The sequence below is a fragment of the Leucoraja erinacea genome, chromosome 22, assembly GCF_028641065.1.
Source record: "Leucoraja erinacea ecotype New England chromosome 22, Leri_hhj_1, whole genome shotgun sequence".
NCBI classification, from domain to species: Eukaryota; Metazoa; Chordata; class Chondrichthyes; order Rajiformes; family Rajidae; genus Leucoraja; species Leucoraja erinaceus.
In genome coordinates this window covers 7956912-8101090 of record NC_073398.1, presented here as the reverse complement: position 1 = coordinate 8101090, position 144179 = coordinate 7956912, and the positions used below count along the sequence as shown (strand labels likewise).

Here is a 144179-nt window from a genome sequence, read left to right as displayed (position 1 = left end):
CGATAAATGCGGTTATTTGATAATGCCATCTGCTGTAACTATTTATACTTAATGTTGTAATGAATGCAGTTACTGCCAAACTGTTTTTGGCAAAAAGGAAAACTGTTTCACTTTTATTTTCCAGTTACCCTATGTTCTCTCTTTAGTGAACCTTTCATACAAGCTTTATGGACGATTTGCTCCATCTCCAATGCGCCGATGTAGCTCAAATGCAAAGCAATATGTAGAGGGCTTACCATTCAGTACCCCATTGTATGTAAAAATTGTAATTATGTTCATTGTGTACATAGCGTACAATGAGCAGAGTCTATAATTATAAAATGCTAATTACAAGTGTTAATATGCCTTGTCCATATCACATCCTGTTTTATATCATGTTATAATAAATGGTAATGCTATTTTGGTGGTGGTATTTTAAGATGTGTTTAATACTGTCACATACCAAGAAAGGAAAGTGTCCAAAGGGAATATTTGTTAAGAGATATCAAACTTAATTTTTCACAAACGATGAATATTGATTTTCTCATTAAAATGACAGAAACATTAAGAGTGTGCCCTTGAAGATGGTTTGAATGGATCACTGTATTGACACTGGGGTGACTATTAAATATCTCTTTTTGCTCCTTAAGTATGACTGGATTGTAGCACAGATTAAGGCAGACATCCAGACAAGCAAAGGCATACGAATCTGAAAACTGTGTTGCAATCAACCATTTAATTTGCACTTCCAACTGAACATTTAAAGAACCAATGGAGAGTGTTTTTGTTCAAACAGTGATAGGAATACTTGGCAAGCAACTGATCGCAACAGTCCTGTGTGAAGTGCAAAATTTAGTCACAGGGCCACGCAGCAAGAGTCTGTAACAATCTTTTAGCCTTGACCCAAAATCTGGCTTTAACCAGACAAGCTGTTTTTTAAGCTTCTTTCCAAAATATTTGAACAACTTCAAGCCAGTATCTCATGGCTGGAACAAGGATTTGTTGCTTAAAAAGCCTTTGTTGCCACAAAGTGACAGCTTCTCAGAGAGAATATTGGAAACCGACACGAGAACTCAACAAATTTACATCATTGAATATTTTTTGTTCCTTTACCTTGTGATTCTGTCCAAAGTGAAATAACGTTCTTTCCTTTGAGCAGTCTGTACCTGTGCAAGCACATAGATCTGGCAAGATAGAATTTTCTAAATTTTAAATGTAGGTTCTGGAACAGTAAAGCACAAACAGAAGGTGTTGGCATAATAATGGTGCTAAATCCACACAGCAGATACATTTAAAACCAAAAGGGTATTTCTAATTAAAGGCCATGTACAAAGCTACCCAATGATAAATCTATTTAATCTCTTTACAGTATCTCCATGATTCCCAAAAATATTGAAGTAAAATTGCTTAATATCAGATTCTCCTGATACTCTATTGTTTAAGTTTGGTTGGTTGCTTTTCCCTGACGATCTTGCCTGCAGCAACACATGGAATTAAGGGAATTTGTGATCATTGGTTTCACTATTTAGCTCATTTACACAATCTTGTTATTTTCCACCACAGTCTAACTAATGCTTTTACATTTCACCCCGATCTCTATTTCTGTAAACCAGTGTGTGCAATTCCTCGTATCTCCATTTTGCCTTTCTTTTCTACTACCACACTTCAAATGTCACGGATGTTTGTCATTTATAGTGATAATGCGACAATGCATTTCTTACCTGCTGCAACTTTGCAGGCTCATTAATGCAATAATGCATAAGTAAATATACAAATTAGTAATTAATAATCAGTAATATTAGGCAACCAAACATAATAGTACAAAACCAAGTCTGCCGTGCAACCAAAACAAAGCCCACAGGAGATCAGTTGCTGAGGTAGTGTTGTGGTTGGTGTTATGCAATGCTCAAGAGCCTGATGAACAACTCATTTAAGTTACGTAAAGTCATTATGTGATCAGAATACCACAGCAATAATCCAGAGCGAATGTCTCGAGAAAGGGCTGCTGACAGACAGGTCTGGGGGAGCTATATAAGGAATTGGGAATGGCTGTTGTTCAAAAAAAAGAATAATCTTTGTTAGACTGAATATTGAGCTTGGAAGATTGAAAGATGGCTAATCAAAAGGTTGCATGTTGTCAGGTTTTTGTTCAGGCTGGAACAGTGTGAATTTCTGTGATTAGAGTGGGAAAGAATTGAAAATTAACTGGGCAAGCCATGGAAACATTGCACTGACTGTTCAGAAGTATACAGCTCATATCCAATTCCAATAAAAAGATGATACATATAACACATGTTTCCATAACGGGGATATGGTATGAGTGATGAATTTGGGAACTATTTGCATTAAGCAGGCAGAATAGTGTGTAACAAGATTTTAATTGTGAACTAGAGAATTGCTTAAAAGTTACTTTGAAAATAGACAAACACAAAGAAATGGCGTCTGGCAAAAAATAACAGGCTCCGGAAAAACAGATGATACCCCCACAGTTATAATATCCCCATTGTCTCTCCAGAACACAGCTTTGCCTGCTGACTGTTCCCAGTATTTCTTGATTTAATTTTAGATTTCCAACACTGGATTTTAAAAATTGGTTTAATCTCCCAATGCAGTGTTAAATTCTTCGTGAGTAAATTCTTTTCACAATCTAATTGGTTTCAAACTCTAATCCACTCCATTTGTATTCTACACTTCTCTGACGCAAAGAGCCAAGGGATGAAATTAGAACGTAAGAATTAGAAGCAGGACTGGGGAATTTAGCCTCTTGCATCTGCTGTGCCATTTGTTAAGATGACAGCTAATCCTTTTACCCGCCTTGCTTACATACATTAACTCCATGTCCCACAATTATCTCAATACCCAAAGATACATCAACCTCTATTTTGAATATGCTCCATGTCTTGAAGGTATGGAAAAATGGAGGGGAGGGGTGGTGGTGAGGTGACTGGTTGGATTAGATGGGTGAAGTCTACAGCAGAGGTAGCTGGATAGATGCCCCTAATATTCAAAGTAAGAGAAGAATAGCAGATGAGTGGGACCTGGGGCACAGAGAGGCCACATGAGAAGGTGTGGGTATGGATGCAGAATAGGACTGAATGAACACAATCCCAAGATCAAAACTGAAGAGTTAAAGTACATGTGCAGGAAGGAACTGCAGATGCTGGTTTACACCGTAGATAGACACAAAATGCTGGTGTAATTCGGCGGGTCAGGCAGCATCTCTGGAGAAAATAAATAGGTGATGTTTTGGGATGAGACCTTTCTTCAGACTGAGAGTCAGGAGAGATGGAAACTGGAGACATGAAAAAGTACCAAGAACAAATGAATGAAAGGTATGAAAAGAACAAATTAAAGCCAGCAAAGTAGATTGAGATTCCATTGCAAAATAATTGTAGGATGACCATTCCAGTCAGGAGCTTAGCTTCAGTTGAAGATGTTGGCAATTCATGCACATTTCAAATGAGATTTTAAAATGTATTCCTTTCTCAGGACATGAGTAACGGATCGGCCAGCTTTTATGATCAAACATTGATTTCAATGGAGAAAGCAGTGGTGATCTGCCACATTAAGCCACTCCAGTCCTACTGGTGAGGTCACTCCCACAATGCCTGGGTTTTGACAGCTACGATTAAGGAACTGCCGATTCATGTGCCAATCAACTGACCACAGACTTGACCTCATTCTTCAGGGAACGGGGGTTCCCCTCTGCTACTATAGATGAGGCTCTCACCAGGGTCTCTTCTATACCCCGTAACTCTGCTCTCACTCCCCATCCCCCCACTTGTAATAAGGGCAGATTCCCTCTTGTCCTCACCTTCCACCCTACCAGCCGTCACATACAACAAATAATCCTCCGGCATTTTCGCCACCGCCAACGGGATCCCACCACTGGCCACATTTTCTCATCTCCTGTCTGGTTTTTGCAGAGACCACTCCCTCCGTAACTCCCTGGTCAATTTGTCCTAAACCACCCCCTCTCCTGGCACTTTCCGTTGCAACCACAGGGAATGCTACACTTGTCGCTTTACCTCCCCCCTTGACTCCATTCAAGGACCCAAGCAGTCTTTCCAGGTGCGGCAGAGGTTCACCTGCACCTCCTCCAACCTCATCTATTGCATCCGCTGCTCTAGATGTCAGCTGCTCTACATCGGTGAGACCAAGCGTAGGCTTGGCGATCGCTTCGCCCAACAGCGGGCACACCGCGACGCCCTGTGTCTCCCTTTCAAGGGAGATGCTAAAAATGCATTTCATTGTCTCTGTACTGTACACTGACAATGACAATAAATTGAATCATTTCATTTCATCATTTCATTTCATTTCAGCTCTGCTCAGTTCGCAATAACCAACCTGATTCCCCCGGTGGCTCAGCACTTCAACTCCCCCTCCCATTCCGAATCCGACCTTTCTGTCCTGGGCCTCCTCCATGGCCAGAATGAGGCCCACCGTAAATTGGAGGAGCAGCACCTCATATTTCACTTGGGCAGTTTACACCCCAGCGGTATGAACATTGACTTCTCTAATTTCAGGTAGTCCCTGCTTTCTCCTCCCCTTCCCAGCTCTCCCTCAGCCCACTGTCTCCGCCTATTCCTTTCTTCTTCACGCCCACCCCTCCAACCTCACATCAGTCTGACGAAGGGTCTCGACTCGAAACGTTGCCTATTTCCTTCGCTCCATAGATGCTGCCTCACCTGCTGAGTTTCTCCAGCATTTTTGTCTATCTACAGACTTGGCCAACATCTTCAACCTCTCAATTCAACTGAATACTGTCCCCATCTGCTTCAGGGATCTCCATCATTCCAGGACCCAAGATCAACAACCTGTCTCAATAACCACCACCCAGGAGCTTGAAGAACAACCACGCTGTGTTATTCATGAGCTTTATGTGAATAAGACATTACACCCTGGTGTATATGACAAACTAATCTGAAACTGTACATTTCCAAGTCTGAGTGATGTGTGATTTGGAGGGGAATGTGCAGAAGGTGATGGCCTCAGATCCCAGCTGTCTTTCTCCTTTTCTCCTTGTTGTAGTTGCTGAAGATTTGGATGGTGCTGTTGGAATAGTCCAGATGAGTAACCACAATACATTTTATACGTTGTCCTTGCCAGAGCCAAGATGTGCCAGAATGAATGGCAGCTGAGGTGAGAGAAACAGAGCTGCGACAGGTTTCCATGTTGCTTTTGGAAAAGAAGAGCGATTAGTGGTTTTAAGTTGATGTGGCCTTTCCAAATCACCCTATAATCATCTGTGCGCTCGACAAAACTGAAATAATGTAAGGGTGTGTGTCATGCGTAGTAAATACAAATCTTTACCTTTATTTATAAGTTAAAAGGTCTAATGATTCTTCCAAAGATATTTTATATTGGCATTGCTAAAGGGCTGAGACTTTCAGTCTCTTAATATAGAAAGTCAGCAGATGGAACAGATTTCCATTTCATTGCTCTGGGCTGGGTTTTTTCTGGGTCACCGTGATGAAAGGATATTAGCTCAGTTGTTAATGCTTTTGATAATTTAACTTGATAGTCCATATAATTCTTCAATATTGCACAGCTCTATCACCTAATATCTGTGGTATTAATGGAATCAATTATTATGCTACTTTTGAATTGCGGTCGAGTTTTAAAATTTTAAATTATCACCATTACTAAAATCAACTTTGCTCATGTTCCTATCTAAAATCAATGAATATTTGCTCTCTACATAATCCTTTTAATGTGATGTTTTTATAATTATATGTTAAAACAATATTAACTTCTCTGGGGAAGTGGAGTAAAGAAAATCAGATACATTCAGGCAACGCTTGTTTTTAATGTGAAAAACCATATTTCAACTGAATACTGTCCCCATCTTTTCTCTGAGCTCATTCCCTCCCCGCCCACACACCTCTCTCCCCCCACAACCTCCCCATTTAATCCTAAACCCAATGTATATGTATGTGCTTGTGATTACACACTGCTGACAATTCATGCAATTCGATTCACTTGTTCAACAAACTGCCTGAAACTATTAGTTTACATTTAGATGTCCTTGAACTGACAGAAGAATTAAAAATCTGATTCAAATGCTTTTGATATTAGAATGATGTGAGATTAGACAGCATTCCTCCTTGTAGGATGTGCTTACTGCACTGTGGCTTCCGGTTGCTCATAGCAACAAGGCAATGCTCTTCGTGGCTTCAAACTAGACCTAAAGTTCCGTTTTTTAATCAAACTAGTGCAAGCCTCATGAACTCATAGAACCTGCTCTGAATGCTCCAGTCATCTGGTCTTAATTTGAGATGCAGTTAAAGTAACAGGAAATACTGCCCAGTTTATAGATAAAACAGCATGGCCTGGTACGTATTTAAGGGTTCGTTTCTCTTTTGCTTCTCCCCTCGGGGGGCCTTGCCCGCGAGGAAATGTGGAAATTCATGTGGTACATCCCACAATTTCCCTCTAATTGATAAAATCTTACCTCCCAACTCACTCTTGAATAAAACGTCCATTGAAATTGTGATGTTGCTATGATATGAATAACTTGAAGTTAACAGCAGTATTACATCAAAAAGATGTTTACAATGCTGCCCATATGGTAAGCCTGGGAACTAGGACGTTATTAAGTCATTCAAGGACACAGGGAACTGCAGATACTGGAATCTTAAACTGCTCCACTGCAAAATCTCCTCAAAGTATGACTTTTATGAAGATGTTCTCCTCTATATCAGTGCTTCTTAAACTATTTCAGTGTCATTCACCCTTGAGTCTTTATCACAAAATTTAATTCGCCCTCGACTAAATTTTCTAATTTAATTTGGTAATTTTTGTCTTATTCTCCCTTGTGTATAATTTTATATATAACTAGACTAAGTGGGACCTGTGGGAGCGGGGGAGTTGTGGGGGCGGGTGGGGGGGGGGGTTGGTGGTTGGTGTGGGCGGGGGGGATGTGTGGGCGGGGGGGATGTGGGCCCGGGGGGCTTGTGGGGGGGAGGGGTGTGTGGGCAGGGGGTGTGGGAGGGAGGGGTATGGTGGGGTGTTGGGGAGGGGTGTGTGGCAGGGGAGGGGTATGGAGCAGGGGGGAGAGAGCTCAGAGAAAAGACGGGGGAAGAGCCATGGGGGGATGGAGTCAGTGAAGGGGACCAGAGGGGAAGGAGCTGGAGCTGGCGGTGCGATGGGGACTCACAGCGGGCGCTGGTCGCTGGTCGTTCTCCTCCGCCGGGATCATAGTCTCTGCTTTCCATTTGGCGACATCGGCGACATCTCAGGGCTGGGTCTCCGACGCTGGGCTGGGCCTCCCACGCTGTGCTGTGCTAGGTCGGGTCTCCGACACTGGGCTGCTGCTTGGGGCGGGGCTGCCTCGGGTCCCTCTGAAATTCCGGATGGAAACCTCCGCCGGCCACCCTCAGTTCCAGTAAAGACACGATGGCGCAGGAAGGGGCGGACCGTCCCAGGGAGTGACAGGGGAAGGGACTAATCCGCGCTGCGTCGACCGACAGGAGAAGAGACCAATCTGCGTATGCGCAGTTTTTAAGATTTTTAAACCTTGCTAACTTTTACGACATTCAACCGATCAGAACGAAACTAGGTGCACTCGCAGCACAGAAGAACGGTGAGTGAACTGACGAAAAATCGTAGCACAATCTGAACCGTTTTTGCTCAAATAGAAAGACCGCCAAACCGGGAGATAACAAGATCAGAGTTTTAGTTACGGATAGATTGACTGGCGGATCTATCTATTTATTTATTTATTTATTGTGTCATGCGAGAGAGAGAGAGAGAGAGAGAGAGAGAGAGAGAGAGAGAGAGAGAGAGAGAGAGAGAGAGAGAAAAGCACTAATTTCTTAAGTGTTTATTTTAATCAACTTTTTTTGATCATCCTAAAAGTATATAATGTAACTAGGAGTGAAAAACATTTTTTTTATTACCACTGGAGTTGGAAAATCATTTTATTGGAATGATTAAAAAAAAATTCCAACGTCTAAACACTGGGCTTCAGCCCCATCCTACCATTTTGGGCTTTGATTACTGCAGTTTTTTTCTTGGAAAACTAGCTCAAAAAACCATGGAGTATGTGATTTAATATATTAGTATCTAACTAATATAGCTTTCTATAACCTCCCGACGATAGCTCACAATACCACCAAATATCAACTTTGGTAGCTAAATTGCTACACAAAGTAAAGTTACAGTTCAACAGTTGCCTACGGCGATCCTCCAGTGTTTCCGTTTATAAATTTATGATCCCACTAGTTCTTCTGATCGTCTCCTAAAAGGTTATATTACAGTAAATTTGGGAAATATCCTGCTACTTTGAATTAGAGAGAGAAAAACATATCAAATTTTCAGCTCCACTGCCATTAATACCAATAAGAGCTTACTAACCACCTTAATGGCAATGCCTTTTTTAAGTACAGAAAAAAAAATATAAATATCTGAATAAATTAAGTCATTCACCCTTCAGTCACCCCTCTAGTTTCATTCACCCCAAAATAATTTCATTCGCCCTTGGGTGAACCATTCACCAGTTTAAGATACACTGCTCAATATGATGGGAGTTCTGTGTTCTATCCCTCTCACTGCTCCCCCTCTTTGATTGCTGCTACTCTCTTGCTCTTCAGCCATGTCCGGCTGAAGCAGGTTCCCGACCCGAAAGGTCACCTGTCTATTTCCTCCACAGATGCTGTCTGACCCTCCGAGTTCCTCTAGCACTTTGTGGTTTGTTCAAGGACAAATAAGAAATTGATAACGAGAAAGAAGTATTTATCTATTGGGGATCTGGACACCATAGGCAAAGCCAGCACATAATGTTGCTCAGATCAAGCACCATATGGCACTGGAATAATGATAGGCAAAGAAATTCAGTGGAAGCCTTGTTCAGCTCGGGCTGAGATGAGTTTAATGGTCATGTTCAGGGAGAACTTTAGTTATTGTTGGTGTTGTTTGCCATGTGCTCTTGGTTCAAAGTCGATCTTTCAAAGTGGGAGGAATGTTTGCACACGTTAAATGTTTGCTCCTTGCATTTGCTCCAAAGTTTCTGGATTATAATATTTTAATGACAGCTGTATTGACCTCCATTAATTCTGCCCACCTGCTTGATCATTGACTGATTGCCACGATTTTGCTGATGTTGGCATTCATTTTGCTGCACTGACATTAATTAACTTTTTATTCACTGCTTGGGACATGGCCATAACTGTGAGGACTAACATCTCCTCCGTTGAAAAGAGTGGTTTTCTAGCTCTGTCCAAGTCAACAATTTTACAATGTATCTGGAGTTGTGCTTTTTTTAATTCATTCTCGAGATGGGGTTATCAATGGCCAGATCCGCATTTTTGAACCATTCCCAATTGCCCTTTCAAAGATGTTAGTTATTGTGAATTCTAGAATTTAGATCCAATGTTGGTGATGGACATATGATTCATTTCCAAGTCAGGATAGTGAGTGACCAGGAAGAAAGCTGCATGTGGTAGTGTTCACATCTCTGCTCCTTTTTTCCTTGGTGGTTGAGATCCCATATTTGGGAGGTGCTGGTGGAGTGGCCTTGGGGAGTAACTGTGCTATATATTGTAGGTGGTGTGCACTGCAGCCACTGTGCTACAGATAATTAATTTTCAGGGTTAGGTGATGGAGAGCTAATAACATGGGCTTTGATGGTGTCAAGCTTCCAAGTTGTTGAACTGCAGTCATCTAGGCAAGTGGAGAATATTCCATCTTGCTACTGACCTATATCTTACAGATAATGGAAAGGCCTTGGGGTTTCAAGAGATGAATCATTCGCCATGGGATGCCCTGATCTGGTCTTTGGTCTTGTAGCCATGATATTTGTGTAGCTGAGATTCTGATAAATAATGACCCCCGCCCTCCTCTCCTGAATTAGTGATAGCATGTGGTTGGGTGGGGGGGAGGAGAATCGGTGATGGCGGTGTCACTGAGTGTTAAGGAAAAGTGGGTAGACTTTCTCTTGTTGGGAGATAGTGATGACCTGACAATTTTCTTTGGTTCGATATTACAGTGCCCTCCATAATGTCTAGAACAAAGACCCATCATTTGTTTATTTGCCTCGGCACTCCACAATTTTAGATGTGGTCAAAGTGCACAGATTTTATTAAAGGCCATTTTTACCCATTTTGGTTTTACCATGTATAAATTGCAGCTGTGTTTATACATAGCCCAACCATTTCAGGATACCATAATGTTTGGGACACATGGCTTCACAGGTGTTTGTATTTGCTCAGGTGTGTTTAATTGCCTCCTTAATGCAGGTATAAGAGAGCTCTCAGCACCTAACACTTTTCTGGATAACTTCCATAGCTTTGCTGATGAATGAAAGTAGACTGAGGCCAATAATTAGCCAGATTGGATTTGACCTGTTTTAATGAACAGGACATACTTGGGTGCTTTCTCACATTATCTAGAAGATGCAACATAGCTTGGGGCTACTGATGCAACTATTTCTGAGCAGATCTTCAGTACTAAAGCTGGATGTAACTATCTCTCGCAATGCGGTTCTTGTCCCAAGCCTTTTTCGTCTCCCATGCACTCAGCTGCTTTTTGACCTTGAGGGAAATGCATTGAACTGGATGGAGATTAGCTCTGGTGATGGTGTGTATCGCAGGAGGAGTCCGAGATTGATGATCTATGTGGCACTTCTGGCTAAACTTGGATGTGAGCTTGGCTTCAGCCATTTCATTAGCTGAGCTCACCATCACTGAGGATAGCAATATTCTTGGAGCCGTGTCTTCTTCCAGCTGGCTGTTTAATTGACCATCACTAGTTGCAAAAAGATTTGATAGGACTGCATTTGGTTGTGAGATTGCTTTACTTTCCTTTGCATGCTGTTAATGATGCTTACAGTGCAAGTAATCCTGTATCGCAGCTTTACTAGACAGGTTCCTTACCATTTTTGTATGTCTACCTGGTGCACACTTGGGGGGTACTCAGCTGATTAATTAATCCCTCTGCTATTCAACGATGACCCTGCCTGAAGGCAAATGAATTACTGTTCTTATTGATGCAGTTTCCTCTATCTCCTGACCTGCTGCGCAGCCCTCCTATTGAGAATGGGCACCAATGATTGTTTTCTTGTTGGGCGATGGTTTGCAATCGATTGGTTTGGAGGTACTGCATCAAATAGGGGATCTTTGGTGAAAGTTTGAGGATGCTCAGTGAGATATGTCAGCAAATGCCACAATGAATTTGGAATCCCGGGTCATTTTGGTAGAATTATAATTATGAGATGTTAGTTTGAGATACTGGCCCAGTTTGAATTGGTTTATCAGTTGTACAGATGTGGTTATATACCATTTTGGGACCACTTTGAAAATGGTGCCAAAACCTGGCGCCTGGGATGAGAGAGGTCCTTGACTATGTTGGCTGTTTTCCTGAAGCAGTGTAAAGTGTAGCTGGAGTTGACGGTGGGGAATTCAACCTTTCAGAGGCTTAATATATTTGCACAATTTATATTAAACAAGCTTCGCAAGTCACTTGATATCACTATGTATCTCCAGCAGCTGTGTATATCATGTGAATAGAGATGCCAGTAGCAGCATTCTGTTCTAACCTAAAAGTGGCCCTCTGCACAAATGTTTGGTTCCTTTAGTATATTACAATAAATACATGTTTAAAAGTGCATTTACACGAGTAAATGATGGCAAACATATTCATTTTTAAATAAACTGATTCCCAGGGAAAATTTTACACCTTGATGAATCTAACAATTTGAAAATTGATAGCAAATTTTATTTGATATCTCTGTTGCTGACAAGTGCTTAATGATGTTTTTATTCCTGATTTTCAATGGGCAAGGCAAAATTAAAAGGATTGTGAGTAAGAATTATTTTCTTCTCACATCATGAGATTCATTACCGTTTTGTAACGGGTACTGTTTGGACTGGATAACATATGGACTTTGTAAAGTTTTGGAGTTTCTTTTCTGTTTTTATGTCACATATTATGTAAATTAAAGGGAATGGAATGTTGGCATGTTGCACCAATGCTGAAACTGATGTTTTGTTAAAGGTTTCACAGGCTAACAGTGTTTGAAGTCTTAGATTTTGAGGTCTTAGATTTCCTTGGATTGCAGCCTCAGTTCACGTTGCCTGGCAATGCCAATAGACAGTGCACTGAGCAATGGGCTTTTTATGAATGGGGATAGGGTTGTAAACTAGTGGTATTTGATCTACTGCAATTGCAATCTAACCAGCAAGCTTGTGAGAAATAAATAACAATAATTCTTCAGATGTCTAGTCCAACATTACTGGTACCAAAATGAAAAACAAAGTTGGCAAGGAACATATTTCCGAAATAAAGGAGATTTTACCTTTAAGTTGAGCTTAGCAGAGTGATTATCGGTATAGTATAATCAGTTATACAATAATGACTTGGGAAGCAAAGTTATAATTGAATGAAGTTTATTTTAAATAGAAGCTACAATTATGCAGAGTTTGGAGTAGTGAGAAGAAAGCATATCATTATGGATAAGAACCTACAACAAAAACACAGATTGGAAATACTCTTCTAAACAATTGCACGTGTGTCTGCACATAAACATGTTTATAATTGAAATAAATAACATTTATGTAGCACCATTGATGATGGCTGCACTTCTCTAAGCAAGTTGAAACTAGCATATATGCTAAATGTAGTGAAGGCAATCTAGTAAGTACAGTGGCTAATTTGCACAGTGGAAAGTCCCTACAAACAATACAGTGTCCACCATAATGTTTGGGACAAAGACCCATCATTTATTTATTTGCCTCAGTACTCCACAATTTGAGATTTGTAATAGAAAAAAATCACATGTGGTGAAAGTGCACATTGTCAGCTTTTATTAGAGGGTGTTTCTTATGCATTTTGGTTTCACCATGTAGAAATTACAGCTCTGTTTATACATAGTCCCCCCCCATTTCAGGGCACCATAATATTTGGGACGCATGACTTCGTAAGTGTTTGTAATTGATCAGGTGTGTCCAAATGCCTCCTTAATGCAGGTATAAGAGAACTCTCATCACCTAGTCTTTCCTCCAGTCTTTCCATCATCTTTGGAAACTTTTATTTCTGTTTATCAACATGGGGACCAACGTTGTGCCAATGAAAGTTAAAGAAGCTATTACGAGACTGAGAAACAAGAATAAAACTTAGAACCATCAGCCAAACCTTAGGCTTACCAAAATCAACTGTTTAGAACATCATTAGGAAGAAAGAGAGCACTGGTGAGCTTACTAATCGCAAAGGGACTGGCAGGCCGCCAGGGAAGACTTCCACTCTCTATAATAAAGAAAAATCCCCAAACACCTGTCTGACAGATCAGAAACACTCTTCAGGAGTCGGGTATGGATTTGTCAATGACCACTGTCCGCAGAAGACTTCATAAACGGAAATACAGAGGCTACACTGCAAGATGCAAACCACTGGTTAGCCGCAAAAATAGGATGTCCAGGTTACAGTTTGCCAAGAAGTATTTAAAAGAGCAACCACAGTTCTGGAAATCGGCCCTGTGGACAGATGAGACGAAGATTAACTTATATCAGATGATGGCAAGACCAAAGTATGGAGGAGAGAAGGAGCTGCCCAAGATCCAAAGCATACCACCTCATCTGTGAAACACGGTGGTGGGGTTGTAATGGCCTGGGCATGTATGGCTGCTGAAGGTACTGGCTCATTTATCATCATTGATGGTAGTAGCATAATGAATTCTGAAGTGTATAGACACATCCTATTTGCTCAAGTTCAAACAAATGGCTCAAAACTCATTGGATGGCGGTTCATTCTACAGCAAGACAATGATCCCAAACACACTGCTAAAGCAACAAAGGAGTTTTTCAAAGCTAAAACAAAGTCAATCACCCGATCTGAACCATATTGAGCATGCCTTTTGTTTTAAAGAAAATAGTTCATACAAGGTCTGCCATATAATTTATGCAGGCTCCCAAGTTCAAGTTACAGCTCCCAAACCAAGCATCAGCTAAAGATGGCTGCAATACGGGCCTGGCAGAGCATCACCAGAGAAGATACCCAGCAACTGGTGATATCCATGAATCGCAGCGTTGAAGCAGCCATTGCATACAAAGTATATGCAACAAAATACTAAACATGACTGCTTTCATTTACATGACATTGCTGTGTCCCAAACATTATGGTGCCCTGAAATGGTGGAATTATGTATTGACACTGCTGCAATCTCTACATGGTGAAACCAAAATGTATAAAATTGGCCTTTATTAAAATCTGACAATGTGCACTTTAACCACATGTGATTTTTTTTCTATTACAAATCTCAAATTGTGGAGTATAGAGACAAATAAATAAATGATGGGTCTTTGTCCCATACATTATGAAGGGCACTGTAGTACTGGAAGCAACCAGATCACCTAATTGATTGTTAAAATCACTTCTCAAGCCTCAAAATCTAGTCGGAGAGCAGTAGATCTAAAGCACCAGGTCCCCATATAGGTGACATTGATATTGAGCACAATATAAAGTGGCAACATGGATGGATAAGGTGGTGAAGGAGTTATTTCAGATACTTGTGGAGGCCAAGTCAATGTATACTTTTAAGGCAGAGATTGACAGATTCGTGATTAGTATGGGTGTTGGGGGTTATGGGGAGAAGGCAGGAGAATGGGGTTGAAAGGGAAATATAGATCGGCCATAATTAGATGGGGTGAATGGCCTAATTCTGCTCCTATAGCATGAACCTGCCTTCATTAGTAAGGGATAGAATATTTGAGGAGGGAGATTATAGTATACCTTTATAAAAGATAGTTTAAGTCAGACTGGAATACTGTGTACAGTTCAGGTTGTCATTCTTGGAAGGACATATTTTAATTGGAGAATACAGAGGAGGTTCACTAAGAGGTTGCCTAGGGTGGTACATGTCAATTATGAGGAGAGATTGGATAGGCGGCAGAGGGAGCTGAGGCAGCGGTGGAACGTGAGGGGGAGGAGGGGGGGGGGGGGGGGAAGACAATGGGGACCAGGTGGGGGGGACCACCGTGAGGGACGGTGAGAGAACAAAGGGGGACCCGGTGTGGGGGGCACTCTAGTTTCGAATTCTTTGCCCAGGGGATAAGACTGCGTACGTTTGTTTGTTGTTCATTCCAGTTTAGGCGCTGCGCATACGGCAGGCAGCCAGCAATCGCTTGTCCTCTTTTTTTGCACTTTTAATTTCAAATTTTTGTGTAGCTTATATGTAATGACTGTTGGCAGACCAATTTCCCTCCAGGGATGAATAAAGTTTTATTGTATCGTATTAAAGGGATAATCAATTACTTGCAATGTTTGAGGATATACCTGGGGTAGCAGTCATATTGGGCTTCAGGGCTAAAATGACCACGGGTTGCTTTGATTTGTGCTTAGTGTGAAGATGAAGGCAGTACATTTTTTGGATGAATAAGTGCTCAGATATTGGTCCCACTGAGCAACCAATACAACAAGAATGAGCAGAGAAGAGATATGATGGAAGGGTTTGTCAAAAAATCAATGTATCACAAGGTCAATGTTTACAAAACCAATTAAAGTTAAGATTCACTCATTGATCAGATAACCTTGTTTACAGCTTATTCCTCTGATCACTCTGGTTTTACGCAATCAGAGACACCTCCCTCCTCACTCTGCCTGCAGCTTAACAAGCTTTTCTTTCCTTTCCAGTTCTGGCAAACCGTTTTCACCCTGAAATATTAATTCTGTATCTCTGCCCACAAATGTGGCATGACCTGCTGAGTATCTCTAGCATTTTCTGTTTTTATTTTAAATTTGTGCCATCTGTAGTTTATTTGATATTTATTTCCAAGTTAAAGCTAGGGTTTCGCACCTGCCTGCAGGTGTCGTTCCAGCGCTTGACCTGCACTTGTACTTCTCTGTATGCTGATGCTTGAGCTGAAGTTCTGAGCTTGGAAATTTGAACTGAAATTTGAAGCAACAGATCTGATATATACCGTCTTCTCAATTTACAGCTCCCCATTGTATTTTCAGTGAGATTGGAGGTCTCTCATTTGCAAGAAGCAAATTCTGCTTCTGAGAACACACTCATGGAAAGTTTTGCCCAGATAAATGATTCCCAAAGGTTCAGCGAGTGGCAGGTACACTCTATGTATAAATCACAACATCTCTTCATCAGCTCTTTGTAAATACAAGTGGTCACAAAGTTATGCAGCATAGAAATGGTCCTTTTGGCCCACCACAAACATATATTGAAATTTTTGCCAATCTATCATAGAACACTACAACACAGGAACTAACCATTCACCCCAAAATGTCTCTGCCAATCATGATGACAAGTTAAATTAAATTGCTCTGCCTGCATATGATCCATCTCGCTCCATTCCCTGCAAAGTCATGTGCCTATCTAAAAGCCTCAAACACCTATTCCTATTTATGCTTATTAGGACTATCCTTCTAAGCTATGCCCATTTAAATATCTGTCTAAATGCCTCTTAAATGGAGTAAAGGGCCTGTCCCACTTGGGCATCATTTGCGCGTCACGCAGATGGTACATAAAGATTTTGTACATCCCAAAATCCTGGGGCGCCGCGTGCGACTGCGCGTCACTGCCTACGTCACCATGCGCGTGTAATGCGCACCATGCGCCCATCACGACGCGCGCGTCATGCGCCGTGACGCGTAAATAATGCCGCGTAAATAACGCGCAAATGAAGCCCAAGTGGGACAGGCCCTTAACTGTATATGATTCAAGCACTTCGTCTAGCACCAGGTTCCACATATCAGCACAGGGCACACTGTGGTCACCAATAAACTTTGCTCATAGTCAGCGCTACACATGCAGGAACCTTGAATGATTTATTCAATCTCACGCATTGCAGTTCACCCATCTTATACCAGGCATCACCATTGGAGTACAAGTCCTGTTCCCTGTGTCCGTGACTCATCGTGGCAACACGGAGTCCTGAAAACCCTGTGGAGCACAGTTGCAACCAGGGTCAGTGGTCCACAAGAAAAAGAATAGTGAAAATAAACTTTAGGGTCCTCAAACAGAGATTTTGTTGCCTGGGTTAATCAGCACTAACAAAGCGGGATCACGCTCACTTTGTTGTCACCCATTGTATCCTTCAGAATCTGGCAGCACCGCCCATCACACTGAAGGAGAAGGATGATGAAAATCAAGATTGAAAGGCCCTTTCTAGTTAGATTGCGCACGAACATAACTGCCCTGTGGTTCAACTCAGAAGCTCACCCCACAGAATCGGGGCTCAGACGAAGAAGCAGTTTGTGCTGGTGTGTGGCTAGCCTTGCCCACATTTGGACTTTGAATGGCAGCATCCAACAAGAGGAAATTCAACCAATAGCTAATGATATTCACGGCATTAGAGTGCACTGCATGTTGCATATAACCAAAGATCCTAGAGAGGATCTCTAGGATCTTTGCATATTACAACAACTTGTAAGATTCTACGAGAATGTTTTCCTTACTAGAAAGTCTCGAACTACAGTAACGAAGATTCAGAATAAGGATGACTTGTTGAGATACAGATGAGGAAAATTTCTTCTTACAGAATTCTCTATTTCTTACAGGCAAAACTGGATGACTGAAGGTTCAGATAACAGGCAAAATTGGAGATGAGACCGTGAACAAGAGCAGATTTGAGGGCCATGTGGTCGACTATTGCTCCTTTGGAAAGTAATTAGGGTTAGTCACCACATTTATCGAACTAAATGATTGAGAGATGGAGCAAAAACACGTTAATTTACTGAGATTGCTTTAGGAAAGGCATAATTAAGTTGGAAATAATGCAAAGAAGATTGACAAGAATGTTGACAGCACTCAAGGCCCAATTATAGGGAGAAGTTGGGCAGGCTAAGGCTTTATTTCTTGGAGTGTAGGAGACTGAGGAGTGATCTTAAAAAGCTATATAAAGTAATGAGGGGAAAGGATAGGGTGTATACACACTTTTTTTCCAGGAATGGGAAATTAAAAACTTGAGGGCAGAGGTTTAAGATGAGAGGGAGAAAGATTTAAATGTGAGCTGAGGAGCAACTTTTCTCAAAGTATGGTGCATACATGGAACAAGCTGCTCAAGGAAGTCATTGAGGCACGTGCAATAATAACATTTGAAAAACACGGACAGGTGCATGGATAGGAAAGATTTAGAGCGATATGGACAATAGGACGAGCTTAAATGGGGCATCTTGGTCAGTATGGACAAGTTTGGCCAAAGGACCTGTTTCCATGCTATGTGACTGTAGAATTTGCAATATTTAAAAGGAAAATCTATAATGGTTTGAATTTTAACCACAAATTCAAATAGGTGCTTGAATTATTAAAGGTGTGATATCACGCAACTGAAGCACATTCAAATAATGTGTGAATAAAACTAACGCTGTTTAGACTCGCGTGAACAACCGTCAAAGGGTGCTTTATACCAACAAGGAGCAGAGGTATGTCACTATGTGCATGATTGATCATGCTCAGATCTCATCTTTTCTCTCCACGCCAGTACCCTGCACACTCTTTTATCACCGTCGCCATCCTCTCCCCTCACTCTTGCTGCCCTTTCACTCTCTCCTTCAATAACCTGCTTCCTCACTCTCCATCAATACCATCCCTTCTCTCCTCTCTGGCCCCTCTCACCTCTCAGATACTGTTATTTCTATCCCTCCCACATACAATGCCACATACACACTGCCCTCCAAAACATCTCTCCTTATCCTCTTTATAATCTGTTTCTTCTCCAACTCCATCAGCACTCCCTTCATGTATCACCCTCTTTTCCCTTCGAAAATCCATCCACTTCGCTTCACCCCAAAATCATCATCTCTCCCCTCTGACACCGTTTGCGCTCTCCCTTCTGATGCCACATCCTCTCCTTCTTACTCTCTCCCCTCAAATGCCCAGTCCCCCCCTCTCTCCTCCACCCTGTCCTCTTTGTCTCTCCCCCTCGATGCCACATCCTCCCTCTCTCTCTCTCCCTCTCTCTCTACCCTCCAATGCCCAGTCCCCCCATTCTCTTTCGCTCTTCACCATGTCCCCTCTTTCTCTCTCCCCTCTGATGACTCTCCTCCCTCTTTCTCTCCACTCCAATGCATCAGAGAATTGAGGAATATGGATCATATCTATATCGGAGTGGAGAAATAGAGATAATACCCATCTTAGGGAATGGTGGAGTAAGAATCATATTCATATTACAGAACGGAGGGGTATGGATCATATCAATAACTGTCATGAGAGTCAAGAGTGTCAACTTGTCATATGTACCGACAACGGAACAGTGACATTCTTACGTTGCATCTTAACAGGCCCATAAATGCGATAATACACAAATAAAAAAATATAATAATCAACAATACAATAAATTAATAACCATAATACTAGGTAGCCGGATTAGTGCACAAATTGAAGTCCGAGGTGCATCCAAAGACTCAGCTCATAGAAGTTAATAATTTCTGAGGTTAGTATAGCATTGTGTTCAAGAGCTTGCTGGTTGCTGGGAAGAAGATATTTTTGAACCAGGTGGTTACGGTTTTCAGACTGTATCTTCTTTCCGATTATAGTAGCAAAATGTGAGTGTGGCCAGAGTGGTGTGGGCCTTGGTAGTATTGCTGTCTTTTTAAAGTAGCGCTTCCTGTAGGTCCCACCAAAGGTGGGGAGGTCAACTACTCACCTTGAATCTTGCTTTTTCGACAGCTGTTGAATTCTCACGCCAGATTGAAACGCAGTGTGAAAGTATTGATTGGTTAAGAAAATCTGCATTATTTTATAAATGTATGTGCAATGGAATAATTAAAGCCAGGTTCAGGTAAAATCACCATTAATCATCAGGCAGAGATTAGTTTGTTGCTTCCTAAGGTATTGCTCACACCTTTTCTTCAGTACATAACCTTAGCTTTGAAATGTGATACGTCTTAAAGATCCCAACCATGAGTTGTCTAGACTTGTACACGATGGTTACAAAATAAATAGATGACCCCAGGCTATAAAGCAAAATTTTATGGATGTTGAAAATTTGAAACGAAGAGAATAACTGCAGACACGTGGTTTGAGGAAATGTTGGGCAATTTGGATCTGTTCCAGAGTATACTTTGAATATAGCAGGATTAAATGCAGTTCTATCATATTTCTCGCATTCACAGCAACCTTTGCAGCTGCATGAAACACTGGGCATTGATCAAAAGGACAGATGGTGGGGAGGTGCGAAGATTAGAAGCAGGAAACAGAAAAGTTGTGATACACTTGCATTGTCAAATGAGGCAATCTGAGACTAGGGCATAAAGGTTGAATTGGATTATCAGCATTAGCACGGGACCGAAAAGTACTTTTGATACCTGGTGATGTGTCTTAATGTTTACGCAGTATTTTTGAAACATATTAGTCAGTATTCAATGAATAGTCACATGGTCACAGGAAAAAGTTGGTGGGGATCTATTGAGTTGTGTAGGGATTGTGAAGGTAAGGTTAGGAATGGATCAATGGGAGTTAATAGGATCAGATAGGAGGCATGAAATGAAATGAAATGATTCAATTTATTGTCATTGTCAGTGTACAGTACATGAGGGTAACAAGGAAGGGGGTTGGGGCATGAGGGGGAAAGGGATCAATGCAGTGGAGCATGCTGGTTGGACGGAAAACCATAAGAGGAGAAATTGGGGAATGAGAGAGGGAAGAGGGGATGGCAACGAAGGGGAAGAGGGAGGACAGAACCTCAAAAAGGGGGGGGGGGGGGGAAGAGACGAGAGGGTGAGAGAGAGCCTGACATGATCCACATCCCTCCATTCCCTGATCTGTCTTTCTCCGTTCCCTGTTATGATCCATACACTTCCATTCCATGATAGTCTTTTAGATTTTAGAAATGCAGTGCGGAAACAGGCCCTTCACGTCCGTGCCGACCAGCGATCACCCTGACTACCAGCACTATCCTGCGCACTAGGGACAATATACAAAGACAAATTAACCTACAGACCTGTACATCTTGGAGTGCGGGAGGAAACCCGAGCACCTGGAGAAAACCCACGTGATCAGAGGGAGAATGTACAACTCCCTACAGACAGCACCCATAATCAGGATCGAACCCGGGTCTCTGGCGCTGAGAGGCAGTAACTCTACAGCTGCATCACTGTGCCATCCATAAAGTCATATAGCATGGACATTGGCTCTTCGACCCAACTTGCCCACACCGATCAACATGTCCCATCTACACATCCTACATGCCTACATTGGCACATATCCCTCTGATCCTGTCCTATCCATTTACCCATCTAAACGTTTCTTAAACGTTATGATAATACCTGCCTTAACTACCTCTTACGGCAGCTTGTTCCATAAACCCACCACCTTTTCTTTGAAAAGGCTACTCCTCAGGTTCCTATTAAATCTTCTTTCCCCCCCCCTCACGTTAATCCTGTGTACTCTGGTTCTCAATTCCTCTACTCTGGGCAGGAGACATGGTGCTTCTACCTGATCTATTCCTCCCATGATTTTGTATCTCCCTACAAGGTCACCCCTCATCCTCCTGTGCTCCAAGGAGTAGAGCAACTAATGTGCTCGGTCTCCATTCTCACCTGCTGCTGTTTCTTGCAGTCAGCAGTGGCTTTGTCTGCTCCCCGTTCGACCGCCTCTGCCTGCTTCTCCTGTCGCTATCTCTAGTCAACCTCTTCCACCCTCTTACAGCTGCCACCTCCTCCTCCCTCTCCGTTGTCAGTGCTGCGGACAGGAGATTCTGTGGCGAAAAGGCGATACTTGAGGATGGTGTGTTGCTTCCCTAGTGCCAGGGTCCAAGACATCTCAGACCGACCACAGAACATCCTCGAGAGAGAGAAGGTGAGCAGCCGGAAGTAATTGTGCATGTAGGCACAAATTAAATGGGTAAGAGAAAGAAGATTCTGCAATGTGGGTATAGAGAACTAGGTAGGAAGCTGAAAAGAGGGACCTCTAGGGTGGTTATCTCTGGGTTGCTTCCAGTATCTCCTGCTAGTGAGGGTAGGAACAGGGAGATAAGGGATCTGAATGTTTGGCTGAGTTGGTGGAGGGGGCATGGAATTTAGATTTCTAGATCACAGGAATCTCTTCTGGGGCAGGAGTAACCTGTACAAAAGGGACGGGTTGCACCTTAATTCGAGGGGGACCGACATTCTGGCAGGCAGGTTTGCTAGTCCTACATGGGTGGGTTTAAAGTAAACAGTGGGGTGGGGGAGGGGGGTGGAGTCAACAGTATGGAAGCGTATGCGTGCAGTTAACATGAAAGAAAATGTAGGCAAGGTCACGTTTAAACTAACAGGGCAGAGGGATGGGAACCAATGCAAGGAGACAGGGGGTCATAAAAGGAGGACAGAAGCAAAAGTTAGAAGGGATGTGAGAAAAACAAACCTGAAAGTTTATACCTTAATGTGAGTAGCATTCGTAATAAGGTGGATGATTTGAATATGCAGTTAGTAGTTAAGGAATATAACAGTGGAATTACAGAGACATGGCTCCAGGGTGACCAAGGCTGGGAGCTAAACATGCAGGGGTATTCGATATTCAGAAAGGATAGACAGAAACGAAGAAGCGGTGGGGTGGCATTGCTGGCTAAAGAGGAAATTAATGCAGTAGCAAGGAGAGACATTAGCTTGGATGCTGTAGAATCGGTATGGGTAGAACTGCAAAATAGCCAAGGGCAGAAAACAGCAGGAGGGAGGTTGGGGAAAGCATCAAGCAGGAAATTAGGGATGCATATAGCTAAGGTACACCACATGGGTGACTTTAATCTACTTATAGATTGGGCCAACCAAATTGGTAGCAGCGCTGAGGAGGAGGATTTCCTGGAATGTATATGGGATGATTTTTTAAACCAATCTGTAGAGGAACTGACTAGAGGGCGGGCCATCCTAGACTGGGTATTGTGTAATGAGGAAGGATTAGTTAGTGATCTTGTTGTGCAGAGCCCCTTGAGCAATGGTGGAATTCTGCATTTAGGATGGAGTGACATGGTTAATTCAGAGACTAGGGACCTGAAATTGAAGTAAGGAGACTTTGAAGGTATCACTGGGATAGACTGGCAAATTATACTTAAAGGGTTGACGGTGGAGATGCAATGGCAAAGATTTAAAGACCTCATGGATGAACTCCAAAAATTGTTCATCCTTGTCTGGCGAAAAAATAAAACGGGGAAGGCGGCTCAACCGTGGCTGACAAGGAAATCAAGGATGGTGTTAAATACGAGGAAGAGGCGTATAAATTGGCCAAAGCAGCAAACTGTAGGACTGGGAGAACTTTAAGACTCAACAGAGCACAACGAGGTTAATTAAGAGAGGGAAAAAAGAGCACGAAAGAAAGCTTGCGGGGAATATAAAAACGGACTCAAAAAGCTTCTTTAGATATGTCATAGTCATAGATTAATACAATGTGGAAACATGCCCTTCGGCCCAACTATCCCACACCGGCCAACAATGTCCCAGCTACTCTAGTCCCACTTGCCTGCGCTTGGTCCATATTAAAAAGGAAAAGATTAGTGAAGCCAAATGTAGGCCCCTTGCAATCAGACTGGTGAATTTATAATGGGAAACAAGGAAATGGCAGAACAGTTAAATGAGTACTTTATTGTGTCTTCCTTAGTGAAGAGAGAATCAATCTCCCAGAAATACGAGGGGATTGAGGATCTAGTAGGAGGGATGAACTGAAGGGAATCCACATTAGTCAGGAAATGGTGTTAGTTGAACTGTTGGGACTGAAGGCAGATAAATCCCCAGGGCGTGATGGTCTGCATCTCAGAGTACTCAAGGAGGTGGCACTGAAAATCGTGGATGCATTGGTGATAATTTTCCAATGTTCTCTCAACTCTGGATCAGTTCCTATGGACTGGAGGGTAGCCAATGTAACTCCACTTTTTAAGAAAGGAGGGAGAGAAAAAATGGGGAATTATAGACCAGTTAGCCTACATCGGTAGTGGGGAAGATGCTTGAGTTGATTATTAAAAATGTTATAGCAGCACATTTGGAAAGCAGTGACAGGATCGGTCAAAGTCAGCATGGATTTATGAAGGGGAAATCATGCTTGACTAATCTTCTGGAATTTTTTGAGGATGTAACAAGTAGAATGGATACGGGAGAGCCAGTGGTTATGGTGTATCTGGACTTTCAAAAAGCCTTTGACAAGGTCCCACCCAAGAGATTAGTGTGCAAAATTAGAGCACATGGTATTGGGGGTAAGGTATTGACATGGAGAGAACTGGTTGACAGATAAGAAGCAAAGAGTAGGAATTAACGGGTCCTTTTCAGAATGGCAGGCAGTGGCTAATGAGGTGCCGCAAGGCTCGGTGTTGGAACTCCAGTTATTTACATTATATATTAACGATTTAGACGAGGGAATTAAATGTGATATCTCCAAGTTTACAGATGACACAAAGCTGGGTGGCAGTGTGAGCTGCGATGAGGATGCTGTGAGGCTGCAGCGTTAATTGGATAGGTTGGGTGAGTGGGCAGTTGCAGTATAATGTAGACAAATGTGAGGTTATCCACTTTGGTGGCAAGAACAGGAAGGCAGATTATTATCTGAATGGTGTCAGATTATGCGGTGGCGCTGTTATTGGCTGCCTCCGCCTTCAGTCTGGTATCTTTTTTATTTTTTGTTATGTTTAAAGTATGTTTTTGTTTTTTTTTGTTGTTGTTTTATGTGGGGGGAAGAGGGTATGGGAAGGGAGAAACCGTCCTTCAGTTGCTTCCTGGAGAGGATGCGCCTATTATTTCGAGTCGCGTCCTCGCCCCCCCCCCCCCCCCCCCCCCCCCCCCGGCCTACCTACTGGGGTTTCATCATTCCTGGTGAGAGGGCCTGAACATCGGGCCACCCATAGCGGCAACTACGGGATGCTTGGGTGGCCCCGACCACGGCTGAACATCTGGGAAGATCAGCGAGGAGGTTGACTGAACTTTGGTTCCTTCCCTCACAGTGGGGAACTTTGGTGCTGCTATGGGGATGTTTGTGTCGTGGACTTCTGTGTTTTGTGCTTCTTTATTTGTATGACTAAGGGAAATAGCATTTTGTTGTCTCTAAATTGAGACAATGACAATAAATTGAATCCAATCCAATTAGGAAAAGGAGAGCTGCAACGAGACCTGGGTGTGCTTGTACATCAGTCATTGAAAGTAAGCATGCAGGTACAGCAGGCAGTGAAAAAAGCTAATGGCATGCTAGCCTTCATTGCGAGAGGCTTTGTGTTTAGGAAAAAAGAGGTCCTACTGCAGTTGCACAGGGTCCTGGTGAGACCGCACCTGGAGTATTGTGTGCAATTTTGGTCTCCTAATTTGAGGAAGGACATTATTGCTATTGAGGGAGTGCAGCGTAGGTTCACCAGGTTAATTCCCGAGATGGTGGGACTGACATATGAGAATGGGTCGACTGGGCTTGTATTCACTGGAATTTAGAAGGATGAGAGGGAATCATATAGAAACGTATACAGTTCTTAAAGGATTGGACAGGCTAGATGCAGGAAAAATGTTCCTGATGTTGGGTGAGTTCAGAACCAGGGTTCACAGTTTAAGAATAAGGGATAGGCCATTTAGGACTGAGATGAGGAAAAATGTCTTCAAGCAGAGAGTCATGAATCTGTGGAATTCTCTGCCACAAAAGACAGTGGAGGCCAATTAACTGGACATTTTTAAGAGTTAGATTTAATTCTCAGGGCTAAAGGAATCAAGGGATATGGGGAAAAAGCAGGAATGGGGTACTGATTTTAGATGATCAGCAATGATCATATTGAATGACAGTGCTGGCTCAAAAGGCCAAATGGCCTACTCCTACACCTATTTTTCTCTGTTTCTCTCCTGGAGGCGCCGGCATACACCTTGGAAGCGACAGCAGGTGAGAGGGGAGGGAGTCCCACGGTGATCGAGCACTTTAGCCTGTGGCGGCGGCCTCAATAAAGCACTATCGCCAGGAGCTACAACGTGAACCGCAACAACAGTCGTTTCACCAGACCGCACGGTGAATGAAGAAGGATCGTTGGACCACATTGCGTGTCGGGAGTGGGCTTGGAAAACATGGCTCTAAATAGCCAGGGAGATGGTGGGAGCTTGGTATGTGTCAATAGGTAATTTCATTGACATACAGTTTACATTAGATATTTGTTGTATTTAAATTTCCGGCACTCCATGGTGCTTTAAAGACATGGACGGGAGTCCTTAGTGGGCCTGAGATGTATTTTCGTTTCATTGGTCTAGCAAAGCAGATCATCCAGAAAGGCTCCGGAACTGAGTGTGCTGAAAAATCGATGTTCAACCTGAACTTACTTCCCTAAAGAATTCCAACAGATTTGTCAGGCAAGGTCTTCCCTCCATCTCCAGAGATGTTGCCTGACCCGTGTCTATCTTCGGTTTAAACCAGCATCTGTTCCGCTCTGTCATTTGACAGATGGGGTCAAGGAAAGAGCGTTCATGTCGCGGCTGCTTCCACCAATCTTTCCACCACTACGCCCAAGAAGCACAAGCGCAAGACGCCATGGTCTGCAGATGCCGCAAAGTGTGTTTAGCTCTGGCTGAACAATCTCTAATCTTGTGATGTGGGCTCGATAAGAATTTGACCAATGTCATTTTATTGATCAATTGAAAGATACACCATGGAAACAGGCCCTTGTTTCAACGAATGCAATCAATCTAGCGTGCACAAACAAATAAGATCAAATAGAACAAGTTGTCCTACAACTTTAGGCTGTGCACGCCATACGCAAGAAGAAGTAGAAGGCCCTTCGGCCCAGAGTCCAGCGATCACCCGTTCACATAAGTTCAACCCACTTACTCATCCACATTCACAGAAGGCCAATTCCTACGGTTTGTGGGGAAACCACCGGAGAAAACCCACGGGGAGAATGTGCAAACTCCACACACAGATATAGCACCCGAGGTAGGTCAGGATCTGTGGGGTTTTGAGGCAGGTGCTCTACCCGCTGTGCCACCGTTCCGCCCGAAATGTCAGCTATTCCTTCTCTCCAGAGATGCCGCCTGCTGTCCCGCTGAGTTACTCCAGCACTTTTGTGTCTATCTTCGGTGTAAACCAGCATCTGCAGTTGCTTCCCACACGCAGTTCCTTGGCCGCTGGCCGTCTGATGGCGATGGTGAGCGGCGTCTCTCCTCCCTGCTGCCGCTGCTGAGGTCGCGGCCGCGCGCCAGTGGTCACACACGCACGCACACGCGCGCGCGTTTACCGTTAACGACTGCCGGCGCAGGCGCAGTAGCGCTCCCTCGCTGCCCGCCCGCCCGCCGCGGAGAGCTGCGCGCGCCGCCGGGCCACGTGACCCCCCCCCATCCCTCCTCCCCCATCCCTCATCCCCTCCCCCCCCCTCCTCCTCCTCCTCCCCTCCCCGGGCCGGGGCTGAGAAGCCGCGCCGAGAAATGGCCGCAGCCGCCGCTGCTCCCTCAGTCGCTACCGCCGCCGTGGCCGCCTCTCCTTCCCCTTCCCCCTGCGCCTCCGCCTCTCCGCCGCCGGGAGACGGCGTGGAGAGCGAGCAGCAAGCGGCGATCACGGCGGCCGCCCTGCTGCTGAACGGCGCGGTGGCGGTAACGGGCGGCAAGAACGGGCGCTCGGAAGGCAAGAGCGGTGGCGGAGGAGCAGGAGGAGGCGGCCGTGCTCAGGCCTCGAAGCAGCAGCAGCAGCAGCAGCAACGGCGGCCACGGCGGCGAGACGTCGACGAGGTGGAGGACGAAGAGGAAGGCGACCTCGAGGAGGAGGACGAAGAGGAGGACGACGATGAGGAGGAGGAAGAAGAGGACGAGGAGGAAGGCAGCGACCCCAGCTGCACCGGGCAGCCGGCGTCCCAGGACGCTCACCGGCCCCCGGGCCCCCAACAGCAGCAGCAGCAGCAGGCGGCCAAGAGCGGGGCCCTGGCCGGCGGGCAGCAGCAGCAGCTGCAGCGAGGCCGGGACGAGGCTCCCGGCAACAGGCGGCAGAGTCTGGAGAACTCGTCGGACGGGGAGCCGCTCAGCCGCATGGACTCAGAGGACAGGTGAGATATCTGTGGGATCTGGGATGGTGGGTGCCTTGGGTCTGGGACCCGCGGTAGTGGGTGGCCGGGGTCTCTAGGACCTGGGATAGTGAGTACCCGGGGTGGTGGGTACCCGGGGTGGTGGGTGCCCAGTGTCTGTGGGATCTGAGGTGGTGGGGTCCGGAGGTGGTTGGGAACTGGGTGGTTGGGATAGTACTGTATAGTATATAGTTATTACATCTTAAATTTGGCATGATACTGGCTTTGATAATTGTGAGCTGAATATTGTAGCTGATTGAGCCATTTAGAGAAAGTTTCCATCTAATGTGCGAATATATTCTTGAAATCAGTTATATTTGCAGTGACCTGGGAGTATGGAGGGGGAACAACTTCGTTTGGGGTTAGATGGTGTACAACATGAATCATAAGTTTATGTAGCTTTTACGTTTTCCCTTTTTACATGCTTAGTTCAGAGTTTGCCACATCTTTTGAAGTTGAAGCTGCAGATTTATGGGCATTTCTAGGGCATTGGGTGCCAGGGCTCTGTGCGGAGACTTGGGGTGGTGATGCTGGGGATTCTTTGTGTGGGGGTTGGGTGGCAAGATCCGAGTGTGCAGAGAAGCCAAGCACATCGGCCTGGGTAGATCTCCCTGTCAGATTCTGCTCTTGAAGAAGGGTCCTGACCCTGCTCAAGATTACTGCATCTGTAATTCCTTGTATTTCCAACATGTCCTCTGCCCATTCCCTTCCCCAGATGCAGCTGAGTTGCTCCAGCTACTTGTTTTGTATTACTCTGAATGGGAGGAAATCTGTGTCTGTGGAGGGAATGGACAGATGACGTTATGGGTCGGAGCCCTTCGATTTTGTTCTACTACGAAAGTCCCTTTTTTTTTTCTGTCTACCTGTAGGATTTTGAAATAGATTTGAAGCTTGACTTTAGATCCTCTGGTTTACGTTAGTGAATTGTGTATTTGGCATTCGCGCTTTGAGATGTCATTTTCACATCTTAAGAGATGACGCTTTCGATGTTAAATGGAAATTCCCTAGTTTATACAACCGCAACGTCTAATGTATTGATGATAACAGTTAATCTCAGCATCCAGTAAATGGGAGTGTTGGGGGAAGGGGTGGTGGATGCATTCCTATGGATAATGGGACCCTAGACTTTTTTAAAATGCTGGTGTGATTGGTGCAGAGTGCTTGTTTTATGGTTATCCTCTGTGCTCATGAAGATCAATATTCTGCAAAACAAGTGTAGTTTCAGGCATTGGCGGTGTCTGGAGTTAGACTTGGATCCTAAAATAGCATTTAGTGGACTTTTTGTCACTTTTCAGTTTGGAGTTTTTCTGCTTTGCATTTTGAACATGAAACCAATTGTGTGTCAGTTTGGCACAGATGATGGAACTTGCATCTGGCTCAAGGTAATAGTTTAAATGCCAGTCTAGTACCTAGGCATGTAATCTAATTTGACATCAGTATTGAGGGAGTGCTGTATTATTAGAACTGCTGTCTTTCAGATGGGTCCCAGAACAAAGGCATAAAAGATACACTCTTTGGGACGGGATGGGGGACTTCACCCTTTTTCGAATTAAGGATCATCCCCCAGCTGGCAGTTAATAATTTTAACTGATCGCTTAATATCTATTTCATTCACTATTTAAGTAACTGTGTTATAAAAGTAATGTGCAGATTGTGAAGTGTGATGAGATGTAATTAACATCAACTTTGTGGTTTGGGAGGAGATTGAGAGAAATGGGTCCGAAACAAAGCGTTCTGGGGATTTGGTATGGTAGCAATTTACGTATTATCACCAACTTTGGGAACAAGAAGCAGATTATGCAAATAATAGTAAAATCTAATAGACAAAGCTTGTATTTATGTTCATTCACAAAAAACATACCTAGATTTTGCACTCTAGACAAAAAAGTTGTTTTTAACAGCTTGTGACGTAATTAGGGGTCTGATCATCAATGGTGATTATTGCAGGCAAAAAGAGAAACTTTTTTTTCAGTGTGAAGTTTAAACAAATTTAAAACTTTATAGCTTTAGGGTGGCACAGCGGGTAGTAGTTGCTGCTTTACAGTGCTTGCAGCGCCGGAGACCGGGGTTCGATCCTGACTACGGGTGCTGTCTGTACGGAGTTTGTACGTTCTCCCCATGACCGCGTGCATTTTCTCTGAGATCTTCGGTTTCCTCCCACACTCCAAAGATGTACATGTTTGTAGGTTAATTGGCTTATTGTAAGTGTAAAAATTGTCCCTTGTGTGTATAGGATAGTGTTAATGTGCGGAGATCACCGGTCGTCGTGGACATTTTTCTGTGCCGTATATCTAAACTAAACCAAACTTTCTACATTTTGCTGATCTTGCTTGAACAGTAAGATATTTGAATGTTTGAATTTTAAAGGCTGTTTAATAGCAAAGACTTTTGGATCATAAATAACATTTTAATTTAAATGAAAACCGTTTTTATCTCGCTCATTAAGTTGAGTATCTACACTCTGCATTTGTGGTGGGGGTGGTGGTGTGAAGTAACAATTTGCAATCATTTTTGGCACGTGTATAATGTAGTTGCCAGCTAATGACTTGGCTACCAGTGCAAAAGTCTTTTATATTTGCAAAAATCTTGTACACTTTTGAGTGAGACATATCTGTATCTCACTGAAATGAATAATGGCAAGAAAAAACATTAATTTGTGGATAGTGCTACATAGTTTAGTTATTACATCTTAATTTTAACATGATACTGGCTTTGAGAATTATGAACTGACTCATGTGGTTGATTGGGACTTTTAGAGAAAGGTTCCGTCTAATGTCGAAAGATGTTCTTTAAATCAGTGTTATACTTGCAGTGACCTGGGAGTATGGAGGGGGGAAACAAATTTGTGTGGGGTTAAATGGTGTAAAACATGAATTGTAAGTTTGTGGTGTGTTTATAATTGTCACTTAGTTTAGTTTAGCGATATAGCACAGAAACAGGCCCTTTGGCCCACTGGGTCCGCGGCGACCAGCGATCCCCGCACATTAACACTGTCCTCCACCCTTGAGGGACTATTTTTACATTTACCAAGCCAATTAACCTACATACCTGTATGTCTTTGGAATATGGGAGGAGACCAAAGATCTCGGAGAAAACGCATGCATGTCATGGGGAAAATGTACAAACTCCGTAGCACCCGTGGTCGGGATCGAACCTGGGTCTCCGGCGCTGCATTCGCTGTAAGATAGCAACTTTACCGCAACACCACCATGACTGCCTCATGTTGTTCTTTCTCCTTTTAAATACTTTGTCCAGTGTTTGCCACATCCTTTGAAGTTGAAGGTACAAATCTGTGGGCATATCTAGATCGCCGTGCATCTTTCAGTCTTTATCATTTCCATTGTCCATCATTAATCAGTTGTTACAAATATTCATGTCGACGTTTTGTGAAATATTTTCCGAAAATAGGTTACTATACTCTCATGCCCCTTTGATCTTTGCAGTGCCTTCTTGCTTAGTTTTTCAGAGAGCAATGATCTTGAACATTGTGGTTCATGCTCGTTATTGGATACAAGCCCTGAGTTATGACAGATAAGTATTAGAAAACCAGTCCGATTGTATTTGGTGTATTCAGAATTGGGGGAAACCCACAAGAAAGCAAGTGATAAACCATGTGGTAGCATCACCTCTGGATTCTTATTTTATGAAGGGTCAGGCCTTTCAGAAAGGTTTACTTAAATAAGAATAGATTTATGAATAAAATTTATGAATAAACAAGAATAGATTTATGAATAAAATGGATACAAAAGATTCTGAGCCATTCTTTTATGCACACAGTTAGGGAAACATTTTTGGTTGATGAGTTACACCATCATGTACTGTGCCTTTTTAATGTTATCTGTTGCAAATGCAGATTAAGAAATGAATTTGGACATATCGATTTAATAAGTGTACATATTTTAAAACAGCAACAGTGTAGACATACTTCATTTAATTGTGGTCTTTCAGAACAATCTGGTAATTTATTGGGACCAAGTTTCATATTTAAAAAAAAATGCTAACTTAATGTATCAAAGAAAAGAGACTAGTTAAAACTCAACTGATCTGGAAATATTTTATGGGTTGATTGTATATGCTCTTGTATTTTTGAATTAGCTTTTGTACCAGTGCAACTACTACTTTTCTAAGACTAGGTATGACAAACAAAATTTAGTGTTGTATTTGAAGTTCGACAGTCACCATATTATCTAGAACCTTCAGTGCTGACTGTAACCACAGTTTAGTTTAATATGATGCATTGATATAAATTATTCATTCGCTATATTAATCATGTAATTGTTACAAATAATTTCCCTTTGCAATTACTGTTAACCTTTTTAATGTTGTAGACTATTTCTCTTGAATGTGTCAAATGTTTTCTACGACAATACAGTAATTTTGTTCCCTTTAGAAATGATTATAAAAAATCCTTATTCGACAGAATTGGAGCAAGCAAAAAGCTAGATGTTACAGTGATCAGAGTAAACTTCATTGTTTTACCATCTAAGGGGGGTGTTGGGGGAGGGAATGTATCGAAGAGTGAGTTTCGGAAACCACCGTAATATGTTTGCCCGGATTCAAATTCAAAGATTTCATCTGTTTAAAAAATGGGAAACAACCCAACAATTCTGTAATAATTATAAATAGAAGCATACATTGTATGTTCAAAATTAATCTTGTCCCTGTTGCCATAAATTATATGAACGTTTAAGTAATAGAGGCAAAGACATAATTGAAAGATTACGTTTGCATTTTTTGTGTTCTGTATTTTTAATATGACAATAATTGGAATAGGAAGAGAGGATAGTGCAACAACTTTGAGAATAACATTTGTATAGAAGCCTAGATACGACAGAAAATGGATACTGCTTTTAAAATCTTGGCTCCTTATTTTGGGAAAGGTGGTTTCAAATAGTGTCTAACCGTTATGTAGGAAGGAAATTCAGATGCTGGTTTACACCGAAGATACATACAAAATGCTGGAGTAACGCAGCGGGGTAAGCAGCATCTCTGCAGAGAATGAATGGGTAACATTTCCGGTCTGAAGAAGGGTCTCAACCCGAAACGTCACATATTCCTTCACTCCTGGGATGCTTCCTCTCCTGCTGAGTTCTTCCAGCATTTTGTGTCTATCTCTGTTATCCTATTGTGTTTGTTAACTATCCAGAATACTGTCATTAACATACAAATAAGTTTTTAAACTCAACAATGCAAATGTTCATAACACCCAAGATACCCAGTTGGAATTCCAGTGCTTTTGTGATTATCATTTACAGCCTCTACATATTGGCTTTCCATCAGAAACGTATTGCTAGTAGTTTTTATATACATAGCTTTTGAAAATTTGAATTAACAATCTTTATTTGGACCATTTAACACGTCAGTAATTTGAACCTGTCTGTTATACTCAAAATAATGAGTGGTTTACTTCGTTCTTAATGCATCTTTTGAAATTGCTTGGTTAAAAGATTATGATCACCAGCTTTCCATGTACTTGTTGCTGTCTCCACAACATTTGTATCCTGGGAGCTGCTCATGCAGAAAAAGCCCGACCACTATTGAACCACAAGACCACTGACTTTGTTGCAAGAGATGTCTATGATTTTTAATAAACTAATAGATGTAATGCAGTGAAGTGGTTTATGGAACAAATATAAGATGTTTAAGGGTCTTTGACCACAAATGTTAACTCTTCTTTGTCACCTGATGAGAGAACTTTCCATCAATTTTCATTTTAATTTCAGATTTATACGTTTTTATTTTGCCCCCCCCCCCCCCCCCCCTTGTGGTTTAGAAGTAGCTATGTCATTTGTTTTTCATCCGCTGTTTTTTACCATTTTGATTTCCTAATCTCATAATCCCAGTCAAATATAACAAATAATCTTCTGGTGGTTGGTTATACTAGACTGAAACAGATAAGATGCATCTTAGGACAAGGAATTCATGAACAAAGCAAACACACTTCCCAGATTTCAGGGCAGTCAATGATTTTCAAAGTGGCAATAAGGTATGGTCTATCTTTCCCTTGGCAATTTACTCTGGTTCTCGGCCCACTTAATGTGATCTCTCCAACATACATTGAACACTTTCTTGAATTTGTGTTAGAGAGTATGCAGACTTTTAAGAGTATAACTTGAAATCCGTTAATTCTGAATTATTGATGTTTTTAAAGTTTATTGTGGATGACAGGTGATTTAAATGGCAAGTTGAGGCTCGAGTTTCAAATCTGACACCTAGCTATTTAAAACAAAACTGGTTAGCCAAAGGTCTAAAAACATCAGAATGTGTATGTGTCACTTGGATATGGGCTTGAAAGAAACTTCATTGTTAGGGATGGTGCTATATGTGTTTGTGATTTGTATCTCTCTTTCTTAGTCAATCACATTTCTGATTTTATCAGTTTTGTATTATGGTCTGTTGCTTGATTTTTTTTTTCCCTACTTTTTTATTCTTGGCGTCATTTACCCATAACTGTTTATTCTCAAAAGAACTGAATTATTTTATAATTATTGATAATAGAACATTTTGACTCCACGGGGCTGTGCAAATGAACCATAAGTGAGTACTGCAAAAATTGACATGAAACCTGGCATAATTTTAGTTGTCTCATTGTTCGTCTATTAGAAACTTGCATTTTGAAGATGGATGGGGATGATATAAGCATAGGTCATCCAGGAGGAATTCACCCATTATATATAATGTTATTATAAGATTCCTGTTTTCATCTGAAAGGTCCTTGATTGGCCCGTAGCCATATTTTGTTCATTCGGTTCAGCTGGTACAGTTCCTAGCGCAAAGTTTCATTATTCAGCCTCGCTGTCATTTTGTTTTTGTCGATACCCTATTCTGTTATATCCATTGACTTGCTTTTTATTCATCCTGCCATCGTCAATGTTTTTTTTCCTTTGGAATACAGTCTTGAAGATTGCAGTTTTAGCTCTAAAATAAGATGCTTTGGGTTTACTTTTAACATTTTTTATCATAATGCACACGCAAGCACGCACGCACACACACACACACACACACACACACACATCACACACACACACACACACACACACACACACACACACACACACACACACACACACACACACACACACACACACACACACATATATATATATATGTGATGCCTTTTAAATTGGAATTGCTTTGACATATAGTTTTCCAAGCCTAAAATTGCCATGGGTGGATGCAATAATGTGTTTAGTGGAATCTTTCAAAACTTGGAAAGTGATGATCTTCTATCATATCAACATTACAACATTATTCATTACAGATTTAAGGTGCATGGCAATTCATTTGCCCATGACTGTAAGAAATTCACGTTGTGTTTTTTGATTTTTTGATTTTGTGTCTTTGGAGCGATTTCTATCTTTAATTTGTGTATTGATGATGTCCTTATTATTTATTTTTCTCCGACTATATGTTTTTTTTCTCTTCTGTTAACTTTTGTAAGGTGTCCTTGAGACTTTGAAAGACGCCCGAAAATAAAATTTATTATTATTGTTAATAGTGAACAGAGCCCAGTCCAAAGTAGCTCCACCACCCAATCCACCGCACATTGACTTCATGCTGCCTCAGGAAAGCAACCTATAAAATCAAGGACCGCTCGCACCCTGATCGTTCTCTTTTTCCCCTCTTCCATCAGGCAGGAGATACAAAAGCTTGTAATCGTGACTTACCAAATTCAAGAACAACTTCTTCCCCATTGTTATTAGACTTTTGATTGGACCTCGTCTATGCTAAGGAAGAGTGCCTGATCTTTGAATTTACCTAGTTCTTGCACTTATTTGAACCTCACTTTCTCTGTAGCTGTAATAGTATAGTCTACATTCTGATTTACCTGGGTAGCAAGCAAAACAACGTTTATGACCATCTTGGTACACACGACAACAATAATAAAAATCCCATACCAATGCAGTTTTATGTTCTGTTTTTTTTTATGTCTTAAAGCTGCACAGAATGGCAGGACAAAAGTCCTTTTGCTGCACTGGTATTTGTTTGGGTCTGTTTTTCAGCTGTAGTTTTGTTTCTGGTCTTTAATTGAAGGAGGAAGTGGGTCACAGTCTGTTTTTTTTTAGTGTGCTAGGGCTATGATTTGTCTGCCCATCGGACCATGCTTGTTTCTACAAAAAACCTTTTGAAAGTCGTATTCTTTCTTCAGTCCAAATGATTTGTTTAACATAACATGCCTCTAAGAGCATCTAGTGGTGCTCAACTGAATTGAGCACCTTTGTTTCTAAAGATTTGAAAACAGTGTCTAAAAATTTGGAGTGTCATGGTTTTAAATTACATTCTTTATAGTCTGTCATTCTAATGTTGGCTTGTTAAAAAAAAAATGGGCGCAATGTTTGTTAGTCCGCATTTTAAAGTGTTGGAGCGGCAATTAGAAAATTCTTGTTTTTAAAGGATTTAATCCTATGGCCTTGAATAGTCAAGCTTGTGCATTCTAAATTTACATGTGCGCTCAATATCCAAGAAATAAGTTTTATTCTTTGATTATCTTGCAACAGATTTAGCAAGTTTCAATTACCATGGTTGAGAAAAGCCCTATTACAATGTGTCCTTTCTTCATCCAGTCTGGTCTGGGTTTTATTGGATGGTTAGCTTTTCAAAACAACTGGTCAGGAATAGAACGTAAAACATTACTCGTGAATATTCACAAGTTGGAGAACATCAGTTAGTAAAAGAAAACGGGTTCTTATTTTTAAAATAATGGATGCATTGGAATAATATTTGGACAAGGAAAGAAAAAGATGGCTCAAATTTGTTTAGTGCATTTAGTGCAAGGAGGTTTCTATGAGCAGCTGGGAATAAGTACGAGTTGCTAATTGTGCGATGGAAGCTTGGGGATTTGAAGGAGGATTACCATGTCATTTTGCTCGACAATATAATGCCAGGAGTGTTAGATCTTCAGTAAATCTCCAGTTTGTAACGGCATAGATTTTTGTGGAAAATTTGTTTGAAAAACATAAAATGGGTGGACTGTGTAAAGGATTCTGCAATGTTTGTGTTATATTACATGCTTAGCACTCTCCAACATTGGGACATTAAGTTTCAGTCCAACGCTATGAAAAATGATTGTTTTGGACAGTGCTGCTGTGTTTTGTGAAGGTATTTTAGACAAAGTCTTATTTTCCTGCTTGGGTAGTCTAGCAGGATATTCCATAATATTCCTTAAGGAGTAAGGTGTGCCATTAAAAGCCTGCCAAGCTTGTTTCTCAAACAACACAACGTTTGTTAATGAGGCTAATAAAAACAATGTTTGAAATGCATATTTAGGCATCTTCTAATGCAAGGCCAGTTCTGAGACATTAAAGACGGATAATTATTATTGAGTTATGTGGGGTGTGTGACAGTTCGCAATGTGAAATGTTAATCTATAAGCCTATTGCTTTAAATCTTTAATATATTATATTTGGGCAAGTCGTATCATACATAAGTATATAAGGAAGTGCAGAAGATGAAAAAGTGTAAAATATAGAGTTATGGTGACAGTGCAAAATTGGAAAAAGAACAAAGGTTGCAGTGAAGTAGAGTTTGTATTTATCCTCAGCATGTGGGAAGACCATTGAAAAGTTTGTTCTTGGAGAAGAAGCTGAACTTGAATCTGGGTGGTTGGTACATGCTTTCAAACTTGTATCTTCTGCCTAAAGAAGTGATAAAGCTTTTCACTGTACCTCTGCACTCGTGACAATCAACTAAACTGAACTGAGAACGACCGGGATGGAAAAACTTAGCATATCAGACAGCATCTGCAAGTACAGGCAGGGCCTGTAACCGCTGGAGTTTAGAAGAATGAGGGGGGACCTCATTGAAACGTACCAAATATTGAAAGGCTTGGTTAGTATGGATGTGGAGAGGATGTTTACAGGTGGGAGAATCTAGGACTAGAAGTCACAACCACTGAATTAAAGGACGTTCCTTTGGGAAGGAGATGAGAAAGAATTTCTTAAATCAGAGGATGGTGAATTGGTGGAATTCTTTGCCACAGAAGGCTGTGGAGGCCGTCAATGGATATTTTTAAAGCGGAGATAGATCGATTCTTGATTAGTACGGGTGTCAGGGGTTATGGGGAGAAGGCAGGAGAATGGGGTTACGAGGGAGAGATACATCAGCCATGATTGAATGGCGGAGTAGGGTTGATGGGCCGAATGGCCTAATTCTGTTCCTATTACTTATGGCCTTATGACATGATCTGTGGAAAGAATGGACAGATGACATTTTGGCTCTGGACCCTTCGAACTGATTGGGAAGGATGCTGGAAGATTGATTGGCAGATGGGTAGACAAAGCTAGAGATGAAAAGGAGTTAATGGGTAGCATGTAAGGAAAGAGTTAAATGTAAAGCCAAAGGGGGATAGAGGGGTGGATAGAAGGGAAATACGGGACTCTGCTATGGGCCCTTCATAATGATTGGGACAAAGACTCGTCATTTATTTATTTGACTCTGTACTCCACAATTTGAGATTTGTAATAGAGAAAAAAATGAAATGCGGTTAACATGCACATTGTCAGAATTTATTAAATGCCATTTTTATACATTTTGGTTTCACCATGAAGAAATTACAGCCGTGTTTACACATAGTCTCCACCCCCCCCCCCCCCCCCCCCCCATTTCAGGGCACCATAATGTTTGGGACACATGGCTTCACAGGCGTTTGTAATGTAACCTAGTCTTTCCTCCGATATTTCCATCACCTTTGGAAACTTTTATTGCTGTTTATCAACATGAGGTCCAAAGTTGTACCAATGAAAGTCAAAGAAGCCATTATGAGAGTGAGAAAATAGAATAAAACTTAGAGACATCAGCCAAACCTTAGGCTTACCAAAATCAACTGTTTGGAACATCATTAAGAAAAGAGAGCACTGGTGAGCTTACTAATTGCAAAGGGACTGGCACACCAAGGAAGACCTCCACAGCTGATGACAGAAGAATTCTCTTTATAATAAAGAAAAATCCCCAAACACCTGTCCGGCAGATCAGAAACATTCTTCAGGAGTCGGATGTGGATTTATCGCTGACCACTGTCCAGAGAAGACTTAATGAACAGAAATACAGAGGCTACACTGCAAGATTGTGTTAGCTGCAAAAATAGGATGGCCAGGTTACAGTTTGCCAAGAAGTACTTAAAAGAGCAACGACAGGTTCTGGAAAAAGGTGTTGTGGATAGATGAGATGAAGATTAACTTATGGTATATCAGAGTGATGGCAAGAGCAAAGTATGGAGGAGAGAAGGAACTGCCCAAGATCCAAAGCATACCACCTCATCTGTGCAACACGGTGGTGGGGGTGTTATGGCCTGGGCATGTATGGCTGCTAAAGGTACTGGCTCACTTATCTTAATTGATTATGCAACTGCTGATGGTAGTAGCATAATGAATTCTAAAGTGTATAGACACATCCTATCTGCTCAAGTTCAGACAAATGCCTCAAAACTCATTGGCTGGCGGTTCATTGTACAGCAAGACAATGATCACAAACATACTGCTAAAGCAACAAAGGAGTTTTTCAAAGCTGAAAAATGGTCAATTCCTGTGTAGCCAAGTTAATCACCCGATCTGAACCCAATTGAGCATGCCTTTTATACGCTGAAGAGAAAACTGAAGGGGACTGGCCCCCAAAACAAGCTTAAGCTAAAGATGGCTGCAATACAGGCCAGGCAGAGCATCACCAGAGAAGACACCCAGCAACTGGTGATGTCCATGAATCGCAGACTTCAAGCAGTAATTACATGCAAAGGATATGCAACAAAATACTAAACATGACTACTTTCATTTATATGACATTAAGAGACCATCTTTCAGAGCTAAACATCTTCTGTTTCCCAAACACAAATATATAAAAATGGCTTTATTAAAATCTGATAAGGTGCACTTTACCACATGACTTTTTTTTAATATTACAAATCTCAAATTGTGGAGCAAGTAAGGTGGCTGGAAGGGAGTCTTGCGGGAAATGGGGGAGAAATGTGTCTACATCATGGTGAGCCATGCACAGGGCAGAGAGGGGATGTATTACTCAAAGTAGAGAATTCAAGGTTCATGCCATTAGGTTGGTAAGGTACCCAAGTGGAATGAGGCGCTGTTACTCCAATTGCTCCAGCAACAATGGATGCCATCGACAAAAAGGTTGGTATGAGAATGGGTAAGCGAGTTAAAATGGTTAGCAACCAGGAGATCGACCAGGCCAAGTCAGACAGGGTGCTTGTGTTTGGTGAAATGGTCACCTAGAACAAGCTTGGTGTCGCTGATGCAAAGAAGACCACATTGGGTGAACCAAATCCAGTAGACAAGGTTTGACGAATAGGGACATGTGTTGGGTCTCCTGCAGAGGGAAGTATTTGGGGGGCAGGGAAGGTTGGGAAGGAGGGGTTGAGGAAACCAAAGATTTGAGGGAGTGGTCTCCGGAAAGGGATGGAGATAGGAGGATGTGACTGGTGGTAGAATCACATTGGATGTGGGGAGAATATAATAGGAGTAATGCAGCATTGGCGTAACTGGGAGGTTGATGGGCAGTTTGTTTGTCAAAGACCGGTTTCATTGGTGTATGCCTGCATGACTCAGTAAGCAGTTTGTTCAGTTGTTCTCCTCAGAAACCTGATTTCCTAGTATTGTTCACTAGTAATGAAACAAGGTAGAGACCATCTTTCAAAGCTAAACACCTTGATCTATTTCATCAGAAGAAGCTCACTTGTTTAAACTTTGCATGTTTTTCTTTTTAAATTCCATAGTTTCCCACAATTACCACCAAACAATCCTGGCACAAAAAATGTATGATTTTTAAGCAATAATAAATTAAAATTTGTTAATCATATAAAACATTCCATATTTTAACCATTTCACTTAAACTTGATTGTAATGTAGTCTTCTTGGCTTTAATGGAACAAGCTTCAATATAGTTTCTTCCATTTGACTAAGGTAATAACAGTAACAAGAAAAGAGCAAGCTCGGGAATGGAAAGAGTTTTCAACATGACAACAGTGAACAGAAGAGAAACTCTTTTCCCCTCTTCAGAGAAAATTATGGTGCACGATCAGCAAACACTGCTCATCTCCTTGCGAGGCACTCTGATCCAAAAAGTGTGCAATATTCCTGTTTTGTTCTCCTTTTGTTTTCATCAACTCTCCCCAGATATCACCAATCATCTACACATTTGTGGGTTTTTACATTTGCTGATGGAACTAACAACCCACGGGTCTTTGGGATGGGGGGGGGGGGGGGGGGGGGGGGGGAGCGGAATACTGAGGGGAAACCTGTGCAGTCACAGGGAAAAATTGCAAACTCCCCACATAATACATGTTCAGGATCGACATTGGTATCTGCAGTGGCGAAGTAGTGTATCTCATAGCTGTGCCACTCTACCCTGTTTCTTTGTATGCAACCATTAAACTTGACACATATTAGCAAGATATAAAGCTACATGACAAATGTTTAAGTCCTCTATTACATTGTGCAAGGTTAGAACTGTTCTACTGAAATGTTGAAACTTTTGAGAGTGCTGTTTCGAATAATAATTTTAAGGACTATGAGGAAAAATACAAGTTGAAACATGTTAATTTTATTTGAGCTAGTTGCTGCTATTTATAAATTATCAGATTTGAATATGCAAAAGAGTTTATGAATATTATTAAAGCAGTTCTTTTGAACCAACTGGTTTGATTAAAACAAGATTCTCACAACTTTTTAAATGCAAATATTGAAAAAAATATTAATGTCACTCGAAGAGTCACTATCTTTATGTTGCGGTCTAAATCTACAAGCTTTATTGAAGATTATTTTATATTACTAGGTTCCAGTAGTTCAATTTAATTTTAATTCCGTGATCAAATTTGATTTTTTTTTTTTAGAATCAAATCAAATGTTCTGCCTCGATGCTTTTATTAGTGACTATATATAATGGAAAAACATGAGAGGTACTGAAAGTTTGAATAACTGAGTTTTTTTGATGCCGTATATAGTTCTCATAATTGTAGTGTAACAGTTTCAGAGGAAAAAGTCCAATATCTGCAATGTAGTAGGTCTTCCTTGCTCGTGAAAGGACCGTTCAGAAGCCTGATATCAGGAAAAGAAGCAGTGGTGGTGCTTTCATGCTTCTGTATCATCTACCGACGGGAATGGGTAGAAGTAGGAATGTCAGCGCTGGAGTTCCAGTATGCTGGAGCATTTTCACTTTTGGTTTTTTGTCTACTAGGGTAATACACAATTGTGATCCACTTGTACTGTCACCAGAAAAATAACAGTACAGCAAATGTGGAAATTTGTTTGTTTAGTTCATGTGTCTGCAAGATTACATAATACCGACCAATTTTCGGCACCTTTGATTCAAGAGTCTTGATGGACTATCTGCTTTATTGGACCAGCAGAGGTCACTGTCTCAGGGAGGAGTCGAATAGTACAGTCCATCCTTGCTGCCGGGAGGCTGAGATACTGGCCCACAAAGATAGTCTAGGAAGTGGACAAAAGGAGCGGATCTGCCAGTTCCGACTGGGTTGGCGTTCCAGAGCCCCAGTCGCAGGGGGGGCAAATTCGATCCACTGATTAGAAGTTCGGCCATGGAAGTCCAGATGAGACTGCCTCACCTGGCCTAGGCACCACAATTTGGGGGGGACACACACCTGGGGAGAGATTTCGAGTGCACTCTAGTAATTTAGTCTGGATTAAAGGAGGTGCCAGACCAATGAGGGCAAGGTTTAGCCTCCTGGTATACTTAATACAGTTTTTTTTTAAACAAAATATTATGTTGATATCTTTGGCAAATGCTTCTGAACCAGTTTGCAAGATGAAGGGAAGTTTGATGTAAAAAGGGTGATAACCGTACATTTTTAAATTGTAAAGATTACTTTTGCTTCAATTTTATTAGGTTCATAAGCTGTGCCATTTTTGTTTATCCCTGGTTTGTCTATTGTGTGTTTTAGTTGGGAACTGTTCCTCAATAACTAGTGAATATTAAACCTTCACAACCAACAAATTAAAACCTCGGAATAAATGAAGAAAAACCACATGCTGTATATGGGAGATAATAACGTTAGGGCCTTGCACATTCATTTGAAATATTCGAGAGCCTTTGAATATGGAATATAATCATATCTGGATCAACGAGTAACTGGCCGTACCAGTGCCCATAGCAAAATATTTGAGAAATATTTTTTGTTCAGAGGATAATCCATCTTTCAGGGGGCAGCACCATACTTAAAATTAAGACTATAAATACCAAATCTGAAATTTCTTAAACATCAACGCAATGCATTACCGTTGAAAATTGATTCATTTCATAGAACCTTTCAAATATTTGCATTTATTACACCTTGTAGCTGCAGCAAACTATTGTAAAATATCAATATGCAGGCAGAGATTGTTTACTGTAATTTTGTGATTAAAACATTGACAGAATAGACCTGAAGTCTGCAAAACATACTTTTAGGAAGGGTAATTAAAGCTGATTGATGGTTAGCATTTCGGGAAAACCTCTATAATTAGTCCATTCTCATCTCCGAGCTCTCTGTTCCAATTATTCAAACCAAATGTTTGAAGTATCAAATGATATACACCTGAAAGTAAGCTGTGCAGTAGAAAATTGGAGCTCTTGAGATATTGAGTGTTGTATTGTCAGCAGTACAGTTAGTTTGCCGCACACAACTTGATCTGCTGTCTGGCTCTTCAGGCAACTGAATCATCCTACCATAACCAGAGAGCAGTGCTGAAGTACCATCTACCACTTTGATGACCCTCGGACTATCCTTGATCAGACTTGCTGGCTTTACCTTGCACTAAACGTTACTCCCTTATCATATATCTATACACCGTAAATGGAGCGATTGTAATCATGCATTGTTTTTCCGCTGACTGGTCGGCACGCAACAAAATGTTTGAGAGGAATTTGGCGAATGGATGAGGATGTAGAATCAATTGAGTGAGTGAATAAATAAATGACTGGACAGAATAGCTAGTCATATTCATACATTATCTCTTTGGACTTAGCAAGAACTTTTGTATGATGGGTTAGTCTGGAAGGTTAAATCACAAGGACTGACTCCACTTAACTAGCTGAACTAGAGAGCAGAAGTAGGTACATGTAAGAAATGTATTAAATAATAACGGTCCAATCCGAATGTCTAATTTTTTCAGTCCTTGATCAAATTGAAAAAATTCACTCTTGCGGCCCGCGAGTTGACAGCGGAATCCGGTCGGTTTTGGTACAATGTTATAACTAAACCCCCATTCATAATTTAGAAGGTGAGGGTATAACCATAGGGTTAATAATTGACAATCTGCTTTGCCCGTAGCTTAAAAAGTTCCCACGGTAACTCAAATCAGTGTATCGTGAGTCTTGCGTAGGAACTTTTTAACTCAGAGTGCAGGCAGCAGTAGATTGTCGCTCCCTTCAGTTTCACCCCACCTACACCCCTCTGCTTCCCGGCCATGTGTGTGACCTCTTCCCTCCCCTCTCCAGCTCCCCGCGCATTGCATCCGGCTCTAGCTGGCTTTGTCAAGGCTATCTTCACGTTGAAAGTGCCAGTCACCGGTCAAGCTTGGTGTAAACCGACCCCCAGGGGGATGCAAGCACGGAGATTCCAGAGACCCACAGCCAGCAGAGCCCAGCCCCGTTCCAATTCCAGAAAAGACGCTCTCCGCTGGCCCCGTAGGGAAAAGCTGATGGCTCGGGCTGTACGTGTGGCAACCCCCCTGTACAGAATGAGACTGGGAACTGTGGGGTTGTTTGCAGTTGCAGAGGGAGGGGGTAAGGGCGGTGCAGTTCCCAGTCTCAGCTCCATTCTAGGGGGTGACCGGAGACGTCAGGACCAACGGGACACCGACTGCAAGCACGGAGATCCCATAGACTCACAGCCAGCAGCAACTCTAGCCCAGCCCCGCTCCAACTCCAGAGGAACCCGGGTTGCGGATGAGGGGGCGCAGCTCGGGGTGTGGGCGAACTGCCACTTGTCGCTGTAGCGGCGCATCGGGGAGCGGGTTCCTGTTGGTCCTGACGTCTCCGGCCGTCCCCCTGGACAGGAGCTGAGAGACATCAGGACCACCAGAAGCCGCTCCCCGACGGGCCGCTACAGCGACAAGTGGCAGTTCGCCCACAGCCCGAGCTGCGCCCCCTCATCGGGACACCGACCCCCAGGCCCACTGCAAGCACGGAGATCCCAGAGACTCACAGCCAGCAACAACTCTCGAAGTGCCCCGCTCCAACTCCAGAGGAACCCAGGTTGCGGATGAGGGGGCGCAGCTCGGGCTGTGGGGGGAACTGCTACTTGGCGCCGTAGCGGCGCATCGGGGAGCGGGTTCCTGTTGGTCCTGACGTCTCCAGCCGTCCCCCTGGACAGGAGCTGAGAGACGTCAGGACCACCAGAAGCCGCTCCCCGATGCGCCGCTACAGCGACAAGTGGCAGTTCGCCCACAGCCCGAGCTGCGCCCCCTCATCGGGACACCGACCCCCAGGCCCACTGCAAGCACGGAGATCCCAGAGACTCACAGCCAGCAACAACTCTAGCCCAGCCCCGCTCCAACTCCAGAGGAACCCGGGTTGCGGATGAGGGGGCGCAGCTCGGGCTGTGGGCGAACTGCCACTTATCGCCGTAGCGGCCCATCGGGGAGCGGATTCCTCTGGAGTTGGAGGGACAGGGAGACACAGCGGCTTTTGAGAATGGTGGGCAATCACTTCCAAAGTTCTGCCCACACACTCAGTACACCTCTCCTACACTTGTCTCCCGCACTAAGATCATCTCGCAGAGAAGGATCCCAGCCTAACCCTCCCTATTCTCTCCTATTCTGCAAGAAAAACCTACATTGAAGACTCAAACTCGCGATCGAGTAACTGCCGGGATCGAGGCGCAAACTCGCGACCTTACGGATACGAGCCGAGCACTCTACCACTGAGCCAGCCGTTAAAATCTACGCTAAAAATCTTCCATTCCGAAACCGAAAAATTCTGAATTACGAAAAGTGTCTGGTCCCAAGGCTTTCGGATAAAAGGTTGTGCACCTGTACATGTAAGAAATGTATTAAATAATAGTGGTCAATTTTATTGTTTAATATTAAACAAATCAAAGTGGCAAAATTACTCTTGAGGGCGAGTTGAATCAATTTATTTTTGGTACAATGTTATAGAATTAACCTCATCCAGTTATTTACATGTCGTCAACCATAAGATTAGATTAATTAATGATTTTATAGTAACAGTTCCCCAAAGCAAAATCATTGCATCAAGTTTCATATTTGATTTAAATGGAAATGCATTAGATAAACAGCAAATGTCTTTATTGCTGTAAAGGTAGGCAGGCAGTAGTGGAAATTAGATTTAAAAACTAACATGTGAGAAAACAGATACTTGAGACTTCCCAATTGTGAAATGGACCACTCTATTAATGTGGTGATCTGCCTCTAGCTGACTAAGTCAAGGCTATCTTCAAGTTGAAAGAAAACTCATTGTCAAGCTTGGTGTAAACCAGCAGATGGGGATAAAGATTTGATGGTAAATGTGGATAGATCTGCATGAAATAAAAAGAGGAGTTTGGGCATACAAAGGAAAAGCTAAAACGTATGTGGATTCCTTAGAGAATGAGACTGGGAAAAATGATTAAATACAAAATGGGTGAAACTTGGAAAAGGTTTTCTATTAATCTTCAGGTTTGAAGATATTTTTAAAACCTAGTACTAATAAATAATTTTTCAGCCGGAAGAGGCGGGGTGGGTTGAAGTAATCTCAAACCATCATCAAGCAAACAGGATAAAGGAAGAAAGGAAGAGGTGGAGCCAGTGGGCTGATGGAGAGTTGAGAAGGGGAGGGGAAAGTAATAACCACCTAAATTTAGGGAAGTCAATGTTCATACCGCTGGGGTGCAAACTGCCCAAGCGAAATATGAGGTGCTGCTCCTCCAATTTACGGTGGTCCTCTTGCCATGGAGGAAGCCCAGGACAGAAAGGTCGGATTCGGAATGGGAGGGGCTAGTTGAAGTGCAGAGCCTCTGGGAGATCAGGTTGGTTATTGTGAACCGAGTGGAGGTGTTTGGCAAAGCGATTGCCAAGCATACGCTTGGTCTCACTGATGTAGAGCAGCTGACATCTAAAGCAGCGGCTGCAATAGATGAGGTTGGAGGAGGTGCAGGTGAACCTCTGCCGCACCTGGAAATACTGCTTGGGTCCTTGAATGGAGTCAAGGGGGGGGAGGTAAAGCGACAGGTGTAGCATTTCCTGCGGTTGCAAGGGAAAGTGCCAGGAGAGGGGGTGGTATGGGTTGGAAGGGACAAATTGACCGGGGAGTTACGGAGGGAGCGGTCTCTGCGGAAAGCAGACGGGAGATGGGAAGATGTGGCAAGTGGTGGAGTCACGTTGGAGGTGGCGAAAATGACAGAGGATAACAACAAATAATCCTCCGGCATTTTTGCCACCTCCAACGTGACCCCACCCACCACTTGCCTTATCTTCCCATCTCCTCCCCACTGGCTGCACCTATTCCTTTCTTCTTATCCCCCCCCCCCCCCCCCCCCCTCACATCGGAAGAAGGGGTTCGACCCCGAAACGTTGCTTATTTCCTTCGCTCCATAGATGCTGCCTCACCCGCTGAGTTTCTCCAGCATTTTTGTCTAACTTCGATTTTCCAGCATCTGCAGTTCCTTCTTAAACAGGTTGATTGTTAGCTTGAGTTCTGGAAAAAACTTGGTTGACTAGAAAATTACATATGCAAGTCTCCAATTCGAGAAATGAGGGTTGGTTATCTCAACATTTATCGTTGGGCAGATGTTGGAATCCATTATCAGCGTATCATTAGGAAATTCACCATGGTTACCTAATGGGGAAATCGTGGCATTTGTGTTTTCATTAATGTAGTGAGTACAATAGATAAAGGGGAAAACGGTAGATGTAGCGTAATCAGATTTCCAAAAGCCAATCAATAAGGTGCCATATTGAGGGTCATGGCACAAAGTAGCTCATGATATTTGGAGTAATATCTTGGCATGTATCGAGGATTGGTGAACAAAGGGAAAAAATGTTGAAAAACATAGCGAGCTATGATTAGGACCACCACGATCTGTGATGGATCCTCAACTATTTTCAGTCTAACTTAATGGCTTGGATAAAGATACAATGTAGACATAGTTTTTGATGCTGCCAGGATACTTGTCTGGGGGGATTTTGCATGTTGTATCTGTACCTGTTGGGCTCCTTCCAGGTGCTTTGGTTTATTTCCATGCCCAAAAACATACCAATAGGATAACTATTGTAAATTACCACTTTATACTACATGAGGAATATCCTACTTCATTTGAGGAATGGTAGCATAATGGTTAAGCTTAATGCTTTTCTGAATGTTAAACATTTTGTTTCCCAACAATGTGACATGTATGTTTGTTAATCATGATTAGTTAATGGATAGTGTGTGAATTAATTATAACAATGAGAAAAGGAATTGTGAAAACGTTGGTTTACAAAAAAAGATACAAAATACTGGAGTAACTTGGTGAGTCAGGCAGTATTTATGGAGAAGGAGGACAGGTGACGTTTGGATCGGGGGCCTTTCTACTGACTTCTAATAACTTAACTCCATGTCTAAACGCATGGTGTAAGTTACCTCAATGTTGGGAATATTGATGGGAAAAATAGTTGATGTCGCTTGATTTTTAATTGACCTGTACACAAAGGAATATGTTGGTGTGCAAAACAAGCACTGGTTAAGCTACTTGACAGGTATCCAGAGATAATGTTTGACTCTTTTTGTGATCATTAGGAAAATCTTAGGCAAAGTACCAGGATAAGTACAAAACTGGAATGGAAAGTTAATATTAAAAATGATTTATAAAATGAATGAATCTGCTGTGTTGTCATAAGCCTTCAATAAAGGAAATCTGCCAATTTTGTTGGAACAAGTAAATGCAGATGCTAGTTAACAAATAAAAAAGATGCAAAGTGCTGGAGTAACTCAGGGGGTCAAGCAGCATCTCTGGAGAACATGGATAGGTGATGTTTTGGGTTGAGACCCTTCTTCACTGGGTGGGTGTGGGGGGTGTTTGGAAAAGGCAGGACAAAGTGTGGCTGGTAATAGGTTGACACAGTTGGATGGTTAGAACAAAAGTCAGTTATAAGAAAAATGGGTGTGATACGGGTTTTGAAGAGTTGTGGATAGTGAAGTATACGGTGTGGGCCAGGGGGCCAATCTGGAGGGGAGAGATGGGTGTGAGTTCAGGTAGTCAGAGGTTACCTAAAATTGGAGAATTCAATGTTCATACCACTGGGTTAAAAGATACCCAAGCAGAATAAGCAAGTTCGGTATTCCGAAAAAATGCAAGGAATCATGGGATTTGTCAAAAATGCACGGAAGCGGCAAGTGCCAGTTAGCCCATGGCCTCAGGCCGCCCCTACGGTACCCGCTGCCACTCCGTCCACAACCCCGAGGAGGAGCGAGGGCCCCGGCCTCACCTGTGCCACAGCACCAGCCTGGGCTCGGCCTCCTCCGGCGCTCGACTGCTGCGCTGCGGGCAACCTTCAGCCCCGACCTGGAGTTAGAGCTGGCCCAGACCCTGGGCAAGGAAGGGGGAGAAGGTTGCTGCTGCCGCCAGCACCACTATCACCGCCAGCAGCTCCAGCGGGCGCCCGGCCTGCCCTGGCCAGCAGGAGCCCGTCTGCAGACTCTCTCTCTCCAACCAGGACGACTCCAGCAGCAGCGGCTCCGAGTTGCCCGTCTTCGAGCAGGGCCGGCGGCTGCCCATCTTCAGCAGGATCTCTGTGTATGAGGGGGGTGGAGGTGGAGGGCTGCCGGCCAACCCGGCGGGATAGGCAGAGCTGAGCTGGAGCCAGCAGCTGCAAGTCCAGGGCCGCCCCGGACAGGGACGGGACACCGGGGAGGGGGATGGGGACAGCTCAACAGCATACACTGCGACGGAGAGCCAACCCCGACTACAGCCGAAACACAAGCCTGCACACAATGCAGCACCATCGTTGCCAAGACTGTTTTATAGCTAGTGACCTATGACCTGGGCATGCGCAGTCGGAATACCGAACTCGCTTATGAGGTGCTGTTCATCCGGTTTGCATGTGGCTTTGCTCTGGCAATGGAGGAGGCCCAGGACCGAACGGTCATCGATGGAATGGGAAGGGGAGTTAAAATGGTAAGGGGCGGTCCCACTGTAAGAGCTAATTCAAGAGCTCTCCCGAGTTTAAAAAAAAAATCAGACTCGTGGTAAGCACGTAGAATGTACGTAGCGGGTACGTAGGAGCTAGGGACGTCTCTTAACGGTTCGTAACGCTAACAGCAGGTACTCGGGGAAAGACTCGTGAAGATTTTTCAACATGATGTCCACGAGAGTCCCGAGTACCTACGAGCGGCTATTACCATAATTATCCGAGTTCAAATCAGGGGGAACTCGGGGGAACTCTTGAATTATCTCGTACAGTGGGACAGCCCCTTAAGCTACTGTGAGGTCTTGTTCGTCTTGGACTGAATGCCATAGTTTAGCAAAATGGTTACCGAGTCTATCCTTGGTCTCGCCAATGTATAGGAGGCCACGTTGGGATCACTTTGTGCAGTAGGTGAGGGTTCGTGGAGGTGAATGTTCAATGACTATTGTGGGACCATAGCAGTGAGGTGCTATATGGACAGGTGTTACATCACCTGTGGTTGTAGGGGAAAGTACCTGGAGACAGGGCGGTTTAGAAGGAATGGTGAATCATGGAGTTGCGAAGGGAGTAGTCTCTACAGATGATGAAGAGGGATGGAGATGGGAAGATGTGACTAATGCCGTTGCAGGTGATGGAAGATACTGCCTGACCTGCTAACTTACTCCAGCATTTAGTGTCTGTCAATCTGCCAATCTTCCTTGTTTGGCCAATAGCACATACGTGTACTTTGTCCACAGAATTTTTAAAATCTAGCTGACCTCTGAAATGAACATTCATTTTGGGAATAGTTTAGAATATCAGCTTGACAAGTATATACGTTTACAGAAATAAAATAATCCCACCATCTTCAATATTTGGAATTGTTTTGTCACTCGACTACAGCTCTTGGCTGCACTTTCAAAACCACAAATTTCTTTCTGTCCACTTTAACCTTTTTAAAATTATGAATGTGTGTAATCAGATGACCCTTTTTACTGGAGGTAAGAGGCCCAAATGTTCAGTGTCCTCTCACATATCTTCTCATTTCTTGTAACATTCTTGCTGATCCTTGTGTTCATATTCTCCACTGCTTTGCTTTTAAAAATGTAAATGCATGCTGAATTTTGCATATAACATCTAATAATAATAATAATAATAATAATAAGCATGTTGGCATAATTGCCGTTTCATTTACCTTAATGATGAAGCAAATCATTTTTTCATCATCCCATACCTCATTGTAACTCGACTGTCCTTAATTATATTAGATTTCCTTATTTTTCTTTGTGCCGTATCTGCCTATTTGATTTTGCAGTACGTAAAAAGTAAATTGGAGATGCAAGAGACTGCAAATTCTAGAATCGGGTCACAGACAATCTGCTGGAGGTACTTGGCGGGTCTGGCTATGTTTATACTGGCCATCTTCCCTCTCCTCTGAGTCCTGTTGGAAAGTTTCAACTCAAAACATTGCCGATTCTTTTCACCCCAGAGATGCAGGTGAACTCGCAATGTTCCTGCATCTTATTGTGCGCTGCAACAAATTACAACTTGGTTAGACTTCGCCTTGTTTGCATCCAGATTACTATTTGACTGGACTGCATTTTCCTTTGTTCTACTTCTCTTTAACCTATTAGAACTCCACAAAAATGGATATTGAGGAGATTGCATTTTTTAATTTGATGTGAATTCTGCAATTCTCAAAGGAATGTGGGTTCGCATTTATTCATCTTCTGTGCTCGCTTGATTGGCAGCATTTCCCATTATTGGAATTTTTAAGTGTACTTGGCACTCTCAATTACACACATTTTACTTAGTGGCTTTTTAAACAGTCAGTTGGTTTGCAAGAGCAGTAATCTGCTGAAAGGAAGCATGAAGAAATGTAATTTCCATAGAGCATGCGCATTAGCTGGCACCTGGTGGAGATCTCCAATTCATGTTCAAGATTCTAATCAGTATGTGTATTACTCATAGTATTTATTACTCCCACTTGGGTTTTAATTAAGTTTGAATTAAAATTATAGGAACCCGATATTTGTTACAAGAAAGATTGTGCTTTCTTGGAGACAAACTTTCCATCTGTGTATCTTTCTGATGGGAATGTAGAAACTGGAGCTCACTTAGAGTGGATTTTAAATGCCAAAGAGCTACTACGAAACTAAAAGTGAATTGAGGTATTGAATCAATTTTTGTGCTATCATCTCAGTTTTTTAAGCTCAGTTTTTGTATGGCTCCATTTTTTTTTAAATGGAAGGAACAAAATCGGGTGCATTTGAAGGTGCATTTGAAACCACAATAGTTTCGTTATTGGTAACAACACCATTGCACAAAACGCCTTCCTGAATTGATTTTTGTTTGAATAAGTGTAATTTGTTCTGTTTGTAAGATGAGGAGGAAAAAGCAACAGCGACGAATTGCGTGATAGTACGATTAAATCAGGCGTAAGTTTGAAAAATAAAATGCACTTACGGAGTCAATGTGAAGTTCAGAACGGATATAAAGTTGCAATCAATGTTCAAGTGAATATTGATGCAAGTTTAAAATCAGCAGTTTGTGCTCCTTTTCATTACAGAGCTATCAGATTATGTGGCAAGATATTCCCAACCTTTTTGCCAGGAGCATTTTTCACTTTTGAGACGCTGCTACCCAAGGCATTGTTGAGCAGCGTGGGAACGATCTGGGCTTGAAAGATCAGTGTTTCAGATTCTGCTAAAACAAAATTAAGGGAATGGGAATGGCACTCCCATTCCCTTAGTTTGCTTGCCTCTCCCATTTTCCAGCTTTCTTCTCCCTACAAACAGTCTGAAGAAGGATCTTGACCTATCCATGTTATCCAAACATGCTGTCTGGCCTGTAGTTTTCTATTTTTCATGTGTGGCCATGCCGCAGCACCCCCCCCCCCCCCCCCCTCCCAACCGTGCTTTGAGGGGACGGGACCCAACGGGTCCCCCTTGGTTTAATTTTATACTAAAACTCTTTCCTTTGTTCTCAACATTCTAAATTTCTGTGTGTATGCAGTGTTATGTTGGTTTCTTTTAATCTCCTTAATTTGTATCTTCTTCCAAAACGCTTGGCCACAGCCTTCCCATTTTCACACACGCTACTCACATTTTTCCCTCAATGGGATAAACATCTCCCCGTCGCATTTCCACCCTATATTTCCGAAGTTTTTTAAAAGTTTTAATCGTTTATTTCAAAAAATTAACTGCTTTTCAGTGGGAGACTCTTGCAGCACTTTCCATTGATGATGTCACAGTGCCATCTCACAGACGTCCAATCACAATGGATCTCATTTACATATGACATCACAATGGGACGGTGGGAGTTTGCAGCTTCACGTGTTTCCACGGATATAATCAACGGCGTGCACAATCAAATAAGATCAAATAGAACAAGTCGCCCTCCCTCTCTGCCCCCTCCCTCTCTGCCCCCTCCCTCTCTGCCCCACTCCCTCTCTGCCCCCCCTCCCTCTGTGCCCCCCTCTACCCCTCACTCTCTACCCCTCACTCTCTACTCCTCACTCTCTACCCCCTCTACCCCTCGCTCTTTGCCCTCTCTACCCCTCTCCCTCTCTAACCACGCCTGTGCAGTTGGGAGCTATGCGTGAGTGGATAGGGCGGGATGGGTGAAAAGGAGCAAATAAATAATATTCATATAATATCAAGGGGGGGGGGAGGGGTTAGTATGTGTGTTTGTGACGTCGCAGCCCCCCCCCCCCCCCCCCCCCCAATGGATGGAGGCCGTATCTATTGAGAAAGAAACAATGAATCCATCAAAAGTAGTCAAAGTTAACCTTCCAGAGATTAAATGTACTCTATGCAGCATTGATTCCTGGAGATTAACCAAAGAAATTGCTAGATTATAACATGCTGTTCATATTAACTGTTTTGTATTGCAGAATTTTTTTTTGCATTGACATGTTCCTAAGTCTAAGTTTCCTTTTTTCAGCAACAGTTATACACACACACGCACGCACACGCACACACACACACACACACACACGCACACACATACACTGGGGAGAAGGGGGTATTAAGGGGGAGGAGGGGGGTGAGGGAAGGAGAGGGAGGAGGGAGAGGTGGGGGGGGGGGTGAGGAGGTAGGTGAGGAGGGGGAGTGGGATGGGATGGGGAGGTGTGGAGTGGGGGAGCAGGGAGATAGAGAGGAGGGGGTAGGGAGGGAGTGACGGAGGGGAGGAGGAGAGGGTGAAGAGGAGGAGGGGGAGGGAGTGCTGGGGGATGAGAAGGATAAGGGTAGGACGAGGGATGGCTAGGTAATCCTGGGAAGAAGAGGGAGGAGGGGGTGAGGGGAGCAAGCAGAGGAGGGTTGGTGGAGGGAGGATAATGGAGGAGGGGAATAGGGGACTGAAGAGGGAGAGTGAGATGCGTTCACATTGATCTTATATTTTACAGGTTATTGCCATTTTGAACTTTAAAAATGTTGCAGTCGCGCTCCCACTTGCTGGCCGTGCCTGCGCAGTTGGGGGAGGTGTGCCGTGACTTGTGTCACAACGGGAACCCGTCAGCCGCGCCTGCGCAGCTGGGGGCTATGGGTCAGTAGTGTAATATTGCCTTGGGGGACCGGGCCCAACGGGTCCGCACTTGGTCTGGTCATTCGTAGATATTCTAAAGAGATAGTAGTTTGCTGGAAATTTTAAGCCTGCAATGGATCCATTTGAGGGGAAAATAGATATTTCTTGACAAATTAATTATCATTTTGTCCTGGACACCTTCGCTGTCGCTCGGTGCACATGGCAAGGGTAAACCAATACCTGAATCATTTGACTATTGACTCTCTCCTTGTTTGTAATTTTAAGGATCTGCCAAAATAGTCTTCAATTAGACAGTCACAATTTTAAGTTTGCCTTAATTTTTTATTCTACTTAACAGCATTTAAGTTCCTTCAATTTTTGGGGGGGAATATTTCAATTGCACAAGTTTCAGTGCCACTTTGTATCGATTCACAAGTTTGATTTTTACAGTCTAGGCGTCGTGGAATGGAACCTATTTGTTCCCAGGATTTTGAGTGATTCAATCCCTCTTATGGTTACTCCGCGAAGTTTGCTGTCCCAGGCATTGGGGCATGATATCCAGAAGCTAGCTTTGGCTGTTCAGTTTGCTCGGTGCAGTCATATCAAGAATGGGAAATAAATACAGTATTTGGATTGTAGATGTGATTACCTTGCAGTCTATTAAAAATACTGCTTTCTCTTCAAAGTATCAGCAGCACCTTAATGGATATGGACAGTACTATCTCCAGCGGACGCTCTACTCCAGCGCTGATAAATGGGCATGGAAGCACTACTTCAGGAAAGAATATCACTTACAACTGCTGTTGGGACCAATGCCAGAACAGTTTCTGCTCCAGTCCAGATTTGGCAGATCACATCCGTTCAATTCATGTGGATGGGCAACGTGGAGGGGTCTGTTTTTTTTCTCCTTATTCCTATGCATTTGGATAGCTAAGAATCAAGATAAAATGTAATTATTCTATAATACGGTTCAGTGGTGCTTGCTTGAACTATTATGAACGATTATTTTACAAATTGTTTATTTGCCACCTATGTTCTTTTGTATAAATTGCTTGATTCTAGTTTGGGTTCCTCTTATATTTGATGTTTTGAATTTGCTGCCAATGAGTTCTGTGCCAAACCATGTTGGGGCTGCATTAAGCAAAATGTTTTGCTGTGTGTTCTTTATTTCCCCTCCCCTTGCCCTTTTCTCACTGCAAACACATGTATTTTAAGGCACCTTGTGTTATGGAGCTAGTGGGTAGCATGCTCTGAGTGATATGTAATATCCCTAGAAAAATACCAGATCATTAATCAAATTGAAAGATTGAACCAAATCTTTTGCATGATTCCATGTGACCTTTGTTAAATTGTCTGTATCAGTTCACTCCTGTTAAGATCTGTCTTGCAGATATGTCATTGATGGTTCACTTCGTTTTTGGATGCCTGAGTATGATTTGATTTGTTTTTATATCCATTCTTCCAGTAGGGAAATTTACTTTTTTGATCCCTCCTTTCCATTTTGCTTTCTAAATGCAGTTAGCTGTATGGGACGTATCAGATTTCCTATTTAATTGTGATTAGTAAAAGTAAAGTTGGTTATCTGCTACATGGTATGCTGCTGAATCCTTGATAAACAGAGATTGAAACAATATTTTTTTTTTTGATCAAAGCTGGAGTGGATTTGATAACTGCCTGAAGAAGGGTCTCCACCCGAAACGTCACCCATTTCTTCTCTCCAGAGATACTGCCTGACCCGCTGAGTTACTCCAGCATTTTGTGTCCACTTTCGATTTAAACCAGTATCTGCAGTTCTTTCCCACGCACTGGATTTGATAACTGTTCTTTAAATATTTAGAATTGGTTGAAAATTGGTGATGCTGAATCCTTTTCATAATCATGCGATTCAAAATCTAAATTAACTATGAAGTTGATGTCCAATATTGCATGCTATTGAACCCTTAGTTTAAATTGTTATAGTTGTAATTTGATATTTTTAAGCATGATTGATAACAATTGCCAGTACTTGCTGTTTTATTTTCAAGCTAGTTTCTGCAGTATGCCCATCTTGCTCTATTTCTTTTAACCTATTCTTGAAATGTTTGGTTTCTCAAATTTCTCGACTTTCTGTCTCTGTTGGAGCTATCAAATGTTCTGTGATTTGGTCATTCAAATCAATATTTTAGCGATTAGTATTTTTTTTTAAATCTATTAATTTGAAATTACCACTTTCCTGGAATACCCCCAATGTATGCCTGCACTGGGCTAAGGTGCTTGAGTGCACAACCAAGCAAATAGTTTGTCGACATGACTTACTTCATGACTTGCTTCTTTAGAGAGTCAGATGGTGAGTCATTCACCACCGGGCACCCACCCTGTATCCTTTTGTTGGTATTGTATTTAAAGGTTACTTGGTTTTTAGGTCCGTAGGATTGTTGCAGATAATAGTATCATGATTCTTATGGAAGGATGTTTGCATTGTAGCTACAAACGGTGTACATTGCTGTAGGCAAAGTGAAAAAGTAGCTGTCCCGCTTGTGACTCACCGGTTTGAATCACCTGGCAGTTGTTATAACTGCTTTCTCTTAAGAAAGGCTTATTAAAGAGTTGTAGAGCTATACAGCACAGAAACAAGCTCTGCGGCCCAACTGATCCATACCCATCCAAACTAGTCTTGTTTGCCTGTGTTCGGCCCATTACCATCTAAACCTTTCCAACCCATGTACCTGTCCAAATGTGATTGCATCTGCTTGAACCACTTGCTCTGCCAGCACATTCCATACATGTACCACCCTCTGTGTGGAAAAGGTTGTCCCCCTGGCACTTAGAAACAAGGAAAAGACAAAGTGCTAGAGTAACTCAGAGCGAGTAAGACAGCCTCGCTCCCTGACCGTTCCCCGCTCACCTTAAACCTATGAACTCTAGTTCTTGATTCCTCTAGATTGTGTATTCACCCTATCTCTACCCTCATAATTTTATACACCTCCATAAGATCAACCCTCAACGTCTTGCGTATCTAGGTATAGAGACCTAGCCTACTCGACTTCTCCCTATAACTCAGTCCCTTGAGTCCTGGGAACATTGTTGTAAATCTTTTCTGCACTCCTTCATCTAGTGGCATCTTTCCTACAGCAGTGATCAAAGCTAAACACAATACTTCCAAGGGTGTCTTGACCCACATTGTATACAACTGTGGCACAGCATCCAATTTACCTGCCATGCTTTGTTCTTGTCTACTGCATTCTCTTTCTTGTTGTACTGTAAAGACCAGAACTGCATGCACTATTCCTAATATGGTCCAACCAGTGTTAAGTAAGATTGTAACATAATGGCCCAACTTTTATATTCTGTGCCCTGCTCTGTGAAGCTAAGCATGCTGTATGCTGCCCTTGTCTACCAGAGCTGTCAATTTTAGGTAACTGTGGAGCAGAACCCCAAGATTCCCCTGTTCATCAATATTTCTTACACCCTATTTACTGTACATGTCCTATTTCTGTTTAACTTATCAAAATATATCATCTGCAAACGTTACTCCCAACTTTCTACTTTATCTGCTGTAGCCATAGACAACTTTCCACAATGCCACCAACAATTGCGACATTATAACAACACAGTGAAGGACCATTTTACACTCCTCCATTCTCTCGTCTGCCTTCTCTGATCGGGCAGAAAATGCCCATTCCACCAGATTTGGGAACAGCTGCTTCCTTACTGTTATCAGACGACTGAACGGTCTTTTAAACCTGGATGTAATCCTGATAATCCAACCGAGCACGTTGTGGCTTTTGCGCATTTAGATAATCTGCACTTTCTCAAGCTGTAATGCTATAATGCTGTAGAACTATTCTGCACGCTGGTACTTTTCACTTTGTGCTACCTGTTCTATTTGTGTGTAGCTTGATTGTACATGTGCATATTATTATTTGACATGATAGTGTGCAAATTAATGAAGATGAGGAATTTCTACAGCCAGAGGGTGGTGAATCTGTGGAATTCATTGCCACAGACAGCAGTCCAAGTCATTGGATATTTTTAAAGTAGAGATAAGTTCCTGCTTGGTTAGAGTGTCAAAGGTTATGAAGAGAAGGCAGGAGAATGGGTTGAGGGAAAAGTAGATCGACATGATCAAATTGCGGGGCAGACTCGGAATGGCCTAATTCTGCTTGCATGCCTTATGAACGTAGTTTTTCATGTGATCTTGGTAAATGTTACGATAATAAACTAATGTCAATAATCATACCTCATACATTCATGTCCAAGTTAGTAGCCTGAATCGCAAACGCAAGGGTCCCAGCGCTGATTTTGGTGATGCACTACTAGTCGCAGACTGCCAATCACAAAAGCATCTTTCTGTCACCACCCTCTGCCTCTAATTAGCAACCCAATTTTGGATCCAAGTAGCCAGATTGCCTTTTATCCCACATGCTTTAACTTTTTGACCAGTACACAGTGTGGAACCTTGTCAAATGTCTAAGTCCATATCGACATCAGCAAATGTGGAAATTTTACTGGATGCATTCTGAATGATACCCAGGTATGCTAACCTCATGCTAATTTTAAGTTTATTAGCTCCACCATCATTTCCCCCAATTTACCCAAAAGGAAACTAAAACCTGGTAACCAGAGACAGGAATCACAAACCAAAAGCTCTGTCAAGATGTTATGATAGCAAATGTACAACTTGGTAATATTGGAGCTTATTTACTACATATTTTTGCATCAATCTTTATATTACCATATGCAAAATAAAGCAAATTAATATAAATGGAACTTTGCCACTATAGATCATATTGACATCTATTTACATTGTTGCCAGGGTGGGAAGTAGCTCGGGTGGCTGCGAGCGGCCACCGGAACGCGACAGTGAAACCGGCCACCACCTCAGTGCCTTCTGCCGGCCTGCTCACCTATGGCAGTGCTCTCCGTCTGAACACCTCTCTCCTGCCGCTCGCCGGACTCGCTTATGTCAGCTGCTTCCCGCCATCCTTATATTACGACTGTCGCCGGGAGCAGGACATGGCCTCATTTGCTGCGCTGGGTGACACTGCATGGCATTCACTGCCCGGTCCGTGTCTTTCAAGATCATAGAGCGGAGCGGGTCAGCAGGCGATGGATAACAGGACAGCGGGCGGTAGAGCTTACTCCTGTGTCAGCGCGAGTAACCTCAATTGGTCCCTTGAACTAGTATTGCCATTCAATAAGATCACAACTTATTAGACTTGTTCCGGTGTGCTTCCGTTTTCCCCACCATCTCTCCACCTGCCGTCACCCCCCACCCATTCAGTCACTTAGAATGGAAGAGATCTGGAAGCCTTGGGCAATTTGAATTGGCACCCCCTTATTTATTTATTTATTTTTGAGCATGAGAAATTCTACGTCCCGCCATCCTTTTTTCAAAATTTAGCAACTCAAATTGGGGGTGCGTCTTCGATGCAGGTACGTCTTCATTGCCGGGAAATAGGGTAATTTGTTTGGTCCATGTCCTTTTTACTTGCTCTCAAGATGTTCAATATTACACACATTATTCTGTGGATTTCTTAAACGTGATGTAGTTATCCAAGGGCAGCAGTGGAATTAAGTTTTCCCCATTTTCTCTCCTACTTCAGTATGATTTCAATAACATTAGTCTATATTGTTTTTTTTTCTGATGTAGGAATAATTGTGATATTCTAGGATGAAAAGTTTTTAAATGTGCATTGTGCACTGTTCTTCCCAGAAGGAAATAAAATATATAAAGCAGAAGCCCACCATTTTTCGTTTTAATGTTTTAAAAACACCACTTTGCTTAATTTTTTGGAATGTTTTCAATACAAAGCTGAGTAGATTGTTTAATGTTAAATGTCATGAGAATTGTAGATGTGTACTTATCGTAATTGCATATCCTAATTGTATGATTGGAGTGCTTTTCAACAATTAATAAATTTTAGTTTGTTTCTATGGGAACATTTAGCTATGTAGTACAGCATAAAGTAATGTTGAAATTGACCCATCTGGTTAAAATAATGTTAATTTAAGTGTATTTATAATGTGGGTTTTAGTTTGTGTTTTTCCTTGCCTGAAAGGTTTTACTCGTTCCCCAAGTATGCAAGCATTTGCAGCAGTAGCATTGATTTTGTTTGAGGGAACAAAGAATAATATTTTAACCCTTGTTGATGACACACATGTGGTGGGATTATGAAGAGGGTACAGAGGCTTCAAGGTGATTTGCATTGATCGAGCATCCAGCCAATGCTGGGAAAAAGACTGCAACCGTGCACTCTATGCCGTTATGATTTTAGAAGCCCTTTTAAGGCCAAACGCTCTCCCTGGAACAAGGGATAGGAAGTAATCTAATTAGTTGTTTGGTTTTGAATACTGACATGCTGTCTTGTTTCTCTTATAAAAAAAAATTATAAGTGGCTAATAATAAAGGATTGGTTGCTCTATCTGTTCACATTGTTCAACAGTGAGCCATTATTTCAAATGCATTGTTCCATTGTGAAATTCTTGGCTCCAGGTCGCAAGCAGGGCATTTTGGAAAGCCTTGTTGACTCTTCATAACTTGCAGAGTAGCTAGATTACGACTGCTTGCCAAAAATACTCCAGTATTACATGGTAGCATTTTGTTTGAAATCCAATTGCTCTTATTGCCAATTCTTAAAATACAAAATCGAATAGCCTGAGGATATTTTTTTCTCAACACTATACAAATTGCCTAAGTATTACCAATAAATTAATGGACATTTAATTTCAGTTCAGGATGGAAAGCCTTTTATTCCAATTGATTTGTATTTCTAGTAAACCATCTCATTTATCTTCCAATTACAGCATCCAGCTGGTTCTTGAGCAGTGCAGTATTCTAACGTCATTTGTTCTTTCTAGAAATCTAATCAGTGAAGCTTTGCAGGGTGAATTGTTATCTATAATTCAGCCATTCCAAAATGTACTTTCTAAACGCAAGCCAAGAGTCATAAGCATGGAAACAAGCACTTCGGCCAAACTTACCCACACTGATCAACATGCACAAGCTACACTAACCTCACCTGTCTGTGTTTAGCACATATTCTTCTTAAACTATCCCATCCATGTACCTGTCCAAATGTCTTTTAAACATTATGATAATACTTGCTTCAACTATCTCCTCTGTTAGCTCATTGCATACACACGCCACCATTTGTGTAAGAAAAAAGTTGCTCCTCGAGTTCCTATTAAATCTCTCTTCTCTCAACTCCTTTATTTCTCATCCATTGACAATCAGTTCAAGTATAAGTTTATTTTCATATGCATGTATACGTTGAGGTACAGGTCCAATAACAAATCATGCAGTAGTATTAAAATCACATAGAGAAACACACAGAAAAAAATTAAAGAAACCAGGAACTTCAGATGCCGGTTTCCAATAAAAAGAGACAGAGCTGGGGTAACTCAGCAGGTCAGTATCACTGGAAAACATGGATAGGTGGTGTCAGGACCCTTCAGATGGGGGGGGGGGGGGGGGGGGTGTCAGTAATAAGTGGATACAGGTGAGGAAGGATAGAAGTGTGAATTGTGAAGCCAGAGGAAGGAATATAGGTGGAAGGGGAGGGGAGGGAAGAAATGGGTATGCATCCCAGTTGGGAAGATTAAACATTAATTATACGCGCAATTCTAAAATAAATGAGTCTGCAAATGAACAAAACATTGGTGCAATAACATAATTTGGAAATATTACATCCATTGTAGTGCATGAGATGGGCTGTGTTCTGTTCTTCAGTTGGGTTTAGAATTGTGTAGGTTGGTTCATTTACAACTAACAGCAGTGAAGTAGTGGTATTGTATTTCAGGCTCCTATACTCCCTACCTGATGGTAACTAAGGGAAGAGGGCATGGCCTGGATGGTGGGGATCCTTGATAATAGATGTTGCCTTGAGTCTGTGTCTCGTGTCAACGTGTTTGATGGATGGAAGGGATGGACTGAGCTGAGTACACTACTTTCTGAAGCTCCTTGTGTTCCTTGGCAAGTTTGTGGAAATGGCATCCATCCCACTAACCAAATTTTTTTGTTTTTGTTTTTTATATCCGTCAAGCACCATTTAATATATAGTGATTTCCTTAAACTGACATGTACTAACATTTGATCATCTTTGGTGTGCATCCAAAAGGTGCGTAATATTTTTGCAAGACTCAATTAGAGCTTCGGAAAATGGAGTGTTCTTTATTACCGTGTGGCGCCAGCAATGGCTGCCTCGCCAACAGTCCGTCCCTTTGTGTTTAATTAGTATGTGTTAAATGTATGTTTTTAATGTTCTTTAGCGTGTTTTATGTGGGGGGGGGGTTTGGAGGGAAACTTTTTCAAATTTCTTACCTCGACGGAAATGCGTTTTTTTTTCTGTATCGTATCTCCGTCCACACTGCAGCCTAACATCGAGGAGTTGGCCTTTGCTGGAGACCGATTATTGAGAGCTCTGCCTTGGGGAGCCTTTGGGACTTTAACATCACGGAGTCCGCGATCCTTTTGCCAGGGATCGACCTCGAAGCTCCAACTGTGAATGCTTGCGGACTTAACATCACGGAGCTCACGGTCTCTGGTCGGAGACCGACTTCGAGAACTCTTAAGCTGCAGGAGCTTCGATCGCCCCAACGTGGGAGCTTTGATCGTTCCGACGCAGGGGCTTCAATCACCCCGACGGATGATTCGACTTCCCCGATCGCGGGAGAATAAACAGGAAGAAGATTGGACTTTTCTGCCTTCCATCACAGTGAGGAATATGGGGAATCCGCTGTGGAGGATGTTTATGTTAACTTTTACGTAGTTGTGTGTCTTGTTGCTTATGGCTGTATGGTAATTCGCATATCACTGAACCTTAATTGGTACATGTGACAATAAAGGACCTTTGAAACTTTTAAATGTCAATCTGAAGTAACCAGATCTGATGTGATTGATTTTGCTGTGATTTACAACCTGTCTACAATTTGAGAAGGAACCATGTGAAATCCCTTTAGTGTTAAGTATGTGAAATGTTTTGGCTTAAGTACAAGGCCAGTCATGTGATTATAATTAATGTACAAGATGTCATAGATGTACAGTATGACATATTGGAAATCAGGCAAGGAATTAGTATTATTGAAGGTTCAATGCCCGTTGGGACCAATGTAGAGTAAATTATATTTTAAAGCACAGTGGGGTGCCGTGACAATAGAGGAAAGATGTTTCCTGATTGAGAATTGACATCCTTGTTCATTTCATCATTGTACATTAAAGCAGCAGCATGTTCCTTGAATTTTTACTTTTGAATAATTTTTCAATTATTGTAAATTTATTTTTCAGGTGTTTGTTTGCCTGTGGAAAGGGTGCAAAGTGTACAACACGCCATCCACTAGTCAAAGCTGGCTGCAGAGGCATATGCTCACGCATAGTGGAGACAAGCCATTTAAGGTAATATGAAAACTTAGGCAAATTTTAACCCAACCTTAATGTAGATCACCATTGATTCATTTTCTCAGAATAAACCATAAATCCTACCTCTTTTAAAAACAAAAAAAATGTGAGAAGACATGGGTTCAAATGCGCCTTCCGATTTAATATATAATAATAATAATAATAATAATAATATACGGTTGTCTTTTGACTATCCAAACTATCCAGATGTTTCAGGGTATGATCTAATACCACTGTCAGCTTGCATGGTATACATGTGCATTATTTGGATTGTTATTGGTATATTAATGAAGTCCTGTCAATTACAACCAATTTTAAACATTCTTAAACTACCATCATGGTTGGAGAGCATTGATTAAAATGGACTGAAAATATGTTGTAGACAACTAATCTAAGTTTTAAAATCTGTAACAAATGGGTCATCTTGTACCTACACATGACAACTGTTGATATTCCAAAGGTGCAAGACTAAATGTGGTTAGGATCTCAGTAGTTTACTTTTGTGGTCAGGGGTTTCAGGCTAGAATGCTGCACACTGCGCTGAAACGAGAAATTGATATAACTGCAGCCAAACTGGTTTCTTGAGCAACATCTTACCACTGTATGATAAACAGTCGATTTCAAGATTGTTGGTTTAACTCGTATGTCAGTCTGTTATTCATCGATTACAGCTCGGCATTTAACACAATCATCCCCTCCAAGCTGGTTACCAAACTCGCAGAACTGGGTCTCTGCGCATCCCTCTGCAATTGGATCCTCGCTTCCTCATTCACAGACCACAGTCTATTCGTATTGGTGGAAATGTGTCAGCCTCGATAACAATCAGCACGGGAGCACCTCAAGGCTGCGTGCTCAGCCCCCTGCTATACTCACTCTATACTCATGACTGCGTAGCCAGTCACAGTGCCAACTCCATCATCAAGTTCGCTGATGACACCACTGTTGTGGGACGTATCACTGATGGGATGAGTCAGAGTATAGAAGAGAGATCGAGCAACTGTCCATATGGTGCCAGTGCAATAACCTGGCCCTCAACACCAGCAAAACCAAGTAACTGATTGTGGACTTTGGAAGGAGTAGGAGGGGGACCCATAGCCCCGTTTATATGGTTGAAAGGGTCAAGAACTTCAAATTCCTGGGCGTGAACATCTCTGAAGATCTTTCCTGGTCCAAGAACACTAATGCAATTATCAAGAAAGTTCATCAGCGCCTCTACTTCCTGAGAAGATTACGGAGAGCCGGTTTGTCAAGGAGGACTCTCTAACTTCTACAGGTGCACAGTAGAGAGCATGCTGGCCGGTTGCATTGTGGCTTGGTTCGGCAACTGGAGAGGAAAAGATTACAAAATGTAGTAAACACTGCCTAATCCATCATCGGCTCTGACCTTCCTTCCATCGAGGGGATTTATTACAGTCGCTACCTCAAAAAGGCTGGCAGTATCATCAAAGACCTACACCATCCTGGCCACACACTCATCTCCCTGCTACCTTCAGGTAGAAGGTACAGGAGCCTGAAGACTGCAACAACCAGGTTCAGGAATAGGTACTTCCCCACAGCCATCAGGCTATTAAACCTGGCTCGGACAAAACTCTGATTATTAATAACCCATTATTTGTTATTTGCACTTTATCACTTTATTTATTCATCTGCGTATATATTTATATTATGGTATATGGACACACTGATCTGTTTTGTAGTAAATGCCTACTATGTTCTGTGCTGAAGCAAAGCAAGAATTTCATTGTCCTATCAGGGACACATGACAATAAACTCACTTGAACTTGAACTTATGCTGTACATCAATACTTGCTACTTGTGGATTACCAACAATTGCAACTGAGCAGCTCGCTTTGAAACATTTGAAGCAAAACCATTTAAACCCTGAAATGGTGCCTCAAGGACAGTGGAATCCATCGTATGTGATTGCAATTGTATCTATTGTGTTGCTGCTTCCCAATTGTGTAGGTAGTGATTTTACCAATTTATACATACTTGTAAACTTACAGGACTCCCATAACCTTGATCAATCATACTTATGTAAACCATTTAATAAACTGTTAAAACCGAATAATGAATAGCTGCTTGATAGCTATTCAGGGAGCAGAGAAAACTCCCCTAAAATAGATAGTAGTAGCTGAAATTGATCAGGTAGGCAGAAGAGACTGTATTGAATTTCCTTAGATCAACTCTCTGATCATTTTACAATTGAATCAGCAAAACTAATACTATCGTCCGCCTTTTCCCATAGTACTTGGGACGATTAATATTTTCAGCTCCACTATTTTCTAACTTTGCTTTTGATCACATGATGCTTTTCTAAATAAATAATCTGTTTTACCCGTTAGGTCAATGGTTTTTATTGAAGCTGATTGCAGATTTTGTCTAGTGCTTGCATAACTGTGGTTGTATAACATGCATTTAATTTAAATAATTTATCCTATTCTTCTGGATCATCTTGCCAGCAGGAATACATTTATCATATCTGTACTATGAATATGCTCTCAAAAGAATGTTATACTGACCATGCAAATTGTCCTTGGATGATGACCATTTGTATCGTAGCATTCCTGTAAACTGAGCAGCGCATCTCAATATATCTATGGTTTCCCTTGAATATATTTGGCAGAAACATTAAAGTTTGCACACATCAAAACTAAACCGTATCTCAATTTATACCTACTCCTCTCGTCTCAATACTGATGCGCCGCATTTTCAGCCCCTTGCTATATTTTCGATGCACTCTCAATTATGCAGCTAAATTCTGCTCCAACATACATAGAAGTTTGCGGCTGACACCCCTGTAGTGTGTTGGTTCTTGCACAATGTCCAGGTCTAGTACAGGAAGGAGATGGAGAGATTAGTAACATGGTGTCAAGACAACAACCTCCCCCTCCTCTTCTCCCTCTCCCTGCAAAACAAAGGTTCGTCATCAATGTCAGCAAAAGGTGTACATACATCTCAGTGGTGCTGAAATAGAGATGGTTGAGAGCTTCAAGTTTCTAGGTGTATATATCACTAACAATTTGTCCTGGATGAACCACATTGAAGCCTTGAAAGCGCACCTAATGCCTCTGCTGTAGTTCAGCATCTCCAACTACTCTTAATAACTTGTACAGATGCACAGTAAAAAGCATCCTATTGGAATGCATTACAGCTTGCTGTGGTAGCTGCTCAATGACTCAAGAAATAGCAGAGTTGTGGCCAAAGATCGTAGAGGGACAAGATAGACCACTCCTCGAAAAACGCGTAGTATGACGTGTGTGACCGTCGACGCCATATTGTTAAGCATTTATTGGGCTGTAATGGCGTCCTCAGCTAAATCTTCATCTCACTGCTCCGCTATCAAGTATTCTAATCGTAAATCTAAACGACCCAACCTGTCATTCTTTAGGTTCCCCAATAAAAAAGAAAGGTGAGAAAATATTTTTATTATTTTCAGTCGATATTCTGTCGTGAAAATGGTATTTTCTGTTCTCCCATCAACGGCCATTGGGAAACATTAGTCGGTACATTAGAAAGTTCTTAGACTTATTTTTAATAGTTCTTTACTCACCATAATAATAAAGACAATTTTAACACTTCTGTACGTTTTTGGTTTTGTTTTGTAAGGGATTAGTCTGCACAATATGGCACGCGGGCACATCAGGTCCAGTGACCAGGAGATTTTTCGAGTCCGAGAATGGGCGGCTGTTACCCATTATATTCCTCGAACATAGGGACATAGCAAACAACACTCACATACATACAAGACATCACAAGCCCGCCGTGAAGAAGGGTGCAATCAAATATTATATAACTCTGCTCTATCATCTTTGGGTGCAATGGTGGGTCGGGGGGTTCGGTGGCGGCGGCCGCAATCAAAGATACTAGTGGAGCTCTGCTCTATAATCTTTGGTCGGAATGGGACGGCTGCGCGTTATAATGTGCTATCGTTCCACTCTCCCTCTCCCCCTTCTCCCTCTCCCCCTTGTCCCTGTCCCCTTCTCCCTCCCCCCTTCTCCCTGTCCCCCCCTTTCCCCTTCTCCCTCCCCCTTCTCCCTCTCCCCCTTGTCCCTGTCCCCCTTCGCCCTGTCCCCCCCCTTTCCCCTTCTCCCTCTCCCCCTTCTCCCTCTCCCCCCTTCTCCCTCTCTTCTCTCGATCGCTCTCTCCCCTCCTCTCGATCTCTCGCTCCCCTCTCTTCTCTCGATCTTCTCTCTCTCTCTCTCCCCCCTCTCTTCGCGATCTCCTCCCCTTCCCCTCCCTCCCACCCTTCCATCTCTCCCTCCCTTACCTCTTCGTGAGAGTTGGCAGCTCTGCTATGCCTTGGGTCCAAAAAAGGATAGATAGAAAATACTTAATTGTCTTTGTAAGAAGATTTTAATAAGCTCTTCTACATTTAAGGTAAATTGACATATTAGAGGCAAAACACATTTTCAATATACAGGTCTCTCCACACAACTGAAAACAATTGCATTTAAGTGATATATCATCCATTGTTCAGGCAAGTAGCACTAGGGTACAATAAACTTCCTGCATATTCCAGGAATTAATCTCATAAAAATGGGAGAGGCTTAAATGCATTGTAAAATCATAAATCCATGTTGACTTGGACTAATGCTTTTACTGCTATCCAAATGCCCCATTATTACATCTTTAATAATTGACTCCAGCATCTTTCACACCACCAAAGAAGTCAGGCTAACTGGTCTGTAATTCCCCATTTTCTCTCTCGCTCCTTTCTTGAAAAGTGGGATAGCATTAGCTATCCTCCAATCCACAGGAACTGATCGTAAATCTATTGATCGTTGAAAATAATAGAAACATAGAAATTAGGTGCAGGAGTAGGCCATTCGTCCCTTCGAGCCTGCACCGCCATTCAATATGATCATGGCTGACCATCCAACTCAGTATCCCGTACCTGCCTTCTCTCCATACCCTCTGATCCCCTTAGCCACAAGGGCCACATCTAACTCCCTCTTAAATATAGCCAATGAACTGGCCTCGACTACCCTCTGCGGCAGAGAGTTCCAGAGATTCACCACTCTCTGTGTGAAAAAGGTTCTTCTCATCTCGGTTTTAAAGGATTTCCCCCTTATCCTTAAGCTGTGACCCCTTGTCCTGGACTTCCCCAACATCGGGAGCAATCTTCCTGCATCTAGTCTGTCCAACCCCTTAAGAATTTTGTAAGTTTCTATAAGATCCCCTCTCAATCTCCTAAATTCTAGAGAGTATAAACCAAGTGTATCCAGTCTTTCTTCATAAGACAGTCCTGACATCCCAGGAATCAGTCTGGTGAACCTTCTCTGCACTCCCTCTATGGCAATAATGTCCTTCCTCAGATTTGGAGACCAAAACTGTACGCAATACTCCAGGTGTGGTCTCACCAAGACCCTGTACAACTGCAGTAGAAACTCCCTGCTCCTATACTCAAATCCTTTCGCTATGAAAGCTAACATACCATTCGCTTTCTTCACTGCCTGCTGCACCTGCATGCCTACTTTCAATGACTGGTGTACCATGACACCCAGGTCTCGCTGCATCTCCCCTTTTCCTAGTCGGCCGCCATTTAGATAATAGTCTGCTTTCCTGTTTTTGCCACCAAAATGGATAACCTCACATTTATCCACATTATACTGCATCTGCCAAACATTTGCCCACTCACCCAGCCTATCCAAGTCACCTTGCAGTCTCCTAGCATCCTCCTCACAGCTAACACTGTCCCCCAGCTTAGTGTCATCCGCAAACTTGGAGATATTGCCTTCAATTCCCTCATCCAGATCATTAATATATATTGTAAATAGGTGGGGTCCCAGCACTGAGCCTTGCGGTACCCCACTAGTCACTGCCTGCCTAATGAAGAACTCAACCATATTATGGTCACTCTTGCCCAAGGGGGCAGACAACAGATTGCTAACTAACCCTCCTCCTCAATACCCAGTCTAAAATAGCCTGCTCTCTCGTTGGTTCCTCTACATGTTAATCATATGTATAAATATATATGTAACAAAATGTGTGTATATCATGTATGTCATATATAATATGTGTGTATGTATGCATATAAATGTATCCATTTGTATGTGTGCATTTGTATGTGCATGTATGTATGTGTATATATATGTGTGTGTATATTGTATGTGTATATATATGTGTGTGTAAATATATATATGCATATATATTATTACTATATAATTATATATATAATTGCCTTTATGGTTTATGTATATCATCTTACAAGACAAATAAATTAATAGCGATTATTTAAATCAAAGTAGCTTCTGATCATGAGAATAAACTATTATTCTAAGCCTCTCACACACAGACACACATTCATATAAATATATTAAATATATATACGTTAAATTTAATTTTTTGCAGTGTGTGTTAAAGCAATACAATGCAAGGGAAACTACACAAAGGAGGGGTCTGTTCCCGCTACAAGATACTTGAGGATCTTTGCTTTGGATCAAAGATTATAGCGGAGCTCTATAATCTTTGCTTTGAATCACAGCGGGTGGAATACCGGAAGTCGAGTGTCGCTGTAACAAATGGCGGCCGTGACGTTCCGTTGCGTACTACACGTCAGCCCATTGAATTTCGAAGGAGTGGTCTATCTTGTCCCTCTACGATCTTTGGTTGTGGCTGCATCCCAGTCCACCATCACACAAACCAGTCTTCCCCACCTACTCCACCTGCACTTCATGCTATGTTGGGAAAGCATCCAACATAATGAAGGTAGACAAAAATGCTGGAGAAACTCTGCGGGTGAGGCAGCATCTATGGAGCGAAGGAAATAGGCGACGTTTCGGGTCGATGATGGATCATTCTCTCTTCTTGCATGTCTGGTTGGCCAGACAATACAAAAGCTTGAAAGAACCTACCATGAGATGCTGTGATTAGATAACTGAAGAGACCTCTCCTAAGCTAAGATTATAGTGCCAGTCTTCCAGTCCCTACCTTGCTGCAGCCCTTACACGTTTGTTCCTGCACTTTATCTATAGATTTTTGTTTTAGAGGCACAGCCTCTTCAGCCCACCGACTCAGCGCCAACCAGCGATCACCTGTTCACACTAGTTCTATCCTACATATACTGGATAATTTTACTGAAGCCAATTAACCTACAAATCGGCACATCTTTTGAATGTGGGAGGTAACTGGAGATGTGAATTGGCATCAAGTGTTTAATAAACAGTTTATTCACATCAGATAGTTTATCTGAAGCGATTTTTTTTGAAGCATGGTTGAGTGGAATTTAAAGCTGCAATCATTCTGCAGTTAATCATAACAATTGCATTTGTTCAACATTCAGAATTTTCCGTGAATTTATGGTGATTTTCATTTTGCCCTAATAATTTTTTGCTCTTTTTTTCAGTGTGTTGTTGGTGGATGCACTGCGAGCTTTGCATCTCAAGGCGGCCTTGCTCGTCATGTTCCCACTCACTTCAGCCAACAAAACTCTGCAAAGGTTACTAGTCAGCCGAAAGTCAAGGAGGAATCCCCTTCAAAAGCAGTAATGAATAAACGAAGGAGACTAAAAAATAAGCGACGGCGTTCACTACGTAAGTTTTTTAAACCTGTGAGTAACCACTATTCGGTGTTCCTCATAAGCCAAGTTTTTCAACTTTATTATTATTCTTCCTTGGGTGCTATAACATTTTGGACATCTGGATAGGTACATGGATAGGAAAGGTTTAGAGGAATATGGTTTAAACACGGGCAAGTTAAACTAGCTTAGATGAGACATCTTGGTGGGCATGACAGATTTGGGATGACGGGCCTGTTTCCATGTAGCATGAGTCTATGACAATGCTTCATTGCTGCATTGTTGTTTTCAGTAGTTGATGCCCTGCATCAGGTGGTTGAAGCTGAAAGGCGTAATACAGGGAAACCTCTTTATTTTACTTCTAATTCTTCCGGAATTAAACATGGAAGTTCCTTATGGTTGCATGTCATGGGCAATGTAATTTTAGGCTGTATTTTGGATATAATATTGCCTGTGATTTTGGAGGTGGCTGGTGTAGGAAATATTCATGTGGAGAATGAATTGTGGTTGAGAGCATGTAGAACAAAAGATGTATGTCTGTGCCTATTCGTGGTCCGATTTGTCTACCCCATTCATTCCAATTTCAAAATATGGTTTATGGTTGTCCATCATGAAAGAGCATTTACTGCAGCCTACTCTGGCTTACATGTGAATCAAGACTAATTTTGTATAGTTCATATTTGAAGTGACTGAGCAAGCCATAAAGTTTAGCACTGTTTCAAGTCTCTTGAGTAACTTATTTTCTTGTGGAATGGTGCAGAACTAATGCAGCTCAATCTGAGGGCTCTGACAAATGCAGTTTGGCTTTGCTCAACGGGAATGCTTTATTCGGGCATGTAGCCAAGTGGAGATTTTCTTGTTATGGAAATATAAGTAGTTCATGTAAAATAATGCTTCACTTGACTTGTCACCTCTCATTAAGCTTATTCTCACCAAGCTCCACTTGATCGAAGAAGCAGACGTGGATGATTTAAGACTATTCTTCTTCAAAAGGAGATGAACATCTGTTATTGAAAGTAATTCAAAATTAGATGAAAAAGGATAAAATGCTGGAGTGACTGGCCAGATCAGGCAGCTTCTCTGGGGAACATGGTTAGGTGATGTTTCGGAGCTCTTTTTCAAACTGATTGGTGGGGGGAAAAAGCCTGGCTTGTGAGAGGTGGATGCAAGTGTGGGGGGATTTAATTGGCAGATTGTTGGAAAAGACCAGGAATGAAATGAAAAAAAAGGGCCCTGAAATAATGAGGAGTGTGAAATGTCAAGTCAGAGGAAGGGGTATAGGTGGAAAGAGACAATGGAGGGAAAGAGTATTGGATGCATATTGAGGTGGGGCACAGGGATGGAGTGAGGTGCTGAACAGTTATTTACCTAAAATTGTGGAACTCAATGTTGGTAGCATTGCGTTGTAAAATGCCCAAGAGGAATATGAGGTGTTGTTCCCCCAGTTTGCCTGTGCCCTCTCCGGCATTGGAGGAGGCTCGGGGCAAAAAGGCAGAAATGTTGATGACCTCTTCATAAACTGCGTAAGGAATGAGAGAAGCAAGCTTCAACATGATCAATATTAATGCATTCAGGAACCTAATGCACACTAAGATGAATGTCAAGACCTTGCAAGATCTAAAGAGCATTTACCAGAATGGTACTAAATACGTTTCTGCTGAATGAAGACACCAATAAACTTGATATTCTCCTTAAAAGAGTAGCAGTTATGAGGAACATTTTAGAGGTATTCAAGGTAGTTTTGATAGAATATACACTGGTAATTGTTTCCATTGACGATGGATTATATTTTTGGCAATTGAGAAAAAGGAGATTTTTTTTTTAACATAGTGAATTGTTAACGAGAATGCATTACTAGATGGTGAAGCAGAATTAACCATAATTTTCAAATTGAAATTGAATGAATATTAAATGAAATAACTATCATTCTAGAGATAGTGAGAGTGTGAGGTTAATTAAATAGCATTTTGAATAGCAGCAACGATGGGCTAAATTTCTGTCTATCTTGACTAAAATTAAACAGAGTATTTCTGGAGATGAAAAGGTGATGCTTGGCTGTGATGTGGAAAGCCAAGTTGGTTTCCAGAAACCACAGCCAGGTTTGTTATAATTTCCATATCAGGGTTTGCATGAACTTGCTGTTGAATTGAGTGCCTGGGAGAGTTGCAAGTTTTTTTTAAACAGCAGTATCTAATAATCCAGCCAGCTCATTAAACATCCAATACTGCTAAATTTTCAATTACTAATTGTTAAATTACTGCTAAATGTAAAATTACAGGCAAAAACAATGACCCTCCCCCCCCCAGTTATTTTTTAATGCTGGAGTCTTGATCATCCAATTCTAGCAGCTAAAGAAAGTAAAAGTTGGTATTTTCAAATCATTGTCTCTTCCTAAATGCCATTATTCTTAGCCAGTGGAAATATCCTCCCCTGCATTGAGCTGATAAGAATTTTATGTTTTAATGAGAACCTGCAAACTTCTAAAATCTGGGAAATATAGTGTAAATCTACTTGATTTCTGCCCGTATCGTCACCCTGCCATCCCTGGAACTCATCTAGGGCATCGTCGCTGCACTATTATGACAAGTTGATCCTTTCTTGTGTAAGATCACCAAATCCATACACAGTACCACCTGGCGTGGTTTCATTAGTGCCCTATTTGGTCACGATAAAATCTCTTCGCTTATGTATTTGGATCCATGTGTAATAAAGGCTGATATATCACGCTGCACTTGCATGTTGCCCTTTATCTTGTATACAAATGTGCCTATGTTCCTTTTGGGCATGTGCATCACCCCCATCATACTGTAATTAACAAATTGATTTTCTGTAAAATAGATAACTTTATATTACCTCACTGTATACGATCAACCATAGTTTTGCCCACTTGGCTTGTCTGTAACCCTCTGATTTCTCCTCCGTGACATTCTCTGCCACCTAATTTAGTATTGTCAGCAAGCTTAGCAGTATTATATTCAGTCCCCCTGATCAAATAGCTTGTACAGATTGAGAAGAATTGAGGGCATCGATATTGTAGTATTCCACTAGTCACAACCTGCCTACCTGAAGGATCCATTTACACCCCATGTTTTTGTCTCATAATTAATTCCAAATCCATATCTATATGTGATGTGCTCTACCTTTGTTGATCAATCTCCCTATGTAAGACCACATTGAAAGGCTTCCAAAATTTTTAAATTCATGCCGTTTACTGGTTCTACATTTATCACAACTGGTTCCACTTTTATTCCAGTTAAATTTCAAAGAACTCTGGCACATTAGTCAAACATGAGTTCCGTTTAATAAATCCATGTTGCCTCAACTCAATTATTTTATTTTCAAGCTGTTTTCATTATGTTCATTGCCGACTGCCTTTTTTTTTTTTTTTTTTGCATAACCCCTTTTCCGATAAATAGTGGGGTCACATTTTCTGCCCTCTAATCCATGGGAGCAATTACAGAATATATAGACATTTGAAAGATAATAACCAGAGAACTCCACTTTTTCAAAATTGTAAATCATCAGGTCCTTAGGATATATATTTCCACGTATATTTTTTAAATATTATATTAGGTTCCACCTCCTCAGCTTTGTGAGATCCTTATGAGATATTTTGTGATTTCAGGTTTATTTCCTTATTCCCAATTTTTAATTCTCATGTCTTATCAGCCTTTTTCTTTTTGCATACTTTAAACTTTGGTTCTAAACATCACTCTGAATGATGAAACCTGTTTTGGATGTATCACTGTACCTTAATTGGTACACGTGACAATATACCCTTTGAACCTTTGAGCTTCAGTTGCACGCTGAAACCTGGTACCAGTGGTTCAGTAATATGAAACTTCAAAGCCGATAAACATGTGGAGGAAAGAACTGCAGATGCTGGCTTAAATTGAAGATATGACACAATGTTGGAGAAACTGAGCAGGACAGGCAGCATCTCTGGAGAGAAGGAATGGGTGATGTTTTGGATCGAACTGGTCTTGACCTGAAACGTCACCCATTCCTTCTCGATTGTTTGCCGTTTCTTGCACAGATGAACCTACCTAGTTTTGGACGACCCTTCCATCTGACCGTCGTAAGTCGTAACTGCAAATAATCCATTGGTTCTCCCATCTGCAACTGAGCATAATTGAAATTAAGATTATGGAGAGGCTTGAGGAAAAAGGATTGATAACCAGTGAAGTTATTCAGCTATATTTACTGTGGTTTTATTGTAGTGCCCACTGCAATTTTTGATTGAATCCTACATTAAGAAGGTTATATATTGAGATCAGCTCAAAATCAAATCTGTTGCTGACCCGCTGAGTTTCTCCAGTTTTTTGTGTCTATCTTTGGTTTAAATGAGCATCGGCAGTTCCTTCCTACAAAAACACTATTTAGTTTAGTTTAATAGAGATACAGCATGGAAACACATATTTGCCCTTCCGATCACGCTGACTCCTTGATCACCCACTCACAGTACTTCAATGTTGTCCCACCTTCTCATCTACTTCCTACACACTAGTGACAATTAATCTACACAATCTCATGTCTTTGGGATGTGGGCAGAAACAGGAGCACCCAGAGGAATCCCGTGCATCACAGGGAGAACAAACAAACCACACCTGAAGTCTGGATCGAACCCAGGTCTCCAGCGCTATGAGGCAGCAGCTCCACCAGCTCTGCTACCTGTGCTTTTGTTTTTTGTTTTTTTTAATTTTACAGTGACTATTGAATGAGCACTCTGATTAGTCTGGTGAGGATTGGATGACAAATTGGACTCCTATGTTGTTATGGGGTGATATGAACTCCTGAAATTGATTGCTTTGAATGGATCAAGTTGCTTTCTAAATTTACCAGTTTAGCACTGTCATGAGATAAGGATTTGCTGATGCTGGAATCTTAGGAGCTAGCTCTAACGAGCTAGTTATTGACTTCAGGTATCAAGGTGAAGTACACGCCTCGATCAGTGTCAATGATGCCGAAGTAATGGTAGACGAGAGCTTCACAGTATTAGACTTAACTATCAACAATTTATCCTGGACCAATCTCATTGAAACTGGCCATGAAAGCACATCAATGCTTCTACTTCATTAGACAGTTATCAGACTATTGAATGACCCACCCATGCTCTGGGTGTAGTTCTAATCTTTCAACCTTTCTCATTTGCAGTCCTTAAACTTTTTTTTAAATCTGCACTTTCTCTGCATCTGTGCGCTACAAGGCTGGAACATTATATTCTGTACTCTGGCTATTTTTCTCTTCCCATCATTGGATGTACTTGTGTATGAGTTGATTGCACATGTGTATTGCATGATTTGACTGGATAGCACAATATTCCACTATCTCGGAACATGTGACACCAATAAACCATAGCTCCAAAAATTAGACAAAATGCTGGAGTAATTCAGTGGGCCAGACAGTATCTCTGGAGAAAATGGTTAGGTGACATTTCAGATTGGGACCCTTTTTCCTAGTTCCAAGTATAGTTCACTTGATGGTTGACATGGATTATTTGGTGTATCTTGCTACGACCCACGATTTCTACATATTTTGCTTGTTTGGTTATGAAGCCATTATTAATTCCTGGAGGCTTGAATATAATCTATAATCTATGTTCAAATTAAATCCTACATTATGTCGTAATAACATTTGCAAATGGGTATTTAACAATAGGTCCTCTATCCTCTGTTATGACATGGCCATCTTTCAAAAGGAAAGCAAGCTGCACTAATCAGCATAGTTGGTAGAGAGATGCATTGCAGGCTTTGTATCATGAGTTTCTGCATGTTGCGTGGTTGTGAGAAGATCAGGTATATTTTGGTTGAGATAAAATGTTTGTATTTGTCAGAAGCTAGCTGTGAATTTGGGTTGCTGGAGCCAAGGAGGAAAATACATTTTGAGTTTTGGTACCTTTTTCTCAGGGTGGAAATGTCAAAGACCAGAGGCCATAAATTTGAGGGTAAGAGGAGCGGTTGAAAGGAGATGTGCAGGGAAAGTTGTTCACACAAAGAATAGTGTTTGCCTGCAACGCATTGCCTGGGGTGGTGGTGGTGGAAGCGGTTGTGATCGTTGTTGCATTTAAGATACTTTTAGATCAGCACGAAGTTATATAGGAAATGGTGGGATATCGATTATGTGCCTGCAGAGGAGATTGATTTAACTTAGCACCGTGTACAGTACGAACATTGTGTGCTGAAGGAGCTGTTCTGATGCTGTTCCATAAGATTTAATTTTTCTGGGGGTTGGTGTTATGGGAGGAACAGCATATGAATTCTTAATTAAATGGCATACAAATGCGTTCTTAAACCTGTAAATGGCATTGGTATACCAATTTTGCACACTCCCATTTCATCCGCTTTCAGCTAGTGTACTATGTTATGACTTCTGTATGTTTCAGTATGGTAAATCATTTGTTCACCTTATCTAAGATGCTGAGCTGTCACTTAGGCTAGAATTCCTCAGTATTGACCAATTTTGCAATTTTAATTGTTTAACATGTTCGATATAAATTAACTGTATTTCACCATAATCTTAACTGGAGTATCTGTTTAAAATTACAGTATGCGCTTTGATGACCTGCCCTTCTGATATTTTGTTTTTACAGCAAGACCACATGACTTTTTTGATGCTCAGACAATGGATGCCATAAGACATCGTGCCATCTGTTTTAATCTGTCGACCCATATTGAAAGTCATGGAAATGGCCATAGTGTCGTGTTCCATAGCACAGTAAGTACAGTTTTAACAGTGATTTGTTCTTCCAATTATGGAACAGTTCCTTCACTAATAAAATTTCTTGCTCCCAATTGATCTTCCAATTGCTGTAACTTCAACCATAAATAAAAATGACCTCAATGTTTAAAGGAGATTAGACAACACTTTGACATGCTGTTCTTTGACCAGAATAAGACAGCCATATCAGTAACATTGTGTTTGCCCTGGTCATATTTCTCTCTCTGGAGTGCAAAAGGTGGAGAAGTCTGCATAACATTAATGATGAGGAAGCAAACAACATGAAAACCTTTTGAGCAATCTTGTTTGTGCCTTTCGGTGATATTTGTGACATCATCTGCTCTTTGGAATTCTTGCATCTACACTCTACCATTTTACAACTAAATTTCAGCAGTAACCATATGTCAATATTCTTCCTAAGCTTCCCATAATGTCAAAGGATACCCTTGGTTAGGCCCCGAAGGTTAATCTGCCTCTTCTAGTCTGCTGATACTATTTGTGTAGCATCAGAACACCACTGTTCCCTTGTGTAGGAAGGACTGCAGATGCTGGTTTATACCGAAGATAGACACAAACTGCTGGAGGAACTCAGTGGGTCAGGTAGCATCTCCGGAGAAAATAAATTGGTGACGTTTTGGGTCAGAACCCTTCTCCAGACTGAAAGATAGAGGGGTGGCAACAGTATATTTGTTTTAGTGACTGTGGTCCATTTTACATATGTTTAGTTAACAGCTGCTCAGTTGGTTGTATGGGTGGTTTATGATCTAGTGGGTGGTTTATGATCTAGACTTGTCTTTGGGTGTGGTGGAAATGGAATGGAGCTGAGTAAGCATTTGAGAAGGGAACAGTCTAGGGGAATGGGATTGATATTCTGAAGCTGATATAGACTTGGAGAAACATAAGAGACTGCTGATGTTCAAATCTTGAGCAAAACACAGTGCTGAATGAATTATATGGGTCAGGCAGCTTCAGTGGAGGGAATGGATAAATTACATTTTGGATCATGATCCTTCAGACCTTTGTCTGAAAAAGAGTGCTGTCCCATTGAGTTATTGCAGTAATATTTGTTTCTGATATGTCTGCCTCCACATTTGTAATATTTATGATTTTTAGGGTCTTGCACTTTAGAGCAAACAAGCTAGATTCTCTTTACTTTATTTGTTTTATGTTAGAGATTGCACACATTTAAATGTCGATATTATACCCCAGACACTCGTTCATTCATATTTTAAATTTAATTTATCTAAAGATTCCTCGTATTGGTGTTAATGTCAAGATTCAAGAGAGTTTATTGACATGTGTCCCAGATAGGACAATGAAATTCTTGCTTTGCATCAGCACAACAGAATTATAGAAGGCATGAATACGAAACAGATCAGTGTGTCCCATATACCATTGTATACATATATACACACATGAATAAATAAAACAGAGAAAGTGCAAATAAACAGATAATGGGCTATTAATGTTCAGAGTTTTGTTTGAGTTGAGTTCAATAGCCTGATGGCTCTGGGGAAGAAGCTGTTTCTGAACCTGGACGTTGCAGTCTTCAGGCTCCTGTACCTTCTACCTGAAGGGAGCGGGGAGATGAGTGCGTGGCCAGGATGGTGTGGGTCCTTGATCATGCTGCCAATCTTTTTGATAGATCGATAGATCCCCTCGATGGTAGGGAGGTCAGAGCCGATGATGGACTGGGCGGTGTTTACTACTTTTTGTAGTCTTTTCTGTTCCTGAGCGCTCAAGTTGCCGAACCAAGCCACGATGCAACCGGTCAGCATGCTCTCTACTGTGCACCTGTAGAGGTTAGAGAGAGTCCTCCTTGACATGCCGACTCTCCGTAATCTTCTCAGGAAGTAGAGGCGCTGATGAGCTTTCTTTATGATTGCATTAGTGTTCTTGGACCAGGAAAGATCTTCAGAGATGTTCACGCCAAGGAATTTGAAGTTCTTGACCCTTTCAACCATATAAACGGGGCTATGGGTCCCCCTCCTACTCCTTCCAAAGTCCACAATCAGTTCCTTGGTTTTGCTGGTGTTGAGGGCCAGGTTATTGTGCTGGCACCATTTGGTCAGTCGGTCGATCTCTCTTCTATACTCCGACTCGAGGCAGGTTTTGAATAGTACTTCAGATGCATGTCAATGTATTTGAAGGTGCCGTTTGCATGGTTTCGCTAAGTCTTTGCAACTCTCAAAACTTAAAATGTGCTTGTTCACCTTTAAAATAGCAAGACTGATGGTGATTTAATGATGCAATTAAGTCATTGTGTTACAAGGAGAAGATTCATTAGAGATTTTGGCCTGCATCAAGAGGAAAAAACTGTTTCCAAGGAAGGGCTGTAAGAGTTGCTTATCTTAGGAGCATTTTCTAGAATTGATTTTTTCCTTGAATTTTGGGGGCACTTCATTTTGATTTAATAAGGGCAAATCTTTTAAATTATTACAGATGTTTTAATCCAATGAATTGAGTACTGATACAATGTCTGTGACATTCTGTTGGAATATTAAAACCGTTTCCAGTGTACATCTTTGTTTTGGGAACTGAATTTTTGCAAGCATTTGATTTACATATTTGGCTTTAATTAGCCATAATAGAATTTGTCGCTACCTTATCACTAACCTTTCCCATGACATAACAGCAGCTTCTTTCTGTTATAGTCAAAACCTATAGTCCTACATTATTCATTGGCAGAGATGGATATAATATACACAGCTCGACCAGTCATTGCTTAAGTTTTAAAAAAAAAAAAAAAAAACACAAAGTACTGGAGTAACTCAGCAGGCCAGGCAGCATTTGGGAGAACATGGAATGACGTTTCAAGTCGGGACCCTGAAAGTTTGTTTTATTGTTTATTAGCCATGAACCAATTATAAACCTTTGCTAAAGTTATACACCAATCCAATGTCTTAATTTTTGGTGACTTCTTGTATAGCAGCAGATAATTCATATTCTGTGTTTGGAGTGGCAGTGTTCTTTGCAGCAATATCATCACACATTTCTAAAACTTTCTGTGCATGAGGTTGAATGTTTTAATATTTTTCAATCCGTACATTTTAAATTAAGAATTACACAATGGATTGAAACTGCTCCTGTTTGAATGGAAATTTGTCAAGAGGAATTATTGAGACTCGAATTGACAGAAACTGGCAAGATGTCAATTTTGCTACATCAGCATGACACGGCAGTTCTCCAAAGCATATGAGTAACATGCTATTCCCTCGTCTTGTGTGACTTGTTTCAAGATAGGCAAATAGATATGTGGGGAATGGATTGATATGGATCACATGCAAGCAGAGATTAGTTTAACCTGATATTGTGTTCAACATTGACAATACGGGCTGAAAGGCCTGTTCCTGTCCTAAACAGTTTATTTGTGCTATATATCATTTCCAAACCTGAGGCCATTTTGCAGCTTTAATAGCTTTTCTCTGCAGTTTGAAAATGAGTCATTTTTTTGACCTTCAATTTCGTTTAGTATCTGTGGAAAATTAACCGGGTGCCATCTAGTGGTGATGTGAATAGGCATCATCTTTCTTTTGTGGATGAATCCACATTCTGGAGAAAAGCCAGGAAATAAATAACACTTAATTTGTGTGTTGTGCAGATGAGTAGTTTAACAGAAGGAGGTGGCTTTTTTTTTTGTGTAAAGCATGTAACAACATAACTTTTCAATTTAATTTCCATCATAAATTATAATAAATTTTTAGACTTATTTTACAAAGCGGTGGTTGACATCTTGCTCCCCCCCCCCAGTCCTTTAAGACCAAGTACAAAATGGCATATAATTGTCGGTCTTTCTTTTGGAGAACAGGTGCAGAGAATGTAAAAAGTGACTGCTGCAGTTAAGAGGTTGAAAGTGTTGGAACAACTTGCAAATTAGTGAATGGGTGTCTGATACCCTATTTCACCTAACATCACTTAAATGTTGGGTGCCCCGGGTTGCATAGATATTCTTCTTTATTCCAAATTTGAAGTGCGCAATTCTGATCAATACGTATATGCAAGAATTAGTGCTGTCACTAAGTTGATAGTTCAAGTTTTGATTAAGCAATCATTTTCTACAGAATTCAGGAACTCTTGTATCCATTCTGAGTTTGGCTAATGGTTGAATCATGATTCATGATATTGTGAACTTTAAAATCTGTGACCTAGGTTATCAATTGACATGACTGGTCCTACGCAGTATCCTGTATGTGTGCAATGCTCTGTTAATAGTGAAAAGACTCCATACACGATTTTGGTTCTTGTTGAAGTAGATAAGGGGGAAATGCTACATTTTTAGATAAAAGCAATAAGGTTTGTTTAATATTCTATGTTGATTGGCAATACACCGTTCATTACTGTAGCAAATATTTTCTTGCAATACTTAAGTAAACTAAAAATTGCGATATTTGGTTCTGTTCATTTGTCCACAAGAGGGCAACCTAATCTCAATCTTTAAACAGATTTGTTTAAAAATATTCTACTGTAGTAGCACTTTTTTTTGACTTTCTCAATAAAAGTACTTCAAGATTATGTGTGAAGAATTTGGATATCCCAAGTGAATTTAAAATCGCAGATGCTGAAAATCTTCTTGAACTCCAACCTGAAATGTTACGATTTCTTCTCTTCCACAAAAGACTGGCCTGTCCTGCTTTGTGTTTCCAGCATTTTCTGACCCGCCAAGGTCACTTGTTTGATCGGGAGCAGTTGTAATTCACAATGTATATGAATGAATATATCCAACAATCGTCCCAAGTTTACAGTAAGATGATGGAGAAAAGCTAATTGGGTAGACCAGCCGAGAGGTAATCAAGGCAAAGAGGGGGTTCCACAGTGTCTGAAGAGGAATGAGATAGAAATAAGCATTTGAGCTGGTGGCCTAATGTTATCTGGAGTTCATCTTGAAGTTGAACAGAGCCAAGATTATGATTGGTTTTAGTTTTGATGGAGTTGATTTTGTCATAGAGAATTTATTATATGCATGATTTCATTAATTTAATGTTGTGGCATAAACTTGCAAGGATGAGTTGTGCTGTATCTAGGTCACTGTTTGTGTTGCCCAGCCACTCTCACTTAAACGGGGGTGGGCAAGGAAGGCCGCAGCCAGCAACATTTTAGTGGCGTGTGCCTCAGGAAGCGCTGCCAGGGCTCTGATATGTAGCACCCTGATAGTCGAGGCCAAGGATAAGAAGTGCTGTATCAAGCATAAACAAATCAAAATGACCACAATTGAGTAAATGAAATATTAATATTTTTAATTTTATAATATCAATATTAAAACATAAGTAGCACTTAAACATCTCTTTCTGAGCCTCTGCCAGCCGTGAGTGACATGAAATGCCCATGATAACACTTCAGGTGCCATCCGCTGAGCGTTACATGGAGTCCAGTGACGATGTGGAGTGACAGGAGGTAATGCTCAAGTCCACATCCTGGACTCAGTGGGCATGGCTGGACACCTATTGTTCCTTTCAAAGTCTATGTAGCAATGTTACAAAATTTTGAGATTTTAAAAATCAAGTCTGCAATTTATCCCATCAGATAAAGCATAACAATAAGTTTAATTTGACACCAAATTCACTTTCATATCTCAAGTATTAAAAAGGTTATGGCCATTTTCATACTCGGAAATTAGCATCTTGTTCCCTATTGATTTTCAATGGACATTACAAAAAAGCTGTGATCTTGGATAGTCAAAAGCCCATTTCTTAAGGAAAGATTAACATTTTTAAATAGCCTAAGTGTCCAAAGATTATTCACAAATAATTCACAATATAACATGATTTTTATATCTAATTTACATTAATTTATAGGCCAAATGGAAGGAATTTAGTGTTCAATTGCTGTAAATAAATGCCCATTTAAATCGGCTTTCTAGTGGGTTCATGTGGAACGCGCTGGTTTAGAACGTTGACATCGCGCTGGATTAGTGCCCTCAAATGCCGAGAAAAATACTGCGGGATATAAAAAGCCCAAAATGAACTACTCGCTATAGATAACTTGATATACAGGGTTATATACATGCCCCATTTAATGTAAAAATAAGGTACATACCTTTAATAGTTTGCTTTATAAAACCCTGGGGCTGCGAGAGGTTGCGGAGTGAACGAGAGCTTTTAAAACTATTATATCTATTATTCGAGGCCTATAAAACTAATAATAGCTTTTGCGACCGGGTCTTGCAGCGATTCTCCGTTAATGATTTACTAGGCTGAACATCTGCGATTGGAAAAGCCTAGTAAAAATCGCGTTTTAAACCCGCCCCCTCCAAACAGCGCCAAAATCACACACAAGGGGTGGGGCAGATGCTCAGCCACGATTCAGGTAGGTTTTGTAACATACCTAGTCTATGCAGGCCTGTTCTGAATCTTAGTGTAGCGAAAAACCAATATTCTTCAAGAAACTGCAGATTTGGGTTTTTTTTTTAAAGAGAATGTTAGAGCAACTCAGCGGGTCGGGCGACATCTATGCAGAACATGGATAGGTGCCATTTCAGATCGTGTTGGTGTGAGTATATGAGATATATATATATTAGGTCTCAAATATTTTTGTATTTTTGAGTTAAATTTCACAGTTGACAAGTCTGAGTTGTATTGTGTTTGAAATGGAGAAATGCACCAGTGCCAGGCGCCCAAGTTCAATCCTAACTCGGGTGTGGTCTGTATTGAGTTGCACGTTCTTCCTCCGATGCTCCGATTTCCTCGTGTGGCATAGGCATGCGAGTTTGTAAGTTAATTGGCCTCTGTAAATTGGTCGTGACTTGTTGGGAGTGGATGCGAAAGTGAGATAACATAGAACTAGTATGAATGGATGAGCGAGTGTCAGCGTGGACTCGGAGCGCCAAAGGGCCCTTTTCCGTGCTGTATCTCTAAACATGCTAACTGGATTCCATATTTTGGGAAGCATTCATTGGGAAAAGTGCAAGTGCCATTTAAATCCTGTGCCAGATCCATGTTTATTGCTTGTGTTATTGTAAAATTACCGTCGATTTACTTGGACAAATGTTTAATATTTTTTCCAGGTAATAGCACGGAGGAAAGAAGATTCTGGAAAAGTCAAAGTGCTGCTTCACTGGACGCCCGAAGACATGTAAGTCATTGAAACAATGTTGTCTTCAAATTGAAAATTGTATTCATATTTAAATATCACTATTTTATGCAAGCTTTCCGTGATGCTTGTCACTGTCACTGGATACATCTGAAGACAAGAGACAGTGGTGCGTTGTGGGATACACCTACAACTTGGTTTCACGGAGCAGGGCATTGAACAGTTAAATGGAGGTTTGAATTTCTTTGCCCACAGGAATCATTCCTGAATGATGCGTTACCTTCATAGTGCCTGGGGACAAGAATTGATATGTGTAGCCAAATTTGTTTCGGCTAGATGGTTACATGGTAGACATTGTGGGCTGAAGGGTCCTATCCTGTGCTACAGAACTCTGGATTCCGAATGCACGGATGTTTCTGGCTGACAGAGGCTGAGAGTTTTCCAAGTTCTTGGCAATATTGATTAATGAAACTTTTACAGCTGCAAGGAGGGATGAAACACGAGAAAGATCAACAGATGAGGCCATGTGGATTGAAGTCCCAAACAAGCAGAGCCAGTCATGGATTAGTTTCTGAGAAGAAAACCTAAGCAATAACGTAATGCTAAGATCCTAATGTTAACTAGAGCAGTAAAAAGGGTATAGATTGAATAGATGTCTTGAAGTGCACTCGAGAAAACATTTTCAATCTGTAGGGTTTTTTATTTAGTTTAGGGATACAGTGTTTTGGCCCACAGAGTCTGAGCCGACCAGCGATCCCCTCACATTAACACCACCCTACACAAACTAAGGACAACTTTACATTTTATACCAACCCAATTAACCTACAAACCTGTACATTTTTGGAAGGTGGGAGGAAACTGGAAATCTCAGAGAAAGCCCACTCATATCATGGGGAGAACAGACAAACTCCGTACAAACAAGTACCCATGGTCAGGATTGAACCCGGGTCTCTGGCGCAGAAAGGCAATAGCTCTACCGCCGCACCACTGTGCCTCCCTCCTGTAAATAGCAACTTCAATGAGAAGGAAAAACACTCGGTGCAAATGACTCTGGGGAAAGTGGCAGTCGGGAAGTATTTTGGAGGCAGCAATCATTATTTGTTTTTGTCTGAAGAAGTTTCTCAACCTGAAACATCGCCTATTCCCTTTTTCCAGGGATGCTGCCTGACCCACTGAGTTACTCCTGCATTTTGTGTCTATCTTCGTTGTATACCAGCATCTGCATGGTAATGAAAAAGGACAAAACTAGCAATTTTAACCTGGAGTAATGCCACTTTTTCCAGGCTGAGTAGATTTAGCAACGGTAGAATGGAAGTAGCTGCTCAAAGCATAGTCGGTACCTTAACTTAGGTTGGCATTCCTGGATAAGATGGTGAGAGTTCTGCATGGTGTAACTAATTTTCCAAGAAAAATAATTGAGGAAGTTTGAAGTATACATTCCTATGCATGTCGAGAAACCGGAAAAGAATAAGGCAAAAAGGTCCTTACTAACATGCTCAGTACTACAGAAAATCGCGACAAGTACAAGACTCGCACGTGTCGTTGGATAAAATTAAGTAAAAGCCTGTGATATTTCCCAACTACAAGGAAAAGATAACACAAACACTCCTACTCAAATTGAAAATGTTGAAGGCAGAAGTTGTGCACTGTTCTCTAAATTTATTGCAGCTGTCTTCAAAGCGGACAATAATGACTGATGTTAAGGAAGACAACGCAAAATTCTGAAAATGATGTTAACCTAAGACGTTCAGTATCTTTTAAAAATAAAGACATAGCCTGGTCGGGATCAAACCTAAATCCCGGAGGGAAATGGTGCCAACTTTGAATATCATTTTCCAACCCACTTTGTCTGCAGCTGACAGGTGGTGAATGTGAAATCATACCCTTTTTTGAAAAAGAGATTGAGGTTACTGCAATGCGCATGTTATTGGGATGTGGTTAGAGAGGAAATCCTTGCCATTTGACCTAGAAATGTACAGCAAACAAAGGGCAGTGAGTGTAGATTTGTTTGAACAATTAAATGTGAATTTGAGGGAACAGTTGATTGAGGAAGCTTGATGAGATTATAGCATAATGTTAACTACAATCTAAATAACAAGGTGTTCCACAAAATCTTAGATAACGGGTGGATAAAGCAGTAAAAAAAAGTTGTACGATCTGAGGGAAATTAGTTCCAGGAAGTAAAATCTAGTGGCTTCGTAGTATTTTATTGAGTGGAAGCTGTTTGCAATGAAATTCCCTGGAGCGTGGTATTGAATTCTTTGTTTGGTTTTCATCTGAGACTGATATGTAGAAAGCATGATTAAGATTGTAGATAATGAAAAGAACTGACCATTTAACTTTGAGGAAGGAAATAGTAGATTTCAGGAAGAGATCAGTTGACTATTGAAACTTGAGGTTAGCTTTAATCAAGTCTACAAATTTAAGAGACTTGCAGTGAACAGGAAGGAATTCCCTGTGAGGGAGACCAATTTTAAACAGTGGAGAAAATCTTTTCCATCAAAAAGAGTACCAAGAGTCTGGAACTGTCTGCCTAAAATGATGGTGGAGGCAGGACACACCATAAAAGAAGGTGACGATCTGAGTCGTATGTACAAAACTGGGCTGAGAAAGAGAATAATCTAAAGAACTCAATATTTGGCGGGTGATGACACTGGGATGAATGGCTGCCTCCTCCTGTATTACAAAGCTCTGCATTGAAGTCCTGGTACTACTTTGGAAACATTTAACCATTTGTTTTATTCCAAACAATCTTGTGATTGGGAATTTCCTTCAAACAAGGGGCATGTGGATGTGCAGAGTTGATATTAAAATCTCTATTTCTAATCAGGTCCGGATTATTACAATAAGGTTATCAATAAAAAGTGAACTTGCATATTGTTCAAAACATTTTAAGAAGTAGAATTTGAGTGAAAGTTATCATTTGTCCCCAATTCACCTTTAACTACTTGCATTCAGATACTAAAACCAAAGCATCGTAACCTAGAGATAATGTAGATGGTAACCCTAGTCTTTTGAGCTTGCTTTAATGCTAATTGATTCATCTGTAAAGAGTGATTTTGAAATTGTCAAAGAGTGTTTTAATGTCATATATCCTAAATAGGATAATGAAATCCTTACTTGCTGCAGCACAGCAGAATATGTAAATACAGTACATAACAGGAGAAAAACAGTTCAGTGTGTGTATATATACACATGCACACATTTTCATCAATAGATAAACAAATATAGTGCAATAATAATAATAAAACGTTTTTTGTAGTTCAGACCTTATTTGTTGTCGTGTTTAATAGCCTGATGGCTATTAATTGCAGTTGAAATGTTGATATTTGCCCTGCCAAAAGAATCAAACTACTAGTTTGGTCTGAAGGCAGCTTCCTGGAAATGGTCAAGTAGAGTAGCATCAATGGAGAGGTAAAATTCTTAAGTCACTGACTTTTCATCAAAACCAGAAAGTTTTGCAGATAAGTTTTGAAATGCAGCAAAAGAAACAAAGGCAGGATGGGATGAAGGAGAAGAACAAGGATAGGGGAGACAGGTATGGATGGTGCAAGACAAAAGATTTGACGAGTTCAAAATCAAAGTCACAGTGGAGATGGTATAAATGGTGATAGAAGCTTTCTCTAAAATGGAACTCAACATAGAATCCAGATGGTTGTAATGTGTTGGTTGAAAGATGGGTGCTGTTTTAAGAGCTTGAATAATACTGGATCAGTGAAGGAAGCTGAGGATAGAGGTTAGTTTGCAACTGGAACAGAGAATTTTATTCATTCCAATTCTGTCCTTGTCTTCCCCAACCCCCTTCATTTTTCAAAAAGTTTGGCACAAGCTCAAGAAACAGCAGTGATCTTGGGCACATTACAGACTCACCATTGAGCTCAATTTCAGATTCTCCTCCCATTTCCCTAGTCTCTCGTGATCATTGTTTTTATACATGCCATTGCCATCCCCTTTCCTTTTGCACCATTGTCCTTCTTGTCATTTAATCTCTCCCACGTACTACTCCTATTGCTGATATTCAATTCTCCCCCTTGCCCCTTTCTTTGCACTTCAAATTATGTGCATCTGCTTTTTCCAGTTTTGGTGAAAGGTCATTGACCTGAAATGTTAACTGTTCTCTCTCCACAGATGCGCCTGACCTGTTGAGTATTTCTATCATCAGCACTATTTTGCTTTCATATTGTTTTTTTCTGTAAGATGCTAACAAACACATTTGGAACTTAGAAGATAAAATACAGAATTCTAGACACCTTAAGGTAATTTAGTGTATCGACAACGCTGTTCTCACCAGTTGCATCACAGATATTCGCCCAGAATTATTCCTTTGTTTTTTTTTGTCTGCGTAATTGTCAGCACTGACATCAAAAGGATATTGCTTTAGCACTTTAATAAAAGAGCATATTGTTTTGGGTGCCTACAAGGAATTTTCTGGAAAACTAAGGTTACTTTTTCTTTATGCTTCCTTCAGAAAGCCACCCAGTTTGCCGATGTTCTGCCAGTCCCTTGAAAGAAATGTTAAAAAAAAAAACACTTATCTTGGCAGCATGCATGTATTTAGTAATTGGTTGTGGAAGTAATTATAAAACAACTGATTAGCGGAAATGAATCTGGTAAATATGCAAAAAGAAACTGCTAAACATCATCATGCAGTCATTTAAATGATTTCAAATGGCAGCTTTGAGAAAAAAATATTTCTGCATTCCATTCAACATTTTATGTTTTCCTGGATCAGGAAACGAAAGGACTGAAGTTTGCATGTTTCTGCTTGTATTTGAGGCAAATCTACGAGGTATTGTTTGTTGTGGTTCTGCATTTTGACAGAAGGAATCAAGTCATGCACTACCTGATTTGTAGTGCAAATCGGGCCCTATATGTCTGAACGGAATAAAACATGAACATATGGAATGCATATCTCAAATTGGCAAAAGTAGTGATGCCAATGTTTTCTTAAAGTTTGACTTTCTTTCCTGTGTTTTAGAAGTGGAAAAACTCAAGTTGCGATACATTTATTAATCCAAGGATACATTGTGTATGGAATACAATAAAATAGTTTTACTCTTCATTTTATAAAAAGGACGTAAGTTGCAAAGAAATTAAGTGAGAAAAACAAGGAACTGCAGGTGCTGGTTTCCAAACAAAGACTGCTTGAGTAACTCGTCAGGTCTGGCAGCATGACATAGTTTAGTTACGTTTCGAGCTGGGACTCTTCAATTATGTCTTCGGTCTGAAGAAGGCCCCTGACCCGAAACATCCACATTCTCCTGAGATACTGCATGATCTGCTGTGAGAGTTCAGCAATTTGTGTGCAAAAAAAAAAAAAATAGAGTTTATACCAGAGCACATATTAGACCAAATGTGAATTGTTTGACTGCTGCAGAGATCTGAGAAATCAAAAGGAAGCTGCTGGAAATACTGAGCAGGTCAGGCAGCACATGTGGAAAGGAACAGTCTTCACCCAGATATTCAATCATTTGCTGATTTTAAATTAGGTGTCCTGCACCTACAGTTCGAGTCATACTCATGCAGCATGGAAGCGAGCCCTTCGGCCCAACTCATCCATGCTGACCAAGATGTCCCATCTATGCCAGTACCATTTTGCCTGCGATTGACCAATATCCAAAAGCTTTCCTATCCATGCACCTCACCTGCCCGAGTGTCTTTTAAATGTTGTCGTAGTACTTGTCTCAAGTACCACCTCTGGCAGCTCAATTTGTATGAGTGAAAAGTTGCCCCTCGGGTACCTATTAAATCTTGCCCTTAATTGAAACCAATGGCCTCTGGTTTGATGATTATATTTCCTGGATAAAATACTTTGTGCATTCATCCTATCCTCCTCTTGATTTTATACACCACTGTAAGACCACCCCTCTGCCTCCTGCGCTCCAAGGAATAAAGTGGTTTGGTCTTTTTCGGAAGACTGACGAAATGCCCAGTTCAATCTTGAAACCGCTTCCTTTGACTCCTGAATGACGCTACTTTCCAACTGGTCAGTGAAAGTTACCAGAAAAATAAAGATGAAGGAACGTTTTTGGACTTTCTGGATTGGTGGTTCGTTAGAGCAACTCAAATCTATTTGTTTTGCTTTTACCTTCGAATTTTGTATCCTCTGGAACGCAGTCTGTCTGAATTCTCTAGTTACATTGGAAGCCCAGAATGGTTTGTAGCCCATGCAACAACCTGTGCTTACCGCGCTGTTGAGTTGTCTTGCCTTTGTGCTGGTGATCAGTGTTAACATCCATGTCCAGTCTCACCAAGTCAGTTTCCATTAGACTTTTACTACAATAACTTTATTCCCATCTTATTTTGTTGTCAACAAATTTGTTCTCAACTCTTTGTTTACCCCCCCCCCCGTTGATTTTTTTCACAAAAACTTGTTTGGTCTCTGTCTTTTTCATCAACCCTATTCATCCAGTGAAACCTACATGCGGTTGTGAACTGAGGCTGTATTGTTTTTGATTCTGATTATCGAAATATCAGGTTTTATAACCCTCCACAATTATATACCACATTGATGCTGTAAACAACCTTTTCTTGGCACTGAATCTTCAGGGAGCCTTGTAATTAACATCTGTAACCCTCTCCACCCACCTCGGCCATGTTGGCTTTAATAAAGTCCATTTTCTAGCCAAGATTTCTGTCACCTATTTTCAAGCTCCCATTATGTCTGCTGCCTTCTTACCTCTTTATAAATCTAAATCCATTGTACTGTGTTCATCGTAACCATTTTTAGTTTTTCGCAATGCCCAAACAATGATTGCATTTTTTAAATCTTCTCTCCTATTTGGATTTTTGCTGGAACGAGGTTTGCCTTTGCCAATTCCTACCCTGCTGCCAACTTTGCATGGTCCACCTTGGATTTTTCCTTTAAGTCTTCTTCGAGTCCGTTGCAATCTCAGATGTCGTTCTGCCAGTATCTGGCGCAGGTCACAGCTGGTCGGGTCGGTTCAGCCAGGTCCTGGGGGCTGCACTGGGGGGCGTCGTCACACTCCAGTAGGTGGGACATTGTCTGTACTGCTCCACAGCTGCATGTGTCTTCTGCCTGGTAGTTCCATGCTTTCATAAGTGCTTTGCACCTCCCCTGCTCCACTCGTAATCTGTTGAGGGTCTTCCAGGTTGGCCATGCGAGGTCGTGCCAGCTGGCGAGGCATTCAGTTGGAATGATTCCTCTCTCCATCCAGTCGTGGGCTCGTATGTTGAGCTGGTTCCAATCATCTTTCCAGATGTTGGTCCTTGCTGTTTCTTTGGTTGTCTGGAGAGGTGGGACTGTCTGCAAGAAACTGGCTCTAGATTTCAGTCGGGGTGGAGGTGCTGTGTGTCCGTGCAGGGGGTGCCTGGTATCGGTCTCCTGTGCTCTCCGCTCGTCTTGGGCGACGATGGATCGTCTGATATGGGGGGGGGGGGGGGGGCAATACCAGCTAGGGCGTAGAGGCACGGGCCTGGCGTTGTCTTTATGCATCCCGTGATAATGCGGCAGGTGTCGTTGAGGGCTGTGTCAACCAGTTTGGTGTGGTGGGAGCGGCTCCAGCTTGAGCACGCGTATTCAGCTGTGGAGAAGCACAGGGCTAGGGCAGTTGCACGGATGGTTGGTGGATCAGCGCCCCACTTTGAGTTTACCAGTTTGCGCAGGATGTTGTTGCGAGTGTTGACCTTGGCTTTGGTGTTCTGAAGGTGGGTTTTGAAAGAGAGTGTCCTGTCGAGTGTGACTCCGAGGTACACGGGGTGGAGGTGGTTGGAGAGTTTGCGGCCATCCCATGAGACGCTCAGTTGTTTTCCTGCATCTCGATTTTTAAGATGGAAGCTGCATAGTTGGGTTTTTGATGGGTTGGGTTTCAGGTGGCTGTTATTGTAGTAGGTTGTCATCTCTTGGAGGGCACTTTCCAGGACAGACTCGATCTTCTGGAAGTTCTCCTGTTGGGTGGTGATGCAGAGATCATCAGCATAGATGAAGCGGCGGCATTGTGGGGGAAGTGGTTGGTCGTTGGTGTAGATGTTGAAGAGGAGGGGGGCCAGTACGCTGCCTTGTGGTAGGCCATTCTTTTGTGTTTTCCATTTGCTCTTCTTGTCGTTTAGTTGAACGAAGAAGCGCCTGTTGTTGAGAAGGCTTTTGATGACTTGGCACAGGTCGAGGTCAACAGTCATGTCAAAAAGTTTCCTGATCATGGTGCGGTGCTGGACAGTGTCGTAGGCAGCGGTGAGATCTATGAAAGCTGCTCCGGCGATGAGTTTGCACTCAAAACTGACCTCAATGTGTTGGGTGACGTTCAGTAGCTGCCCGGCACAGGAGCGGCCAGGTCGGATGCCAGCTTGATCTTTAGTAAGCTTGGAGTCTATAAGTGGCATAAGGCGTTGGAGTAGTAACCTCTCGTAGAGCTTGTAGGTGATGCAGAGGAGGGAAATGGGTCTGTAGCTCTTTGGGGATGATGGGTCCTTTCCAGGTTTTGGAATTGCGACAGTCTTGGCCTTTCTCCATACAGGTGGGGTTGTTTTCTGTGCCATGCATGAGTTCAGCATTGCTAGGAACCAGGTCTTTGCTTTAGGTCCAAGTTGCTGTATCATTTCCGTCAGTACATCATCGATTCCTGCTGCTTTCCCAGGTTTCAGCATGCTCTACCAGCACCTCAGGCTAGCAATCAATATCCATTACATGCGCACTGTGTTCCTCGGCAACCATGACTGTGCTATGTTACTTGATAATTCTATCTTATTCATCTCAGTTTCTCTTATCTTCCCATCGTATCTGCTGTAATGACAAGGCATTCCATGCCAGAAGTTTCAAAATTACTTTCCTTTCATAAAAGAAAAAAGTCTGAAGAAGGGCCTTGACCCGAAACGTCACCCATTCCTTCTCTCCAGAAATGCTGCCTATCCCGCTGAGTTACTCCAGCATTTTGTGTCCGGCATCAACATTTGGAGATCAACTATAATTTCTGCCAGCTTTTGCATACTACTAACACCAGGCATATCTTCCCTTCTTTGAGCTTTCCAAAGGATCAGGAGACCAGTACCTCCTTGGGTGTGTCTTCCCTCCAATACCCATTCTCCTTCTCGCAGAATCCTACAATGTAACTACGGGCAGTGCAACATCTGCTCTTTTATCACCGTTCAGTGACCTGAGCATTCCTTATAGAAGAAGCAGTAATTCAGTTGTACAATTTACAACTTTGTGTACTGCAATCAATACTAAGCTCTTCATTGGAGAAACAAATTGGAGGGGTAACTGCTTTATAGATTGCCACCAATCATTTCACAAGGGTAAACTTGAATTTTGTTGTCCATTATATTAATTTTTTATTCTGCTTCCACTGACCGTTATAACTTTGGCCTCTTATGATGTTCCAACGAAGACTACAAAGAGCAGCTCAGTTTCCAAACAGGCATATTGCAACTCTTGCGTGGAGATGCAAGGAACTGCAGATGCGGGGATCTTGTGCAAAACACATTTCTGGAGGAACTCAGTGGGTTGGGCAGCATTTTCAAGCTGCAACCTTCTCATTTGCCTTTACCTGCAAACGCTACCTCGCCACCTGAGTGTTGGAGCACTTTATTTCAGGTTTCCAGTTTCCCTCTGCAGTTGTTTTTGTAGTTATTGGAAGTCACACAAGTCTCTAGATGCTGGAATTATAGACCAAAAAGCTGGTGGAGGAATTCGGTCGACCAAGCAGCCCCTGTGGAGGCGAAGGATAGGTCATCACATGCAACCGAGACCCTACATCGGCACTCTGTTTTGTGGTTGAAACCTATGGTTAAATTTGGTCAGTAAATGTAACCTTTTCCCTCTTTCAGGATTCAGTTTTTTTTGTCGTACTCTTAACACAATCAGCTGGCACTTCAATGGCTGATCGGTTGCTTCAAAACCTATTCGTACTGTCTAATACTCGCATATTCAATCTAGCTCCTCACTGAAGAATTGGGTGGGTCTATGATTGGCTGAGTGTTAAGATTTTTTTTAAATCATTTGTTATTAATAAGCAAAACAAAATAGCCAATGCATGAAATCTGAAGCAAAAGCTGGAATGTTTGAAATACTCAGCAGGTCAGGCAATTTCTGTGGAGAGAGAAAGAAGCAGCACATGTACCAGCGGTGTACTGAAGGTAAAGTGTTTGTTTGTTTGGCCCTCTGAGGTCTGGACTTGCGTGGGCAGATCACAAAGCGAAGGAACAGGAGGGTTGCAAGTTCTCAAAACAATTAGTGAAATGTGTGTTTTGGGCCGAGTTCATTTGCCAGCAGAACTGGCATCTGCTAATATAAGTGAATTATTTTACAAAGCATTGAGGCAAAGCGGGAATTGTTTTGTGGTAATTGTTTGCTCTCTTTTACAGTTTGCCTGATGTATGGGTGAATGAAAATGACAGATCACAACTGAGGACAAAAACAGTTCACTTGTCAAAACTACCACAGGATGCTGCTTTACTCCTTGATCCAAACATTTATCGGTACGTTTGAAGTGTATTTCTAATGTCTTTTAATCAATTGTATTGCGTATAGTCAACTACGCACAAATTGAGCTATGGCACTAATCTTGTCTTGCCAGAGGGGAATACGTTCAGATAAACATCCCTATTTTCCTTTTAAAATTACTGTGGACTTTAAAATTCACCTGCCTGTCCTAATGTGCAGTTTGCTTTAAAACATCTGAAACCATCTGTAATCTACATGCCTGGGTCAAATTTGAACACTTTATCCTTTGAGAATTAATTTATTCACTTCATGGGTACATTGGCAAATTTATTTTCCATTTCCATAAAGTGCAAGGAGATGTGGAAAACCTATAGTGGAATTGACAAAAATCAAACTGACTTATCAAATTGATAGGCTGACTTATAAATTTCCTCTTTCTAAAATTGAGGACTTTATTCCTGATATTGTAGGATATGCCACTTCTGAGGAACATTTTTTGATGCACCTTTATATTTTAACTGTTTAGATTGTTTGCAAGGTTTTGAGATTGCATATGGACACAGTGGAGGAAACTAGAAATACTAGAAGTATTTGAAGGGAACAGAACTCTCCAAGGGCTTGGCGGGCTAGATGTTCTGACTCGTGTGTTTGGTACCAGGAGTTAATCCAAAAAAAATAAAGAGTCAGCCACTCGGGACAGGGATGAGAAAACATCTATAGTGAATCTTTCGAATTCTTCATGTGGGAGTGGTCACGGGGCTGAGAAACTAAACAATTTCAAGAAGGAGCATGATAGACTTTAATGGCTCAATGTTTATGCAATGAATGCAGGAAAGTGAAGCTGAGATAAAATATCATCTGCAATGATATTGAATGGTGGAGTGGGTCATTATGTTCTTGAGAGTAATTCTGTTGTTGTACTGAGATAGATTAGCTAGTGGTCTGACTAATTCTTGCTTGGGTCATGGCCTTTGAGGGGGGGTGGCCAAGATGGATCATCCATTTGATGTTCCTGGTTGCAGATATTTACGTGCCTTAGATCAGCATGCAACTGTTTCTCGTCATTAAGGGAGCTTTCATCTGGCATCCAACCCACCCCATGTTGCTAATAATAAACCAGCGTTGTCGTTTTGGTCCACTGATTGTGGAAGTGCCTATTTCCATGTATTGATTTTCAGCCACTTTGTTTCACTCTAATGGCTCCACACTTTTAGCATTATGACAGCAATTCTTACATTACTGGATTAATATCTGAAAAACTAAATGCTTGGCACAGTTGACTTGAATTTAAAGTAATTATGCCTGGAATGATAAAATAATGTCAGGAATGATGAACATTAAACTGTTAAATTGCCCTCCAATGAAGTAATTCTGCCATCCTATGTGCAACCTACATGTAACTCTAAATCTACTGCCGTGACTTAACTGCCCACCAAGCTACTCAATTTGTAGACGTGTGGAACTGCAGATGCTGGAATCTCAAACAAAACACAGTGCAGGTGGAATTCAGCGGGTCAGGCAACTCCCGTGAAGGTAATGGATTGGTGACATTTCAGGTCAGGACCCTTCAGAGAAAAGCTCTCGACCCGAAACATCGCCAGTCCGTTTTCTCCAAAGATGCTGCCTGACCTGCTAAGTTCCTCCAGAACTTTGTTTTTATTCAATCCGGAGAGCAATTAATGATGGCTAATAAATGTCAGCTTGCAAGTGGTGTTCACATCAGTGGCTAAATAAAATAACAGCTGTTAATGAAATTCTGATCTAGAGAACTCAATGAACTTGGATTCAGCCAACCTGAATTACTCCCATTGAGCATACACTAAACATGAATGGTGGTTTCAATATGAGTATGGTGCTTTATCTGCAGACAAATGGCTGCAGCATCATCTTTGTAATGTGAGCGGTTTCATTTACAACTGGTTGGTTGGTGAGTGTGGGTACCATCCGTTGTACATCCATTCTGGCTTCTGTATCCATCCAAAATTGGCCAGTTACAAGTGATGCCAGTGACAGAGATTACAGTTCCCTATTCGGCATGCATTTTGTACACTTTTTGAAAATGGATACTGAATCAGCCCAAGGTATACCCCTTACTTTTGTGGATTTAATTTTTGGACCCATTACTGTTGCTGCTACTCCCTAATCTATAGAAGGAAATAAAAAGTAGTTGGGCTCAAGGTACACCACCTCAATGCTGTTTTGACAGCCGCAATAACCATATGCGGCTGTGTGGATCGAATTCTTTGCTTCATGCCAAAACCCTTATGTGAAGTTGAAAGGGAAAAGTTTAAAGGAGATGAGAGGCAATTTTTTATTTTAGAGTTGTGGGTTCCTGGTATATGCTGCAGAGGGAATGTGGTGGAGACAGACACGCCAGTGGCTTTTGTATGGATGCAAGTATATAGAGAGAATAGACAGATGTGGATTGCATGTGGGCAAAGGAGATGAGTTGAACTTGGCATCATGTTCAGCGACGACATTGTGGGGTCGAAGAGTCTATGCTGTAATGTGCTCTGTTTAGCAAATCCTGAGTAATCATCCGGTGTGGACCAGTAGCTATTCTGACTTTGCCCTGGAACATCCTGATAGCTGGTTGGCAATTTATTGCTGCCAAGGACTTTGCAACTGCTTTTAAATATTTAAAATAGCCACAGACATCTTGAAAAGATAAAAGTTAATTTAAAATAATTAAAGACGCAAAGTGCTGGGATAGCTTTGTGGGTCAGGAAGCATCTCTGGTGAACATGAATAGGTAATGGTTTGGGTCAGGACCCTTCAGACTAAAGGAGGACTCCAAACCAAAGCATCACCTGTTCCCGTTTACCAAAGGTGCTGTCTGGTCAGCTAAGTTACTCCAGTACTTTGAGTTTTTTTGTAAACCAGCCTCGATAACAGGTGCTAACAAATCTGAAGACTCGAGGGTGTAGCTTTAAAGGGAGAGGGGAAAAATTTAAAGAAAATCTGCGGGATCATTTTAGGAGGGTGGTGGGTGCCTGGCACGTGTTGCCAAGGGTGGTGGTGGAATCGGATACAATAGTGGTATTTAAGAGGACTTTTGATGGGTACATAGAAATGTAGGATTATAGAGGATCAGGCAGAGGAGATCAGATTATCTTGGCATCATGTTCAGCACAGATATTGTAGGCCAAAGGACCTGTTCCTGTGCTTTACTTGTTTGTGTGTCCTATGCACAGTCCCTATTTTCCAATGCTGACAATCATTAATTTTCTGTTCAATTCTATTCTATTCAAACCAATTGAGCTAATTGTAATCAAATTATCACAATTTTAATTTTGTTAAGTCTTAAAACAGTGGAAGTATGCTTTCTCTTCATCCTTCCCATAATCTCCTATTTCTTGTAACATCTTGTATTGCTAAAATGCAAAAATGGGTACTCGCCTATTTTGTTCTATTCTGTTAAATGCGGTTTTCTCTCCAAAGACTGGTATTAATTTAATATAATGCAAAGATCCATCAAATTCCATCAATGACTCAATCTTCCTATTGATTTTAAATCACTGATCAAGCACATTTAAAGACAAACACCCTGGGCACCTCAACATACCAAGCATTAAATTATTATTATGTATGAAGCAAGTTCTTCAAACCGAGCATGTCACTTAAGCAGTGTCGACATTAACTTTACATTGCTGTTGCCCTGTGTGATTGTCAGAAAGACTCATTGTATTTTAATCATAGTTTCTGTGGTTAATCCCGAAGTTCAGAAGGAATGGAAATATTGCACTTTAAAATCCTGCATTTGTGCTTAATGGAAAATGCTTTCAAATTTTCTTAAAACTTAATGTCAATAATTGTCTGAATCTGATTTTTTTTTAAATGATAGAAATCATAATATCTTTACATAACTGTATTCTTGAGACTTATGAAGTGATGTACATTGCCATCCTGTTAAGAGCCTGACTTTTCAATAGGTCACATATAGTATGTGGTCTTAACACTGCAAACCAAATAGTACAATTTTGTGCTGCAGCAGTGTATTATTGTACTTCTGAATAATTCGGCTTTGAGCTGTTTTTACTTGTACTGACAGACCGACTGGCTTCCTACAACATTATGAACATGGCTCCATGGTTGACACATGACAACTAAACTTCACATAAGTCTAGAAGAAGCAGCACAGGTAGGGCCAAAATAAAGCTCAATCTGCATTCTACTAGAATTGTTGCAAGTGTACCTGAAAGGCAGGTCATATTTTTACAGAGAGGTTTTATCCTTCATCCTTAAAATTTTAAAGTAATATTTTACATTAATTCTGTGTCTCAAAAAGAAACTTAATACAACCTTCAGTATATTGTGTTTAAGAAGGAACTGCAGATGCTGGAAAATTGAAGGTACACAAAAAAGCTGGAGAAACTCAGCGGGCGCAGCAGCATCTATGGAGCATAGCTCCATAGATGCTGCTGCACCCGCTGAGTTTCTCCAGCTTTTTTTGTGTACCTTCAGTATATTGTAATGTGTGTCTTTTGATTGTATTTTCCATTTGACCTCTCTCCACCAAACTATGGATAAATTGTATAGGAAGGTGATTTTTCAAGTTTCAAAAATATTAACAATGATTTTCAAAATGTTTAGACATAAAGCCTCATCAGCATTGAAATTTTGACTTGCACTTGTGGTTTCATATAATATAAACTCGTGGCAGCAAAATAGACAAACTCGTGTTATTTTGTGTTTATTAGTATAGTGTACCACAGTACACTTACAGTAATAAGGGATAGAAATTCAAGGAAGCGAATGTTCAAATTATAAGCTGATGCAGGGACCAACTTTAAAAACTGTAGAGGCTCAAAAGGAGTCTGTCAATGCAGATGTCCAGATTTGAAGTCATTAGCTGCATTCTTTACTATTCGTAACAAAATCAGCAAAACAACGTTAATACTTTCAGAATATGTTAAAAAATCTTTTATCAAGCCATCTATCTTCTACTTGTTCTGTAGTAAACCTTTTTCCCTCCTACAAAAATTCTGACTTACCAAAGAGAAACAATACCTACTCAATGCACCATGAAGTCAGTGGTGGTATTCTTTTTCCGAATTCAGCTCCTTCTCAGCTTTCGTCATTGCCAACTTTCCTTTCCTGTGCTCGCTCCTTTTTGGAGGTCCAAAGCTATGACCATCAACTTATATAGAAATCTAAAATGTAATGGTTAGGTGCAAAAAGTCAACTACGAAGATGGATCTCGACCCGAAACGTCACCCATTCCTTCTATCCAGAGATGCTGCCTGTCTCGCTGAGTTACTCCAGCTTTTTGTGTCTAAGTCAGCTACAAAGTTGATCAAATTTAAGCTTTATCAGATGTGTAAAATATTAAGGAAAATATATTTTGCTACGCCTATGCCAGAGGTTAGATAATACATTGAAAGGAATATGTGGATAGTGTGCAATATGTTCAAAGTACTGTCGACTCTAAAATGAGAACTAAAGGCTGATGGGTATCCTCGGCAAGGCAGGCAGCATCTCGGAAGAGAAACGGTTAACATTTTCAGATTGATGATGTTCAGAATCAGTGAAAGCTCGTCAACCTGAAATATTAGCTCCACAAAAACTGCTTGGCCATGCGAGTACCTTTGCACATTATTGTTTTCCTTCACCAGAATCAGTTATAAGTGGATGGGTCATAAGGAGAAACATTATAAGACAAAAAGCTTTTATTCCTTGAATTGGTGATTTTTGGCGGTTTGCCTACTGGAGGAAGAGAAGACATTATCAAGGATGTAGTCTGAGCCAGAACAAATGTTCTCAAAAAGCAAGAGATGTTTTCTCATTTGCATTAAATCTGACCTGATTGGAGTTTTTGCCGGGCAAGTGTTTATTACTGCATGGAGCAAAGCAGATAGATGGAGTTAAGATTGATCATGATCTCATTGTGGCAGAATAAGCACAATGATCGAATTACTAACCAGTAGTACGTCTCTTGAGGCAGCTATGTAGACCAGAGCTAGGGGTGGTGGTTCAGCTCCGTACTGCCACAGAAGCACCATCTGAAGAAGTAAACTGGGAGCTTCTGCTTCATGCTTCATAAGTTACAGAATGATGAGACTTCAAGTAGGATTCATTATGGATTTCAAGGTCCCATATTTTAAAGATAAAAACCTTTTGGGGAAATGTTCAAGTTTTTTTTATCTCCGTTCATGCGGTAAGAATTGTGGACACTACAACCAGATGAACAAAATCCAGAATGTAAATTGTTATATTGACTTGTTAGTCATGCACCATGGAGCAGCCTAATCATCTATGCCAACTATGATGTCCCATCTAAGCTAGCCCCATTCGCCCACGTTTGGCCCATATCCCTCTGAATATTTGCTGTCCATGCACTTCTGCAAATGTGTTAAATGCTGCAACTGCCTCCTCTGGTAGTTGGTTCCCTACACCCACTATAGGTTGACCATCAGGTACTTATTAGATCTTTTCCCTCTCACTTTAAACCTATGCCCACTTCTTGATTCCCCTACTCTGGTGGGGATAAATACTCTGCATACTCGGTTCGAATTAACCCCCAACACCTCCACTCGTTTCGCATTAACCTATCTAGATGTCACCTGCTCTACATCGATGAGATCAAGCGTAGGCTTGGCGATTGCTTCGCCCAACACCTCCGCTCGGTTCGCATTAACCTACCTGACCTCCCAGTGGCTCAGCACTTCAACTCCCCCTCCCATTCCGAATCCGACCTTTCTGTCCTGGGCCGCCTCCATGGCCAGAGTGAGGACCACCGTAAACTGGAGGAGCAGCACCTCATATTTCGCTTGGGCAGTTTTCACCCCAGCGGTATGAACATTGACTTCTCTAATTTCAGATAGTCTGCAGAAAGATCTCGACCCGAAACGTTACCTATTTCCTTTGCTCCATAGATGCTGCCTCACCTGTTGAGTTTCTCCAACACTTCGATTTTCCAGCATCTGCAGTTCCTTCTTAAACTGTGCATTCACCCTATCTATTTCCCTCTACCTTGAGTAAAAAGAACACAGACTTTATGCCACAGTGGTCCAACCATATCCACTACCTTACTCTTCTGCTTTACGGTATCAATATCTTAATGTTTCAACTCTTTATTTAAAAAAAAAATCAATGATCAACTACTCTGGCACAGCAGTCTATTATAAAGAAACTAGTATGCATCAGTAAAAAGGTGTTGAGAATGATACACTTTATCTCAGTTTATCTAACAGTTAGGTTTTAAGTTTAGGTCTATTATGTGTATCAGTGTACAGTGAAAAGCTTTGTTTTACATAGTATTCAATCATGTCAGATAATACTGTACATAAATACAAAAATGTCACTGACAGGTTAAATAATTGATACTATGATACTGAAGTGGGTGGTATCATAGATAGGGAAACTGGTTGTCAAAAATTACACCAGCCACTTGATCTGCTGGGCAAGTGGGCTGTGGAATAGCTAATGGAGTTCAATGCAGATTGGAACCAAGGTGATGCATTTTGGGAAGTGAAACCAGGGCAGGATCTTTACAGTGAATGGTAGGGTCCTGGGAGTGTTGTAGAGCAGAGGGGTCTAGAAGTACAGGTATATAGGTCCCTGAAAGTAGTGTCATGCGTAGATAGTGTGATAAAGAAGGCTTTCGGTACATTGGCTTGCATTGCATCATGGTATTGAGTCTAGACATTAGGACATTATTATGTTATAGTTGTGCAAGACGTTGGTGCGGGCCACATTTGGAGTACTGTGTTCAGTTTTGATCATCTTACTATAGGAAGTATGCCATTAAGCTGGATAGAGTGCAGAGAAGACCTATGAGGGTGCTGCCGTAACCTGGGAGGGCTGAGCTATAGGGAGAGATTGTGAAGGCTAGGAGCTTATACCTTGGAGTGCAAGAGGCTGAGGGGTGATCTTATAGAGGTGTATAAAATCATGAGGAGGAAAGAGAGGGTGATTGCACAGTCTTTTACTCGGGGTGGGGGAATCACAAAATCAGAGGATATTGGTTTAAGGAGAGGGGCAAGATTTAATAGGAACCTGAGGAGCAGCATTTTCACTGAGGGTTATGGGTATATGGATCAAGCTTCAGGAGAAGGTAGTTGAGGCAGCTACTATAAAGTCATTTAAAAGATGCTTGGATAGAAGCATGGATAGGACCAGTTTAGAGGGAAGATAAACACAAAAAGCTGGAGTAACTCAGCGGGACAGGCGGTATCTCTGGAGAGAAGGAATGGGTGACGTTACGCGTTGAGACCCTTCTTCAGACTGATCACCCAAGGTATAGAGGGATATAGGTCAAACACTGGGGAATGGGACTAGCTTAGACGGGGCATCTTGGATGGCATGGATGACTTGGACCGAAGTGTCTGTTTCTGACTATAATTGAAATCCATTAAAAGCTACATAAATCATTTTCTCATCATAATTAATTTTAGAAACGTGGCTGTTTTTGCTAATTAAAATAATTTTATGTTCTTTTTCTCCATCCACTCCCACAGGACAATGCCACAGAAGAGGCTGAAAAGGAGGTAAGATCTGATCCAGGAACCAAAATGGTGTCAAATTCAGCCACCGAGACTGGGATAGAATATTGCACATGAGAACCGATTATTCCCCACCCAGTCTCAGCTGATTTGTGTACTAAAAGCAGACTTTGGGAGAACGGATCTGCAGCTTCAGTTGGGTTCGCACCCCTCCTTTTCGATGGTACAATGGAAACTCTACAGGGAATACTTGGCATCTAACGGGAGAAAGTGCAATGAGGAACTTTCTCCTGAGATTTGTTTGCCCGCTGCTTCAGGCTGTGCCCCTTCCCAATCTCAAATCAGGATTTCAAATTTTACAAGAGTTTTCAAACAAAAATAATCTGGCTAACTTCTGATTGAAGTGCAGACAACTTTTTTTTTTTCCTCGTGATTATTACTTGTGCAGTAATGCCTCAATTTAACTGGACGCATTGTATTGTTTTTTTTAATCTGTATCTTTTAAACAACTTGGTAGTGAAAGGTCTTGACTTTAAGATCTGTGAACTCTTAAATATAAATTCAATCTTTTAAATGAAACTGATCTCATCATTGAAAATGGATTACTTTCTACTGCCAATTTAGGATGCCAATCTTTTGGGGGAATAAAGGCTAGAAAGTTTTAATTCAATGCACCAAAGCTTGCTGCATAGAAGATCTTAGATTCGGAATTAACCCACTGTTTGCATCGGTGTTAATCTTCATGCTTATGTGTACACATGAAAAGAGCCTGTATTTTTACTGTACGAAAATGAGAATTTCTAGAATATTCTGTAACATCCTAGACCTAGTTTCAGAAGGCATAAAGTTGCATATAGTTAATAGTAAATTGCCTGTAAATATTTCTGCAGATTTGTAATATATTTTTATACTTTAAAATGTACTGTAGATTTTAATTTTGGTTTATCTTTTAGGAGCATGGAAATGAATTTTGAAATGTATATATTATGGTAGAACAAATGTTGAAGGATAATGTGATTATTTTGAGCTGGCAGAAAACCTGTTAACAAACTCTCCCTGACTCCCTGAAAAATAGCACCTTTCCTAATTATAAAAGGACATTTGCAGTTTGCTGCAACTGCCTAATACTACTGCTAGTGTCTTAAAGTTTTGTGCCGGATATAATCAGCATGACTTGGATTGTGTCTTTAAACTGTACAGAAGGCTAGTTTTTCATTGACAGAGGCAGCCTTTCTTTAAAAAAGGCCTTCATTAAAGTAACCTTGTTTCATACAGTTGTAAGCCCTTCACGCAATGTATCTTCCCCCGAGCACTTCATCTGTATCCACTGCTTTGTTCTGCGTCTAAATCAAAGCCACTGCTTTATCAGTTATTTTTTTTAATATAATAAAGTACCAACTGGAAGGTTTTGTATTTCCTGTCTTCTTTAGTTTGCGTTATTGTATAGATTAAAATTGTTTGAATTAAATCTTTAATTATTGAGAGCTGATCGAAGCAGTTCATCCACTGAAGGAGAACGCACTCAAAAGGAAGCCACTTCAAGTTCCTAAACGTAAATGTTACCAATTATTTATCATGGATCGACCACATTGAAGTGACAGCCATGAAAGTGCACCAACCCCTCTACTTCTTCAGGTGTACTGATGAAATTCGGTATGTCTTAACCAACCTCAAGAAATGGAGTGTGGGAAGCACACTGTCAGGCTGCATCACAGCTTGGTTTGTGAACAGCTTTACCCTGCCCTTGCAGAGAGCTGTGGATGTATAGCCCAGTCTCACACAGACCGGATTCCCACCACTGAGTTCATCTACACTTCACATTGCCTCAGGAAGACGGCCAACGTAATCAAGGATCTTTCCCACTCTGGTCATTCATCTCCTTACTCCCCTAGGGCAGAAGGTACAGAAACTCTTCAGACTCAGAAACAGCTTCTTCCCATGCTTGTTACTAGTCTTTTGAATGATTCTTCCATAAGTCCTGATTCTCCATCCTTGCACCCAGCGGCATTGGTTGTCTATCCTGGAACTGTTGTGCTAAAATGCTGAGAAACTATTCCTGCACTCTATCACGTCGCACTACCTTTTGTACTTGAGTTTGGCTTGATTCTATTCATATATGGCTTGATTTGTAGCATGCAAACAAAAGCTTTTTGTAATACCTCAGTACATGTAATAAACCTAATCCACAAGTGATGGTCGATGCTGGAATCTGGAACAAAAACATCACCTCATATCGTGATGCATCCTGTCTTTCCTTCTCCACTCCCTTCATACCGACATACACGGCAACTTGCATACCCTCCATTTTGACAAAGTCCACATCCCTGGCCCCCACCCTCTCATCTTAATTTTGGGCATTCAAGCTTTATGTATCCCCATCCCCCCTCCACCCCAACTGGGAAGATTTTTATAGCGCTCCATTTCTTTCTGCAGCAAAGATGCAACTAATTTCCCTCCACAAATACTTATCTTCCTGACAGAACTTGTTCTTACTTTGGAAAAACTTAGCTTTTGACAGCTCTTACTTCCCACAAATTAAAGGTGTAACCATAGGCCAAAGCTATACATGTTTTTTGTTTACTGGTTATGAAGAGCAGTCCTTGTTCCCAAGCTCCTGGCACAACTCCCCAACTCTTTCTCTGTAGCATTGATGGCTGCATTGGTGCACTCATGTGGAACTCGGCAGTTTCACCTCCAACTTCCGCCACACTCACAACTTCACTCGGACCACCTCTGTCAGTCGTCTCTTCTAGATTGATCTTTCTCCATCTCAGGAGGTAATCTATCCACTGATATTTGCTATAAACCGACCGGCCCCCACAGCCACCTCTTTTTCCCTCCTGTTTCATGTAAGGATGCCATCTCTTTCTCCCAGTTCCTTCATCTCCACCACATCTGCTCTCACAATGACGCCTTCCATTCCAGGACATTTGAAATGCCATAAAAAAAAATCAGCAAACCAAGCTTCCCTTCCACTGTGGCTACTAGAGCCCTCTCTTGCATTGCCACTATTTCTTGGACTTCCCTCATCTTTCTACCTGCTCCCAATCCCATCATAATGGAGAGTGTCGACCAAAAGCACCAATTCTTTCCCCGTAGATAGCAACAACCACTTTATGTTCCACCACCAATTGACTTGATAGCCAATGTGAGCTGTTGATTATATTGTGCCAAGGTGTTCTCTTTTTACTCTCCATCTTTCTCAGAACGCACCCATCTTCTCTAATCCTTTCACAACAACCTACTCCTTCCTTAATCCGTACCTAACTTAATTTCAAATGCAACCTACTTGCTGCAGGTTTATCAACGTTGTGATCTGTGCCCAAAAATGTAGTGATTGCTCCATTGAATTTTGTAAAATCATCAATTTTTTAAACATTTCATCGTTTTTGTCAGTGTAAAAGCAGACTGACTCTCATTTTTAAAGACCAATAACTAATAATGCCCCTGTCCCACTTAGGAAACCTGAACGGAAACCTCTGGAGACTTTGCGCCCCGCCCTAGGTTTCCGTGTGGTTGCCGGAGGTTGCAGGTAGTGGAAGCAGGTAGGGAGACTGACAAAAACTTCCGGGAACCACACGGAAACCTCGGGTGGGGCACAAAGTCTCCAGAGGTTTCCGTTCAGGTTTCCCAAGTGGGACGGGCATAAGGATTTGTTAGCTATTCATAAGTGGCTCAGCTGGTAAGGCTGTTGTCTCATTGTCCCAGAGACTGGATCCTGACCTCTGGTGCTGACTGTTTGGAGTTTGCACGTTCTGCCTGCAACTTTGTGGGTTTTCTCCGAGTCCCCTGGTTTCCCCTCGCATCCCATGGACGTGCTGATTATAGGTTAATTGCCCCCTGTGTGTCAAGAGCAGATGGAAAAGTGGGATAACATAGAACTAGTATAAACTCTGGTTAAAGGGCCAGTTTCCATGCTTTATATTTCAATCAATCAAAGATTAATAAGGATTTGATAGCCACTCATAATATTAACTAAAAATATTAGTTACGAGTATCTACATGTGAGTTTTGCGCATGTATTCAATTAATTTGCAAAATCATAAGATAAAACTAGCAATAAGTTAATTATTTAAATCGCAAAAGTTGAATGCTTTAATTTAGTATGTTTTAAATGTAAATATTAGAAGGAAAATTTCTTCAATCTTGAACTTTTCCACCGTTTCTAAATTTCTCCGATCATAGTCATTTGGAAACACTGGAAAGAGGCTTCTCGTAGTACGAACTGTACGAGGGTTTTCAGTGCAATATGTAACCATAATTTCGGCTGTCTACTGCCTTCTATCCGCATGATGTCATCTTGACCCAGCAGAACAGCTACAGCATTGAGGCAGGCAGGGTATTGACAGCAAGGATTCACAAGGTAAGAACATATATATCATGAGAGGCTAGTACAAGTTGCAGGCTAGTGTGATCCAGCCTAAAATGTCTCTGCTTTGTTTTGGTGTTGTCAGCAACATCCTGGTCTCTACCAAGTAATTTTTGTGATTTTGTTGTACTATATATTACTTTAATAGCACCATCTCTGAAATTATTTATTCCCCTTTTCTCTGGAATGCTGGAGGTTGAAGGGATTCCTCCTCAAAGTTTATAAAATTGAGAGGCATAAGCAGGGTTTACAGTCGGAACCTTTTACCCCAAAGTTCAAATGTCAATGTTGAGAGAGTGAATTTAAAGAAAATGTGCGGGGTACGTTTTTTTTTTTAACAGGTGGGTGGTGAGTCCTTGGAACGTGCTGCCAGGGATGGAGGTGGAGGAAGTTACAATATTGGTGTTTAGGAGGCTTTTTGGATATGCAGGGATATGAGTGAGGTGCAGGGTCATAAGAATTGCCATCACCTTCTGCACGGACATTGTGAGCTGCAGGGTCTGTTCCTGTGCTGCACGTTGCTATGTTCTACACTGCTGAGATTGTCTGGCATGTGTTGAGGATATCACAGTGGTGCCGGATTATCAGGCTTAGAAAAATAACCTATAACCATTTCCAACCTTCAGAGGCAAGATGGATGTTTTCTTTATGGGAAACTAGATTATCAGTAATCATGGTCACTCATCGTGGTTCAGTTAATAAAAATACTTATTTTAAATGTTCACTGGTTTAGGCAACTATTGAATACACCATAAGATAACAAGAAAGTGGCTAAAAAGCTTTTGTGCGAACAAACCTGGAAGATGAGTAACTAAGTTTTATTTTTAATGGTCTCTGCATTGGCTGATCATGCTTTTCCCACAGCACTGTTTGCTCAGGACAATCTTGACTTCCCTCCCAATGTTATTGATTGTTGGAGCCACTTAATACTCTTGAGTAAATATCTGCTGAATCATCAAAAACCCAGGATCTTCCACACAATAGTTTGGTGAAATGTTGGTCATGACATTGGGGCCGGAAGGATTGTTTTAACTATTGAACAACTTTGAAATGTGGTGATTCAAATTCCAACTTCTGACCAAGACGCTGGGATTATAATTGGCAAAGTGCCAATTTATACATCCCAATCCCATAGTTGGAGCAAAATTATTTGGTTTGATGTTTTATAATTAAGGTTGGTATTCAATTGGGCTCCAGGAAGAATAGGTATTTAATAGCCCTGTTCCACAGTACGAGTTCATTCCAAGAGCTCCCCCGAGATTGCCCTGAATCGAACTCGGAGATTTACGGTAATGGCCACTCGTCAGTACTCGAGGCTCTCGTGGACATTTTTCAACGTGGCACCAACGTGTTGAAAAATCTTCGCAAATCTTCCCGTGCTTACCTGCTGTTAGCGAGTCTTCCCGAGTACCTGCCGTTAGCGTTACGAACCGCTAAGAGATGTCCCCCAGCTCCGACGTAACCGCTACGTTCATTCTCCGTGCTTACCACGAGTTTGATTTTTTTTTTAACTCGGGAGAGCTCTTGGAATGACCTCGCACCGTGGGACAGGGCTATTGAATGAATTCTGTATGGTTGTAGACCTGTTGCCTCACAGCGCCAAAGACTCGGGTTCGATCCTGACTACGGGTTTTGGCTATACGGAGTTTGTACGTCGTCCCTCCGTGGGTTTCTCCGGGTGCTCCGGTTTCCTGTTGCACTAAAGACAAAAACAGTTTTGTAGGTTAATTGGCTTCAGTAAATCGTCCCCAGTGTGCAGGATAGCTACAGTACAGGGTGATCTCTGGCCGGGCGGACTCAGTGGGCCGTTGGGCCAGTTTCCACGCTGTAATCTCTAAAATAAAAAACCCCAATATAGTGCATAATCAAGACAAAGCCCAAATTCCCTGGTGCATCCCAGGCAGTTCATAGATCAGAATTTAGTTGGTGTTTGTGGTGTTCACTCGGCTTCACGTCACATTTGAAGATGTACCCCTTGACCTAAGAGTGTAAATTGGCAAACTTATTGCCATGTATTGTCTTTCTGCTGACTGGTTATGACGCAACAAAAAGCTTTTCACTGTACCTCGGTGCACGTGACAATGAACTAAACTGAAACTGATGTAGGTAGAATTTAAACTGGATTTCATAATTGAGAACTCCGATCTATATACCTTACCAACAAAATGTGTTCTGGTGTCAACAGGGCATATAAAGTTTAGTCGCAAATTTTAGTTAATTTATGGTGTAATTTTTGGTAGTAAAATCTTTTAAATGAATTTTTTCCTTGATATTGTTAGCTCAAGGATTTAAATAACATTCTTTCAAAGCAGAATATCATATTGCTGACCTGAAGAGGGAAAAAAGATGCACCGTTGCCTCTTGCATCATTCCTAAATTGCAGTAATAGAGTAGTCACTGTTATAACTAAGTTAACATGGTAGTCAATAAGTAAACATCAAGCGCTGACAAATAACGTGATGAGGATGAGAAAACATGTGAGTGTGGATAATTATCAGTCATGACTTCAAAGAATACAAAAACCATCCTGCCGAGTTCCTCCAACATTTTGTATTGCTCAAGATTCCTGCATCTGCGGTTCCTTCTGTCTGCATTTCTTTCTCCAATGTCTTTTAACAATTAACTTGGAACCATTAATGCAGAGATTGTGGACATCCAAAAGTGGCATCAAAAGTAAGTAGAGTGATGGAAGACGACATGTTTGCCTTCATCAGTTCATTGAGTATGAAACTTGTGAGGTCATATTGCAGCTTTATAAAACTGGTTAGGCCACAATTAAAGTATAGACACCAAATGCTGGAGTAACTCAGCAGGATAGGTAGCATCTCTGGAGGGAAGGAATGGGTGACGTTTTGGGTCAAGGCCCTTCTTCAGACTGAAAATCGGGAGAGGGAAGGGAATGGTGTGCAGAGGGATACAGATACACGGGCAGGTAGCATAAATTCAAATGACATCATGGCCAGTGTGCCCACAGTGATGGAAGGGCTTTTTCCTGAGGTGTACAGTCCTATGTTCTGTTTTCAAAACTAGCTTTGTTTACTTTTTCAGCCTGTCTAGATGTTTGTGCATTTTCATAATCTTCTAAGATGGTAGTAAAGGCAAAAATGAATAATTTGCAGAGAAAACATTGCTCAATGGGATCTTTCCCATTTTATATTTAAGTGAAATTATGCATTCCTTATTTGAGGTGATCTGGAAGATCTGTTGCCATTTTATGAAAAATGATCAGATTTATTTATTAGATTTATTGACTAGATTCCTACGTTGAAAATTTGGAAGATAGTTTCAGGTCATTGAGATTGCCTAGAGGAGAAAAATTCACCGTTGCTATTTTAATCCAACCTTGTTACGTATTTGACAACATTCAAAATGAAGCAATTGTGGTTCACCACCTCCAGGTGCATTTACAGCTGTTCATTTTCTACCGCGGTGAGTTTGCACAGCGATTTTTAATTGTATTAATTGAATACTACCACCAGATGAGCAAAGATTTCATGATAAATGGTGTGAAAATATGTCAGTCTTATCCCCAAAAACTGAAAGCAGAAGGGAAAGTGAACAAATGTGGGACTGTGTAGAATAATGAGCTGAGTTAAGACTGCACTAGTCACTTAAAGCTAGGCCCTATATGAATGCATAAGGGGACCAAGTGCATTGAGTGCTGCAAAGTTGTTTGTATTGGTATTTTAAAAATGTGCTGCAAACAATATGCATGCACAGGGTTGTGAAGGTCTGGCTCCTAAATGACTGCACCCAAACTCCCTGTGCCTCATCTGGACTCGACCATTTCTTCCCTCATCCATCCCTTTCACCTATATTCCATCCTCTAGCTTCACAATTATAGCTAGCTCTCCCCCCCCCCCCCCCCCCCCCCCCCCATCACTGCCACGCACAGGCTGATGTGCATTGTTCCTGACAGCCATAAATATTTAATCACTGCAAACACCATAGTCTAGATGCTTTGCTTTTTTTCCAGTCCAAGTGCCAGAGGAGATTTGTCTGCACAGTTCTGGGTCACTCGCAGAGGAGCTACAACCATCCATAATAGAAGGATGGCAAGCTGTGTGGCATCAAAACATCAGCACTTCTTTTCATTTCTTAAAACTAAGTTGGATTACCTTGCAAATGTTTATTTGGGTCCCATTGCACGTAAATGGACCCTTTGGTTCAACTCACTCCTATCGACCAAGATGTTGCTCTTATATGCTGTATTGATTCTATCAATTATTTCTTAAAATTGTAAGTGGCATTTCTTGTATTAAAATTTTGATCAATAACAAAAATTCAGATTGGCAGAACACGTATCTGTCAGTTCCAAAACTCTTCACATTGGCAATGATGGAGGTGAAAGCTTTTTGGCTGTGTGACACCTTGGCATGTTGTTAAGTTGCTGAAGGGCTGTGACATCTCAAAGGCTATGTCCTTTCCATTCTGAATTATTGGAGATTTCTTAACCAGGAATGATAACAGCAGCAGATGATGCTGCTGCTACAAGCACTAATATTTCAAAGCTCCAGGTTTGTTTTTAAAGTTCTGCTTCGTTTTGATTAAACTGCTACTGGATTTCAGGATAATCCATATTTTGAAGTCCAATCATTAGATTTATAAACTCGCAGTGGATTTATAACAGATTTATAAGATTCAAGGCCTGAATGGAATGGATATGGAGAGGATGTTTCTATTAGTGGGAGAGTCTAGGAGAAGAGGCCATAGCATCAGAATAAAAGGACGTGCTTTTAGAAAGGAGATGAAGGAGAATTTCTTTTGTCAGAGTGTGAATCTGTGGAATTCATTGCCACAGATGTCTGTGGAGGTCATGTCAATGGATATTTTTAAGGCAAAGATTGACAGATTTTTGATTAGCATGGGTGTCAGGGGTTATGGTGTTGAGAGGGAAATATATGAGCCATGATTGAATGGCCTAATTCTGCTCCTATAACGTATGAAGGTGCAAAACAGTGCTGGAGGAACTCAACAGGCCAGGTAGTATTTGTGGAGGGAATGGACAGATGACGTTTTGGGTTGGTACACTTCGGACTGATTAAGTGGTGGATCAATTCAAGTAATGGCCCTCTTTCCCTTACCTCCGCACATATCTGCCACCACCCTTCTCACCCTACTCCTTTCCCCTCTGTACACTTATGTGCTATCCCCGGGACTCAAATTTCCATTTTGTCCCCCTTCTTTGGAACTGTTGCAGTCTGTGGAATGGATGCACAACGATGCTGAGAACTATATTCTGCACTTGTATCTTTCTCTTTGCTCTACCTATTTTACTTGAGTTTGAAATGATTGTATTTATGTATAGTATATTTAGTATATGATTGAATAGCATGCGAAATAAAGCTTTTCACTGTACCTTGGTAGATGTGACCACAGTCCTCCATTCCCTGCATATCAATGTACCAATGTAAATGCCACTCTTGTATCTGCCTCCACCACATCCCTGACAATGTGATCCAAGCACCTCCCACTATCCGTCAAAATAAAAATACTTGCCCCGCACATATTTAAACTTTGCCCGTTCGCCTTAAGTTTGCCCTATAGACCAGTTAGTTTAATAGATGATTTAAAATTAATTATCCATTCGGGTAATCAGTCATTGCCTCTAAGAAATGATAATTGCTTGTTCCCTTGATTCCCTGAACCCCTTAAAGTTAAAAATTGCAATTCACTTTTTAAAACCAACAATCCATGTTGCTTTTTAAAAAAAAAGTGAAAAGTGACACGACAGATGTGTTTTCTGAGGGGATTGTGACAAAGTACTGCCACAAGTAGATACTAGAAATGGCAGAATTTCATAATCGCTCCATAGATGCTGCTGCACCCGCTGAGTTTCTCCAGCTTTTTTGTGTACCCCTAGAAATGGCAGATGCTGGTTTACAAAAAAGATGCACAAACTGCTGAAGTAGCTCAGATATAGAAGAAAAGTACCAACCCAAAACCGCCTATCCAGTATTGCCTGGCCCGCTGAGTTATTCCACCACTTTGTGTCTTTCACTGCCAGAGGTAATTGGTTTGCAATAGTGTAATTATGCCATGAATTATTGTTTCAAATAACTTGGTGACCTGAAGCAAAGCTGCAACATAAAATTGGATGCAGTTTTTGTTAAGCGTGTTTATCTCGATAGAGGAAAAAGGCAGGAAACTGCCAAGTAATCAAGAAAATATGTCATAATTATAATTGTTGATAGATTGATTGTTCATTTTTAAATGGGCCATGTTCTGTAAAGCAGCCTCCAGCTATGTTGCTTCATATACAGGTTGCCTGTGGATGCATTAAATTTGAAATGCTACAAATAAAGCCAAGTCCTTCAGGTGCCGGCTCTGATTTTGTTCTGTTCATACCCCTAGTTTCCCCTTCCCCTGACTCTCAGTCTGAAGGTGGGTATGTCCGAAACGTCACCTATTCCTTTTCTTCAGAGATGCTGCCTGACCTGCTGGGTTACTCCAGCATTTTGTGTCTACCTTCCTTTTGCATGCAGATGTCTTAGCTTTACTAGTTTATGGATGCAGCTCTACTTCCTCAGAAGATTAAGGAGATTTGGTATGTCGATGAACATTCTCTTGAACTCCTACAGGTACATAGTAGAGAACACATTGACTGGTTGCATCACGGCCTGGTTCAGCAACTCAAATACCCAGAGATTGCAAAAAGTGATGGGCACTGCCCGGTCCATTGTGGTTGCTGACCTCCCCACCATCGAATGAAAGTCTAGGGTGCACTGCCCAAAAAAAGACCTCATTTAAGACTCACACTGCCCTGCCCATGCTTTCATTTCACTCCTGCCATCAAGAAGGTATCGGAGTCTAAAAACCATGACGTCCAGGTTCAAAAACAGCTTGTTCCCAGCAACCATCAGGCTTTTAAGCACTACAAACACTAACTAAGCTATGATCTACAAACTGCCTTGCATGCACTAAGGACATTTGGCTTTTTACAATCTGATTTTTTTAATTGAATGATTTTTTTTTTGTTTATTATATTATCTGTGAAGGGGGCGAAGGGGGGAGGGGGGTAGGGCGGTGACATCATGCGCAGCGCGGAAGAAGGGCGCACGGAACACACCCATTGTTTTTTCAGATTTTTTAACATTTGCAGTAATGTCGAGAAATAATGCCAGAAATTTTAAGATAAGGTGATTTTGGACACCACGGCAAAAATCTCTACCAGAATATTTAAAAATTTTACCGTCACCGAATTGTTTTTTTCGCGAAGATGTGATTACACACAGCCAAATAAATACATATCCAAGATCAGAGTTTTATAAGTATAGAGATATGATGTGCTGGTCATGTTTTCTATAGAGTGGTGGGTGGCTGGAAAATGCTGACGGGTAGTGGTGCAGTCAGACACAATAGCGGTGTTAAGGAGGCTTTTAGATGCAACGGAGGGAATGGAGGAGTATAGATCATAGCCAGGCAGATGTAATTAGTTTAACTTGGTATCACGTTCGGCACAGACATTATAGGCCGAAGGGCCAGTTCCTGTGCTGTGCTGCTCTATTTACTAAGTTTGTGCTTCTTTCTTCATATAATAAATCATTGAATTTCTCAAAATGAGCTAAGCCACACTGATATTAATGCTTGCTTCATATATCCCTCCTGTTTGCTTCATCTATCAGTTTCCAAATAATCTTATAGAATTTTACTGGAGTGGAAGACAGAGTGTTGGAGTAACTCAGCGGGTCAGGCAGCATCCTTGGAGAATATGTATGGGTGACATTTTGGGTCAGGACCCTTCTTCAGACTGATTGTTTCCATGTTTTATCTGGTAGTGTGGTTCAGCACAGTCGGGAATGACAGGGTAGAATGAGTTGGAAATAATGTTTTATAGCACTTTTCCCTTACTGGCTTTCGCTACTTTGCATCCTATAGTCTCTGAACACTAAGTTAGTTACATGGCTGCAGAATTTGGAGGGTTTAAGAAGGAGCTTGTAGATTGGAAATGTTTAGTCATAACGTCTTACCCATCGAGTAACGAGCATGCTTCCTGACGAATTAGCCATATGTTCATCATTTTTGGGAACCGCATTCTCACCAACATCTCTTGGATTACTGATTCATTTTAATCTGCTGAAAGGTTCTCTCTCCACACTACAAAACCTCAAACAATCCGAACAACAAAATTGGAAATCCCCTCAAGTTTGCTGATTTTGACATTTTAAATTGTTTACCTACCAGTAAATAACTGGTAGGTTCTAATTGTAGACTCAATTTTAAAACATCAGTTGCCCTGTAAGTGAGAAACAATGTGGCTTCGTACAGTTCATGAAACTATTTATAGATCAAATATTAAGGCCTGAATTGACTGTAAATTGAGGTACCAAGACGATACTGCTTACATGGTTTTTATTTTTCTGCTGTGTTCCAGGGTCCCACGAGATCCTGGCTCTAAACTCAATGCATTTACACTCATCGCATGAAGCACACTGTTTCACAGCCACTGCACACTAATAACACAAATACACCTAAAATGTATAATGGACTCTATTTGCAAGATATGGGTCACCACCTTGAACAGTTGTAGCTGATTTCAAACACAGAAAATAGAACAGTACAGCAGAAGACGGGCATTTTAGCCCACAATGTCTGTGCCAAACATAATGCCAAGATTTAACTCTTACCTGGCTACACATAATTCATATCCCTTCATTCCTTGCATATCCATGTCTATCCAAAATGCCACCATCATATCTGCCTCAATCACCACCCTCCAATAAGATGTGCCAAGCACTCACCACCCTCTGTTTAGAAAAATCGATCCCTGCACGTCACCTTTAAACTTTGCTCCTCTCACCCTAAAGCTACACCCTCAAGCCTGAAGAAGGGTCTCGACCCGAAACGTCGCCTATTTCCTTCGCTCCATAGATGCTGCCTCACCTGCTGAGTTTCTCCAGCATTTTTGTTTACCCTCATGTGTTGATGTTTCCATGCTGAGGAAAAAGATTCAGACTGTCTACCATATCATAATTTTATATACTTCTATCGGTTCTCACCGCAACCTCTGGCATTCCAGACAAAACAATCCAAGTTTGTCTTACCACTCCCTGTTATTTACAGCCCCTAAAAAGACTCTTGGTGCTGGAGTAAAGCAACGGGTCCGGCAGCATCTCTGGAGATCATGGGTAGGTGGCGTTTTGGGTCGGGATCCTTCTTCAGACTAATATCCCCTATTTAGTCAGGGAGCTCCCACAGTGCTATTGCAGAAGTCCCCATATGTTGACCCAGTGACTTCCAAGAAGCAATATATTTCTTGGTCAAGATGGTACTCAATATATTGCGTGCGGCGGGAGTGTCCCGGAGAGCCGCGCGGGCTCGATCCACCCGCCGAACAACCGCGGCGCCAACGGCCGGAATGCGTCCCAAAGGCCTCCCAGGGAACTGCGGAGAAGCCGAGCAGCGAGGCCTGTCTGGGCCGAAGGAGCCTTGGCGTTGGCGGAGTTGGGAGCCTCGGCTGCAGCCTGAGCCTCGATGGCAACAGGATCCTCAGCAGTGGTGGGGCCACGGCAGCAGCTTGATCCTTGGCGGCACTGGAGCATCGGTGGCGGCAGCAGAACCTTGGTGATGATGGAGAGTGACGGGGTGTGGTGATGGGGAAGACAATGGGGTCCTGGCGTGGGGGGACCGCTGTGAGGGATGGTGGAAGAACAAAAGGAGACCCCGTGTGGTGGGGGGAGGAGACATAAATCTGTGTTTGTTTGTTTGTTCATTAGTTCCGTTTTAGGCTCTGCACACAGCAGCCAGCCAACAGTCGCTTGTCTTTTTCTTTTTCTTTTCTCTTTTAATTCCAACTTTTAATGTACCTTGTGTGTAGTGACTGTTGGCAGACCAATTTGCCTCTGGGGATGAATAAAGTTTATCGTATCGTATTGCAGAGTCTCCAGTTGGTGGCATGTGCATGCTCCTGATCTTGTCCTTCCAGGAGGTCCACACACAAAGTGGAGGAACAGCACCTCATATTTTGCTTGGGCAGCTTACAGCCCAGCGATATGAATATTGGTTTCTCTAATTTCAAGTAACCCTTACATCTCTCTTTTTATCCCTCCCCCCCTGTAGTTGTCCTGCTGGTTTCACTGTTCAGAACCCATCGTTATCACCTCCTCCACAGCCAGCAATGGATCATTGTGGGCTCCTTGGCCATCGGTGACGGCTCTAATTTGTTCTAACATTTCATACCTTGTTTCCCCTTCCCCTGTATCTCAGTCTGAAGAAGGGTCTCGACCCGATAGGTCACCTATTCCTTTTCTCCAGTGATGCTGCTTGATCTGCTGTGTTACTCCAGCATTTTGTGTTTATCTTTGATGAAAGTGAGGAAGCCTTGACAAGTTGATGCAGTGCATGGTGGCACAGCGGTAGAGTTGCTGCCTTACAGCACTTGCAGCGGCAGAGACCCGAGTTCGATCCCGACCACGGATGCTGTCCGTACGGAGTTTGTACGTTCACCCCGTGACCACGTGGGTTTTCACCGAGATCTTTGTTTTCCCCCAACACAAGATACAAGATACAAGATAGATTTATTCATCACATGTGCCAGATGGCACAGTGAAATGAAATTCCCATACAGCCATACAGTTAAAAAAAAAGGGACACTACACACTATAGGGTTTGACATAAAACATCCCCACAGCAGAATCAAAGTTTCCCACTGTGTGGGAAGGCACCAAAGTCAGTCTCTTCCTCCATTGTTCCACGTGGTCAGGGCCTCCCCGTGCCCTCCGCAGTTGCCGCTACGGGCGGCCCGATGTCCAGGACCGCTCGCTGGGGTGTTGTAAGTCCGACGTCGGGGCTGCGGGACGTCCGCAGCGGCGTGGACACCAGAGTCGGCCCCCTCCTACCGGAGTCGGTGGCTTCCAACGTCCGCAGGCTGCGCTGGGTGGAGACTGCTGCTTGTGACCCTCTGCAAGGCGCCCCAGGACTCCACGATGTTGTTCAGCGCCGCCCGCGTTGGAAGCTCTCCGCACCAGAGCTCCACGATGTTGGGGCAACGGCTCAACGCTTTGGAGCTCCAAACGGCGACCCAGGTAGGCATCACCGGCTCCGCGGTGACTCCAGCGCTGCGCCGCCGCTGTAGCAGCCCTGGTCCGGTTCCCGGTCCCCGGCAGGAAAGGCCGCTCCGATCCAGCTGGTAGACTGCGAGGTGGGGGGCGAGGACGCGACTCGGAGAAATAGTCCCGTCCCCGCCCGTCCCACTCCAACGCCATGCAGATTTGTAGGTTAATTGGCTTGGTATAAGTGTAAATTATCCCTAGTGTGTGTGTAGGGTAGTGTTAATGTGTGGGGGCCGCTGGTCGGTGGGCCGAAGGGCCTGTTTCTGTGCTGTATCTCTAAACTAAACTAAATATTTGGTAGATGTTACAAGCAGTAGCTCCTCAGGAGTGGTGATAGAGCTAATGGAGACACGGAACAGCAGAAGCTGGAATCTTGAATAAAACACAAGCTGCTGGAATATCTCAGCAGGTCAGGCAACATCTCTGGAGGATGACCCCAGGGCAGGGAGCATTTTGTTTTGGTTCTGAAAAGGGATCACGACCCCAGCTATTTACAATATATATTAATGATTTGGACGAGGAATTGAATGGAACATCTCCAAGTTTGCGGATGACACGAAGCTGGGGGGCAGTGTTAGCTGTGAGGAGGATGCTAGGAGGCTGCAAGGTGACTTGGATAGGCTGGGTGAGTGGGCAAATGCATGGCAGATGCAGTATAATGTGGATAAATGTGAGGTTATCCACTTTGGTGGCAAAAACAGGAAAGTAGACTATTATCTGAATGGTGGCCGATTAGGAAAAGGGGAGATGCAACAAGACCTGGGTGTCCTGGTACACCAGTCATTAAAAACATGCAGGTGCAGCAGGCAGACTTAAGCGAATGGTTTTTTTGCATTCATAGCAAAAGGATTTGAGTTGGGAGGGAGGTTCTACTGCAATTGTACACTTTGGTGAGACCACACCTGGAGTATTGCGTACGTAGTTATGTCTCCTGCAGAGGTAAGAATTTTGCCATAGAGGGAGTGTTTTTGGTACATATGACAATTCAATACTCTTGACCCTTGAAGTTTCGAAAATGTTGTTGAAGCTGCAACAATCTCTGGAAAAATGGGGGATATTTTGAAACTTATTCTTTTGGACAGGCTAGATGCAGGAAATTTCTCATTAACGACTTTCCAAGGGTCACAGTTTTAGGAAAAAGGGGGAAATCTTTTAGGACCGAAATGAGAAAAAACATTTTTCACGCAGAGAGTGGTGAATCTCTGGAACTCTCTGCCGCAGAGGGTAGTCGAGGCCAGTTCATTGGCTATATTAGATGTGGCCCTTGTGGCTAAGGGGATCAGAGGGTATGGAGAGAAGGCAGGTACGGGATACTGAGTTGGATGATCAGCCATGATCATATTGAATGGCGGTGCAGGCTCGAAGGGCCGAATGGCCTACTCCTGCACCTATTTTCTATGTTTCTAAAACATCACCTATCCACGGCCTCCAGAGATGCTGCCTGGACTAACTCTACAGAACGTTTTTCCTTCTATTATTTATTATGTAAAAGAATATGTGTGTTATGATTGGGTTTATAACTTTTGCACAAAAGTCCGCGAGCATTTGCACATCTCGTATGTGTGTGTGTAAACTTGACTTGACTCTAAATCTGAAACAAGAAAACAAAACGGGCAGTGGTAGAGCGTTAATATTTTGGAGTTTTAAATGAACAACTTGCTTGATGTGCATGATTTTGGCATTAAAATCCGTGGTGATAAACTACTTTGAGAGGTTGGTTATGGCATATAGCAACTCCTCTCCAGAACCAGGACCCACGCCAATTTGCCTACCTCCACAAGAGATCAATCTCGAAGCAATCTAGACTGTTGCTTCGAGAGATCTATTAGATTGGAAAATTGAAAAATACGCCAGGCTGTGTTCATGTAGCTCAGCATTTATTTCATTTGATACCTAGCTCAACTGAGTCTGGCAAATTTCTACAAGGACTGCCCCAATTTCACTCGGATTTTTTTAACCAACTATCCTTCTTATTCTCACCTCTTGCGTGATCTTGCTCTATTCACTCTATGTTACTGTGTAGCCCCAGTTCTAAAATGTAAATCCAAGTACAGTATTGGAGAAACTTTACGGGCACAAAAGTCTCTTTCTGGCCAAGGACCCTGATTGAATTTGGCCAAGACTAAAGTTGTCATCACGCAAGTTTCACTGAGAACATCTTCCAGTGCTTGGCACCCATGGCAAATCTACTTGGAAGCCTTCAGTTTATTGTTGAACTTATTGCTAAGGTTACAAGGAGGCAAACACATGAAGTTGAGAGGCAGGAAAAGAACGACAAGTCCTCTTAAGTCTACCCCACTCGATGAGTGGGACAATACTCTGGCTAATGAAGTTTCGAAAATGTTGTTGAAGCTGCACCAATCTCGCAAAATGGGGCTTGCGGATATCTTTCTCGTGCTGGGCATCAAAAACTCAAAAACTTCTAGAGAAACTTTCCAGTGATTATTTAGGCAATATCTGTGTGAAATGCATGTTCAGTCTGTGACATGGGGTCCCACAAGTGTTAGATCCCACATCCCATAGAGGGTGAAGATCTCTTCGTAAATTACGATGTGGTCGGTTGAGAACAGTTTGCATAAAATCTCCACGGGTGAAAGTTAAATGGCCCTTTGTACAATCTACTCCTTCCACGCATTCTGACCTCTGGCACAAAACAAAACGGGGCACAGCACGTAGTTTTGTTCCTCCTCTTGTTGTCAGAGCTCCTGGTGCCCAATCTCCACCCCTCCCTAATATTAATCACGAAGACATTTTCATTGTGGAATTTCTTCACGACAGAAAGGGTGGCACATCGGTAGAGTTGCCGCCTGACAGTTCTACAGCGCCAGTTTAAGATTTTTGGGGCTATGCCATTTAGAATGGAGATCTTGCATTCTTTTTTTCCCACAGAGGGTTGCGAATCTAAGTGGAATTCTCCTGCCTCTCTTTCTGGCCAAGGCAGTGAATTTGGCCAAGATAAACTAGATCACGCTTTCAAGAGACATCTTAGTGATTGAGCACCTCTGGCAGATAGCGGGAAGCCTTCAGGGGACTTATTGCTAAGGTTACAAGGAGGCAAATGGGGAACTGAATGCGGAAAGATCAGCCATGATCACAGTGCCTACCTCGGTCGCTGGCTCGAAGGGCCGAAAGGCTACTGATCGCACTGGATTGTCTACCACCTCGCACACGGGCTTCGATCCTGACTATCGGGCAGAAAAAAAAAAAAAATACAGATAAACTTTATTCAGGATTTTTATGGCTCAGTCATGTTTTGATGCTCCACAGTTTAGATTTCACCCTCAATGTGAAGATTTTGTGTTAGTTTGGAGTGTAGAACATTCCACCTTGAAAGTAAATACGCCCTTTGTACATCTACTCCTGAGGCATTCTGACCTCTGGCAGAAATAAAACTGCACAGCAGTCGTTTATGTTCCTCCTCTTGTTGTCAGAGCTCCTGGTGCCCAATCTCCACCCCTCCCTAATATTAATCATGAAGACATTTTCATTGTGGAATTTCTTCACGACAGAAAGGGCGGCACATCGGTAGAGTTGCCGCCTGATAGTGCCAGCGAGAGTTTAAGAATTCGGGGCAGGCCATTTAGAATGGAGATGAGGAAACACTTTTTCACACAGAGGGTTGTGAATCTGTGGAATTCTCTGCCTCAGAAGGCAGTGGAGGCCAATTCACTAGATGCCTTAGAGAGAGTTAGATAGAGCTCTTAAAGATAGCGGAGTCAGGGGATATGGCGAGAAGGCAGGAACGGGGTACTGAATGCGGATGATCAGCCATGATCACAGTGAATCGGTGCTGGCTCGAAGGGCCGAAAGGCCTACTCCTGCACATATTGTCTATTGACCCGGGTTCGATCCTGACTATTGGGGGAAAAAATACAATAAACTTTATTCCTGTTTTTATGGCTGTCATGTTTTGTGCTCCACATGGGTTCAGCTCAATGTATTGTTTTGTGTTAGTTTGCTGTGTATAACATTGATGCTTTAAGAATCAGATAGAAACTGCAGGATGCTCAGTGGTGATCACATAACGGTGTATAAAATCATGACGGGTATAGACAGGCTGAATACGCAGTCTTTTACCCGGAGTTGGGGAATCAAGAACCAGAGGACATAGGTATAAGGTGATGGGGGAAAGATAAATGAATCCTGAGGGGCAACGTTTTCACTAACGGCTGGTGAGTGTATGGAACAAGCTGCTAGAGGAGGTTGGTGAGGCGGGTACAATAACAGCATTTAAAAGACATTTGGACAGGTACATGGATAGGGATGGTTTAGAGGAATGTGAGCCAAACGTGAGCAAATGGGACAAGCTTAGATGGGGCATCATGGACGAGTTGGGCCGAGGGGCCCGTTACCGTGTTGTGTGTCTCCAACTCTGACTCAGTATTGGCTTCTAGATATATTTTTGCCATAGTAAATGACACTTAAATCAGCTGTTCGTTGATCTAAAGCTTCCACTGATAACGTGGCAAATGGAATACCATGGTGTGTAACCATCAGAGTGAGTGAGATGAGTCTTGGGAGCACTGAACAGAAACCAGCCACTTTATGGAAGGGCCATGAACCGATATTTGCAGCTCTAGAAGCAGAGCTCTTAGGCATGTCCTGGTATTGGTTTATCATTGTCATGTGTATTGAGATACAGTGTAGAACGTTGTTTACATGCTATCCAATCAGATAATAATACTATAATACTCAAATGGAATTAAGCCATACACAAGTACAACAGGTTGAGCAGAGAGAAAGATACCAGAATGCAGAGCATAGTCTTACAACATTGTAGCACTAAAGTTCCAGAGAAAAAGTCCAATGTCCACAATGAGATAGATTGAAAGATCGGGACTGCACCCTTGCTTATGCAAGACGGTTCCGATGTCTGATGAAGGAGGGGACTAAGCTTTCGACTTTACCTCAGACTTTAGAGATATAGTGCGGAAACTGGGGCCTCAGCTCACCGAGTCCGCACTGACCTATACACTAGGGCCAATTTGCAGAAGCCAATTAACCTACAAACCTGTATCTCTTTGAAGTTTGGGAGGAGACCGCAGCACCTGGAGAAAACCCGCGTGGTCACAGGGAGAAGGTACAAACTGCAGACAGCACTGTAGCCTGGATCGAACACAGGTCTCTGATGCTGTAAGGCAGCAGCTCCACCACTGTGTCACTGTGCCACCTCTGAGTTGTTCCTGAGTCTGGTGGTGTGTGCTTTCAAACCCCTGCACCTTCTGCTGGATGGGAACAGGGACAAGATGGAATGACCGAGTCTTTGATTTTGTTTGCTATTTTCCCAAGGCAGCATGAAGTGTAGATGGAATCAGTGACGGAGGATTCTGATCTGTGTGAGAGACCGGGCGGTATCCACAACTCTGCCCAGTATTAGCCACAGTTTAAAGCATGGCAAGAGAGGCGTTAGATATTGAGAATTGTTAACTGGGTTCACTGCTTTGAACAAGAGTTGTTTATAATCAGCACCAGAGCATCCTGTCTTGAGAAATGACAATTCCAAGAAATGAAAATAAAGAGCTTTGGTATCCAAATATGCAGGAATGTCCTGAACCCTCCTGAGCTTGTTTTTCTTTTGGAATAGTATCACTCAGCTCAAAAACATTGACTGAACCGAGTAAAGTATTCTGATTCGGTCCAAATTACAAAAGGAAGCAGCATTTTGCTCTTGAATTTGGTTTTGTGTGAGTTAGGAACAGATATAGTGTAAGAGAGAATATACCCCCCTGCCCTACTCTGTATTTTGGTAGGATTGTGATGTATTCTGTGCCATTCCTACCAGATCCCCAGATCTTTGAATTCTTTTTAACCAAGAACAATACATCGTGTGCAAAGAAACCGGGTTTTTTAAATGAAGAATGACACATTATGTGCAGCCAGCTTATGTTGGTTTAGTTGCCTTAGAAACTTGCCAACTTGGAACCTGATGGAAAGAGGAAATGATCTTTAAAATCAGTCATTCTGGATAGAAATTCGAAAACTTATTTGAAAGTGCAATTCCATAGTAAGCAATGAGTACAAACTGACTTAATCATTTTTGAAATGAAGAGATTTTTCCCAGGCAAACAAACAATAGGAAAGGAAGATAAAGCAACTAAAATATTGAAAGACAGAATAGGCTGGACCAGCAAAACATCCTCCTTCCATTTGGAAAAAAGACACAAAGTGCTGCAGTAACTCAGCGGGTCAGGCAGCATCTCTGGAGAACATGGACAGGCGACGTTTTGGTTCAGGGCTTTTTTCAGACATTGTAGTGGGGGGAGAAAGCTGGAAGAGAAGCGGGGGGGACAGGACAAAACATGGTAAGTAATAGATGGAGACAGATGAGGTAGGGGATTTTGATTAGTAGATGGTTGGACACGGACAGAAATAAAATGACAACAATTGTAAGAAGAGGTGCAAAATGTGAACTGATTGCAAGGAATTATAGGTGGAAGGGCAGGGGGAAAGGGAGAAATGGGTGTGCAGGGAACAGGGAAGGGGAAGAAGTTGGAGGGGGGTGGGTTGGTAGTGTTTGTAGGTTAATTACCTAAGATTGATGAATTTAATGTACATGCCGTTGGGTTCTAAGCTTATACCCAGTCCCATTTACATAAACCAACAGTCAACTAGACAAAAATGCTGGAGAAACCCAGCGGGTGAGGCAGCATCAATGGAGCGAAGGAATAGGTGACGTTTTTGTTCGAGACCCTACTTCAGACTGATGGGGGGGGGGGTGGGGGGGGGGGAAGAAGAAAGGAAGAGGCAGAGCACAACAATAGCCTGTGGGAGAATGTACAAATTCCATACAGACGGCACTCGTAGACAGCATCGAACCCAGGCCTCTGGCGCCGTAAGACAGCTACTCTACCGCTGTGCTACTGTTATTTATCTTTGTCTGATTGCAGGAACCATGATTGCAAAGATCTCCAATATGAATTAATGCAGGTGACTAAATCTAGATATAGATTTATAGATCTATCAGGTAACCCCATTGTTAAGAGGCAAGGTTGATATTTTCCTTAAGACTCTTTAAATACTTTCTTGTGCAAGAACAATACTTCTGGATCAAAGAAAATATTTTTGATATGAAGAATCACACATTATGTGCAGCCATCTTAAGTTAGTTTAGTTCCTTGAGATAATTCCCATCAGCATCGGTGATTTCAAGTTTCAAGTTTAATTTAATTTTCAGGTTTGCTCACTACATTTTCCATCGCAAAGTTTTCTTTATTTTATTCGACTAAAATAAAATACTGTTTCAAAGAATGAAATCCAGCATTTGATCTAATTTCCCAGTAGAAAGTAAGATTTACATTTACTAGGAATTTGCAAAGCTTTGTGTAACTCTAAATGCATTTCATCTATTTAAGCTACTGAAATATCAACTTACAGATTGAGGTCAGAAGGATCGCATTATACTCAAATTATTCTTGATCAAACTTATTGAGACCATATTTCCAATATGTTGAACCTAAATGCTGTAAGTTCTCGCACTCGGTAATTTCATAAATCAGTGCTCTTTGGGGAAGAGTGATCCCGATATTATATGGTAGATTTTCACTTTTTCAATTCAATTCAATTCAACTTTAATGTCATCGCACAAATACAAGTATCAGTACAACGAAATGCAGTTTTGCGTCAGTCCGTAGTAGTTGTACATAAAGAGAAAAAACAAGAAAAAAATAGAAAGAGAGAAGATACAGAATAATCAGGAAATACACTTGAAATCACCGATGCTGATGGGAATTCTCTCAAGGAACTAAACTAACTTAAGATGGCTGCACATAATGTGTGATTCTTCATATCAAAAATATTTTCTTTGATCCAGAAGTATTGTTCTTGCACAAGAAAGTATTTAAAGAGTCTTAAGGAAAATATCAACCTTGCCTCTTAACAATGGGGTTACCTGATAGATCTATAAATCTATATCTAGATTTTGTTCACGGAAAGTTAACCACAAATTAGTCTGCAACTGAGTGGTGGCGCAGCGGTAGAGCTGCTGCCTCACAGTGCCAGAGTGCAATCCTGACCTCGGGTACTATCTGTACGGAGTTTGTACATTCTTCCTGTGACCATGTGGGTTCTCTCCAAGCCCTTCCCAAATCCCAAAGACATGCATGTTTGTAGGTTGATTGGCTTCTGTAAATTGACCCTAGTGTGAATTGAATTGATGTGAAACTGTGATAACACGCAACCAGTGTGAACGGGTGATCGATGGTCAGCATGGACGCAGGAAAAACGTGCAAACTCCACACTCAGACGGCACCTGAGGTCAGGATAGAACCAGGGTCTCTGATGCTACGAGGCAGTAGTTTCCAGCTGCACTACTTCAGCACTGTTCCTGCCCAAAAGTGTTCATCAGTGTTCTGTAGACAGTTTCCACTGCAACTGAGGTCTTAACGGGATGCAGTTCCATTTGTTAGGTGTCTGGCGCGGGTATTCTATGCACTGCCATGCATTTCTCTAATCTGTGGCTACACCATTGATTTCTCAAAGTGCATGAGTAGATGAAAAGGCTCACTGCAAATATAGATTTTAGAGTAATTATTTTAATTAGATTGACCAAACATTTAACGCACCAATAAGAAGTCAAAAAAGGTCATTTGCCAATTGCAAGGCCATTTGCAAAAATAAAAGTGTGAGGAGAATGTGGCTTGGCTAAACCTCTAAAATTTTGCCGCAAGAAAATTTGACAATAAGTACACAAGTTCTGCACCCAAATCGGCTAGACACACAGACTCTCTTGCCCAAAGTAGGGGAATCATGAACCAGAGGACATGGGTTTAAGGTGAGGGGGAAAAGATTTAATAGGAACCTGAGGGGTAACTTTTTTACACAAAGGGTGGTGTGTGTATGGAACGAGCTGCTGAAGGAAGTAATTGAGGCAGGGACTATCACAACGTTTAAGAAACATTTAGACGGGTACATGGACAGGACTGGTTTAGAGAGATGTGGGCCAAACACAAGAGGGTGGCACTAGTGTAGGTGGGACATGTTGGTTGGTGGGGGTTATTTGGGCCGAAGAGCCTGTTTCTACGCTGTACAATTCTGTGACTCTGTGACTAACCCACACCTGGAAAAAGGAGAAGGCAGGAGACCTTGAAAATACTGTAATTGGGACCATTTTCAAGACAGAAGATGAACATAGAACAGTACCTAGCTGGAACACACCCTTCAGCTCGCAATGTCTGTACCAAACATGATGCCAAGTTGAACAAACCTCCTTTTCCAGCATATGATTCACATCCCTCCATTCCCTGCATATTCATGTATCCAAAACCCTCTTTAACACCACTATCATGTATGTCTTGACCACCACCCTCTGTATAAAAAAAATTTGCCCTACACATCTATCTATAATAACTAAAAGTCTCATTTTAACCACTTCCAGCCTGCGCTGTACATTGATTTCAGAAAAAACGCTACCCTATATCGCAATGTTTTTGACCATCTTACTCGCACTCCTCCGCTGAGCCAGCACCGAGGATTTTTCCGATCGATGAAAAAATTAAAACGTTATGAGTGTTTAAAAAATCTTGAGATCAGCTGATTGGTCCTCTTGCCTGTCAATCACCACGATCCGGGGGGCAGGACTATAAAACTCTGGATGCCTGGGCGTGAGTCAGTCACTCTGGAAGATCGCGAGGGAGAGTCCACAACTGTTTGAAGGGCCGAATGGACTACTGCACCTATTTTCTATGATTCTAAGCTGTGAATCAACAGAACTGTGAGTCTGCAATGTACTTGCAATAAATAATTTGTTAGTCCTTAATGACAATGCAATGAGTTGTTTGGCAATTTGGTGGCCTGCACTCTGCTTGAAATGCTATGAAATTAAATGTGGTGGCCTGCACTTTGTTTGAAATGCTATGAAATTGAATGTGGTGGCCTGCACTCTGCTTGAAATGGATTTTCAAGGAATATCCGTGAGTGAACTGCCAGCCCACCAGTCCTGAGTGACTGATCTGCCAGCCCACCAGCCCTGAATTACTGAGCTGCCTGCCCACCAGGCCTAAGTGACTGAGCTGCCAGCCCAAGAATCCATTCGGCCCACAATGTCCATACTAGCTAGCCCTCTGGAAACCAGTCCCTTCGGCCCACAACACCCATACTAGCGCTCCAGAAAGCCCCTCCCCCACTGGCCACCAATATTGGAATTGGTGGAGAGGTGGAAAATTGCGTTGGGGGACCAGCCCTCCCGTGTGAACACGGGACCTAACTTAAACTTTCCTCCTCTGACCTTACAGCTACCTCTCTAGTCTTTGACATTTCCATCTTGGGAAAAAGTTTCTGACTGTGCTCTATCTATGCCTCTCATAATTTGATAGACTTCTATCAGGTCTCCCCTCAACCTCCAGCACTATTGAGGAAATTCTAATCCTGGCAACTTTCTGGTAAACCTCATCTGCACCCAAAGCCTCCACAACCTTCCTGTGATGGGGCAACCAGAACTGCACACAATGCAGCCTAACCAGAGCTCTATAAAGCTGCAACATGACTTCCTGACTCTTATACTGAAAGCCTGGCTGATGAAGGCAAGCATCTTTTTTGTTTCGTGTCATATTCCATCCTGATTTAATTGATCTCGTAACCGGATCTATGACGAGGTAAGGATTAGCAACCTCTGTGTTCAGGCTTTCCTTGAAGGTAAGAAAATAGGGGCAGGACTAGGCTACCCTCCCCTTCACATCTATTTCTCCCCTTCCACCTGAATTCCTTCCTCTCGCTTGATGATTTGCAACTCTTCAATCCTTTGGTCTCACACCTTCTGTCTTTTCATCTCTGGCTTTTGTCCAATCATCAGCCTGTCAAAAAAAAAACCCCACACCTGTGTTGGCCTAGATAGACACAAAATACTGTGGCAACTCAGGGGTCAGGCAGCATCTCTGGAGAAAAGGAATAGGTGATGTTTTAGGTCGGAACCTTTCTTCAGACATGAAATATCACCTATTCCTTTTCTCCAGAGATGCTGCCTGACCCGTTGAATTACTCCAGCATTTTGTGTCTATCTTTGCTATAAACCAGTATCTGCAGTTCCTTCCTGCACATTTTGGACTATTACATGCTAGGCTTGTAATTTAGACTATTACATCCTGCCCCTCCTCTCTTTCAGCTATCTACCTCATCCTGTTCTACCCCCCTACAATCAATCTGAAGAAGGATCTCATCCCAAAGCATAACCTATCCACGTTCTCCAGAGATGCAGCCTTGCCCGCTGAGTTACTCCAGCACTTTGTGTTTTCAAAACTATAAACTGGCTTAGTCAGGTTTCTAGATTTCTGTGTCTGTCGAAGACAGCTTCAGTTTTTTCCCTTTTGTCAATGAATTTTTTTTTCTGTCTCCTTTTAAACTCATTCTTTCTTTCTTTTGGGCTCATTGTTCTTCAGATTTTTCCTCAAGTGCTTGCTTTACATTGAAAAGAATGCATTGGAGCTCTCCCCTGGAGTCCACTAATCACATTATCCATCCATTCGGAAAGCCTTTCAATCTCTACCCAAAAAAATGTATCAATTACCGCTTGGTTAGTTCAGACCTGCGTCATCACCAAGTCTCTGCGTACATCTGATAATTTGCCTGCGAGAACCTCAGCTTAACTGCATCGGATACCGCATCTGTCAATATGAAAAGGTGTACACTTTGTCACTTCATCTCATCTCTCCCTTTCAGTGTAAGCTTTGTCACAAATAACTCAATAATTCAATGCAAATGTCCCATTTATTCAATTGCCACTGTTGAAGTCACATGAAACATAATTCAGAGCTCCCTTCCAAGAACTATACCCATGACTATGGTTGTACTAGGTATAACCAGGAACCGCAGATGCGGGTTAACAAAAAAAGCCACAAAGTGCTGGAGTATCTCAATGAGTCGGGCAACAACTCTGGAGAAAATAGATGTGATGTTTTAGTTCAGGACCCTTCTTCAGACTGACTTTTCAGATCGGGACCTTTCTTTAGACTGATGTTTTGAGTCGGGAGTCTTCTTCAGACACACATTTGGGTTGGGACCCTTCTTCAGACATGTTTTGGGTAGGGTCTCTACCCTCAGACTCCTTCTTTATGCCAAGCTTTGTCCCACCCCACCTCTTTTCTAGTTTCCTCCCCCTCCCCTCTCCCCACCAACCCAATCAGTCTGAAGAAGGGTGCCAACCCGAAACGTCACCTAATCATGTTCTCCAGAGATGCTGCCTGACCTGCTAAGATCAGCAACTTATGTTTTTTTTGTGTATACATAACCTTTCTCTGCTTCTACGATCAAAATAATTTTAGGCTGCCTTTTGCTAATTGAATGTTTCCAGCACAGTTTAATCCAATAAGTTACTATATACAACAGCCTTTCACTGCAAGAGATATTTGGTTGTTAATCAAATTTGCACTTGGGGAAATGAAAATTGTTTTGTAACTTGTATCAGGTAACTGATTAGCTCCAAAATTTTACCAGAGGCTGGGAACTGAAGCAGAACAAGAGGTTCTTGTTCTTCTTTATGCATCAGTGGCATTTTGGATAACAAGCCAAGGACAGAACATTACTGCTTTTCCAAGCTGCAGCAGCACAAATCCTGGACTCTGCTTTTCTTTTCGGTTGCTTCATTTTCACATCAGTGGTTTTAATGTTTAAGGAATCGTACAGCACGGAAATACTCCCTTTGGCCCAACTTAAGCGTGCCGACCAAGATGGCCTATCTTAGCATTAGGCGTTGGTTTATATCATGTGTACTAAGGTACAGCGAAAAGCTTTGTTGTGCATGTTATTCAAACTGATCAGATAATACTATACCTAAACATAATCACGTCAAACTCAAGTATAATAGGCAGAGCCAAGGGGAAGATGCAGAGTGCAGAATATGGTTCTCAATATTATTAATCCCATTAACCCACAATTCACTCATATTCTTCCAAATCTTTCCTACCCTTGTATCTATCCAAGTACCCAAATGTTGTTACTGCACTTGCCTCAACAACAAACGGCACAGAGGTGCAGCTGGTAAAGCCACTACCTCACAGTGCTAGAGACCTGGGTTCAATCCTGACCTCATCAGGTGTTGGAGTTTGCACATTAGAACAAAACCATAGAACAAAGAACAGCTTAGTTTATTGTCACGTGGACCGAGGGACACTGAAAAGCTTTTGTTGCGTGATATGCAGTCAGCAGAAAGACAATACGTGATTACAATCGAACCATTTACAGTGTGTAGATACATGATAAGGAATAATGTTTAGTGCAAGATAAAGCCAGCAAAGTCCGATCAAGGCTAGTCCGAGGGTCACCAAAGAGATAGTAGTTCAGCACTGCTCTCTGCTTGTGATAGGACGATTCTTACCATAGAGCACACAAACGGGCCCTTCGGCCCACAATGTCTGTGTTGAACACACCTGTAACCTCGTGGGTTTCCTCCAGGTGCTCCGGTTTCCATTAAGGATATTGAAATGGTGCTTTAGATGTAGGACAAATGCTCAACTGGAAAGGGGTCAATAGACCTTTGGTGACTATTCCTGTGCTGTTTTCATGGATGGACAGATGCACTGAGGGCATATGTGAATGAATCTTGAGCAAAATAGTGCAGGAGGAACTCATCAGGTCCGGCAGCCTCTGTGGAGAGAATGGACAGGCAACGTTTCAGGCCGGGACCCTTCTTCAGACTGATTGTAATAGGGGGGGAGAAAGCTGGAAAAGAGAGTTGGGGAGAGAGTCTAGTTTACTCCAACACTTTGCGTCTTTTTTTTGTAAACCAGCATCTGCAGTTCCTTATATCTACATTTTACTGCGCATGTCTCAGTTGCTTCCCGCAGTAAGTCAGAAAGCCAAACAGTGAGATGAAACTGTCCCTCGGCAACTGAATGTGTTTGGTAAGTATTAGATTCTGTGACCCCAGCACGAAAAGTAAAATTGACACCTTTGTTTTAACTACAGATCCCCGGTCTCTACTGTTGTTTTGCCAATAGCATTTGGGGCTTTTTTATCACAAGGGCCATGAAGTGCAACATCAAAGAGGCTAGGAAAATCCATGCAAAGTATTGGCTGGATGATAATTAATGAAAGGAATTGTGAAAGTGCACCTGTGCATTGATCCAAGGCCATTTAACAACACCCTCAGATGTAACCACTACCCACTTTGATCTCGTTCTGTATGAACTAATAAAAGCAATATTATTCGCAATTATCAGAGGCAAATATGTGTTTTGGCTTGTATTGGGAAGCGATAAAATTCCACATTATCTTTTTCAATGCCTATTGGAAACTACAACATGTAGAACAGCACAGCAGAGGAACAGGCCCTTCGGCCCACAACAGCCAATCCAAACATCAACAGTCAAGAGTGTTTTATTGTCATATGTCCCAAAATGGAACAATGAAATCTATACTTGCAGCAGCATAACATAAAACACAATAACCAGAGTACTCAGTAGATAAAATAAGAAACAACAAGACATTCAATAATTAAGAAAAAAGAATATAGTGCAAAAAAACAAAAGGAAACCCAAGTCCCGAGTACAATCGAGGCAGTTGGAGTTTGTAGTATTCAATAGCCTAATGTTCTATTGGGTAGAAACTGCTCCTGAACCTGGACGTTACAGTCTTCAAGCTTTCCAATCTTCTTCCCGATGGCTGGAGTGAAATGAGAGCCAGGCTGGTGTGGGTCTCTGATGATGCTGGCTGCCTTTTTGAGGCAGCGACTCCTGTACATCCGTTCGACGGTGGGGAGATCAGTATCTGTGACTAACCGGGCAGTGTTCACCACTTTTTGCAGTCTCCTTTGGTTCCAAGGCGTACGAGTTGCCGAACCAGTCAAGATGCTCTCCACTGTACACCTGTAGAAGTTCAAGAGCATATTCGTCGACATACCGAATCTCCTCAATCTTCTATGGAAGCAGAGGTGTTGATGTGTTCATCTGCCGGCACGTGATAGATATCACTCCATCCCCTACTTGCCTATCTAAAAGCCTTTTAATGCCACTATCGTATCTGTCTCCACCACCATCACTGGCAACGTTGTTCCATGCACTTCACCATTCTCTATGTAAAAAAAACCCTCCCCACACATCTCCTCTAAAGTTTGCACCTCTCACCTTAAACCTACGCCCTGCCTTCTAGGCTATGCCCAAAGGATCGTTCAGTAGTCTGATAACAGAAGTAAAGAAGCTGTTCTTGAATCTGGTGGCGCGCGCTTTCAAGCTTTTTTATCTTCTGTCCAATGTGAGAGGAGAGAAGAAGGAATGACTGGGGTGGGAAAGGTCTTTGATTATGTTGACTGCTTTCCTGAGGCAGCGTGAAGTGTAGATGGAGTTGATGTGGGGATTTTAGTCTGTGCGATGGACTAGGCTGCATCTACAACTCTCTGCAATTTGTTGCGGTTTTATCTATTAACAAGAATATGCATTGGTGTATGAATATTTTTACAATTTGAAATTTTATTGCGGCCTGGATTGTGTCTTAGGAGGGAAGGCAGTTTATTTTAATGAAGCTTTATCAGTCTGCATCTATTAAGTACAGGTTCCAACATTTGTGGTACACTTGATGTGGCAGAGGCTATGCATTCAAGTCAAGTCAAGTTTATTCATCACATAGACATACGAGATGTACAGTGAAATGAAAAGTGGCAATGCTTGCGGATTGTGCAAAAAAAACTACAAAACAGAATGGAACAGAATCACATATTACATATTTGTGGGAGGAAAAAAAAGAAAAAACAGCAATTTTAAAAAGACACCACACAACAGTAAATTGGTACAGTAAATTTAGTCCCTGGTGAGATAGGAGTTTACAGTCCTAATGGCCTCTGGGAAGAATCTCCTTCTCAAATTCCCAGTCTGGTCTGAATTCTGGTGATCAAATAAGATAAATGTTGCCCAGGGTTCACTCAATAGTAGGCGGCACGGTGGCACAGAGATAGAGTTGCTGGCTTACAGCACCAGAGACCCGGGTTCAAGCCTGACTACGTTTGCTGCCTGTACAGAGTTTGTACATTCTCCCTGTGACCGTGTGGGTTTTCTCCGGGTGCTTCGGTTTTTCCCCCACATGCCAAAGACATACACGTTTGTAGGTTAATATGCTTTGGTAAAATTGTAAATTGTCCCAAGTGTGTTGGATGGTGTTCGGGTACGGGAGAATTACTGGTTGGCATGGACTTGGTGGGCAAAAAGACCTGTTTTCACACTGTATCTCTAAAGTCTAAATCCAAGTGCATCAGCAGTAACAATGGACTCTGACAACTGCAATGAAACTGAAGGCACAAGGAACTGCTGGAAACTTGAGCAAAGTACATAGTGCTGGAGGAACTCTGCAGGTCAGGCAGCATCTCTGGAGAAAATAGATGTGATGTTTCAGATCGGGACCTTCAGATTAATTGTGGTCGGGAAGAGAAACCAGGAAAAGAGGTGAGTGGGCGAGAGAGAAGTAAAGAAACAAGGAACTACTGATGCTGGTTTACAAATAAAGCCATAAAGTGTCCTAGAATCACAGTTATACGGCATGGAAACAGGCCCTTCGGCCCAACCTGCTCACAACGACCAACATGCCCATCTGCACTAATCCTACCTGCCTGCCTTTGGCCCATATCCCTCTAAGCCTGTCCTATCTATGTACCTGTCCAAATGTTTCTTAAACATTGTGATAGTACCTGCCTCAACTAACCGCCAGCGAAAGATGGAGTACCTCAGTGGGTCCGGCAGCATCTCTGGCGAACATGGATCAGCAATGTTTCGGGTTGGGTTCCGACCCGAAATGTTACCTATCCATGTCCTCCAGAAACGATAGGAAGATGCGGGTGAGGGGTACCTGAAGATATTTGTGAATCGCCACATGTATTAGTATAAAGATTCAGAGTGACAACCCCCAAGCCTGTTATTTGATTACATCGACACGTTTATTATAAATGCCGTCTGGCTTTGGAGGCTTTCTGTCAGATCTTTAGCTTTTGGTAGCTCAGTGTTCTGCTAAAGTGTGCAGATTTTAATTTTGTTCTTAAGTGGTTTAACGCATATGACACAGACTCACTTCCATCCCTGGTTTCAGTGCAATATTTATAAGTGGAGATCAAACACGATTTATATGACAAAGCATTGCCCAGATTAGCATTCTGTAAACTGTATTCCAGACAGCTGGGCCTTTTGTCTTCTTCTCTCCATTGTTTTCATTGTTCTGCAGATTATTTTCCCCATCTCTTCCACATCCACACAGGTGCAATCTCCCCCCTCAATATTTGCACCGATATAAAATCTATCCCGATCTGAAAATTTGCCCGTTTACTGCCTCCTGACCCACTGAGTTCCTCCAGCACTTTATGTTTTGCTCAAGATTCCAGCATCTGCAGTTTCTTGGGTCATAGTCGTAGAGTAATACAGCATGGAAACAGGTCCTTCATCCCAACCTGCCCACGCCAACCATCTGCACTAGTCCCACCTGCTTGCGTATAGCACATATCCCTCTAAACCTACCCTATCCATGTACCTGTCTAAATGTTTCTTAAACATTGCGATAGTACCTGCCTCAACTACCTCCTCCAGCAGCTCATTCCATACTCCCAGCACTCTTTGTGTAAAAACATTGCCCCTCAGGTTCCTATTAAATCTTTCCCACCCTCATCTTGAACCTATGTCCTCTGGTTTTTGATTCCCCTACCCTGGGCAAGAGACACTGCGTCTACCCGATCTGATCACCTCATGTGTGTCTGATAATAAAGTTAGTTCTTCAATGTAAAAAAAGACACAAAATGCTGGAGTAACTCAGCAGATCAGGCAGCATCTCTGGCGAACGTGGATAGGTGACATTTCGGTTTGCTTCGCACTTTGACTGAGAATAGTCTATCCAATCTCTCATTGTAACTAAAGCCCTCCAACCCAGCCAAACAAACAAGGAACTGCAGGTGCTGGAATCTTGTGCAAAACATAAAGTGCTGGAGGAACTCAGCGGATCATGCAGCATCTGGGGAGGGAATGAATACTGCCCGAATAAATTTCTTTATCTATCCCCGATTAAACATTCTGCCGCATGTTGAAAGTCATACCACAATGGTGCTTCTCCTAGAGTCGCTTGTAGAAACCTGCATGTGAACGAGGTCCTGAGGGCTAAACCGTGTGGAACTGTACTTCTTATGTGGTCACCCTGGGTGGGCAGGCCGAGGGGGAGGTCCCTGACAAAGCAAAGCAAGAAGAAGACCTCAATGGTGGAGCAGACAGGAGGATGGTGCCTGGTCACCAAGTGGAGCTTGTGAATAGTGTTGTCATAAGTGATAGGAGTAGAATTAGGCCATTCGGCCCATCAAGTCTACTTCGCCATTCAATCATGGCTGATCTATCTCTCCTTCCTAACCCCATTCACCTGCCTTCTCCCCATAACCCCTGACACCCGTACTAATTAAAAATCTATCTATCTCTGCCATAAAAATATCCACAGACTTGGCCGCCACAGCCTTCTGTGGCAAATGAATTCCAAAGATTCACCACATAGATTCACCACCGGCCTGGATAGAGTGGATGTGGAGAGGATGTTTCCACTAGTGGGACAGTCAAGGATCATAGGGCATAGCCTTAGAATAAAAGGGCTTACCTTTAGAAAGGATACGAGGAGAAATGTGAGCAGTGTGAGCTGCGTGGAAGATGCTATGAGGCTGCAGGGCGACTTGGATAGGTTCGGTGAGTGGGCAGATGCATGTGAGGTTATTCACTTTGGTGGCAAGAACAAGAAGGCAGATTATTATCTGAATGGTGTCAGATTAGAAAAGAGGAGATGCAACGAGGCCTGGGATTCCTTGTTCATCAATCACTGAAAGTAAGCATGCAGGTAAAGCAGGCAGTGAAGAAAGCTAATGGCATGTTGGCTTCAAAGCGATAGGATTTGAGTTTAGGAGCAAGGAGGAACGTGCAGTTTTACAGGGCCCTGGTGTGACCGCACTTGGAGAATTGTCTCCTAATTTGAGGAAGGGCATTCTTGCTATTCAGGGAGTGTAGCGTAGGTTCACCAGGTTAATCAGGTGGAGCCTCGCCAGCAACTCTTTAGTCCTTTCACCCTGTTTGTTATGTTTAGTGTGTCTCAATGTATGTTTTGATGTTTCTTAGTATGTCTTATGTGAGGGGTGGTGGGGGGGGAATAGGGGGAAAACGTTTTGTGGTCACTTACCTGGACGGAGATGCGTCTTTTCTCCGAGTCACATCTTCGCCCCCCCCCCCCCCCCCCCCCTCGCGGCCTACCAACTCGATTGGCATGGCCTTTCCTACCAGAGAACGGCCCAGAGACCAGAGTTTCAGCAGCAGGCGCAGAGCAGAATTACCATCAAGGAGCAGGGCGATTCCTTGCTGGGGATCGCCAGTTGGAGCTCCGTCTCGCGGGGACTGCTGACTTTAACACCGTGGAGCTGTGGGCTGCGGAGCTTCTAGCCGCTGGGCGCGGCGCTGACTTTAACATCGTGGAGCGGGACGATCCCTTGCCGAGGATCGCCAGTGTTGGAGCTCCATCCAGCGGGGCCTGTGGACTTCGGAAGCCGCGGTCTCCGGTAAGAAGCGGCCGATTCGGAAACTACAAGCCGCAGAGTGTGTTCCATACCGTTCCAACGCCGGAGTTTCGATCATCCCGACGAGCGGGCTGTACATCGGGCTGTCCGTAGCAGCGACTGTGGAGGGTTCAAAGGCCCCGAACATGGGTGAACAAAGAGGAAGATGACTGAAATTTATTGTTCAAGAAGGAACTGCAGATGCTGGAAGATCGAAGGTACACAAAATTGCTGGAGAAACTCAGCGGGTGCAGCAGCATCTATGGAGTGAAGGAAATAGGCGACGTTTCGGGCCGAAACCCTTCTTCAGTCTGATTTGATTGATTTGATAAAGTCCTTCCTGGTTGACTGATCCAGAGGATTAAGATGCATGGGGATCCATGGTGACTTTGTCGTTTGGATTCAGAACTGGCTTACTCAATAGTCAGAGGCTTGTGACTTCTAATAATACCCATTGACTTGGCCTCCACAGCCGTCTGTGGCAATAAATTCTACAGATTAACAACACTCTGACTAAAAAAATTCCTCATCATCTCTTTTCTAAGTCGGCCTGAAGAAGGGTTTCGGCCCGAAACGTCGCCTATTTCCTTCGCTCCATAGATGCTGCTGCACCCGCTGAGTTTCTCCAGCAATTTTGTGTACCTTCGACTGAAATTTATTGCCTTCCATCCCAGTGAGAAATGTTGATTCCACTGTGGTGGAATGTTTATGTTAATCTCTATTGTGTATTGTGTTCTTTTTATTTGTATGGCTGTATGGTAACTCAAATTTCACTGCACCAATTGCCGCATCTGCCAATAAATGTGAACTTGAACTTGAACTAATTCCCAGGACGGCGGGACTGACATATGATGAAAGAATGGATCGACTGGGCTTGTATTCACTGGAATTTAGAAGGATGAAAGGGAATCTAAAATTCTAAAGAGATTGGACATGCTAGATGCAGGAAAAATGTTCCCCATGTTGGAGGAGTTCAGAACCAGGTGTCACACTTTAGGAATAAGGGGTAGGCCATTTAGGACTGAGATGAGGAACTTTTTTTTTCACCCAGAGAGTTGTGAATCTGAGGAATTCTCTGCCACAGAAGGCAGTGGAGGCCAATTCACTGGATGTTTTCAAGAGAGAGTTAGATTTAGCTTTTAGGGCTAATGGAATCAAGGGATATGGGGAAAAAGCAGGAACGGAGTAATGATTTTTGGATGATCAGCCATGATCATATTGAATGGCGGTACTGGCTCGAAGGGCCGAATGGCCTACTCCTGCTTCTATTTTCCATATTTCTTTGTTTCAATGTTATAGTATCTGCGTCAACTACTCCTCTGACAGCCCGGTCCATATACCCACTACCTTCTGAGTGATAGGAGGAAAGAGGACCAAGTTATTTTGATTAAAAATCAATTATTTTAATTCTTACCATTCTGCACCGAGGAAACGGATTCATTTAAATCTGAAGATAAGCACAATATTCTGGTGTGCCTCAGCGGGTCAGGCAGCATCTCCAGAGAATAGGAATGAGCAACATTTTGGGTCGAGACCCTTCTTCAGACCGCGAGTCAGGGGAGAGGGAACCGAGAGACACGAAAAGGTACATAGAAAAATTGAATGAAAGATATGCAAAAAGACAGATCAAAGCCAGCAACGATAATCAAGGAAAGGTGGAGCCCACAATGGTCCATTGTTGGCTGGGCGGACGGTGATAACGAGTATACAAACTTTGAAATTCAGCAGGACGACATGCCTACTCATTTAAATCCCACTTCCTCCCTCTCTGAGGCGACAAGGCTCTGCATTTGTTCATGGATGGTTAACTTGTTAACAAGTTTGGGGTCTGGTTGTCATCTCCGATGTCTTGTTTTGTCTGCGTTCCCTCCTTTTTGCCACCTTGTTAGTGTCATTGGGAGATAGTCCAGGCACTTATGTTTACTTAACATCCATCCAACCATTTCACAATTCTTGCCAACATGCTGGGGAAGAAAAATTGGCTCCCCGGAGAAAGGAAATATATTAACAGCATATTTTGGCTTGTTCCCATTCAGAATTAAACAGGAGATTAAAGGCCATCCGTCCTCATTCTGCAATGTGGTAGCAATCTACAAACCTCCCCCCCTCCCCTGCAAAAGATAACTGCAACAATGAAACCGTGGATTTGAGCCTTTACTAATCAGGGGTTTAAGTGCTGTATACCTACATGGAGATTATCACCCCAAATGTTTATGCAAAGTAACAAACTGAACACAAAATGTAAAATTTGTTCTCCTCCAGCTTCCAAACTAATGTTATCTATTCCAACTTGCATTGTACGTTAAGCAAACTGAATTTTACTTTAATTTTAATCGAGCAAACTAAATAATAAAAAAAGACACCACACTGGCGCAAAGGTGAAGTTGCTGCCTCTCAACACCAGAGACCGGGTTCGATCCTGACTACGGTTGCTGTCTGTACAGAGCATGAACATTATCCATGTGACCGCGTGGATTTCCTCCGGGTGCTCTGGTTTCCTACCACACCCCAAAGACATCCAGGTTTGTGGGTTAATTGGCCTCTGCAAATTGCCCCTAGTGTGTAGGGTCTGGATGGAAAAGTGGGATAATATAGAACTACTGTGAATGGGTCATCGATGGTCGTGGACCCGATGGGACAAAGGACATGTTTCTTGCTGCATCTTTCTATTCAATTCAATCCATTAGCTTTTTTCAAAGGAAGAACCAGCACTGCCCAACATCCTCACCAACATCTGTCCCCCAATAAACATCAACAAAAATACATAATCCAGTCTTTAGATGTTTGCGGTTCATGAGAGCTCTCTTTGTACAGTTTGACTAACATATTTCCTCCCATCAAAATTGTAACCGCAGTTCAAAAGTTTTTAATTAACTGTAAAGTTTTTTTGGTTTAGTCCGTGGTAATAGAAGTAATGACATAAATGTAAGTTGTCCTTACAATAAACATGGAATAAGCTTCAAGCACTCAGCTGCTCAGGCAACATCAGTGGAGAGAGAATCACATTGACTGCATTAGGTCCTAGACCTTTGGTTGAAGGATCTAGGACCCAAAAAGTAAATCTCTCCCCACACGTTGCCAAATCTTTTGGGTGTTTCCAGCATTTTTCATTCTTATCACAAATTTCCAGCATTTGTGGTTTATTTCTGCTTTTTCTTCAGTACTTTTTTTGATTTTTCTTTGTATTCTTAATGTCCATTCAGTTCCTTTCAGAGAGTGTGTAATCCCAAGAGTACCTCTGGAAACTGTCTCTCATGTCAAAGTCATAGTGACGATTTTGTACACTCCTATAAGATTACCCCTCATCATCCTCTCCTTCTAGATCAGGTCCTCAATTCCTGGCAACATCCTCGTAAATCTTCTCTGCAACCTTTCCAGCTTGATAATATTTTTCCTATAACATGGTGCCCAAAACTGAACACAATATTCTTAATGTGGCCTTTTATATAATTGCAACATGATCTCCCATCTTCTATACTCAATACTCTGACCGATGAAGGCCAATGTGACAAATGTGATGTAATTGTCATGCACTTTCATAAGCACATAAGGAAAAAATAAGTACATTAATACACTTGCATTCCATTTATTGGGTCAGTTTATCTCTGTTCTTCCTTTTTGAACTATCTCTCACTTCCTAGAAAAAATACATTGTCTTTCTCTCAGTCAAAACTAGACACATGAAACTCAAGTTCATATCTCACCAGGCAATAAGTCAGACAGAGAAAAGGAGTGAGTCAGGCTAACACGCAGAGATTCTTGAAGACTGGTGTAATTAACTGGGATAGTTGATGCGTGACTCGGGGTAGCTTCTTCAGATGATCTATGTCCATGAACTGCCGTAGACACCAAAGCCAAGGAACGCTATGTGTACTGGTACCTTTTCATCTACAAAATAACTACTGCAGCATTACCTATTCACGGTCTCTAGTGATGCTGACTGACCTGCTGAGTTTAGTGTAGTCTAGTTTAGAGATACAGCATGGAAGCTGGCCCTCCAGCCCACCAAGCCTATGCCGACCAACATTCACCCATACACTAGTTCTATCCTACACACCAGCACATCTTTGTAATGTGGGAGGAAACCGCAGCACCCAGAGCCAACCCATACAGTCACGGGGAGGACGTACAAATTCTGTACAGACAGCATCCATAGTCAGGATCAAAAACCCGGGTCTCTGGTGCTGTAACGCAGCAACTCCACTGCTGTGCTACCTCAGATTCAGATTCAGATTCAGATTCAATTTTAATTGTCATTGTCAGTGTACAGTACAGAGACAACAAAATGCATTTAGCATCTCCCTGGAAGAGCGACATAGCACACGATTTGAATAAATAATAATAAGTGTCTGGGGGGGGGGGGGGTGGTGATTGGCAGTCACCGAGGTACGTTGTTGAGTAGTGTAACAGCCGCCGGGAAGAAGCTGTTCCTCGACCTGCTGGTTCGGCAACGGAGAGACCTGTAGCGCCTCCCGGATGGTAGGAGGGTAAACAGTCCATGGTTGGGGTGAGAGCAGTCCTTGGCGATGCTGAGCGCCCTCCGCAGACAGCGCTTGCTTTGGACAGACTCAATGGAGGGGAACGAGGAACCGGTGATGCGTTGGGCAATTTTCACCACCCTCTGCAATGCCTTCCGGTCGGAGACAGAGCAGTTGCCATATCATACTGTGATGCAGTTGGTAAGGATGCTCTCGATGGTGCAGCGGTAGAAGTTCACCAGGATCTGAGGAGACAGATGGACCTTCTTCAGTCTCCTCAGGAAGAAGAGACGCTGATGAGCCTTCTTGTTCAGAGTAGAGGTATTGTGGGTCCAAGAGAGGTCATCGGAGATGTTGACTCCCAGGAACCTGAAGCTAGAAACACGTTCCACCTCCGTCCCGTTAATGTGGATGGGGGTGTGCGTGCCGCCTCTGGACTTCCTGAAGTCTACAATGAGCTCCTTGGTCTTCTTGGAGTTAAGGACCAGGTTGTTGTCAGCGCACCATGCTGCTAAGTGCTGGACCTCCTCCCTGTAGGCCAGCTCATCGTTGTTGCTGATGAGGCCAATCACCGTTGTATCATCTGCATACTTGATGATGGTGTTAGTACCATGTACAGGTGTGCAGTCATAGGTGAAGAGGGAGTAGAGGAGGGGGCTCAGCACACAGCCCTGTGGAACGCCGGTGTTCAGGGTGAGGGTTGAAGAGGTGTGCTTGTCTAACCTCACAGACTGGGGTCTGTTGGTTAGAAAGTCCAGTATCCAGTTGCAGAGGGAGGGGTCGATGCCCAGGTTACCGAGTTTGGTGATCAGTTTTGATGGTATAATGGT

General features: G+C 42.1%; 2 protein-coding genes across 3 annotated transcripts in view; both read left to right on the top strand.

The window, feature by feature from the left end:
* The window catches only part of plekha5 (pleckstrin homology domain containing, family A member 5), a 251081-nt gene extending 250679 nt beyond the window's left edge, over positions 1 to 402 (top strand). The window contains exon 30 of the mRNA XM_055652880.1: positions 1 to 402. This exon is cut by the window's left edge and continues 529 nt beyond it. The gene's annotated coding sequence lies outside the window, so the exon portion shown is untranslated.
* A 26825-nt stretch (positions 403 to 27227) lies between these two features.
* Positions 27228 to 105390, top strand: aebp2 (AE binding protein 2). 2 transcript variants are annotated; one of them, XM_055652878.1, is made up of 9 exons: positions 27230 to 27875; positions 55189 to 55393; positions 63768 to 63875; positions 71227 to 71413; positions 77987 to 78111; positions 85115 to 85182; positions 95461 to 95574; positions 99591 to 99680; positions 103999 to 105390. In XM_055652878.1, the coding sequence occupies exons 1-8, from the start codon at positions 27265 to 27267 to the stop codon at positions 99640 to 99642; spliced, it is 1470 nt and encodes a 489-aa protein (XP_055508853.1). In that variant the 5' UTR covers positions 27230 to 27264; the 3' UTR covers positions 99643 to 99680; positions 103999 to 105390. The 2 variants fall into 2 exon arrangements, with proteins under 2 accessions (XP_055508854.1, XP_055508853.1); XM_055652879.1 differs by lacking the exon at positions 99591 to 99680 and having other exon boundaries at positions 27228 to 27875.
* Positions 105391 to 144179: the final 38789 nt, after the last annotated feature.

Bases quoted from the DNA above. Each gene is read 5' to 3' on its own strand.
- aebp2 (XM_055652878.1), top strand. From the start codon at position 27,265: ATGGCCGCAGCCGCCGCTGCTCCCTCAGTCGCTACCGCCGCCGTGGCC. The intron at 71,414-77,986 runs GTAAGTTTTTTA...TTGTTTTTACAG, and splicing joins TAAGCGACGGCGTTCACTAC to CAAGACCACATGACTTTTTT. The intron at 85,183-95,460 runs GTAAGTCATTGA...TCTCTTTTACAG, and splicing joins CACTGGACGCCCGAAGACAT to TTTGCCTGATGTATGGGTGA.